The sequence below is a fragment of the Zosterops lateralis genome (assembly GCF_965231275.1).
Source record: "Zosterops lateralis genome assembly, chromosome: 14".
In the NCBI taxonomy this organism is placed as follows: domain Eukaryota; kingdom Metazoa; phylum Chordata; class Aves; order Passeriformes; family Zosteropidae; genus Zosterops; species Zosterops lateralis.
Window position 1 is genome coordinate 8,853,980 of NC_139774.1, and position 135,251 is coordinate 8,989,230.

At 47.3% G+C, this 135,251-nt stretch overlaps 2 protein-coding genes across 4 annotated transcripts in view; both read left to right on the top strand.

Annotated features, from left to right (window-relative positions):
• The window catches only part of UBE2B (ubiquitin conjugating enzyme E2 B), an 8,204-nt gene extending 6,056 nt beyond the window's left edge, over positions 1–2,148 (top strand). The window contains exons 5-6 of the mRNA XM_083872001.1: positions 272–360; positions 1,139–2,148. Of these exons, the coding sequence (XP_083728127.1) occupies positions 272–360; positions 1,139–1,267 (218 nt within the window). The 3' untranslated portion in view covers positions 1,268–2,148. The remainder of the gene's footprint in view (positions 1–271; positions 361–1,138) is intronic.
• Positions 2,149–47,446: 45,298 nt separating this feature from the next.
• On the top strand, positions 47,447–119,500 carry JADE2 (jade family PHD finger 2). Of its 3 annotated transcripts, none has more exons than XM_083871548.1 (12): positions 47,447–47,809; positions 54,973–55,030; positions 57,516–57,601; positions 68,296–68,453; positions 84,656–84,825; positions 94,442–94,653; positions 98,370–98,537; positions 99,042–99,158; positions 104,700–105,161; positions 110,165–110,282; positions 114,257–114,385; positions 116,632–119,500. In XM_083871548.1, exons 2-12 carry the CDS (start codon positions 54,973–54,975, stop codon positions 117,498–117,500), a joined length of 2,547 nt encoding a protein of 848 aa, XP_083727674.1. In that variant the 5' UTR covers positions 47,447–47,809; the 3' UTR covers positions 117,501–119,500. The 3 variants fall into 3 exon arrangements, with proteins under 3 accessions (XP_083727674.1, XP_083727673.1, XP_083727672.1); XM_083871547.1 differs by lacking the exon at positions 47,447–47,809 and adding an exon at positions 48,666–48,685; XM_083871546.1 differs by lacking the exon at positions 47,447–47,809 and adding an exon at positions 51,260–51,362.
• The last annotated feature ends 15,751 nt before the right edge of the window (positions 119,501–135,251 follow it).

Genomic DNA, 135,251 nt, shown 5'->3' on the forward strand with positions numbered 1-135,251 from the left:
GGTCAGTCACAATGAAGGAGCAGGACACTGAGTCCATTCCTGTGCTAATGCCATAATCTTGAGACCTTCCTTCTTTCCCTCTTAGGTGTTCTGTTAATTTCAGTAATAAATCTTCAAAGTATGTGTCAAGCCACAGAAGATGGTGAGACTAACTGCTGTCCTCTTTCCTAAGGCATTAATCTAAGCACAGACTGAATTGGAACAATAACTCTGCCTTGAACAGTGCCATAAATCTGACAGTTTCTAAGTGATGTCTGTGTTGTATTTACAGTGTATGCAGATGGCAGCATATGTTTAGATATTCTTCAGAATCGCTGGAGTCCAACATATGATGTTTCATCTATTTTAACTTCAATTCAGGTAACTTTGCATCTGCTTTACCAAATAATTATGTTATTGTTGGTCTCTATTCCAGAATTCACAGCTCAGTGATGGAGATAGCCAGGTATCTGTACCAAGGGGAACTTCAAATCCTTATGAGCTAAGCAGTACTTTTTAGATCAAATAGAGGCAAAGATACTACATAATTATTAATTCTGAACTACAAAACTGCCATTATATATTTTTACACAGGAAAGAAAGCAGTAACTGGTTTTTGTTCATTTTTAACTCTTTTTACTCAAGATAGGAAATCAGATGAAGAAATTTGCCTCGTGTTTGAAACTTTAACTTTACTGTGAAGCCCTCGAAGGGACAATACTGTGAAACACACTACTTGGAATAAGTAAAAATAGCCTGGCACAGTGGAAATGCACAGTTCCTTTGCTCCTGTGTGATTGTTCTAATTTTTCAACAGTGATGTTTCATAGGAGACATCTTAAGCCCCTCTTTAGTCCTGAATGACAGTAGTAATGTAATTGCCAAATAGTCAGTTAGCTCCATAGTGCTGAGTAGCACAAACTGTCTCTGTTTGGTTTGTGGAGCCACAAGTGTGTGCAGCACTGATGCTTAGGCAGGGTGTAATTTGAAGTTCAGTAATATAATTAGGGGTGCCTAACCATGAGTTTAACTAGTTTTTTTCAGCTAGGCCATTCTAATTTGTGTCTGCCTCTGAAACACATTTGACTTGAAAGTAAGTTGATTTTTTTCCTGATATATGTGTTGGTTTGCCTCACATTATGTTTTCCCCTTTTTCCAGTCTCTGCTTGATGAACCCAATCCAAACAGTCCAGCAAACAGTCAGGCAGCACAACTTTACCAGGAGAACAAACGTGAATATGAGAAAAGAGTTTCAGCTATTGTCGAACAAAGTTGGAATGATTCGTAACAGCTGCTGTGTTATTCTCCATCCTCATAATCATTATGTACAATTTAACTCTCAATAGAAAGGCTACCAGAAATTTCAAGTGCCACAGTTCTATGAATTTGCATAAAAACTCATTTGCAAACAAAATTAAGCCCTCCAGTTTAGGGAAAGCTAAAAGCTTGTGTATCTCAATTAACGTCCTTTTTATTGCATGGTAAGAACTAAGTTATTGCTACATAAATTTGTAATATATCCTGTTTGTATTTTTTTCCAAGTGTATAATGTTGGTGTGGAGTTTTCATGACAGAATATACACATTTTGTAAATCTGTACTTTTTCAAATATTGAATGCCTTATTTTTGAATTCTTTAGATTTTTAAATTGGAGAAAAGCACTTAAAAAGTTTTTATATATGAATATTTCATGTAAAACTGTTAAATACATAACCTTAGTGCAAGACATTCTGCTCTCACTCTCTTTTTCCAAGGGCTCATTTTTTGTCCATGCTATTGATACCCTGCACTTTACAAACATAAAAGTTAATCCACAATGCAACTGTCTTCATGGCATGTCTTTGCTTCTGCACCACTGTTTGACTTGATTCTGTGTGTCCTCAGTTGTATGAGGAAGAGATATTTTGGTAGCTGCCAATTACAAATGGGGAAACATGTAACTTTTTTGCTAAAAGTCCCGCCTTAAACCAGCAGCAGAGTTGCAAACATAACCTGGATGACGAGGCTTGGTGATAGCATTCTAATAAGTTTTATTTTTCTGAAATACTGTATTCTACCAACCTGGAAAATGTCATCTAAATCTGTCCTATATTCACACAGTGACACTGTAATATAGTTTTGAATGTCTTCTAATAATTAAAGAGGTTTCCCTTGGGGGTAGGGAAAAAATTAATCACCAACAGAAGAAAAACATTTCTGCAGATTTAATGGAGTTATTCTTTAAAGCTCGACTGTGTACCATGTGGTCAGGTTTCATGTCCGTATCACAGAGGCTCTACATATTCTTAAATTGATAGTTTAAAGAACTTTGGCTTTGTTTTTGTAAGTGTTGATGTGGTAATTTCTTACTGTATTCTGTAAACCAAGCTAGCTGACTGCAGTAAAGAATTAAGCCATTTTTTTCTTCCAGCATTAAAATTGTAACAACTTAGTCATAATTGCAGCCAGCATTATATATCTATTAAACTCTCCAAATCCCATACCACAATACAAGCTCAGTGGTGCCTAAAAAGCAGTGGAAATTGATTTCACCTAGAAGAGAAAATGTTGTTTATTTACAGCAGTCTAAATTACTAAAGTAATTCTCAATGCACTGAAACAAGAATATCAATTTACACCTCACAACTACTTGTAAAGGTCTGTGATTTCTAGGAGCAGCATTCAAATTTAGAAATGACACTCAAAATAGTGTCAAGCACAACTCAGTAGCTTGTGGAGTAAAACTATTCTGCCTTGGATAAGCATTAGTGTGCAAAACCTCAAAAAGCATCAATGCTGTGTAATAACTTGCTCTCATTAAGTCAGTTTGCTTTCTTAGAATTGCTGAATTTGTGTTTAAGAATTTTTCAGTCTATGTCTGATTAATAACAAACTCCAAGGGATCCAATTTGCTTTTGGTTGTGAAGTTACAGTAACACTGGTAAAGTGGTGATACGTGGCTTAAAACAACGTCAATGCAAAGATTTTTTTTTTGTTCATAAATATAACATGGAAAAGCTTCCTTGTTCTAAGAATTAATCTAAACTTTGATTTTTATTTTTTTTTTTTAATTTGCCTCCTCTTTCGGTATTTTTGTTCCTTTGACATGTGCATGAGCTGAGATCTGCCATTCATTAGCATTCACATTAATTTGATTATTCCTGAGCAGTCAGTTGGGCCCTGTTGTCAATTGATGATGCTCAGGACGTGTTTAATGTCTCTGGGCTGGAGGCAGTGGATGTGTGAGAAACAAAATAGGAGCAGAAGGGGGTTTAATTACTGATGAGCACTGCAAGCTGCCTCTGCTGGGACCCACATTGTTCAGGGACAGGTGTGTCTGAAGGTGTCTAAGAGCATTCATTGTGGAGGGCAGAACCTGAAGCCTACACTTAATAAAGCCTGGCTGGAAAATGTCCTGATGTCCTTCAGACAAAGGTGAGGTGCTGTATCCCAGGGTGTGGTGGGGAGGAGCATTCTCTTGCTCACCACATTTCCCACATTAACATTAACACTCTGATGACTCTGCAGGATGCATGGGAGTGTGAGAAAGGTGAGAATCCAGGCTCTGTGGTGACCTGTGAGAGACACTGGTGTAGAGGAACTGGTGTTCCTGCAGGAGGGATCCTGGAGCAGCTGGGGGCTGCACAGTGCATCCCCAGGGAGTGTGGGGGAAAGAGTGACTGCTGTGAGCCCTCCACCAATACACATTAAAAGCAGTCATGGAGCATGGGTTAAAATCTGCTAGAGCTTGCTAGAAAATGGATTTATTACCAGGCAGAAGGAAGCAGGGCAGAGGTCATGGTGTAAAGGACACAGTGTCCTGCTCAGCCTGACCTGTGTGAGCTGTCAGCGCTCACTGGTGCTGCTCAGGGCCACAGATTCCTCTTGCAGCCTTCACATTCCTGTGAGCAGCATCTCCAGTGGGTTTACATGCACTGGCTGTTGAGGCCTGTGTGTTCCTTACTGCTCCCTGCTCCCACCAACCTTCCTTTTGGGACCATCTGGTCCCTGGGCTGAGCCCTGCAGGCTGCCCCAAAGCTGTGTGTGGATGCTGAAACAACAGGTCAGGAGTGTGGGTAATGGAAGATAAAAGCCCTTTCCCTCTTTATGCTACAAAGAACAGGAGTGATGACAAAGACAAAAAAGTTCAAGTGCACTGATTTATAAGAGCACTTAGTCACAAACTGTGGCACAGTTACCTTCTTAAATAGTGTACTGGGATGCTTGATTTTTAATGTATTAGGAGATGTAATGCACTAGGCTTGTTAGGACAGTAGGATTAATTAAGGAAGGACTTAAGGGTTCACAGTTCTGGATTTATAGCTTCTCATGGGGCTTTTAATTCATTGATATTAAACAGTTCATAATCACATCTTTTCCATTGGATTCATATAAAGATTGAAAATCACAGTGGAGATGTCTTTAAGTTATTCACCCCAGAGTTTTTGTCCTAAATATCCATGTCATTCACCTGATTTTACAGGTGACAGACTGAGGCATCCAGGTTTGCAGTGTTCTTGTGTCAGTCACAAAGCCATTGGTAGGGCTGTAGGTGTGAACCATTCCTGGGCATTCTCCAGTCTGAGTTTCAGGTACAAGAACACCTTTGCCTTCAGGTTTATCACACTAACATTATTCATAAAAACACTGCACTGCTCGTGCTGCCTTCTTCAGATCTCAGTTCCCTTAAGATGTCTCATCCAAATGCAGTCCCAAGCCAGAACTACGGGACTTGGATTTTCACGAATGTGATTAACTTCACTAGTGTCAGTTGTCCCATTGGGGTTCTTCTCCATAGTACAGATAAATGGTGTAATTGAAGAATCGAGGCCTTAGGCTGTGAGAAGTGAAGAATCACAGCTTGAGGACTATATCTACAGCTTCTTTGTGGGAGGTTTTGTATTAATAGTCAATTAATTCAGTGTGTCAAACAAATAAAGCTTTAAATATTTAGAGATTAGGAGGTGCCTAATAAAAAATTTACAGGAAAAAAAGAAGATTCCCTGATCACTACAGAGGCATTGAGATATTCAAAATAAAATAGGTAAGATAATGTAGACAGTTAAATACCTCATGTTTAATGTGTCAGGATTCTGTGAGAATAGCTTTTCATGTATATAAAAATGCACGAGGAGAGGCAGAGACTTCTCATCTGGCCAGACTTCCCAACCTATGTTTTTATTTGAGTTTTTTTCTGTTTGTGGAAGCTGTCCCAGGCAAATACTATGCCTTATTTGTTTGGAATTGTTTTCTGGAAGAGGAAAGGTGTAATCAGCAGGCAATCTGCTGTAATGTGTGAGTTGGCAAGGCAGGTTCCCCACCTCTGCTTTGGATGGGGCTCCGTGGTGAGTGGCTGGTTGGACTGAGTGGGAAACAGTGACCAGAGACTCTGGGTGAGTGGGCAGCATTTGTGTGAGCAGTGCCAACTCCAGCACTCTGTTTAATTTGTTGTTTAAGTATTAAAACAATTATCTGATCTCCTCTCCATGATTTTGTCAATCTTTCTAATGGAACAGCTTCAGTAGAGTACAGAATGTACGTGTCCTGTGTCATCACACTGAAAATGGATCCACAGACCCTCCTCAGCACACCCGACTTCCTTAGAAGTGTAAACTGATATAAACCCTTGGATCCAGCCTTGGACCATAAGAACACTGTGTAGCCAGAGCAGTGAATGATTTAGGAGGCATTATTCTTTTTATTTCATTAAAGTTTTCAGGATAAAACCGGTTCAAAACTAGAAGACCAGCAAAGAACTATGTTTTATTGCAGGCAAGTGGACAGTTTTGCTGAACATGAACCTTCACAGGTAATCTCTGGAAATCTCTTCACATTAATGGTGGTGAAAGAGATGAGAGGAAAAGGAGCTAAATCTAAAAAAAAAAAAAATTATATGTAGAATCAATGAACAAACCCCATTAACGGGATGTCGCTCTGCTTTTGCTGTGCATTCAAAGGATATGAGTCTCCTAGAAAATAATATATCTTGGATTATGTGTGTGTGTACATAGGAGAGGGCTTTTTGAGCTATTATAAAAACTTTAGGTAGTAGTGTTTGAAAATAAATGGGCTTTAGGGATTGAGGAGTTCTTTTGCTTAGCATTGTTACTGCACCTTGAGTTCATCTCACAGCTCAGCCACCAAGAGCAGAGAACAAAAAATAGGCAGAACTTTTCAGATTTTCCGATAATGACTGTAATTAGCATCACAAGCTGTAGAAACGGTGATATTCCCTAAAGGTTTCTTGTCGTTATCTTCTGTTTCTGCACTGAAAATAAAGATTTTTAAGACAGGGTATCTTCTGTATTTGGTGCTGTCCCACTAATGGTAACATTCAGCCTCCGTGACTGCGTGAATCCATTCTTAATGCTTGTGTCTGCTGTGGTCTGTGTGAAAGCTGCATCCTGCCAGAAAGCAAACATGCTCCTCTCAACCAGGGGATGTTTTTCAGCATCCAGAATGAGCCCTTTTCCATGATGTGGTCAAAGCATGTAGTGTGGGATTTTCTGAGCTGGTGCAAATGTTACTAGAAGAAAGTTTGTTTTTAAATCCCAGTATGTCAGTGTTTCAATTGGGAGTTCAGTGAGGTCATAAAATAAATTATTTTTGCCCTTAAACAAATGCCAGAGCTGGGTCACACTACTGCAATAAGCGAGGCATGGTTTGATGGCATTGATAACAGAGACTTGGCTGTAGGGACTGTTAGTGGTGAAGGTGGGCAGATGTCCCTGCCCAAACCTCCACCTGTAGCACAGGGTATTCAGCCCCTAGAACTGAAAAGATCCTGTGTTTCTTCCCTTGTTTTTCAGTTTGGGTCATTAACCACCGTGTCTGATGCATTTTTAAGCTGAATAATTTTGACAGCTGCCAATTTGGTACACATACCATGGGCTGAGCTGAGAGCCACCAAGCTGGGGAGGATTCTGAAGCCTTTTTAGATTTTGGGTTCAGAGGCCCTACCTGGCGCAGCAACAAGCTCGGGCATAAAGGGGGCCCTAAATACGTATTCATCAGGGAACAAGCTGGTCAGAGAAAGGTCACCCAAAGCATCTGAGACCCACAGAGGTTTTTATCCTGGATAAACCTCTGCTTGCAAAAATCAGTGAACACAGTCACATTGTTTTCAAAGCCCTGTTGAATTTCTAACTGCTCAGTCTCAGCGTTAGATTATTAATTACACTGTTCATTAACATCACCAGCTATTTATAAATAAATTTTTATATTTTCTAGGTTTTTTTATATTTCTGTCAATTTTGAAATTGATTTGGGTATGACTAGAAGATTATGGATTCAGGGGGTTGTCTAGAATTCTGCCAGACAACTGCAATGTCCAGTAAATGTAAATATTGTTATTTTATTACTTCATGTTAGTACTATCATGATGGGACTTGAAGGATTTCATTCTGAAATATGATACTTCACACAGGCTGAGGCAAATTGTCTTCAATGACTGACCAAAGTGGGAAGAAGGCAGAAATACCATCTCCTTTGAATTAATTATGAACCACACAGCTCTTGCTATTATCTGTTTACACATTATTGGCCTTGTGATGTGGTGGTGAGAGATTTTCTTTCACTGTCTGGTCCAAACGTACATTAAGTCCAATTTCATTAAGAAGGCTGCTCGCCTGCCTTGTTGAAAGGGTCATTGTGTTGGTTATTACAGTGTTTTCTTTGTGCTCACTTCCCCCAAATTCCATTTTGTATTTGTAACTATTTGGTAGAGAAGTTTGAAAGTGAACTTTTGGTGCCTGTGAAAGCTGCTTCATTGACTTTATTGACTCCAGAGCCTGAAGTTCTTTATCCTCAGAGATCTTTAAAAGGACACTAAAAAGTTTCAGCCAAAGCTTATAGAATTTGGTACTTATAGTTAAGTATTATAGACCCGATGCTGTTCCCATGGAGACCTAAAGGAATTTTTCCATTGAATTAAGTGGTGGCAAAGCTTACCCTTTATTAAGTGGGAAAAGGACTGGCCTGGAGAACTCCATCTGTTGTTCCCAGTGTTGTTTGTGTGCTTGCTCTTCTGTATAAAGAAATAGCAAAATTCAATTTTAGTTATTTTCAGTGAAATTTTAAGTATTTTCATTGTGATTCATCTGCTTCAAGCTTGTGTTTGGGGTAAGGGGGTGTGTTGTTTTAGGGTGATAACCCATGAGACAAAGGCAGAGCTCTCCTTCACTCACTGCTGGTGTCTTTCCCTGCAATCTGGGATGTGAAGAGAGTTTCAGTCTCCCACATTTCCTGCCTGGGAGAGGTCGGAGGCACAGCTGGTGCTGCTGGCACAGGTGCTGTCAGTGACTCTCTCCCGTGGGTTCTGTGCCACCTATTCTTGAGGACATTTTTAATGTCAATTTGTGGAAACACTAACTTGTTAGAGATGAAATTCTAATTATTTATTAATACTGAAAGAAATCCCAGGCAGACTCATATTTAAAAAGAGTTTTCTCATGCTGGAAGTTTGGGATATTGCACAAGGGGTCATTGAAAGTCCCTGATGAGCCTTGTTCCATGGCTTCGAGTGGGGGCTTTGCTGCAGGCACATAGCCAGATCCTGCAGTTCTGGGGTATAAACTTAGAGGAAAAAAAATAAAATTGAGGCCTGAGATTTTACAATACGGTGCTAAAAAGTGTTTTTGGTTGAAGCTGTGTCATTAAATCCTTGGCTACTGAAGTCAACAGATTTATGATTGATTTAACCAGAGTGAGGGTCTTGTCTATAATGAAGTCCTTTCATTTTGTCTCACTGAGATTCCTCTTGTTCTTTCTTAGTGCCTTATGACACATTCACTCCATCCTTGCCTCAAACAAAGAGAAATTATACTATCATGATCGCCCTTTAAATATTTTCTATTTGAGGACCTACTGAAAAGGCTCCAGAGGCAAATTCTTGGTTTAGAAGTTGCTATTTATGTCTAGACACATCTGAATGTTGTTATGCTTTGAATGTCCTGGATTGCTTGCCGCTTTCTTTGTAGAGATGGATGAGTCAAGAGAGAGAGCGCATTATTTTAAATTAACTTGAAATAAGCTTTAACCAGCTCAGGGTTCTACTTGTTGCAACTGGCTCCCTTGATAAACATAAATAACAAAATAAGTGACACCACAAGGAAAATCCTTATTTATTGGTGTTTTAAAGCAGAGCAGAAACAGGTTCTCAATACAAGACATTGAATTCTGTTTGCATATTATTATTTGAATTATTATAGTGTCTCAGACTCCTGGTCATGGCAAGGAGCTACATGGGCTCCACACAGACACATCCAGTGGCTTGTCTTTAGTCCAAAGGGCTTCCAGCACAGGTGTAAGGCAGGCAATGGTGGGAACAGTCAGGCACAGAAGGGAAGAAATTAACAAAATCACGATTAGTGCCAAGAGAACTACTGGTCTCTTTTTCCTAACCAATTGTCAAACATCATACTAAATCAATAGTTAAGCTTGGAAACTTATATATTTCATTAAAAATATGCACACGTGAAGTAGGAAGCCCAATTGTCCTCATTGTGTGTATTTCAGCTCCAAAAGCAAGTTACACAATACAATTCTCATAGACTGGGTGACCTCCACCTCTGTTTTTCTGCAGTTCTGCATTTCTAACAGTATTGTAAAGCACCACAAGTTAAATTGCTGCTTGTTTCTGTTCTTTCCTGCGAACTGTGTTTGCTTACCAAGCAGGTGAGAGTTATGAGGGTCAACATGAAGAGCAGCCTGGCTCTCCAGCTGTACTGATGCACATTCATCTAAAAAGGATGGACTCACAGCTCTTGCAATTATACCTTCCTTGCTGTTTTGTAGGTATTCATGTCACAGCATTCCTGGGTGGGTTATATTCACAAATACACAGTTCTCTAGGATTTTTATTTTATGAGATACAGTTCCTCTGGGTCAATCACAAAACTTCTTGTTTCTGAATTAGGTACAGGCAGGGCAGGACTCACTGCAGTATTAGTAGGTAAAATGTGAGGTATGTACAGGTAGAGACATGGAACAGGACCATAGAATCATTTAGGTTGGAAAACATGTTTAAAATCATTGAGTCAAACTGTTAAAATCTCCATATCTGCCCTGGACCTGTGCTGGCTGTGGCATCCACACTCAGCTCAAAAGGAATGTTTGGGCAGCATCTTCAGCAGTATTTCATCCTTAAGCCTGGCAAGATAGAGGTCAGATGTATACAGGAGAAGAGTGAAACTCTGGTTTTGCATCACTTGAAAGACCACAAAATGTCATTAAATTTCTGTATATTAATTTATCCAGCTTAATTGTCTCACTGCTGACTGCATGCTGGGCTACATTCATTTTAAAAGGATGAAGCAAATATTTCAAACGAATGATCAAAAGAATATTTTACTCTTTTCACATTCTGAGTATGGAGTCTATGAAACATTTATTCAGGAAATGAAATATTAGGGCCTGACAGATATCTCCAGCGTCACTGAGTAAGCAGGTTATCTGGAGATTTCTAGTGCAAACAATTCCCTGCTTTGATGAATACACGAGTAATTGCCATTACAGGGGGTTGAAAGCAAGATTAGATTGAAGTTACAGTCATTTCAGCAATTATAAATAAACTCTGAAAATTAAGTCGATTAAAATGAGAAATATCTTTTGTCATCTGTGCATTTCTTAAGCAAAGACTAACAGAGAATTTTGCTTTAGAGTGTAAATAACAATATTTTTGTTGAGCAGGGGGCTGGATGTAAGGGAAATAGATTGATGCCTGGTGTCTTAGGGAATTCTGCAGGAGTTTCTGTGAAATGCTGCAGTCCTACATGGTCACAGCTTATGTTTGTCCTTGATTTTGTGTATGACATTCGTCTGGGATTGTGACACTTTATTTTCACTCAGTGTTGTCGTCAAAATGATGCAGACCCTCTCTGTTAACTTAAGTGTTTAGGAGCTCTGAGACCTTAAATTGTAATTACATTGCTTCAAATGTCAGGTTCTTCAACATCATATCACTGCTGGTGATAGAAACCTAAGCAGCTTAGGTGATATAAACCTAAGGAGCTTAATAGCTTCACGATGCCATATAATGTATGGGGAATCTCCCTGCACAGGGAATCTGATAGGGGACATCTGAGTCACGGTGACAGCTTCAACAAGCAGGCAGGAGGGGCAGGCAGGCAGGGTGTGATGAGCTCAGAGGAGGTGAGCTGATGATTTGCTATTTATAGATACACCAAGAGGCTCAGAGACAGGAACTCCAGGCAGGGCCACTCTTCCCTTCGCTACGAAAATGATTCCTCATCAGAGCTGCAAGCAAAACACAATTTGTAGCTGGCAGAGTCTCAGGGTGCTCTCGTTGTATGAACACATGGGCATGCCACAGCAGCAGCTTTTGATGAGAGCCTGAAATACAGCACGTTCACTGCTGAATTTTATCTTTCTGTTCCTTGGTGTGTTTTGTTTTTACAGGGAAAGAATGAAATGCTGCTGTATGTCCTCTACACCAAAAGCAGCCTCATTATTTTAAACTGAAGGAGAACCAATTTAGATTAGATATAAAGAAGCTGTTTTTTACAATGAGGGTGGTAAAATACTAGCACAGGTTGCCCAGAGAGGTGGTGGGTCCATTGAAACATTTAAGGCCGGGTTGGACAGGGCTCTGAGCAACCCAATGTCATTGATGTCCCTGCTTATTGCAGGAGGGTTGGACTGGAAGACTTTTAACAGGTCTCTTCCAATTCATATTGTTCCATGATTATGATAAGGTACTATTCAGGAATTAATTACTCCAGTTTATTTATTGGAAGACTCTCTTCTCAGCCAGTTCTGGAAACTAAAGTTCTGGTACAAAAATCCAGTAATCTTCTCTTCAGAAGAGACATTGATGATTACAAAAACTGAACTAGCTGTATCTAACATGCCCATCACCTTCAATCAAAACCAAAGAGATTGTGTTTGTTTCAGTTACTTGGTAAAAGGGTATCATGGTTTAGTGATTTCCTTATTAAAAAAAGGGCAGAAAGAGCAGACTGAGGTCAGAGTTCCAGCTAGAAGCCTCACAATCATTGCTTGGAGACCATGAGCTGTAGCTGCAGCACTTTCCCAGATTATTTGTGTCTTAGACAAGGCTAAAGAGTAATTTGGGCCATTTTCAAGCTTTGGTTTGGCCGTGCCCTCTCTGGCCAGGGAGGGGAAGGCTTTAATGCTAAAGGTGACAGTGACCCTGTCCCAGCTACTCCCAGTTCCAGAGAGGGGTCCAGCACCTTCCGTCCAGTCAGGGAGACACCCCCTTTTTCCCTGAGAAAGGAAAACATCCAATTAGATGAAGCTATAAACTAACAGACATGATAATCTTACAAGCAGTTGGAAGTCAAAAAGTATTTCCTCAATACTCATAGAATCATAAAATTGTTTGGTTTGGCAGAGCTCTTACAGATCATTTCATTGCAATCCCCCTGCCATGGGCAGGGACACCTTCCACTATCCCAGGTTGCTCCAAGCCTTGTCCAACCTGCCCTTGGACACTCCCAGGGATGGGGCAGCCACAGCTTCTCTGGGCACCCTGTGCCAGGGCCTCACCAACCTCATAGGGAAGAATTTCTTCCTAATATCTAATCTAAATCTCTCCTCTTTTAGTTTAAAACTGATCCCCCTTGTTCCATCACTGTCTGCCAGTATACAAAAATCCCCCTCCCTCCTTTTTACAAGCTCCTTTGAGGTACTGGAAGGTGCTGTAAGGTCTCCCTGGAGCCTTCTCTTCTCCAGGCTGAACAATCCCACCTTTCTCAAGCTGTCTTCATGGGAGAGGTGCTCCAGCCCTCAGAGCATCTTCATAGCCCTCCTTTGGACGTGCTCTAATTAGATATTTTCTGCCTTTCTGCTGCAAGAAGAAAACACTTCTCCCACCTCCCACGTGACTGAATGTAACTCTGCTCCTGCTCTGGCTTAGACCCATCCAGGTCCAGGATCAATGTCATGCCTGTTTCACAGATGCTGAACCAAGTGCTTAGGGCCAGGCTCAGAGCCTGCACACTGTTAAATCCCCACAAGCTCAATGAGTGCAGGAGGAGCTCATCACCTCGGCAGATCAGGCAGATATTGAAGCCAGTGAAGCCCATGTCACACGCTTATAAAGGTCAGTCCCATATTTACAAAAGCCCATCAGAGTTGAATTGTGCCCTGATTGAGATTACGCTGGAAGAAAGACCTGGCTGTGCTGATGTTGACATGATTTCCTGAGAAGGTGAAATTCAGGTATTTATTTCTGATGGTTTTGCACAGCGCAGAGCTCACAGCCTGATTTGTATTCAGCTGCTGCATATTAAGGCTGGTCATTGCTCTTGTAAATGGTAGATAGGAAGAATTGCTATACAGAGAAATATTTCCTCTGTTTTAGAGTAGATTTTAGCTGTAGCCCTCCGACTCCTGATAACCAAAGCCAGAGTGATGTGTCTGGCATTCTCTGCCCTGCACTCCCAGTTATTTATTCTGTGATGTGCAGGAAGGAAAGAGACGTGTGCAATCTCCATTCTTGTTACCAGGAATTGTGCACTTAATTCTCTGTGCATTGTACTGAAAATGAACTAGTAAGATGTGTTCTGCATCAGCAAAAAGGCTCCCTTATTCAGCTGGAATGAGAACATGCACACTTTAACTTGGGAGTAAAGAAAATCGCTGTAAACGATTTCTTTAAACAGAATCTGTTGGGTTTTGCCTTTAATTTTTGCTGAGAGGGAAGATTCTGCAGAGTTTTTTTTTCTCCTTTTTCCTACCCAATTGCTAACCTTGCTGTTGCATGTGTTTCTGCTGCTTCTAGCACTTTTCATTCTGATGGCAGTTTTTCATCTCTTCACTAGCTTATGGCTAAAACAGTCCTTGTAACAGGAATTTCAGTTGCTCACTCTCCAGAATAATTATTTCCATTTGTTCCTGCTCTGGTCCTGGGGCAAAGGGCTTCCTCGTGTCTTGCCTTGATGGATCTGTCCTCTCAATTCCTCTGTTTTGTACAAATGTCTTTTCTGCAGGTGTTAACACCAGGTGACAGCACATCCCTGAGATGTATTTTAAGTCATTTTTAGCTACTATGTGGCCTGTACATATTAGGACTTCTTACTAGGACTGGAATTTCCTACTCAATTAATAAAAATGCATCAGCATACACATGCATAATTATGGAAATGTGTATAATTCTGTGACTTATTCAGTCTGAAAACTTTGCAGAATGCTTCACAGACGGGCTGTGAAGTACCACTAATCACAGCGCAGACTCCAAACACACACAGGGAATGGAGTGGGTTCTCCTCACACTGTTACTCAACAAGTCCCTAAAATAACCAGGGAAACACATTCAAATCGGGATCTCCTCACCCACTGTTCTTTGTGTTAGCTACTACCTAGATCCAAGGTGGTGTTTCTGTAGCAAAAGATAGAATAGAAAATTGCAACTCGGAGTTTTTTACTGAAGCAAAGCCATTTGTATACTGTGTGACTGTCTAACAGCACAGACCTACAGCTTTATATGGTGCCTAGAGCTTTTAAAATTACATGTATTAATAAATCTGAAGCTGATAGATATCAATTAATGAAAGAATCACTAAATTTAGAGAAAGAGTAGCTACTTATCTGCTCCTCCCACCCAGCAGCTGAACACTGTTTTGTACAATCTTTTTTTCCCATCAAGGTGTGTAGGGTGAAGGTAAAACCATTGCAGTCCTGTAAAGGCACACATGCTGTTGGGGTACAGCGTGAGCACCTCCTCACCAACCAAACAGACACATACCAGGGAAAGGATAATGTTGGGAGCACAGGACAAGGCACTGCAGAGATGGCAGAGAATCCCTCTGGAGACAGAGCTGCCTGTGCTGGCATCTCCCTGTGCTGTCCTCAGCCACACAGCTCAGAGATCATCTACAGCAGAAAGCCACCTGCTACACCTAATCTCTAAATTTCAATCAATACAAGTTAATATCATTTTTTCCTGGTTTGGTTGGGACATTTGACTAACCTATAATAAGCCACTTTATATGGAAATCAGTGTCAGCGCAGTCCTTGCTCCAGTCGAACTGTATCAGTTTAAGTTTCACATTAAGTTCTTCAGCAAAACAACTTTCTTCTGCAGCAAAGCCCTCAGAGAGTCATCAGCTTCCTATGGCATCAAGGCGTGGAAATATAAAGTGAAGGCTTAGGACATTTCAGCTGTATCAAAGTTATGAATTCTGCCTGAATTCATGAGGCTGCTGTATTATTTAATGCCTCACTGTATAAAGACTCAGAGCTTTGTTTCAAAATTTATGTTGTCTGCTTCAGGTCTGAGCTTAAAGAGTTTTGAGAGGAACAACCCAGTGTCACTTACTGTAATGATCTGCTGGAGGGAGGTGAGGATGCTGACCTGGGCAAAAGGCAGGGGAAATCTGGGCTCTGCAGGCGACTGACAGCAGTGGAAAAGCCCCAGCAGAAAGGAGAAAAGGCAGATGTGTACTTAAGGGCTGTGAACAGGGGACATATCTGGTGATAGGAGGAGTGGTTACAAACATGTTGCAGGCAGGAGTCATGAAGCAGCCCATGCCCACGGAGGCCAGGAGGCAAATGACAAAATTAAAGCAGAAACCAAGTGATGATGTGAGTTCTGAAGGGCTCGGAATCGCCTGGAGACATTTAATATGCCACTTAAATCTGTGTGCACGCTCAGGCTGTGAGTGAGTAAATGCCTCGTGAGCCTTTCTGCCTTCCTCTGAGAGCCCTGTGCACAGCACACTGGCTTGGGCTTTATTCCTCAAGGGTTAAACTAGAAACTGAAGTACCCTTGACTCAGAGCTTAAGTGAGGGTGGTTTTGAGTCTCCAGCAGTCTTATAGCAGCTGGAATGTGGAGTCTCATTCCTGAACAGTAATACCCGTGCACAGAAACCGTGTCTGCAGAGACCCATTTACAGCAGCTCCTGGGTTTATGTTGGTCATAAGCCCTCCAGTATTGATCAGTGGGGTTTCAAGGGTACTAACCTGCATAAAAGGAGAAGTGGTCTTTAAATACTAAATAAAATAGCCATTTAGAGTTTCACCACTCCGAGGATTTTTTGCTTGCTGGGAGCAATGTCTTGGCACTCATGGACTACAGAGGTGCTTGAGGAATGAACCACGATGGATGAGCACACACAAATAAAATACTGACCCCAGCTCAGAGCTTCTAAACTCTACCAAAATCCCTCTGGCTGGTGTTTTACACTGGTCAGGCTTTGCTAGCAATAGGCACAGGGACCAGAGTAGACACTTCACACTTTATGAGAAGCAAGAAAAAAGAGGAAAAGGCTTCACCCTTATGAGAAGTAACCATGTGAAGTCAGAACATTCCAAGAGCAGAGGTCCCCTTTGGCCATTTCCAGCCAATTAACATTGTATAAGTCAGCACAAGCATCTTGGATAGGAGATCTTCCTGGGATGCAGGAGCTGGGACACTGACCACTCTACACCCATCAGGAGCCAGGGCTGCCCACAGCCTCAGAGCTCACTTTATGTCTGGCCTCCATAAGACACCATTACAGAGGCAGCCATAAAACTGTCAGTCAGGTTATAGTCAGTGAAAGGATGGTTTTCCTTCACCCTCCAGGGTTCACAGTGGGGATTTACACACCTAGGCTGGAGAACAGCAGGTTGTGTGAACCTGTTCACCAACACATCCACACATATGGGCCAGATTTCTTTATTTTTGGCTGCCTTGTGGCTTTTTTTTGTCTTCAGTCTGGTGACTCTGTCCTGCAAAGGAAGTGTATTTAGGGAGGTATGTCTATAGTTGCAGCCTTTTCATCATGTTCACTTTCCCCTATAAAGAATATTTAACTACTACTGCTGGAATGATTCTCCAGTGGTTCACATTACTAATTATTGAACACCCATTACAATTAAAGTACTCTGTTCTTTGCAACCCTGGGGATAAATTTTAGAGTATTAAGATTTATTTTCTTTTTTTCAAAACCAGTGCAAAGCTGAACTTTCTGTATTGCCCCTGGGTTTCACACTGCAAACTTGGTCAGTCAAGCATGCAAAAATCTGGTGAAATAAGCCCTGGAGACCACGTTTTAAATGGTCCTTTCACCATCCAGAATTCTCTTCTGCTGAAAGTGGTTGCCCAAAGTCAGCATACAAGGTTTAATAATAATTAATTACTCTAAGCCAGATAATGAAAAAAGTGGTATGGACTCCATGGACACATAGCAGTCGAAAGCATTATATTTATTTTCTTCTGGTGCAAACTATCAGTAATCAAATTTCCATTACCCAGTGATGGGTGTGAATGGTCAAGAAAAATACTTAGTCAACAGAATTCCAATTAGAGATCTGTGAGTATCCTGTTTTAAATATAGCAAAGTAAGGGAATATTTTCCCAAGAGGATGGTCCTCTGATGAGTAAGTGTGGGTTCTGAGTATTTCACTGTAGCGAGTATTTGGCAGGAACAAGATCAGTGAAACAAACCTCTCTCAGGTGCCTGAAGAGGGGAGGAGAAGTGGTTTCCTTTGTAAATGAGTCAGTCCTGATCTGGAATTGTTCTGTAAAACATGGAGAAGCTTTAAAGTATGCTGCGACTGCCAAACATGACTTTTCATGTTACTTATAGCACAATACTCTTTATTCCATTCCTTCTGATTTGGAGGTGCTGCTCAGCTTTGAATGGTTGTTGTGCCAGGTGAAGGATGCTATGAGAAGCTGCAGAGCATAACTATTCCTTGGGAAAACATGAGCAGCCATCCTTGCAGCTGGGGAGGAGGCAGGGTTGGGTTTGATCCCAATGATGAGGGTGTCAGGAGAGGGGAGTACTTCTGACTTCATTACAATTTTCATGCCTTTCACAATCCTGTAACTGGGGTTTGCCTCAAAACTCTATGTCTTAGCTACATCACACATGAATTTGAGACATAATTAATATTAATAAAGCACATTATGTAAAATTAGCCATAGACAGGAGATTCTTTAAAAGGTGAAATCATAATAGTAATGATTGGAGTGTCTGTGTTGCTGGGAAACTGGGAGCTGTCCTGGGCTGCTCCTCAATATTTGCCTTTCATTACAGATCTTTCCTCCATGCTTGTGGAAAAGGAGTTTTAAAAGAGAGAAATTAAGGTGACTACAAAGAAAAGTCTTTCTCTGAGCTTTGTTATTTTTTGCAGTTGGGTCTCGGGTCTGGCAGGTAAAAGACATGGAGATTCCTTAGCAATGGTGCCCTGCAAAGAAAACCAGCAGCAGCACAGACAGGTGTAAAGCACAATGCTTGTTTGGGAGTATTTTTGGGGAATCCTCATTGCTCATTTTTCCATTTTGTCTTCAGAAATTGTGGGGTTGTTTCCCAATCAGGTGTTGTATCTGCAAATCCCTCCATTGTCCCAGCACAGATTTTGGCCATTGACCTGTGAGCAGATCCTTCAGCCACTCCAATATCTGTAGATCTGCCATGAGCATTTGGGTGCAGCCTTCAAATAAAGCAGCTACACACCCTTGAAAACCCTGCAGCCAAAGTACATGAGCTTAAAAATAATCACACAAGTGGCATATTCAGCTAATCAGGAGCTGCGATTGTCTCGGTGCTCCTGTGCACAAATCAGTTGTATTTTGGAGGCTGGAGCAGGGAGTCACCACTGGAGCCTGATTACATCGTTTAAGTGCTGCCTGATTAAATTAAACTTGGTGCTGTTTATGGCTGATTTGGAGAAATGGGAAAAATCAGAGATGCAATCCAGGCACTTGAAGCTGATCCAGATTTTGAGAATTAAAAATTCAGGACTCAGACCTAGATCCAAGTTTTATCCTGAGGCCCCTGTCATCAGAGTGGACTGATTCAAAATCTTGCAAGCAAAGTCTCTGGGCTATTCCCCTGTAGTAAACTTATATTTGCTTAGAAATAAGTGACTTAATTCTTAAGGCCTCTGGAAGGCTTGTGTCCTCGGCACTGAGTTCACCATAACAAAGTGCTAAACCACTGAGTGGTTTACTTAGACACAGAAATAGGCATCAGAAGGTATTTCATTAGTTCCTACAGTACAATCCAACCTTTGCAGGTTGGCACATGTATTCTCTTTCAGCCTTTTGATTAACTGCATAGTACCAAAACCATACGTATTTATAGCTCGCAGAATTAGATAAATTCTCCAGATGTGGCTTCCTTTTAGTTATGCTGAGATGACTGGAGATCAAAGCCTTTGATCTTTAGCCTGACTGAAACCTGCTGCTGATATAAGTCTAGAAAATGATGCAGTGAGGGGAACTGGCCACTCTCAACTTGCCCCAGAAGCATCTCAAACAAAACGTATGGGAAGAAACTTTGTGAAGGATATTTCTATACACACCATTGAATCTCTACTCCTGAAAGTACAAGGCAGTTTTCAATGAACCTTTTACTCTTAACCACATATTTAAATAGATTGATTTTCTATTCCAGCTCAGAAATGATTTAAGACTTTTCAGTGCATGCATATCCTCTATGATACACAGAACTGGCAGGAAATGTCATCATGAGCTAGTTTATAACCTCAATTAAGGCCATTTCCATTGCTCCAGATGTGTAAAGCAGACTTATAGCTGAGTTCCTGGTACAGTGAACTCCCTGATGCATCCTAGGCTCAGCACTGCCAGCTCAATGACATCTTCTTCATGACCCTTGGAAAAAATGATGAATAGCCAGGGAATTGCAAATTCAGACTGAATTCTGGCAGCATGAACACTTTATACAAGTCTTAGCCGGTTAGGCAGATAGCACAGTCTGAAAACCCTTATCTGGTACCACAGGCTCTTCCAGCAGCCCCAGCTGCAGAGCAATGCAAAGTTCTGTGTGGCCACTTCTGCCTGTCCCTGCAGCTTCACAAGCCCCACAGCAAGGCCATAAACCCTCTGCTCTTTGGGTGATACTGCCAAGAGAGTTCTGACTCCCACGGCCACTTTTATGAGCTGTTTGCTGTAAAAGAAGGTGATAACAAAACAAAACACATGCAAAATAAACCCTGACCAATCAACGACAACAACAACAACAACAACAAAAAACCACTCAAAAAACTTATATTCAAACTTCAGTAAAATTAGAGAATGGACAGATTTTCATTTGAGAGAAAATGTAGAAATTTACTATCCTAGAGAGAGCACAAGAAATGGAATTTATTTACTAAATCATAAATTCTTTATCAACATCAGAAGAAAGAACTATAATTTTCAGATTACTGAAAATTATCATAAAGGATTAACTCAAATACATAAGGGAAAATTCTAATGAAAAAGACAGAAAATCAAATGCAGCCAGCAAGAGATATCAGGGTCAACAAGAAATAGTCCTTAAGCCCATTAATACCTTGAGGAAGAGCAAATAAAAACTTTGTCTTCCTGAGGGGTTTGGATTAAATGATCCTTAAGGTCCATTCCAATCTATTCTGTGATTCTATGCTTCTATGATTCTATGAATTAATGTCTATTTCACAATATTCGGTAAAAGTAAATAGTGAATAAGAGTTTACTAAATTAATATTAGGGAAAAGAAATTTCAGGAGAGATTAGGGTAAAATCAGGCTAAAGAAGACTTAGATAAGCTAGAGATTTTGAAATTGGCTGGGGCTGACTTAATCCTGCAGTCCTTGAAAAACTGTAATCTCAGAACTATTAATGGTATCTCTGAATTCCTGGATGGGCTGGGGTGATACCAGAAGACTGATGTATTGCCCATCTTTAAAAGGTGGAAGAGGTGAGAGAAAAAAGAACAGGAGAATTGTACAACAGTCAGCTTACCCTCAAAATCCAGAAAAATGCTGGAGCAAATAGACACATACCTGGAAATTAAGAAGATGAGCAACATCCAATACAGATTTGCCAAGCACAAGTCATGTCACAGTGGTCTAATTTAATTTTAAAGAGTAAAAGGCCATGGGGATAGAAGAAAAAGAAGGGATATTAAATATATTGACTTCAGTAAGGGTTTTGACACACTGATGGTATTCTGATTTTTGTCCTTTGCAGAATTTCCCTTTCTTACATAATTTCCTTAAGCAATAATTTAGAGGAAAATTAAAATCTAATATTAACCAATTTAAAAGACCCTTTTAAGTTTAACGATTCAATATAATGTATAAAACAGAGGATCAAGATTAGAATTTGTGAAGGGGGCCAGGACAAACTCCCCCACACCTCTCAAGAACTCTTATGGGGGCTCACACCCCTCTTAGGTGACGAGTTTCTTGTGTCTGTGTCATCCATGTGCACAAATAAAGATTTGAGGACTGAGATGTCATCCCATTGCAGGCTCACCTCAGGTAAGGAGACACAGACATCCTCTTTTCTCCTTTTTTCTGGTGTTGGTTTTTTGGTTGTTGGTGTTTTGTTGTTGTTGAGTTTTTGTTTTGTTTGTGTTTTTTGTTTGTTTGCTTGGGTTTGGTTTTTGTTGGGCTTTGCTTGTTCTGTTTTTGTTGTGTTTTTTGTTTGGTTTGGATTTTTTGGTTTGGGTTGGGTTTTTTTCTTTTTTTTTTTTCTGTAAGTCTGCTGTTCTCAACTGCTCTGTTACAAACTTACCTATGGGAGACCACTGGAAACAGGGAATGGGAAAGGGTGAGACTGTAGAGATGAACAATCATCTTGTTTTTTAAATAAGCCAAATGCAATAGTGAGGGGGAAGCAAAGATGAGCACAGTAGAAAGAGTCAGCAGTAATAAATGACAAGTGCACAGCTTACAAGCCAAAATATGGCCCTCTGGAGTTGTACAGAGTGAGTAATGGGCACTTGCACCAGGCATAATGTGTGGTCTGAGCCCCCTGACCTCTCTGGACTGCTCAGCTGAACTGAAGCCAAGAGCAAGAGTGGTTTGTTGTCTTCTGCAGAGCTCAGGTATTGCCCTCAGACTGCTCTTCAGCCAGCACTGGGCCTCTCAACAGAGCAGACTTTGCCCTTCAGCCTTTATGTGATGTCCTGCTCTCATGCCAGACCCAGCAGCATGCAATCACCTTTTGCAATTTTATCTCCCTATGTATTTTTATGGCATCGCCCTCTGTCCCACTGCACCTCTCTGTCCTCATCCCTCTTGGCCTGCAGCTCTGGAGCACACAGCTGCCTCATCATTACCTCTACTTGTAATGAAAAAAGTTTACAGTCTCAAAAAGGCCCAAACCCATATGGTTTAACATCTGATTTGTTTCAAGTCACATAAGTCACAAGGAGAAAACCCTCCCTTGCACATATGCCTAGGAGTCAGGGTGTGGATTTCTCCAGAAAAAAGTCTCCTGTCTGCCTTTGAAGGGAGCAGCTTTGCCTTTGATGTAGCCATAAGTGAGGAGCTGGCCTTGTCTCACCGTGTGTTTCCCTCACAGATACCTTGACTGTTGGGCTTTATTTACAGTTCATACAGAAAACTAGAAGCAGAGTCTTACAATACACTGCTATACAATACACTTACACTGCTTACAATACACTTCAGATGTTACTAAATCCTGCCCAGGCTGGATTTAGTAACATCTGAGACACGGCGCAGAGGCAGGTTTGTATTGTCACATACAGGGTGTAGATATTGTCACATATTCTTCACTTTGAAGGAAAGTGAATGTTCTCACTGTGACAGGCACTAACAGACCCAGAGCAGCTGGGTCCCTCTCAGCTGGGGACACCCCTCACCCTCTGCCCAGGAGCCCATTTAAGCTCAGCCCAGGACCCTCCATCTCTCCCTGAGTTGTGTCAGGGTGGTGCCACAGCCTGTGCTGGCTCTACATCCCTCCCTCAGGCTCAGGTCTATGGACCTTCTGCCATGATAGACCTGCTTGGGAATTGCTGCATGGTGTCTGACCTGGATCACCTTCACTGCATCTCACCTTGACCTGTGGCTTGTCCTTTGAGCTGCCCCAGCTCCACCAACCTGCCTGATGATGTGGGCTCTTGGTTTGGCCTGGCTGTGACCTCTGGGTCTGCTCTGCTCCCCTTGCTCAGGTACTGAGGGCTTTGCTGGGTGTGTTACCAGGCTGGGCTCCTCACTTCCATTCCTATAAGCACTTTTAAACTTTAAATCACTTTGTTTAAATTTAAGTTTAGTAAAATGCCTCCTGGCAGAGGCTGAAGAACTCAGTAAAATATGACTCTTCGCTAGGACAACAGAGCTTCTTCTGGGGAGGTGATGTTCTAGCCGTCTTCTAGCTGCTAAATGAAAGTTTTATTTTTGGGTGTAGGTTTACTACTGCGGTGTGGGGTATAATATGCCCTTTTTTGAGTACAGGAGGGCAATGGGAATTTCAAAGGGGTGTGGAGTGTTCAGATACATCCACAGACTCCAGCTGACACAGGACCAGCACATGCTCCCAGAGCCCTGTACTCCTGAAGTATTATGAATTTTTAAAAAATATTAAAATTATATTTATAGGTGATATGAACTATTAAAAGCACAGGTACTGGGTGTCTATGTTGTCAGTCTGGAAGATGTTTCCTGGCCCCCTGGCATCCCACCCAAGACTGACCCAGGGATGTTGGCATTACCAGGAAGGGAGGCAGTGTCAGTAACATCTGTGAAGCAGCCATCAAATGCCTGACATTTTCCTAAAGAAAGCTACATGATATGAAAATGATGCATTTTATTCTGCTGGATAATTGAACCGATCAATTCAAATAACTGAGGGTTTATCCCAAACTGAAGTTGAATCTAAACTCTGACAGTTACTGCTGCCCATGGCTTGCTTTTATACTTTCAACTATTTCTCCTGCCTTTGCTCCTCTCCCAAGCAGAGGCTTTCTCTGTGAGCACTGCAGACCTGCACTGTTGTCTCCTGGTTAGTCAGTTGCTCCCATCTTTCTGCTCCTGGTACACACCCAGTGTTTTGTCTGGATTAATCACTAGCTGTAAGTTACAGTCTTCTGCATCCTGACATTGGCACTGAGCTCCGTCAGGGGGGAGAAAAACCTCTTTTCTGATTATTAAATTGTCTATCCGAAGTTGAAGAGTGTGTTGCAGCTGAAATGCTGATAAAAGCACTAAATGTGGAGCTTGCTAATACAAAGCTATAGCAGCAATTTAGCTCGTTATCAGGCAGTAAATAAGACTTACCTGCTATTCTTTGATCATCCATTTTTCTGTTACAAACTGCATGTGTTGACAAATTATGTCACCAAAAAGAAATCCAAGTCTTTGATGAAATAACAGGAAACATGCATGTGCTGGAAATTTAAAAATGCATTTAAATAAACTGCTTCAGGATTTTGGATAGTGGTGGTGGATTTGCTTATGGTGCATGAGGAAGGGCTGGGCTGGACATGGGGGGCCAGGAGAAGCTGGAGTGGCCTCAGAGTCACCCTGAGCCCCACACAGGTTTTGAGCAGAGTTTCCAGAACACTGGAACTGCAGCCACCAGATGTGACTGATTCTGCTCCGGGTTTGTAACAGTAAACTGGCAGTTTCTGTAAATGGGTGGAAATGGATGTCTCTTTAGAGGAGAGGTGCCTTGATGAGAGCCACACCACACAGTGCCTCATTGTGATAAGCAGCTCTTCAAGGGTGAGATCTGGATCCATGGCTCTGACATGTGGAACTTTATTATTATTAGAATGCTAACAGTGGTGCTCCAAGGGTCCAGTGGAGCTTAGACATGAGTCTTGGTCAAATTCCAGCTTTCTGAACTGTTTCCCAGAATATTAGACAGAACTGAAACCAATAGGTTTCCACGGCTGCTTCTTGAAAAACAGGGCTGGAGAGCCAAGTGAAACAAGATACCACAACAAGGGAGAAGTGTGAAGTTGGAAAGCACAGATTTGGACCTGAACTCCCCCAAGAGTCTGGAGGCTTTTAGATCCAAATTCTTCATTTGCTCCATCTCAGAATGTGAGGCTGCCCCTCGCATCCTCCCTGCCCTGAATTCTTCCCAAGTGCTGGAGAGAGCCTGAGACTGTTTCTCAGGTCAGTTTTTTCTGCTGTAACTGAACTCTGCAGTCAAAATCTCTAAAAGCTGGTTCTTCCCTAACTATAGGCATATGATTGAGATTGGCTTCTGTCAAGTGTGAAAGGTCTCAGACTGTGCCATTCTGGGGTCCAGCTGGCTCCTCAGCCTGTCTCCAGCAGGCTCAGTCTCACCCTGTCTCAGGGGCTGCAGAAGAGGACCCAGGAGTTGTGGTGGCAGGTGTGTGCACAAAAGCCTGTTCCCCAGGAAATATGTTAGTCTAATACTTAGGGGCTGATTTTTTCCCAGGCTGTGGCTCTGGATATACAGTTATATTTACCCACACAGGACTTGGGGCTCTCCTTGGTTGTTGCTGATTTATGAGCATCCAGGATTTCTCCCAGCAGATCTAACAGTGTACTTTACCAGTTTTGAGTTCACCTCTTCACCTAAATGAACATTAATTGACCACTAGACCAGATATTAGGAAGAAATTCTTCTCTGTGAGGGTGGTAAGTGCTGGAAGAGGCTTCCCAGAGAAGCTGTGGCTGCCCCACACCTGGAAGTGTTCAAGGCCACATTGGAGCAACCTGGTCTAGAATAAAGTGTGGCAGAGGGGTTGGAATTAGATGGGCTCTAAGGTCCTTTCTGGCCTAAACCATTCTATCATGATTAATTAAACAATCTTACAGTTAAATTATCCTTTATGTAGTAATATATTCAAATTAATAAGAATTAAGCCCAGAGGAATTAAACAGGAATCTTTCACATATTTTTCCAGTGCCTCCAGCACTCACTGATCTGTGTTCTCATCCCCTTCTACTGAACACTTCCCATGTGAATAGGAGCTACTCTGCCAGAGTAGCACTTCAAATTGACCTTGTCCAGCACACTTTAACCATGACTGCTTAGGAGTAAATTAATTTCTCCTTCCCCACTGAATGGCACATGCAGGATGGTCAGGTAGACTCTGCAATTAACAGGGAGAGACAATTCATCTTAATCTCTCTCACATACAGTGCTCAATAAATACATTTGATTGCAGCTTTGATGGAGCTGCTGGAGCTCCAGAAGGCTCATGAAATCAGTGTGTTCAGTCAATTTTTAACCCGCAGAAGCAACCAGTGAAAGGTGTAGATCCATTTGCTGGGAAAACAGCTGAATTGGAGAAATGAAACATCTCACCAGGAACAAATATTGTTTGACAAGGTCGGGGGTAGCAAAATACTTTTCACGGTATTTTTCTGCCTGAGGCACCTCCCTTTTGCTGCCAATACAATATACAGGAGGGATGATGGTAATAGTGGTGAGATGGGATTATTGACAGCTTTCCCCTGTACTTTCTTCTTTGCCTCTCATCACAGCCACCAGCACAGCATGTGGAAAAAACACTCAATAGGAAGCTCCTTTGCTGCCTTTCCCCTAAATTAACCTGCACAGAGGTGATTGCCATGGAGGAGGAAGGGGATCAGCCTTCCCAAATCCCTCTGATCCTCAGTTCTGCAGGAGTGTCTTGACATTCCTATAGAGATATTTTTCACTTGCAGTAAGTGCAGAGGCATCCACAGGCTCCTTCCAAAGGTCTGGGAATGGTTACTAAGGAAGGCCCACCGACTGCAGCCCCTTGGGGGAAATACTGGGGGCTTCTAAGCTGGAGAGGCTGCTGACCACCCCCTCGGGAGTGGAGGTACAACCAGGTGGAGCTGTGCCCCTGTCTGAGCCTGCTTTCTCCTGCCTCCCGGCTCCGGGCTGTGCTGCACAGACTTGCCAGCTGTGGCTGCCCACAGAAACAGGCTCTATAACCTAAAGGGAGGTTTGTGATTCCAGACAAGCCTTGCTGCACCACCTGTGCTGGGGCAGGTCTTTCTCCTCCCCTCTCCTTAGAATTCACCCATTTGTTTTGTCTACATCTGCTGGATCTGGCAGGAGAGTCTCTGTAAGTCTGAGGAGGAGGTCACAGCTATGCAGGAATTGAGCACCTCTTTAATTTAGGAAAGGGCCAGAACTGCCGCGGGAAGCCTGGGATGGATTTCTTCTGAAGTTTTTTTGTACCATTTGGGTGATGTGAAGAGGACTTGACATAACCTGACTTCATGAGAAAGCCAGGAGACCAGCCCAACAGTGGTAAAATGTCTGTGGTCTCCCTCTCCGACTCCGAATCTGCCCTAATTTGAACTTGAAAGTGAGCTCCAAAGCCCTGCTGCTCACTTTTGAAACTACAACCTTCTCCTTGTGCAAGTGAAGTTCAAGCAGTCAGCAGCTTAGGCTCTTAGATCCCCATCCCTGTAAAGAATAAACTCTGCCTTCCCACCACCCCACTCCGCAGGGGAACATCAGAGCCGTGGACGAAGCTCTGGGAGAATTTTTTTTTTCTTTTTTTTTCTTTTCTTTTTTTTTTTGCTTCCTGTAGTTATCTCAAAGCTTCATCTCTAAAATGCAAAGGCTTTTATAGACTTTGTATTCTATTAGTGTAACACCGAATGCCCTCGTTCTTCAGGTATTTATAGCAACTTCTGCAGCTCCCATAATAACTCTTCGTGGCTCAGCACCTCGCAACATGATGTCTTGTTATCCCCATTTCACAGATGTGGAAATAGGGCACACGGAAATTAAGTGATTTCTGCAGGATCTCCTATAACCCACTGCAGTGCCTTGACTGTAACACCACCTTCATCTGAGTTTCAGCTCAGGTAGGATATTGTGGGCTTCTGCTATTCTCTTCATTTTACATTATATAAAGAGACATAAATACTAATTCTAGAGCAATGCCCTGATTTTTAGCAGTTCTGAAGAACCTCAGATGTCTCTGGACTCAATGCAGACATCCAGGAACTCAGAAAATTAGGCTGGATTTTAGTAGCTTAAATACTTGTTGGTGTACTTGCTAGCAGAGCAGGGGATTAACAGGAGGTGGAGGGTTTGATTAATTCTTACAGCTACCCTTGGTCTCAACCAAGAATTGAGCTGCAGGCAAGCCAGAGCCAGGCCCTGTGAACCAGGGCAGAAGTGGAGTGCAGGGCTCCCCAGGAGCTCTGTGGGCACATGTGGGATCATGGGATGGAGCAGCAAGGCTCTTCCCCCTGGCCTGATGAGGCTGCAGGATCCGCAGGATCAATAAACTGCTGCTGTGGGATGGTTTTATGCATCCAGAGATGTTTTCTTCTTTTGTTCTGCAGAGAAGACCATCACAAAGCTTGTGCATCACCAAAGTCCCTGCTTTGTTTGTGCCAACAGCAACAACTCTGGCTAATACAGAATTACAGGTTTGGGTGGGAGGGATCTTAAAGATCATCTATTCCAACCCCCCTGTACTGGGCAGGGAGACTTAGCCTAGACCAGGTGAAAGGTCTAATGAATGACACTGGGCAGAGCTGAATCAGCAGGTGCTCAGCATCAGTCCCTATCCTTCTCAAAAAAACATCCAATGCTGAACTTTCAGCATTTTTGGGGAGAGCTTGCCTTGTCCTGAACCACACTGCACTTGAGACTATGTGGGGAAACTCCAGGAAAATGGCTTCTCCCAATAAAACTACATGAAGACAGCCTTTTGTAAGGTTTTCATTAACCTTGCTCTAGGAATGCCTATTACTTCCAGCCACGGTGTCTGGTTCTGCTTGGTACTGAACACACGTGGAACAAACCATTCCTGCCCCAAAAGAGCCAGCAGTGCAAAGCTGTGCCTGCTTTGGAGACGTTTGCTGCACACACAAACATCAAAGGTCTGCAAAACCTTCTGTGTCAGTGTGTTACACAGATGGAATCTTGGAAAACTGGCAGGTACCAACAGAGGACATTTTAAGAAGGATTATATTTTGTACAGCACAATGGTCCTTTATAGCCAGGGCCTTAATGTGCTGCTGGTTCACGATGGCAATTAGTTGGATTAAGTTGTACCAATATAAAAAAAGTATTAATGAGACAGTTAGAGTAAATGGAATGAGCAGCACTCATCCTGTGCCAGCTGCAGGGGCACTATCAGATGTTTGGGATGCAAAGCCTCGGGTGTTTGTGGCACTGGGGAGGACATTCACAGCCAAGCCATGAACATGCACCTGCTCTGGTGGCCTCTGGTGCTAAATAGAGCAGAATGGGGAACAGCAACAGTGCTGGCATCCCAGCAGGCAAGCTGGTTCCAACCCCCAAACAGGCAATGACAAATACTTCATCGTGGGAGACATGAAGGGCTCAGAGGAAAAGGTGAAGCAGCAAGGCTAGAAGTAGGACATAAAATCAGATTACAGCTTTGCTGTGTTTGAATTGCATTGCTTAATTCCAGTTTCTTCTGCTCTAAGACTAGACATCAAATAGAATTTTAAAATTATTCGAAACCAAGCTACAAGTCTCAACATCAGAATGCCTATTATACTTATCTGTGACCTTCTTACCATTAAAACCACCATATTATCATTATTGTACATTTTCAGATTATTATTAGGCTTCTGAACTCTGCTGCAGCTTGATTTATAGAAACTGCTTAGTCACTGGCAGCAGTGCTGTGCTGGGAGTGGGAGAGATGCTCGCTTGTGTTTCAGCAGAGGCTCCTGCCAAGAAGCAGACTGCCCTTGACAGATCATTGAGAGCTGCTGAGCGTTTTCCCTCTCATGTAAAACTTCTGGAATAGCTGCAAACCAAACCAACCTTCTTCCCTACCAAAAGCAGGGGTGAAAAAACTCAAGGCTCAATTAATGCATCCCCTCCAATGGTTTTGGGCACATTTATGTTGCCCCTTGCATGGAAAGTGACCTTCTGGTTTGCTGTGCATCTTGCTGGGAGCACTGCTCTGGACTTTGGGGAGGTAGAGCTCCTGTGAAATTGGGATTTAGGCTTTGGAGGGAGCATTGCTGATGGGACAGAAGTAGTCAGAAATGTGGGAAGGAGCCAGGCTGGGATGGGAGGTGAGGGGGCTTCAGCAGCCCTGAAGAGCACAACCAAAATTAAACACAGGGGAGGGTGCCTGCTGCTTCATGGCATTAATGAGGGTGATGGTTTCTGTGACCTCAGTCAAGGAGCATATGCTCTGAGCAGAAGCTGCAGGACAGGCCCTTACATGAAGGGTGTTTTCCCTGCATTGTACATGCACCAGGGCATAGTAAATGCTAATAATTTACAACCCTCTGAACAAACCAAATTACAAACCTGTTTTTTTTTTAGTTATTTGCTGAGTAATGACTATGCTGAGCTCTTTATAAAGTGTAGACTAAATCAGTCCTCATCCCTGTATGCCCTGAACAGGTAGGGAGTGATGGTTTGTTCACCACTGCTTCAGTCAAACTGCACCATCCCCAGTGCTGGTGCTCCAGCAGCCCTGCAGGTCTGGCCCTCCAGAGCCCTCTGAAACCTGCAACTGAATTGAACTGAAAATAAAACAATAGGTATCAAACACTTCCATCCTGATTTCTTTTCAGGAAATGTTTCAGCATCACTAATGAAGTGTGCCTGTTTGCAACACGCTGGTATCCTGGAGATTTAAATCCAATACTTCAAAGGACACACATTGGTTAAGTAGCTTAGTCTTTAGTTTTATTCATGCAAACCATTGCCAGATATTTTCAGGGAGCTAACAGGAGAGAAACAATGGCTCTATTTGGCAGAGTCCAGTAGATGAAAAGTATCAAAGTATAAAGTCCTAAACTGCTGAAAATAGTGAAAAATAATGGATTGGTTCTTCTCTCCTGACTCAATACCTTTATTCTTTTTGACATTTATTTTTTTTATTTCCTTTTCTCCTCTAATGCATTGTGGTGACTCATGTGAAAGGTCTGTAATAATGCTTCATTGCTGTGAAATCACTGGATAACCACTACTCCTGCTCAGGCCCTACACTGTCATATATGTTTAGAATATAGCCAGAAATGGGCTGACATTAATAGCACAGGGTAAAATAAGAGGTAGAAAGAGCATTTAAAAGCAGGTACTGAGGAGTCACACCCCCAGAAAACAATGATTTATATATCTGTTGGAAATCAGAAAAGGGCATGCAATAATCTGGGTGATATACAGAGCTATTTCATGGGATAGCTGGTGCCACAGCAGCTCACTTCTGTCTTTCTCCTGTTCAAATAATTGCACTTGCTCACAGATACAATGCTTGAGTCAATATTTTCAGGAACTTTGCAACTCACTTAGGCCCAGACTGTATCTGGCATTTCATGCTCTCTCAAAGAGCAAAGCCCTTTCCATGTGATCCTGCAGATGTGCAGGGCTGTGCTGCAGAAGCAGGGCTGAGCTGGGATGAACCTCTGGAGAAGGAACCCATTGCTTGGTTCAGCTTTGGATTTGGTGCTCAGGAGGGAGGTGCCACCACCCTTAAAGCCTCTGTGCCTAGTTCTGATTTTCTGGCTCTTCAGATGCCTGGCTGTTGCTGTAAGGAGCAGAGAGCCTGTTCCCAGGGACTGGACTTAGTTTCCTCTCTTAGCAGGGACATCCGAGGGCCATATTTCCAAGGAGAGACATCATGGCTTTGCCTAATAATAAACCTATTGACTTAGGGCATTTGGGGGCATGAATTCAATAAATTTGCGTTTTACTGAACATAGTGTCAGCCAAGTCCCTTCTAGCCAAAGGCCATCTCTTCTGAAGCAATCAGGGCCCTAAATGCAGCAAAATAGAAAATTTATAACTGAAAAAAAATGACTGAGGGGTGCTGGTTTGACAATATTGCACAGTCCTGTCCCAGTCTGCATCCAGTTCTCAGCTATTCTCTGCCTGCAGTCCAACAGTAAAGTCATATTTATTTTCTTGGCTCTGCTGTGTTAATGAAAAAGCCACTTAACAAAACAAATAGAAGGAAGGACATTTGCAACCAATTATGGTATTGCTGATCAGTCACATTGTGCTGGAAATTACACACTGAAGTTCAGCCCAGGCAGCTGATCAATGGCCTGGTAGCTTGGCACCAGTGCACGCTATCAACTTAATAAATCAATGTAATTCCAGTCCCCGTGCCAGCATATATATGTGTGGTCAATATGACATCAATATTATATAATGATGGTTAAAACTAATTGCCCAAACATGGTGGTCTCTTACCTGCTGTGTAACGCCAGTTGCACAGTGCTCCAACAGGCAGGGTGGAATTTGGTACTGGCTGTCCCTTAAAAATACCCCTGGGCATCACTTAAAATCATGGGTTTAAACCTTTTTTTTTTTTTTTTTTTTTTTTTTTTTCAAACCACAAGGGAAGTCAGCACTCCAGTATGTCATTCAGGGCTGACCAAATTGCCAGCCAGCTCTCTGCCCCTGGGAGGACGTGGTGTGCACGCCGGGTCCTGGCACACGCTGCAGGAATGGGGTTTCTCCTTGGTGGCAGATGCACATCTTGGCTGGTTTATGCATGGCTTCCTCTTCTTAATTAGCTCTGACATTTTAGCTGTTGTAATATGGGTTTGGCTTAGGAGCTAAGGCTGAAAGCTCTGGGAGTTTTTTTGCTGGAAATGAATTTTGGTTTAAGTACAGGGAATCTGGGATGTTTCTAACTGTGATTAAGCTTTGTGGTGGGCTGGGCCAGGGAACTAGAGGAGCTTCTGAGTGTGCTGGTGGTCACTTCTTCCCACACCTGATACCACCAGTTTCAGTGCTCTCTGCTCCTGTATTTCACTCTTGTCACAGAATCTACAAAGAACACAGAAACTATTTGTACTTATAAAAAACCTGCAAATTTATTAACTGTTTAGAAACAGCTTTTTTAAGGGTACCTGGACACTGAAGACATCCTAATAGAGTTTTTGTAAGTCCCAACCCTCTCCAGGCAAGTGATTCACTCATTTCCCCCCTCTAAAGTTTTATGCACAGTATTTAACTGGAACCACAGCAACATCCACTCTGGCACATACTCCAAGCTTCTTAGTTGGCCATGGCTTCAGCTTTCCTGGGAATATACCTGGCCCTGTGTTATGTGGGACCTGCTGTTTGTCCCACATCATGACAACAGGAAAAGGGACATTTGGGCAGTACAGACCCACCTTGGCACAATAACTTTGGTTGTGTCCTCACACCTCAGCTGCATTTCTCAGATTCATTATGTCCTGGAGTCATTGGAAAGATACCTAAGAGATTTCCATCTCATTCCTCTGTGCTTAATTCTTATTAATTCAAGTGTTTTACTACATGAAGGATATTTTTAAACTGTAATATTGATTAATCAATCATCAATGAATCATGATAGAATGGTTTGGGTTGGAAGGGACCTTAAAGAACATTCTGTTCCAAGCCCTGTCATGGACAGGGACACCCACCACTGTCCCAGGTTGCTCCAAACCCCATCCAGCCTGGCCTTGGACATTTCCAGGGATGGGGCAGCCACAACTTCTCTGGGCAATCTGTGCCAGGGCCTCACTACTCTCACAGAGAAGAATTTCTTGTAATAACCAACATCTGTCAGTTTGAAGCCATTCTCTCTCATCCTGGCACTCCAGGTCCTTATCTGATCAGTCTGATCTCCTTTCCCCCTCTGCTCTGTGCCAGTGACAGCTGCAGTTCACTGGTGGTTCCCAGCTCTGCTGCACCTTTCCTCCAGGGAATGCTCTGTTATCAGTACATGTTTATATTCTGGGAGCATGTACAGGAATTGAGCCATGGCTCTGTGAGGTGCTCTGCAAAAGTGGAGGGAAAAAGGCAATCCCTGCCCTGAGTGTCTTAGGTTCTGCAGGCACTAGGAGCCAAGGGAGATACACACATAAAAGTATGTGTGTGTGTATAAATACATATATATATACATGGCAATAACCTTTCTTTGGTAGCATAATTTGGTTTGGCTAATGCTTAGCTGAGAGCACAGATAGGGAGCAAGAAAAGGAGGGAAGAAAATCCTGATTCATGCTGCCCAGCCACAGCCAAAGCTAAGTTTGGCTGGGTTTTTGGCAGAAGTGAGTTGTAAGGATACTTCTGAAGGAGGAGAAAGGAGTGGCTGTTCAGATTTTATCAGGAAGGTTTTCCCAGGCTTAAAAGAAAGCTGGGCAGAATGTGAGTCTGTGCTTTGGGAAGGAGCTGACAGAAGGGTTATAGAGCCTGGTGGGGTAAAGGTTGTGGGCTGGCTGTAGGTAGGTAGGTGGTTGTTGGTTCAGCCAGGTAAGAGGAGATGTGCAAAGGTAACAGGAATAAAGAGCAGAAGGCAAGAAGCTCGTAAATTATGTAACTGAAGGACTGATATGGTTGTGGAGTGAATGATGTGGCCTTGAGGGTAGCTGCTAAAACTGAAATTTGTAATAACTGATGTAAGAAGAGGGAGGCTTGGAGGAGATTGTTTTAAAAAAATAAAGTTTTAGACATGAGAAAAAGAGCAAATTTGGGACACGGTTCCAAGAAATCCAGCCTGGTACAACTTGGGTAAGAAAGAACTGGAGAAAAGAAGGAGGATGGCAGAAAACAACCTATTCATGACTGATTGGGGGGCATAGGGGAGTGGAAAACACTGACTGGGCTGCTCTGTAGAGCTCTTGCAGTCTTTTTGAGTGATTTGGGTATTTCCCCAATTTTTTAATTTTTTTTTTTTTTTTTTTTTTTTTTTATTAATGGATTTTTAAAAAATATCATTACTGATTCTGGTAACTTACCCAGTGTCACAAATCTTTGGCGACTGTAGGTGTACCCAGCCTGGCTCTTCCTCATGGGACACTCACTTCACACAAACTTGGTTTCTTCTAATATTTCCAGAAGTTCATGGTAGAAAAATACTCTGAGAAAATTTCATCTTGTGGTGGCTTATCCTTCATAACTCTGGCCATCACGCAAATAAAAAATGGCAGTGGGCTGTGGAAAAAAAGAAAAATAATTGAAAAATAGATTCTTACTTCTGTTTTTCCAAACCACCAGAGCAGTTTACCATTTCTGGGAAAATGTGCAACCAGGCAACATTTCCCTTAATGTCAGAATGCAGAATAGTGCTTAGATTAATTTTTCAAAGAAGACACTTTTATATTTGTCCTGTCAAATGGAAAAGATAATCAGCTTTTTCTTTCTCTTACCTTAAATATTTACATCTAGAAATGTTAAGTAGATTTGCTTTCCTTCCTTAGTTTGCTTGGTTTGGGAAAAAAAAAAAGTGATTTTATATTGATTTTTGGGTTTGTTTGTATTGGAGTATAAAACCAGGATATAGAACAGTTGGAAATGGGTTGGGGGATTTATCAGTTACACTTGGGGGTCAGCATATCTCAGTATGGTACGATGGGAAGGAGGTGTGAAATCCTGGATCCAGTAGCATCAGTAGCAATACGTCCTTCAGCTTTCATTACCTTTAATGAAATAAAGATAAAAATAACAGAATAATTTGTACTCTTTCAAGGCTTCCCCAAAATAAGTGACTTCTTGTGATCCTCTTCAAACTGGAAGCCACTTTACTCTGTGTGAGTTCCCGACCACACCAGTGACAACTGTGTTTCTGTCTGCAGAAACCTCCATCCCAGCCTTGGCTCAGGGTTTGCTGGGCTTTGCACGAGGAGATGCCAAATTCCTCATGCAGATGGGGTGGGATGCTGAGGAGCAGGGCTGCTCCTGAGCCCTGCCAGGTGACAGGGGTCACACCTGAGCTCCTGTGGCCTTGTGAGGAGGGAGCAGCTCTGTGCGCTTGAGGCATCTCCTCCTGAGAGCTCTCCTGGAGGGAGCAGTACAGCCAGGAGCTCTCCTGAGGTTTGCAGGAGTCTCTGTGCCTGCCCCCACGTCTGTGACAGACATTTCCTCTCAACAGATGGCTGCAGGGGGAGTGATGAGGAAGGTGAAGTGATGCAGTCTCAGACTCTGGTCCCCACCAAAAGACGCAGCCCCCGAGGCTCCAGCTTGACCAGGGACCCCACAGATCTGCAGGAGCACTGAGAACTGAGTCTGCTGAGAAGCACGGCCCCAGAGGAGCCCTGTGGCTGTCCCTGGTCTCGGGTGGCACGCACAGATGGCATCTCCAGCAGCCCGGATTCCAGCTCCTGGCTCTGCTATCCCGGTGACGGCAGCACATTTGCATAAGGAGCCACTGGGTGAGTAATACCTGCCTCTGCAGACAGCACAGCCTGCAAAGGCTTTGTGGTAAACCTGCTGCTGCTCTGGGCACGGAGGATGCACTTTACTCCGAAAGCAGAGGATGAAAGGCTCTGTGGCAACGGCTTCCTTTGAAAGGGCTGAGCCCAATCCTCTGCACAAGCAACTGTTTATTATCAGAATCACTGATCTCCAGAGCACTTAATGCCCCTGCCTGCACCGTAGGCAGCCAGCACTCACTGCGGCCTCGCAGCCTCTTGCTGAGTATCTCAGACTTGCTTCAGCAATATCGCTGCTAATTGCAATAAAATAGTGGATTTAAGGGATTCACCTGTTTCAGTCACTTGCTCAGGTAGGCTCAGGATGGTACACAGTGACAGAAACAACCTGAAATGGCATTTGGTATTTGGTATTTGCCCAATTCCCCAGCTACAGGTGTGCAGCCAGGCAGACCTGTGCCTGTCAGCACAGAATTGTCTAAGAATTAACCAGATTTGCACCTTCCCTATCTGTCTGCAGATAAGAGCGTTACCTCAGAGACAGGCAGTGGATATTGCTGATAGACTGAACCTGGGTTCTGGGTAAATCCTGACTTTGACCTTGGACACCTTTATCACAGGAGCAAAATTCCGCGCGCTTTGTTTGCTTACGTGGAGATAAGGACACTGGTCTCTGGATTAAAAGTGTCATTAAGGAGGCACATTATGATTATAATTATTATTTTACAAGCTGAACAGTGTGGAGAAGCTGGCAGGGCTGCTGCTGAGGTTCTTCAAGGAGTGTGTGCCTTTGCAAAAGGCTGGAAGAAGCTGTACAGGAGGATTTTCTCATACATAAGCTGAGGAAAAGGATTATCTGTGAAACAGCCAACAGTTTTTATTTACTGTGAAAATCTGAGTCTCACTCTCAATTTCCCATCAAGATAAAATGCAGGCATTTGGTTAAAATGGTAACTTAATGCTCCAGAGGTTTAATTACCACCACTCTATAATCAAAATCAACACAGAGTGCAAGCTGTAGCTCCCAACTCCAACAAGAAATGCAGCTTCCCACAAAGCAGTCAATAAAAATAACATATATAGCATGTGCTTGGATTTCGGGGTTCTTCCCACAGCTGAACTTGCAAATCTGCTATTGCTAATGGTTTTCTTTCAAACCTCAAGTTGTCCCTTAGCTTTTATCAAACTCCAGAGCTCCTTATTTCAACATTTTAACTTTCTCTGTGTATAATATCTATATACAAGGTACTGAATTAAGGGAGTTCAAAGTGCTGGAAGCTAAATTTTAATTTTTTTCCTGTACCAACAGAAAGCACTGAATTAGTCTCAATAGTGGTTATTACTGAAACTTTATAAGGGCCTTGATTGGAAAAAGTGTCCTGAAAGCAGGGACGTGTTCTGGGCTGGGGCTGGTGTGATCCCTGGCATAGACCCCCAGAGAGCAAATGATCCATCCTCCTCCATTGCAGCTCCTAGTGCTTTTCTTTAAGGACTTCTGGATCATAGGACCAGCTTAGGACAGTTTTCCCTCTGCAAGTTGAGATTTCTTTTCTCCAGTGCCTTCTCCCAGTGCATGTTCTGAATGAGGCCGTTGTGCTGTGCCAAGTGATGATGCCTGTGAAAATTGCACATGCTCCATATTTTGTCTGTTCCCTTGCAAGTCGGGTTTCTTGTGAGCAAAGCTTTTACCTGTCCTGCAGCCACGCCCCTGCCAGGCACCAGGGCAAAGGTGTTTAGCACAGACACTGTTAACAATACAGTCCTCTGTCCTCTGCCAGGGGCTGAGCCCTGAATTTACATCCTGGGATGCTCCCAGATGCTGCAGTAGCAAAGACAGAAGTTGCTCTCCAAAAAAACTTTCCTGTGGTTTCTTCCCTTTAAGCAAGGGTTAATTTTCCTCCTCTTCAGCCCCCCATAAAAAGCAGCACATTTTGTGACCTGCTGCTACTGACTAGTGGAAATAAGAGATACCCTATTAGCAATCCTTGTCCAAACAGCGTTGGACTGGTTAGTGCCAGCACTTTCCATCCAGCACTAGTATTTGTTTTTCCATGCTCTTAATCTTAGAAATTGAATTGAGTCTGATAAAAGTGACTTCCTGAATATTGCATAACAGTTTACGTCTGTCAGGAGGGAAGACAAACAGACCTGACCTTGAACTCGGAAAGTTTCCTCCCAGCAGGTAAAAGCTTCCAAAAGTCTGAGCAAGGGCTCCTTGTCTCCTCACTGTCCTGGGACAGCAATGAGGCTTCCCTGGCAGCCTTTCTCTCCATAAAAAAGCTCTGTAAAATGATTTGGATCCTCCTCTGGGACCTGAGAATCCCCTGAAAAGAGCTACAGCAGGAAGGCAGCTTCACGTTCTTGCTCCGAAAAGGAGGCAGAGGAGAAATCCTGTCCATATCTGGCAGGGTTTAGCCTCCAGGGATTAATTAAAGGCTTTTTCAGTTTTTCTTTCAAACCTCACAACATTCATCCCCGCCTCACTGAATAGGGAAAAGGGAGAGGCATTTTCTCTGGTGAAGCACCAGCCTGTTTCAATCTTCAGTTTTACATTGCAGTAATATTCTTTTCCTAAGGGAATGCCACAGGAAGGGCAAACTTTGGCTTCTCACCATTGGAGCATTACGTCATTAAAACGAGCTGGAAATCTGAGCAGCGGGCAAAACAAATTCCCTAAACTTATTAATTCCCCCTTTCCTTGGTGCTTCTGTCCCCTCTTCCCTGCCCACAGGAAAGGCAGGTGGAGGTGTTGGCAGAGCCAGCATGGGATGGGGACCAGTGAATGAGGAGTGGGTGCTGATGCTACAGGAGCAGGGAGGTGTCCTGCATCTTCTGAGCTGCTGGTACTGCTGGGGCTGGGACTAACAGAGCTCTGGGGCAGCAAAATCCTTTATTCTTTGACTCGGGCTTTTGGTGGTTGCAGTTGGGGTAAGGTGCCACCTGGCTCTCAGGATTCCCTGTGAAACATTTGGGGTCTTTTGCACAGCTTTCCCACTACCAGAAAAGTGCAGGGCTTGGGAGACTCTGGGTTTTGGGCAGCATCCTGAGGAAGCATCACAAATCCCAGCTCAGCCCAGCCCATGTGTGCATGGTGCCCTGCAGAGCCCCTGGCTGTGCCCTGCAGTGTTTGTTTGCTAACCCCATTACCTATTCCAGTTTGGTTTTCAGATGCTTAGGCTTGATTATTTTAAACCCCTCTATCTGATTATCAGCAGCCCAGCCAGGCCAGATATGGGGATCCTGGGGGATCCCCAGCAGTGCTGCAGAAGGATAACGTGCCTCTCATTCATGCTTCTGAGGGTGTTGGTCAGCTGAGAGGGCAGGGGGAAGAGTTACTGGGATATTCCAAAGGGGGTGAAGGCAGCTCCCTGTGCACCCCCTGTGCCACAACCTCACGAATCTCAAACTTTGCTGCAGGATGGAGTACCTTGCTGCCGTGGGCATGTGGGGAAATGTGTCCTGGCAGGCACCCAGCACCCCTAGGAGATGTCAGTGATGCGCACCATAGCACACACTAACCCACACTGGCACAGCAGGATTGCTGGAAGCAGAGCAGCCCAGGGCCACACTGGCATGGCAGGGAGCAGCAGACTGGTACCCAAACCAGGCATCCCCGTGAAACCTTTCCAGGGCTGCCTTGCTCTTTCTTTTCAGTTTTCTATTGTTGTCCTAGAGCTGTTTTCCTCCTCCTCCCCCCAGCAGGATGAAGAAGCCTCCAGCTGGCCTAGGAGGCTTATCAGCTCTGTCTGGCTGGGTGTTAACAGTTTATTTGCATAAGTACCTGTCCCCGTCATATGCCGCTTGCCTTTGTGACTCACTGTAGTTGTTTATTTTTCCTCCAGCAGCCAGGCTTTCGGCTGCTGCTCCCTGAGGTATGCCAGGGCAGATGCCAGCACCCCAGGGCACTGCGGGATGCCTGGCACGCTTGGGGCAGGAGGGGCAGGAGATCACCCTCCCTGGCTCACCCGCTCCTCCAGCCCTGCGGGACCAGCTTGGAAATTAAATGTGTAACTGGTCGGGTCCTGATTTCTCCCGGCTGTCAAGATAAAATTAAACTGAACCCTCCCCATTTCACACCTCAGCAGCTGTCCCTGCCTGGGGAGAGCCAGGCTTCACCCAGGACCACAGTCCCAGCTCCTGCTGCAGGGAAGGGTGATGAATCTGGGTCGAGGGCTGGGTGATGGGTAGGTGCCTCCTCCCTGCTGATAGCACCCAGAGTCATAGAATGCCCTGATTTGGAAAGGACCCACATAAATCATTGAGTCCAGCTCCTGACTCTGCACAGGACAACCCCAGAAATCCCACCATGTGCCTGAGGGTGTCATCCTAAGGGAATCTGGACATTGTCCAAAAGCTCCTGGAGCTCTGTCAGGCTTGGTGCTGTGACCACTCCCAGGGGAGCCTGTTCCTGTGCATGGCCACCCTCTGGCTAAAGAACCTTTTCCTGATACCTTTATTTCAAGGAGCTGAGATCCATAAAGCGTTTCCTGCAGTCAGGTCTCAGCTCCAAAGGCAGAGGCAGTGTAACCTGCCAGACCAACTCTTTGGGCTGTGCTAAAGCAAGCATTGAACAGCTCTGCTCCAAGTGCTGGTCGTGACCGCCGAGTCACCTCCTCAGCTAGGAGCCAAGCAATCTTGTTTCTGCTCATTAGCTCTGAAAGGTTTCTCCATCCATAATAAGAAAGTCATTAATGTTAAACTTCCGCTGCCAGGTAGGATTGATTTGAAGATTATAACCACTATAAAGGGGGGGATGCATTGCATATACAATGTGTCAAAGTCCTGGCATGCAGGAATTGTTGCTTCGATGGTTGCCTGTCATCTGTGGAGCTCACCAAAGCTCATCCATGGAGCTCAGACAGACGTGGGGCTGCTCAGCAGCCTGGAAGGGCTAGCAAAGAGTGGCTACTTTCAAAGGAAAAGGTAAATTCAAATCAGCAGCATCCTCTGCAGAAGGGCTGTAATCCTATCCCAGGAGAACTGGTGATCTAACATGTCTCCGTGCTCTTGTTGCTGTGATATTTTACTAATATGGTGCACAGCCTAGAGGTCCTCAGTGTTCACAGATGTGAAATGCTCAATGTGGGACCCCCTCTCCAAGGAGCTACCAAGACTGACATATCTTCTCTTGAATGTGGCCCAGAAACCTGTGTGCTGTTGTATGATGTGTTCTGCTTCCCCTCCATGGCTGATGTGTCAGTGAATCAGCTGTTTATCCATCCAGCCACTTCTTGTATGTAAAAGTTATTTTAGACATGTATTTTTGGTGTTCATCATATCATATAAAGTGCTTTTGACAATGTACCAGTTGAGCTGTGCCAGGTGTGCTTTGTTCCTCTGACTGGGAGATGGGATGGATGGATGGATGGATGGATGGATGGATGGATGGATGGATGGACGGATGGATGGATGGATGGGTGGATGGATGGATGGATGGACGGATGGATGGATGGAAGGATGGATGGAAGGATGGAGGGATGGATGGAAGGATGGAACGGATGGATGGATGGATGGATGGATGGATGGATGGATGGAACGGATGGATGGATGGAACGGATGGATGGATGGACGGATGGATGGATGGATGGATGGATGGATGGATGGACGGATGGATGGGTGGACGGACGGACGGATGGACGGACGGACGGATGGATGGATGGATGGAGGGAGGGATGGATGGATGGATGGATGGATGGATGGATGGATGGATGGATGAACTTGGTGAGAAGAATGAGGGATTTGGCTCAGCTCATCCAGCCTCAGCTCTGACTGTGTGATGTTACAGGGCAGACCAATGTGTATGAGAAAGAAATGAGCATGGAAAAGCAGATAACCAGTAATTTGTCATGAGTATGGTCATTGAAGAGGATCAGTGGATTTGGTTTGTTCAAAGAAAAATGCAGAGAGAAAACAGAGAAAAAAGCAACCAATACACCATGTGAACCATTCAAAAAGTGGTTAAGATAAATTCATGAAGCCAGGAGAGTGCTGCAGGAATCTCATTATAAACATCATGTTAAGTTGTATATCAAGAAACATCCGACTTTCCATCTTTATCTCTTTTCCTTAAATGCATTAGCAGCTGACTTGTCCTTCTGACTACTCTCAGGTCCTTCTGAGATCTTGTTTCTCATTCCATGTGCCTCCCTAACCCAGGCTGGGTTTGCTGCATGGGAACACTGATGGAGTGTCCATGTCAGCCCCCCTATGGTTAAAACCGACCCTGTAAGCAAACCTTCATAATTTTATTTATTACTTTTGGATGAGATAATGGTTTTCCACTTTGAAAAGAAAGCTTGCTACTTCAACATTTATTTTCTATAAATGCCATGGCATTTATATTGCAACAGGAGACTATTCAGTGACATTATCTGATAAATATCGTGTTACACAGCTGCAAATTACAATGCATATATTTTTAATGGTGCTTCTAAGCTAAATTAAATGCTTCTAAAATATGGTACTTAAGGAAAACAAATGTCTGTTCTAGCAATTTTGTTTTTCAGAGTGCACTATTTTTTTAAAACCAGATACCATCTTCATCCTGTCAGGCAGTAAATTATGCACTTGCACTTTCATAAACTCTCCCCTTGGGAACTTAGTCAATGAAATGGAAATGTCTTTTTCACACCCTCCAACTCCAGAGAAATACAAGGAAATAGCCAACTTGGTTATAAACTGAATGTCTAGAGGGAATCCATATAAAATGTGGATTAATGCAGTCCTGATGCATGTATTGTTTAGCATATGTACCATTCACTCAAATGGTGCATTGAGTTGTGACTGGGGTCAATAAAATCTCCTCCTTTTTTTTTTTTTTTTTTTTTTTTTTTTTTTTTTTTTTTTTTTTTTTTTTTTTTTATTATTGGGAGAATGATTGCATATTCTGCGGTGGGATGTGCAGGTAGGAAGACACACACTGGCACTGGACTGTGAACTTCCCTCCCAAGGCAGGACACCTGCAGAAGAAGGAAAGCTCTGCTGGCCTGCTCAGGGAGTAAAGCACTAAAGCACTTACACTTGGGTTGATCGTTGCTGTGGGGTGGGAATGGGCAGGACAAGGGCTTGCAATGGCATGTCCTGCCCCTGAGATAGCCTTTCATGAGAGAGAGCAGAGCTACTGAGGCAGCTGAATTCAATGTTCCCTGTAGGTCCCTTCCAACTGAATTATTCTAAATCTACTTCTACTTTCACCATCCATCACCCAGAACAGAGTTTTGCCTGTAGGAGTGAAATGTCTTCACATGAAGCCCTGTGTGGTCCAAGGAGTTGTGTTATCCCCTCAGCACACCGTGTGTGGAAAGTATGAAAAGCCAGAAAAAGGCAGCAAAGGAAGGAATGCCAGGAAGGGAGTTGTAGGAGAGTCTGCTGAGATGCCCAAGGATGCCTCAGAAGCAGGAGGAGCTATAGCAGCTCTCTGTCCCAGGAAGGGCACTGAAGCTGTTCACCTGGCTACTGATGGTCCTTATTTCCCCCAATCTACCTTTAAGAGCCCTCTAAAAGCCCCAGCTCCTCCAGCCTGGTGAATGCATGAAATGTGAGATGTGTTAGATGCATTCGGCCATAGCAGCAAACTTGGGGAAAACAGGAAAATCAACAACAAAAACGACAAAAAAGGAACCTTGAAATCTAGCAGAAAAAGTGCAGTGCAAACCCCACAAGAACGTGAGTATCTTTGCAAAAAGCCACTTCGGATGCATTCCTTAAAGGTAATCCCTTCAGACAGTGTGAGGCTGCCATTTCTTTGAAAGATATTAAAGCAGCTGTTGCTAGAACACAGAGAATTACTGAGTTAGCTGTCAAGGGATGGATATTTGTAATGCTATATCTACTTTTTTTTTTTTTTAATTTACAGTTTATTTTGATACCAAATTTCCAGCTACTGAAGGTAATTGAGACTGCAAACAAAATCTCACTATCCACTGATCTGCCAAATCAAATTTTTTCTCCTGTAAGTATAGTTTTTTTCCTTAGCTTCAGAGAAGAAAAGAATTATGCAGAATGAATGAGAAAGGAAAGGGATTAGTTTATATAATGACCAGAGCAGCCATCTCTCCCTTGATCTGTCGCAGTTCATCCTCGAAGATGCGAATGATTATTATTGTAATTTAGAACAGAGCTTGTCCATTTTCCTTCTGCTGCATCTGCTTACTACTCTCCAAATTAACACATATTTTAATAAAAAAATAAATATCCTGACTGTAGCTGGGATATTGGATGACCCCAGCTGGGATATGGATGCAGCAAGATTCTTATCATCTTTATGTTGCCCTCCCGGAATGACTGTGCACTGGCCTGGTCCTCAAAAGGAATTAAAGTAGCCACGAGGCTATTTTGATGACTTCTGGCCACCAGAGGCCTCAAAAGAGGGCATCTGAGGCAGTGAATTAGCAGCTGTGTGTCTCCTGTGCTGTTTTTAAGCTGCGTGGTGTTTCTGAGGGATCTCTAGGAACTCCCTGTCACTGGAACAGCTCCCTGCTCCATGATGGTCCTCCCACACCCTGCACCAGGGCTGGGTGGGTGTCACAGCAGGAATGGGCTAAGGGAACTGAGCTTCCCTCAGGTTCTTTCCACTAGATAATATCAGAAGATAGAACGGTTCTAAAGAGCTTCAAAATGACATTGCAGTTTTGCTCTTTTTGGGAACTACTTGCACGCCCATGGGCCAGTCCCATCCGTCTGATTCTCCTGTACTATGGTAATCAAATTTGATGTCAACAGGGGCAACTGGGCTTTCCTCCTCTCTCTTGTCTGCACTGAGATTTTCACCGGTCTCAGCTCTTACTGAGAGGTTTTTTCAAATCAAAATGTTAAAGATGAACTATTTCATATGCTTGTTCTCCTGAAGCTCTTCGAGCTTTAACACTTTTGTAGCTCTGAGGTGAACCAATTCAACCCTAAAATCCAGGTATTCACACCTAATCACCCCAGCAGGATGTTCCTCCAAGGTGGGAAAGCAGCCGTGAGGTGACAGCTCTGCAGCATTTTGGGGGACTCAAGGGTAAGTGATATGATTTAACTCTGCAGAACTCATACAAAACTCAGAGACTCTGTCCTTCACTTCAAAACAGCTGTTAATTCTACTTGCATGCTCATCATTGAAAGGCTGCCTATATTTTGCCTTTCAGGTTTGAGAAAATAAGCACCGGTGGATGGAGATGAAAGAGAAATGTTGCTGGTTTCTTCCCTGGAGATCGTATTTCTTACTTGTTGCATAACTGCTTATTTTAGCATCAATCAGCCAAGCCTTTGTTGTGCAGACAATTCTGTCCTTTTAAAGGATTTGTGCAGTATTGTTTCTTCCAAAATGTGCCTTTTTTTGTTTTTATTATTAGATTTATTTCCTCTCTTAGCAAACGCCAACTGACAACACCCTGCAACACCCTGTCAGAGCTCTTCATGAGTGTTACATAAATGTCATACTATGTAAACTGAGTGTTGTATATAACATATACATACATATACATGGCCTTTTGGAGAACCATCCATCAGGTGCCATCTCTGTGTGTGTCACATTTATGCATTTGTACACAAGCTGTGTTTAAGTGTGCTTATATGGTAGCCAAAAACCTATTAAAGGGAGTACTCCAAAAGCAGAAATGTCCGAACTCTTGTCAGTGCAACTCATCTACACCCTTTTGTTGAAGCAGAACAAGACTTTAACTGCATGTTCAGATCCTCTTTTCCTTCTGCATGGCTGTGTGTGCAGTGAGATGGTCAGCGCGGGGCTCAGCAATGCCTATTGTTCAGCACATGAGCCCAGGCAGAGCACATTATTCAGCACATTATTCACATGTCTGACCACTTTTGGATTTCACAACAGCAATAGGAAATACAGCTCCAGTATTTCTCCGTGCAGTTTTCAAAGCAGAGCAAGGTGCTCATGTTCTGGATGATAAAAATGTACTGAGGAGTTGTGACTAGGCAGGCTGTGGACCTGCCATGCCATGCCATGACCTTCTTCAGAGGTGTACTCCAGAAATCCTGGAGAAATGGCCCAGAGGGTGCTAAGGCTGTAGCATGGTGTACAGGACCAGAGCAGGGACCTGCAGGTTCCTCAAAAGACAGAATTATTAATTTCCTCATGGCTTTTTCTATAGCACTTTCCACTACACTGCCTCAGTGCTTCAGCACCTTCATTAATCTTCCCCAAACACTCATTCTGAAGATGGGTCAGAGTGACACATGGATGGATTAAGGTCAGTTTTGACTAATTCAGGGTAGTCCATCTGAAAAGCATAACGTCTGCGTTTTCAGAGCATTTAACATGATACAGCACTTCATACATGCAAGCACAGCACCCACTGCTTCCAGCTGCACAAAGATGGATGCCAGCAATTCAGGCTAAAGGTTTCCAGCCACGCACCCTCAGTGTGGGCAACACAGCCACCAGCAGCCAAAAGTTTGGGTTAATGACTTGTAGTGTTACACAGCCCATGGCAAGGGCACGGAAAGAATCTGCCTCTTTGGGAGAGTTTTATCCTTTTGTCACAGTCTGTCTGTGTCTTGTAGCCCTTGCAGGGCTCCTCGGGCAGTCTTTGGTTATGCAGATAAAATGAGGATCCGGCCAAAATTTGTTTCCTTTTTGACTAACAGAGCAGATCTGTGCTGTGCAGGTGTCACAGAGAAATCAGATTTGTGACAGTGTAACTAGAACTGCATTAGAGTATGTGTGCACAGGAAAATCTCCAGAAATTGGTATGGAATGCCTCACTTTGGACACTTCTGATGTCCGGACCAGGTAACACAGTGACCTTCACAACATCCCTTACGGCAGACTGTGCTATAGATGAGGCAGGAAATGTAGGAGAAGTCCTGCCAAGGACTTAAAGACAGGGGCTGTGCCACTGCTCTTGTAATCCCAGGAAAGGCTTTTAGCCAGTAGCTGATGTCTCCTGTTCCCTGGGGGTGCTGAGAGGGCTCTGAGCACCTGAAGCAGCAGCTGCCCCAAGAGCAGCATTTTGAGATTTCAGCTGCCAGAACTGGGCATGTTTATTGCTGTGTAGTGAACTGCTCTTCAAAACCCAGTAACATGACTAATTTGGGTGGATTTATCCAAAGGACCAGAAAAGGCTGCTTCATGCCAAATTTCAAGACCCCATTTCCAGTGTTAGTCCTAAGAACCACAGCAAGCCCAAGGATGACCAAAGTGATGCTCTTCTCCTACTCTGCCTTCATCCTTGGAAGTGCCAAAGGACTTGGAATGTTCAGAAAACATCCAGCACAGGCTGCCAAGGCAGAAAGTTCGAGCCCAATTTATTCAAGTTTGGTAATTTATAAGGAGCCACAACAGGGATGTAAGTTGGAGAGCATCTGGCTATTGTAGCTCTGGTTCCTAATGGTTTATAATCGGTAATTCACAGTTTTAGGGCTGACCAGCTTAACGAATTGTAAGAGATGATGGCAGATTGTCACTGAAAGAGAGTCTTTAACTTGAGTTTTAATCTTCTGCAGCAATGGTTTCAAACAGTGCAAGCCAACTTCTGAAGGGCCCCTGGGAGATGGGGAAGACGTATGTATGCCGTACATCCAATTATTACTATTATTATTATTTTAATTTAAGAAGCTGTTTCTATCCCGACAGCACTGCTGTCGTTGTTTTTAATCCTGCGGAAAAACAGCTGGCAACAGGCAGCCCTGAGCCACCCAGAGCCCAAGACAGCGGTGTGGGGAGCGCTCAGAGCCTCATCCCTCCCGCGCGGAGCTGGACGGCAGCCGCGCCGCTCCGCACCCCGGCGCGGAACTCCGGGAAGTTTATTGGGGGGAACACACACACACACACACACACACACACACACACACACACACACACACACACACGGCTCGGGGAGGGGAGGGGAGGGGAGGGGGGGCTCCTCTGCTGCAGTCGCATCCCCATCCCCGCCGCTCCTCGCCCCTCCGGAGCGGGCGCGGAGGCTCCGCGCGTCCCCCCGCGCAGCCCGGCGGTTCCCACGCCCGCGGCCGCGGGACTGGACTGGGCTGGGCGGGGAGGGAGCGGCTCCGCACCGCGGCCCCCGCCCGCCCCGCGATGGGCAAGAGCCGTCTTTTTGACGCAGGAGAAATGGCAAATTTTAAGTACGTCATTAATATGGCGCCAAAAGCCTTGGTTTCTTTTTTTTTTTTTTTTCCTTAAAGTATAAACGCCTTTTTTTTTTTTTTTAAATTGCCTTTTTTTTTTTTTTTTTGTTTAAGGTTGTGGCAGGCGCCCCGTGTACGCGTGTGCACCGCGCGGAGAGGGGAGCGGGCGGCGGGGCCGGGAGCGGGCGGGGGGGCGGAGAGCCGGGAGTCAGTGAGCGAGCGAGTGAGTGTGTGGCGAGTGTGAGCTGCGTGTGCAGGGCCGGGCCGGGGCTGCGGGGCCGCGGGCGGGCTGGGGCTCCGGGCAGCAGCGCCATGGGGCCCCGGCGGCCCGCGGGGGGCTGAGCGGGGCGGGCGGGCGGCCCACGATGGGACCCGCCGCGGGACCCGCACCTGGCCCTGCCGCGGCGCCCGGGCAGCCGAGAGGGAGAAGAAATTGAAGATTTGGGGCGGCCGAGGCGGGGGGGGGGGGTGGGGGGGGGTGGGGGGGGGTGGAAGCACCGCCACCATTATCCGTCCCCGCTCCGAAAGTCGCTTCCCCGCCTCCCTGCCGGAGCCGGAGCCGGAGCCCGGGCGGCGGTGGGGCGCGGAACGCCGGAGGAAGTGCGGGGTGAAAAAGAAAGAGAAACAGGCGGGCAGGGCTCGCCCGGCCGCGGCGGAGCGGCCATCTCGGCTGGGAGCGGGGCCGCATCCATGGAGTTCCCGGGCGGGCGCTCCTGAGGAGGGCCCGGGCGGCGCGGCCCCGGCGATGACACCGCGCTGAGCCGCCGAGGGGGCTCTCCCGGCCGGGGACTGCGGGAGCATCCCCCGCCCCCGCCTCCTCCCGCCTGTCACCCCCGAGAGCGGCGCAACTCCGGGCGGACGCTCCTGGCCAAGGTAAAGGCTCGGCGGGGTGGCGGCGGGCGCGGGCTGCCTTTGCAGCCGATGGTTATTTTGCAGCTCCCCCTGCTTTTGCTGTATTTCTCTCTCTCTTTTTTTTTTATTATTTAATTTTCCCCCCTCCCTGCCGGGCTGCCGGGCGGGGATGTGCGGCATTCCCGGGGCGGATGGCGCACGGGGGTCACTCCGCTCTGCAAGTGCGGGAGGGGGGCGGCGGGGGGACGTAAACAAGAACTTTTCAAGGCTCGGTTCGCCGCTTCGTCCCTTTATTCCCCGAATTAATGACTGCGGCAGCGGCCCCGCGCCCTGCCGTGCCGTGCGGTGCCGTGCCGTGCATTGCCCGGGGCGCTGGGCCCGCGGGGCTGTGCGGGCTGTGCGGGCAGCGGGGGCTCTGCGGGCAGCGCGGGCCGGGCGGGAGCGGCGCGGGCGCGGAGCGCTGCGCGGGGCCGGGATGGCGGTGCCCGGGGGCGTGGCGGCTGCCGGCTCCCGCCTGCCCTCCCCTTCCTCCCCCCTTCCCTTCCCGTCCCTTCCCTCCCCACCGCGGGGCTTTCCCCGCCGCCTCCCGGGGCATCACCGCGCTCGGGAACATCCCGCGTCCCCCCGCGCCTTGTCCCTGCGCGCCGCTCCCGCTGCTCTCCCCGGCCACCTGCCCCTTCCCCGGGCTCCCTGGAGCATCCTCCTCCGGGGAAGCCTCTGGCGGCGCTCTGCCCCTGCCCCACCTGCCGAGCCCTGCCCGCTGGGGGTGCGGGGCCGGGGGAGCAGCGAGCTGCCCGTTGGGAAGCGCTGCAAAGGCGGGAGGGAGGGAGGCTGCCGGATTGTCAGCCTCGATCGCAGTTAGGGGGGGAAGGAAAAAAACCCCAACCCTCTCTGTCCATACCTATACGTTATGAGCGCTTTTTGAGTGGCGAGAGAAGGATGGTGTGGCATCCACAGGGAAAATCCTCAGCGCCTTTTCGGCCCCCACAGTGAAAATTGTTTTGAAGGGCTTGAGCAAGGACCCTCCGACTGTTTGGATATTTCTAAGAGGAGATTTTGCTTGAGGGAAAAAAAAAATTGTCTGATCTCAGCCTTCTCCCCAGGGGTAAGGAGCCCGGCTTTTAGGAATGGTGTTTGACCTTTAAGCATTTATTGGCTACTGGGGTTAAAATAAGCTTGAGATAGGAGTAAAAATAGCTTGCAGAAAGGTTAAATCGAAGGTTAAATTTGTTTTTCTTAGGCAAATTGAGGCTCATGTTGAAAAATGTAGGCTCGGAGCAAAGGATGGAGGGTACACGTTAGGGGGTCTGCAGGCAAGGAGATGCAATTCCTTTAAAGTATTGATGGCTGCTAATAGTGTTTGACACCCGAGTTCTCAAAGTTGGTGGGTGGGTGGTCCTTGAGATTCAGGTCTTAGTCTTTACCTTCTGTGGGTTTTCATCTTTGGCGGGGATTGGAGTGTCTGTAGCTCCTGTTGATTTCCTCTGGAGTTCTGGATGCTCAGGAGCCCTGCGGGATGGAGCAGCCAGCTGTGGGCGTGGAGCTGTGCCCGGTGTCCCCTCTCATGCCCTGTGTCCCTGCCTGCACCTTCCCCCAGCAGGGCAGGGCTGGCCCCAGTGCCCTCAGTAACCTTTCTGATTACCCGTGCTCTGTCTGGGCTTGCCACAGAAAAAATAGATAATTAGAAGGTAACGAGTCAGAAGAAGCAAGGAAAGTTACAAATGTGAGTAGTAAAGACAAAAAAAAAAAAATCCCCTTGTAGATGTGGAGAAAGGCAAAGCACAGGAAGTAAACGAGGGCTTGTTTTGTTTTAAATTGAAATGAGATTAAATTTTGCCCTGGGGAGCCAAGACAGCAGAATTGGTGTGGAGGAGAGGAGGGATGTCTCGCTCCTCACCTGGGCACCGGAGCCTTGGCTGGAAAGCTGGGGCTGCAGCAGCCTGCTGGGGAGGCGAGGGACAGACGAGCCCCGGCAGGCAGGGGCAGGCTCCTGCTGCCCAGAAAATGGTTATTCTGGGTACCAGGATCCTGCCCTTTGGCATTTACACTGTGCAGGGCTGCCGGGGAGGTTGGGAAGAGCTTCCTCCCAGTGCAGGGGCTGAGCAGCGCGATTTGCTGCGAGCCTTGTTGGCCCCGCCGCTGTGCATCCTTTGGTCCAAAAGTTTGCTCTTGTGTTACTATGAAATTGGGGCCGTGCCAGTTTGGGGGACGCTGCTGCTCTCACGGAGCCTCCTGTAGCAGCTCTTGGCTCCAGAATTCGCTCGTGGGAAAAGGCAATGGGACGGGGACAACCCTCCCACGGTGTTACGGACTGGGGCGTTCCAGCCCTCCACCCTTTTTATTACACTTTCTAACAACTGGCTGGTATTCCTAGACAGAGGGAAGAAGGCGTTTGAGGCAGAGGGAAGCGCCGGGGGCAGCGCCGGGAGCAGCCCCGGGGCTCAGGCAGGGCACGGCTCCGGGACGGGGTCCCCGGCGGGGTGGGTGACCGGAGCCCTGTGCGTGCCGCTGGGGGCACTATGTGCTGTTTGTGTTCCTATTTCTGGGCCGGAGGAACAAACAGGGAAGTGGTTTTTCTGCAGTCTCATTGCAGCTCACAAACAGAGCACATCATTCAGCCGGTGTTGCTCTCGGCGTCAGAGGTGACGGCGCGGGGACCGAGCGGCGCATCCCTCAACCTGCGGGAGGCTGGGAGGAGGTGATGACCAAATCCTTTTCCTTTCCTTTTTTTAAATTCCTGCAACTTACGCAGGTTTCTGTGCCTATTCCCTGTAGAAGTGGGGAGCACAGGCACGTATGAATTTCTCTGTTTGCTTGCCACAATTCGGAATGTTTCTGGAAACAGCCTCTGCACAGGGTGCTGGGACGCCTCTGAAAATCTCCAGATCGCACGTGGACTTGATGTGCAGAAGAGTTAATGGGGAGCTGGGAAACATCGGGGGCTTTCCCAGAGCACAGGGCTGCTGGAGGGGTCTGCAGAGAAACATTTCTGTACCAGCTGGAGGCTGATGAGGCGTTTGGGTTTAGTGTGGATGGGTGCCTGTCCCTGGGAGAGTGCCCCGCTGAACTCAGGATCTGGGCACAGGCATCTCTGTGCTCCAGCAGTGGTTGCCTTCACCTCTCCCAGGTTGCATGGGCTGGGCAGAATTGCATTCCCAAGAGCTCCTCTCCAGCCTTCCCTGCTGTGGGGCAGGACCAGCCAGCCTCAGGCCATCATCTCCATTTTAACACCAATGGTGGTGCTAATTTGTCCAAGGATATAGTGATTTACATTTGTTTAGGCTGATGAAGGGCCATCATCTTCCTTGGTATAGCATTTGTCTGCCATTCTCAGCTTGAACAATGGCAATGCTAAACATGTTGGTTTGCAAGCAGTTCAGTTTTTGGTTTCCAGGCATTAGCCGGGGCTATGCCTGTGGATTTGAGTTGCAGACACTTCAGGGGGATGTTCATTTGTTTATAAAAGAAACCCACATCTGTTTCTGTTTGAATTTTTTAAGCAAGCCTACATAGAAACCTTTCACTTGGTTTCTGGCTCTGTAAAAACTAGATTTTGGGCCAAGTTTGACCTAACAGTGACCTTTTCAAAGTATTACAAATTTTTTTGGTATTTGTTTATGACTTTATTAATGATGCCATGTGGGGAATGGGTCAGTTAAAGGTGAAATTAACTTATAATGTAAACAAAGATTAATTTTGGAGCAGAGACCATATTTTGTGGGGACTTACGTTGCTCAGTAGCTCACCAGCTGAATTGTTCCTGGGAGCTTTTGGGAGCAGGAGTTGCAGCCCTGGGAGGGATGTGGGCAGTGGGTCCTCCCACCCCCCTCTGCGGGTGCCAAAAGGGTGGTAAGAGCTGAGCCACCATCAGACTTTACAACTCCGGGATACAGATGGGGAAATGGCCCAATTACCCTTCTACAGTAAATTCCTCTCTTAAGTGCCATGCGGTTTACTACTGTCTGGCTGCTCGAGATGAGACCCTTAGAAAAAAACCAGCACCTTCTTAGCATGGCCTGGAATGTGACCATTTTCTGGAATGGCCTGGGTTTGGCCAAAACTTCTGCTCCCTTCAGGTGCACTGCCTTGTGTGCCATCCCCTGCCCAGCCTTTCAGAGATGCTGTTGTTCAGAGATGTCTGTGCTTCGCTCAAGCCAGAATTTCATTCAGAAATTTAATGCAGTTTGGTTTGGAGGATGCTGTCTTGGATCCTGCCAAACAGTGACGAAATGATTTGCTGAAGTACAGACACTATTTTTACCTGCAATGTGAACCACTTCTGTATGTGAATATCAGTTCATCTTGTTACGTAGTGAGTGTGTTAATTCTCTGGGCAGCTGTAGGACAGAAGCAGGATGAGGGACCAGGTTCAGTTAGAGGGGGATGATCAGTGCATCTCCTCATGTATATCAGTCAAAACCAGTGCCAGCCTCCTGCTACCTGTGCTGAGCATTGATTGTAAACCTTTTCCCTGCCTTGGAAGGAGAGTGATGTCAGTGATGCCATCTTGCTGCAAAAGCAAAGATGGGAAACCTGGGAAGTCTCACTGGCTATATCAGTAGCATTCCTTTGCCTCAGCTCAGGTGTTTATTTTCCTCCTCTTGGCTTTGGTTTATTTAATCTCTGTGATTAGGAACTCTTAATAAAAGTGTTGCTCTGTTTTTGTGCTCCAGATGTCTGTTTGCCACTTCAGACCAGTAGGAACCAGTTTAAAAGGTTGAGGTAGGATTTTCACTAAAAGTAAGCTCAAGTTAGAGCTCTCTTCAATTTCATTTCCCCCAAGCAAAATCTAATGGCTACTTGGAACAAGGTTTTAATAACATCTGTTTCCCCTTGAATCACCAGGGGAAAAGTATTGATATTGCCATATTCTCAGGGAGTGTTTTAAGTTACATTTTGACAGGGCAATGCCTTACCACAACACTGGTTGTTAAAATGTTTAGGATATTTTGTAGTATTTTCCCTTATAATGCTGTGATAGCATGTATATTGTAAAATACAGCTATTACAGGGTTTTTGTATGCTTATGTGGAACATTTCCTGATGTTTGGGGGGAAATGTCATGCCTGCTATCCCAGTGTGTGTGCTGCTTGTACCTGCTGCAACCAAACCACACAAACCCAATGTTTCATTATCATTCCCACTTACCATTTGTGGAACCAATAGTGGGTATGACATATGAACACATTCAGATTCTTCGAAAATACCACAGAAAGTACTAGGGAAGATTTCCATGAGGTTGAGATTAAGATTTTTTTCTGTGGATGTATTTTGGCTTGCAGCCTGTTGGATAGTTGTCTGGTCCACAAGTAGCCCTTTTCATCCAGAAAAGCCCAAGCCCTGTATTGGGGGCCAAGCTGATCAGCCACCAGCCACATTGGTAGAGTTTGGATCCTCAAAAGTTAAAGTACCTTTCTTCTTATTTTTTTTCCCTGAAGCATCTACTTTGAGTTCCAAGTGCTTGGTTCCCAAGGGGCAAGTTCAGGAGAACCTGCTGGTTTCAGGCACTCCTGTGGCTTGTTCAAAGTCTCAGAGCAAATCAACTGAGCTTGAAATGTGTCTCCTCATCAGTGCAGTGGTACCTGCTGCTGTGATGTTAGCTCTGAGAGGATGGAGAAGCCACTTGCTCACCTCTGGGAGCTCTGGTGCTGGAGGTGCTGCCTGGGGGAGCTCCCAGCAGGGCAGGGCACAGTGATGTGAAGTGCTTCAGGCTGGCCTGTGACAGATACTGCCTGAGTCTTAAAAGAAGTAGATGCCATGGGAAGATGGGTCAGAGGGTAAAACCCCAGGCTGTGGTACACAGGGGTTTTCTTCAGCTCTGGGATGCTCGTACTTCCCCCTGCAGACATACCGAGAGTGTGCAGTTTCCATTCCTCTGTCATTACACTTCTCAGCTTTGCAGCTCTGACAGGTGGTTCCCAGGATGTCTTTTCTCTCATCCAACAGCACCACAGTCCCTGGTGGGGCATCCTCTGGTCCTTGTTGGAGCTTCCTCCCTTGGCAGTACTCTTGCAGAGGAAGAGACATTTGGCTGCAAATCTTGCATAGACAAATTTCCATGCAAAGCTGAGTGATCCAAATGCACTCACTGTAGCTGCTGGGAGTGGGAAAACCTGGTAGAAAGACAATTAAAGTTGTTTTTTTTTTTTAATCCATGAGAATTGTTTTCTTTCGTAATTGTCTGTCCTGAGGGTAAGGACTGACTGGTGCTGGGGCAAAAGGATATGCAGATGTTCAGATAGCAGTGCTTTGGTGCTGAGATGGGTTTTCTGGACATGAAGTGTAATGTGCAATTTCTTTTGTTACAGATGGAAGAAAAACGACGCAAGTACTCCATCAGCAGTGATAACTCAGACACCACTGACAGTAAGACCTTTAATTCAAAGCTTTGAACAAGATTCACCTGCAGCAGTCAAAATGCTTGAATAATTACTTTACAAAGAGTGGAGGAAACTGCATTTACTGGGAAGCCTCTGCACAATGAGTAGTGTGCAGGGCTGGGTCTGTCAGAAGTGCAGCAACAAGCTGATATCAATTTATTTAAACACTTGGTTGTGGCTCCTCTTAACTGATGAGAGTGTCTCCCTCGTGTGAGGAGTCTGGGTGAGGGGAGCTGCTGATTGCAGATCTGCTAACGAAGCACCAAACACCCTTTGTAGATGAGTTGTCCTTTCCTGTGAGCTGCAGCCTGAGGCTAGTTTGCTCTTGATTTGGGTTGTTCCAGGGCAAAGGGAAGTTTTTACTGGAGTCAGAGTAAAACCGGAGCGGCATTGTTCCTTCTTGCAAGCTGAAGAGTGATGTGGGAAAAGGGATAAGGCTCAAGCCAGCAAAATTTGCAAGCCCACGCTTGCTTTTCAGCATCTACCTCACTTCATCCTCATTCAGGAGGCACAGAAGCATGTGTTCAACAATAAACATGTGCAAATGTGCTGAATTTTGTCTATAAATAGAGCACTCTGCTCTCCCACTTACCTCAGGGTTTCACCTGCTGCAGACACACCGCAGTGCTCGGTGTTCAGTACCCTCAAGGCACCAGCCTAATCCCTTGTCTGGACTCTGGAGTTTCTTACTAGCTGCTCTTGGTTTCTTACAAATGTCACAGTAATTTCATCTGGGCCGTGCTGGGAATTTGCTCTCCACACTTTACAGGATCTGGCTGCTGGATATCCGAGAACGAAAGGGACTTTAGTAAAGACACTAAACTTCTGGGCTTTTTCTTAACAGGATGATGGAGAGATTACAGGGGGTTATGGAAAGGCTGATCTTGCTGGGTTTGGCTGCTGTTCCCACAGCTTTAGCCAAAAAAATTGTCAGTGGGAGTGGAGTTAGCACCACAACTGCTGACGGGAACCTGCTGTTGGGCTGCCAGCAGGGACCCCCATCCTGCCGGAGCCCTGGGGGGCCTGGGGCTGAGCTGTGCCTGCAGAAAGTGTTTCAGGCTCTGTCAACGCCTCTGGCTTCTCGTAAAATGAAACATCACTATCTCAGAAAGGAGTTTGTTTTGGAAGCCATGCTCCAAACTTCCCATCTCCTAATCCCCAGATGCTCAAAGGCTTATGGAGCCGAGCTGTGCTCGCTGGCTTCGCTGCCTTTCGGGGGTAAGGCATCTTTAATCATGGTATTAAACAACATGGCCTTATCTCTCTGGGCTTGGATATTTATGCTGCAGGTGATATCTAAGCTGTTGACAAATGCTCTCCTGCAGGATAGTTGTAAACAGAGTGGTGACCTTCTTTTTCTTGCCTCTGCCAGGAAAGGGTAGTTGTGGTGTGTTATCCAAGCCTGTATAGCTGTAGCATCATATTGTAGCTTGAGAAGAGGGGGCAAGGTGGAAATTGGTGGCTGATCTCTGCATGAAGGCTGTGGAGCTGCTGTTGCTGCACTCTTTGGAGCAGCTTGCTGCTGAGTAAAGCAGTGTGTCCATGGGCTGCAGCATAGGGATGTCTGCTCTGGGCTTTGTCTTCACAGTCCTGTTATGCTCTGAAATGTTATAAAGAATTTCATTTATATGAAACCCTCTTTAATAACATCTGGCCTGCCACTTCAAAAAACAAGCTGTCTTTTGGGAATAGGTGATGCCCCCACATTTGGTCTTCATTTTGTGATGTACAAGAAAGTGCACTGCAAGTAAAGAATACAGGTTGAGCTGGTGCCTCTTCCCCTGCCAGGAAAAATAGGCATGTGAAATTTCCCTCGGACTGAGCTGGTGGAAGAACAGATGTTTCCCACTACCTGATCCCTGGTACCACAGCCTGATCCCTGAGTCAGCTCAGCTCCTGGCCAGAGCCCTTCTGAGATCTACATGTACATGGCTCCATAGTGTTTGGACGTTGCTTATGGGCACCCTGTGGTTTCCTCCTATTCGGTCCTCCAAGGATAAAATCAGTGTTGAGTAGGCCTACTGATAGTTATTTTGTTGCAACATCACAGAAACATTTTTATAGACTAGAATATGGAGGGGTCCTCCTATACAGAAGACCAAACTGTTATCATTATTATACAGAAATTCCAATAATCAGTTCATTATTTATTATCAACAAATACGACTGTATTAAACTGTGTTAATATGATTCCGTTAAACTTTCATTTAAGTGATAATGACACAAATGGGTTGGAAATCAAGATCAGGAATGTAGTGGTTCCAGCACATTTCAGGTTTTAGCTACTCTTCCCTTTTGGGGGTGGCAGCAGTGGTGATGATACTGCACAAAAACAAGTCATGTCAAGGTATTATTTCATCTCAGTGCTGACCCAAAGTGTTGGTTGAGGCTGGAGCTGTGGGGTTGGTGGCAAAGGTAAGGAGAAGCTTTGACTCTTTCCCAGGTAACCTGTCTCTGTTGTCTTGTTGCAGGTCACACCACATCAACCTCCAGATGCTCCAAAATTCCGAATACCAAATCCCCCTGGTCACGGCAGAAGGAGAAGAAGCCCTCTGAGGTACGTGGGCTTTTAGGCTTTTCCCAAAGGAGAGTTTTTCCCATGGGACTGTCCTTGCCCAGATGTGGCAGCCAGCGTGCCCATGGCTGTCTGTTCTGTGGGCAGTGGGTCCAGGAGCAGCCAGAGCCCCTGGTGCAGAGCCACAGCTCCCAACAGCAGTGTCAGGTCCAGTTCTCCTGGGGAGGGAGCTGATGGATACACCAGGAGCATCTCTGGGGAGGGATGGGGGTCCTTGTGCCCACTCCATCCCTGTTGAGGCAAGTAAACCAGAGTTAAGTTGGAAGTTAAGTTTGGTGGGACTGGGAGGTCCTGCAGTTCTGGGATGTCTGCCTACCAAGCTTCCCTGGTTTGGGTGCCCTCCTGGGTGCCCTTTTATTAATGCCACAGCACTGGGAGGGGAGGGTGATGTGGAGACTCCTCCTCATGAACAAGTAAGAGGCGTGGAGAGCTGTGAAAGGAGAGACAGCACAGCTGAGTTGCAGGTTGTGTTGGTTTCCCCTGTCACAGGGTTCAAGGACATTAAACTGAGGCCATCGGTGTCTGACCTTGCTGCAGGGTTTCCCCTTGCTGGTGTGAGCACTGCTGCCCATTCTGGGGACACAGTCCAGGTTCACCTGCTGGCTCAGTAGTGCAGGGTCTGGGCCTTGGGTGGGAGGAGCTGTTTGTCCCCAGGGCTGTGCTGGAAGGGGTGGTGCTGTGTCCTGTTTTCCTTATGTGCCTCGGATACATTTCCACTAGCCATGGAAACTATACCAGGCATGAGCTGCTGTTGTAGCAACCTCAGTGTTTGGCAGTGGTCATCTTCATTTCAGCAGCAGCATGAGCAAAGCCAGAGGGACATTGTTCTCACATTCCCTTCCCTCTGGACTGGGGTCTGGAGTCAAACAGTGCTAATTTTAGAAGCAGATGAAGCTGGCATGGCTCATGTGAACTCCTCAAGCCCTCCCCGTTTCACCTCTCCTGACACTGTGGCCTGGTGAGCACAAACCCCTGTAACATCCTCCTTTTGCATCAAGCTGAGTAGAGATTTTGAGGTTTTCCTGTGGTCACTGCCTGAATTACAGCTGCACTTGGTTCTTACTGCTCTGACAGGTTTACATTGATATATCTGTGTTGGCAAAGGACACAGACTGAAGAAGTCGAAGTTACTTGTGCCTTGGGTAAAGAGAGGGACTGGAAAGCTGTTACTGCCAGCTGAATTAGCTGGAAATACTCCAGAGAGCAAGAACCAGGGGTGCAGATGTTACTGACTGCTGACAAGGCTGTTGGTAAATTGAATATTAGCACTGGTAATGTTGGGTTTTGTCTATAGATGTGTCTCTCAGAGTGGGTATGGGGGAGATTTCTGTGAGCTGAATCCTCCTTTGGAAAGTGAAGCATTTTAGGCATCTGCTCCTCCTGTGGCACCGTTACCCCTCTCTGAAATAACTGCTCATCCCTGTGGCTGGTGTGTCCATACAGGCCTTGGGTGAGCTCTTTAGGGGCTGTCAGGAGTCCCTGCCACAGAGATGCCTCATGTTAGATGAGAGGATGTGACTCATGTCACTGCAGTGTCATAGGTGCCACCCTGTTGCTGCCCAATAAAATCCTTCTCCAAGAGCTGAGACATCTTTCTGCCTCAGTGGTGCAGACACATTTTTTGTCTTTATTATGAATTCTTCAATCAGCCATCTAGGATTTTACCTGACTGTTACGGAATATAAGTCCAAGATTCCAAGTGAAAATGCTTCTGGACTTGATGGTAAGACCTGGATCCAAGTTGCAGCTCTACAACAGCTGAGGTGAAAACTAGATCTTAGTCCTTGGCTCCTGGGGAGACATCAGATACCTGCAGAGGGCTCATCCCTCTGCTTACTGCTCCATTATCCCCTGAGGAGGGTTCTCAGTGAAATGTAGCTGTGGAACAAATAAAGTGGAGTAAAAGCTGAACAGTGCCCAGCTTAGCAACAGTTGAAGTGAACCTCTGTGGCTTATCTGAACTGAAACTCCAGGGGAATTCGGGGAGGCGATGTGTGATTACTCACGCTGGAGTTTGGCCAGGATGCTCAAGCTGACAAACCATCTTTTACAGAAGCGTGGTGGGCACACAAGCAGATGGAGCAGTCCAGATCTCAGCTGTGCTCCCCTCACTGTGCATTGCCCCTGCACTTGCTGGTGTCTAGGTCTGCTGGAAATCAGCACAACTGAAACTCAGGGGTCAGGAGATTGTCGGAGGTTGGATATAGGATCACCCCAAGACCTGCAGCAGGGCAGGGAGATGGTTTGGAGGTCACCCCAGTATGAATTTCCTCTTCAACAGCATCTTCTAAACTTCTCAACGAGTGACCCAAATTCTGCTCTTCCTGTGAGCACCCATGAACATGTCTGGTCCACGTGTGGGATCCTCTGCTTGTCATCTGTGAAACACTGCGGGGTTTGGCACATCCTCCCACGAGCACTGGGGATTTCAGGCATAGACTGGGACAGGCATCATGTCCTGTTGGAGCAAGTACTGAGAGATGTAAAACACAAACTGCACCACTATCAAACTACTTCACATGAAATAGTGAATCACCTTTTCTTTTGTCCTTCCTGCTGAGGATGGAAACCACAGGAGAATAATAAGGAGAGCAGGATGGATGTATTAGCAGATATTGAACCCCCAGCCATTTTGGGTCTGGACACACCTTTTCAAACAATAACTCAAGCTCCAGGTTTACACATGACCTGTAGCTTTTTTATCCAGAGCTGCAGTGGGTGCAGGCATGTCCTGAGGGATGGCTGTGCTGGAAGATGGGCTGGGGAAATGGGGTTTATGTGTGTTTGGACCCACCAACCTGTCCTGCCCACCTCCAAGTCATGTCCCCATTTCTCTGGGAGCTGCTATCCCAGAGAAACATGCATTCCTCCTGACAACCCAGGCAGGAGATAAAAAAAAATCGAAAGCATTAGTGTTACATAGTTATTAGTCAGGTCAGGGGGTGATGTTTATTATGAAAGACTCTGTGAGAAGAGATTAACTATACACATTAAAAACCATCCAATACGAGGCATCTGGAAAAACAAGCTTCTTAACATGGAAAAGTACTGAGCTGTTTGTAAACATCCGCGAAGGGGCCATTGCCAGGGAGGGTGATTATATTTATCTGTGCCTGTCACAGGGCTCTGCCCGGGCTCTTTGCTGACTGTCCCATGCACCAGGCCTGTCTTGGCTCTCTCCCTCACAGAGGTGACAGTTGTCCTCCCCTGCCCCTTCCCTGGGCAGCAGAACCTTTGGGGCTGAAACCTGATGCTGATGGTGCCCTGGGCATGGCTCTGCTGCACTGCTTTGCCTGAAGGCAGAGGATGAACGTGGGCAGCTGCCAACAGCTTTCTTGCATCTGCAGTGATAGCAGTACCAATCTGGTGATTTTAATTAATCTCATTAGTGCTCGTTTGTCTCTTAACTTGTCTGCAAATGGAGCATGGTGGCTGGTACCCATCTCCCTGGGTCCCTGCAAGGAGCTGCTGGTTGTGCTTCCCACCCTGGGAGCCAGAAGGAGGGAGTGCTCACTCAGGTTATGGGTGCTGTGGATGTGAGTCTGCAGCAGGGGATACGACATGCCTGAAAGGAGGGATTTCTGCTCCTGTTAGTGGCACATTAGTGCAGTCCTGCCCCCGGCTGTAGAGCTGCTGGGGATGTGAGCACGAGCCTCCCTGGTTTGACTGCAGTCATAGAGCCTCTCTCCCTGACAGGGAACAGTTGTCAGTGTCTAAGGAGACAATCTAAGAACAAGGCAAGGGTGTAATGATAGTGGCTGGTTCTATCTGCCAGCTCCCAGCCATCAGCAGCCCGGGGACTCCCTTGGATGCTGCCTCTGAGTCACTGCCTTAGCTGCTGTGTTAGTCACTACCTCCAGAGCTACTGGAGATCCACAGTGCTCACCTGCACTGCTGGAGTGTATTTTGGAGGGACAAAAGCCTGCTTTTTTTGTGCAGAACACCTGCTTGCCAGCCCTCCAGCTGTCCTTTCTCAGCTGAAGAGCTCTGTGCAGTCTGGGCTGTGCTGTGCAAGTGCTGCTCATCCACCGGACATCCTCACTGCCCTTCTCCCTCACTCCAGACCTTAGGGAGGCGAAGGGACTGCAGCTGCAGGCAGGGCTCAGGATGAAGGGGAAACCACACATTTATACAATTTACATTATTTTTTGCTTGCCTTGTTTAGATATTACTTCCGTGTTTTGAAAGACGCCTTTTTATATCTCTTTACAAGGATTAAACTCTTTTCCCTTCTGAAAAGTAATTCTTACTGCATTGGATCATGTGTTTTTCCTCCTGCATTAGGTATATAATGACCCAGTGCAATGTGAATGTAGTTCCTGTGCTCTTCCATGCTTGGAGAAGAGCTTTAATGGATGTGGCCAAGCAAGACTGGACATGCTTTTATGAGGCTGGATGGGGAGAAAATCCCCCTGTTGAAAGGTTTGACTGCAGTTTGGCTTTGAGTGCAGTTTGGCTTTGTCAGTTTTCCCTTGCCAGCATGGGGATAACAGATTAAAACCATTGTCTTCTGAATGCTGAGAAGGGCTGGACAAAAATGCTTCTTGTTCCTATTTTGAGTTCTGTTGTTCATTGAATCTTTAACATCCAGCATTTCAAGAGGAAACAAGACTAGATGAAGAGATAGGAAGCTGGCTCTCAAATGGACATGGGAGTTCAGAATTTCTTCCCCCACAGGCAGATAATTCCTGGTTGCACACACACTCCTGGCATTGCCACATTTCAAAACCTTGCTACCAAGTGTCGATGCTCCTCTCATTTTGGAAAGGGCTGGAAAAATGTGATGGAAGAGCAGGGATGTAGGACTAAGAGGTCCAGAGGGGAGAGGGGTGGGGCAGCCAGGGCTGCACCAACAGTGGTGCCATCTCAAGCTGATATCAAGACAGTTTGTACAACCAAAACCTATTCTCAGGGCTCCCATTGTTCCCGTTGTTTTCTCTTTCTCTAAAAATCCTTGTGACTCATGAGCTATAACAAACAATTTTATGCTTGAGAGAGTGAAGGGCTAACAGAGCTGGCTGGAAATGAGCAGGGAGTCCTGCAAATAGAGCAGCTGGAGACTTTCCTGGTCCCAGTGTGGATGAAGGAAGGTGGTTATGGCTGGGGGTATGCAGGAGTCAGCTGCCAGGACTGCAGTCAGGGAGGGGGAAAAAAGTGTTGAGCCAAAACCTGAAGAAAATCTGTTATCTCAATGTTAGGAAGCAGTCCCACACCCTGCCTCCAGTGACCTGCTGCTCTCCCTGCTTGGGAGCAATGCTAAGAGCACCCACTCACTGCCCCTGTTTGCTGTGGAGGGACGTCACCGTGAGATTCTGTGTGGTGCTGGGTGTGAGGGTCATCACTGTGAGATACCACATGGCTGCTGTGGGTGTGAGGGCAGCAGGGAGGATTACAGGTCTGTTGGGTGATGGTGGGAGTGAATTCAAAGGTGAGATCTCGGATGCAGGCTGTGACCATCCCTTCTCACCTCTCCTGCCTGCCCTAGTGAGCACTGCGTTTCCTGCATGCGCTTAATTTTGGGCTTCTCTTCTCTTAAATTGTGTACCACTGCTTTGCAATGTGGAGTGCTTTGGAAACAGTTTTTTACGCTAAAACTTTTTAGGGACAGAGATGTTACTGTGTATTAAAAAATGGCATCCCATCCTGGGACTTGAAGGAGGATGGACTGAGCTTATTCCTCTGCCCCAAGGGCAACGTCTGAAAGCTCCAAAGTCAGCTGGGTGCAGATGCAGGGGAAAATGTGTAAGAGAATTCCCGCCAGCTCAGGAGGCCTGGTGTGCAGGGAGCCAGCCTGCTGGAGCCCATCTGTGTTGGGCTGAGCCTCCTGGTCCCAGTGGAGCTGGTTTGCAGCAGGCGCCTGGAGCCCAGCACCCTTTGCCGGGGGATGCCGGGGCCGGGTGCGATCGGCTGTGATGGATCCGGCACAGCAGTCCCTGGGCTGGTTGCTGCTTTCAAAGCTAATTAAACCCAGTGCTAGACGAGTGTTTCTTTTCATTTCGATTTAAAGCCCAAAGCAGATCCGGCTCTTTGGCTCCCACCCAGGAGCCGGTTTCGTACAAGTGGAAAGTCGTTACCTCGAGATCCGCGTTCGGCATTTTCGGGTGGGTTATTTGGGGCAAAGGGGATGTTTGGCAGGCTCAGACCTACAGTACAGGCTCTGGAAAAGCCAAGTCCTTGACAGAACACATGGAGTGGGAACTGAATGGCGGGGAGATTGCCGGCCACTTCATTAAGAGGGGTTTGTGAGTGAATCACAGGGCCTAGAAATTGATGTGAGAATTGCATGGAAAAGGGTGGAGAGGCTCTCAGAGGGGCTGGATGGGAGGCAGAGGTAGAGAAGGAGGAGAGTGCTGAAAGCAGCACAGCCTGGGAGTCCTTAGCTAAGAGAGGGATGGAGAGCAGCATTTCTGATGCCTCATGGCACATCCATCATCCTTCCTGTTGTGGTGAGGCACTGTGTGCCTTAGCATCTTCCAGGGGTTTCTCTCTGAGGTCGTCCAAGTGTTGAACAAATTGATGCTGGTTCATGGAGAACACCCAGAGATGCCTCAGAGCTGTCACAGGGCACAGGGAGAGTCTGCAGGGCTGTGTCCAGTGGGAGAAGCAAAGATCCTCACCAAGGTGGAGCAGCTGAAGTACAAGGTGCCAGGGGCTCAAGGAGGAGCCAAATCCAACCCCTGTCTTGCAGGTTTCTGCCATACCCACAGGAGCATCCTTACAGTGCCAGACTGGATCCAAGTGACACAATGGGATGTGAACATCAGAGGATGTTACATTTAATTAGCTCAGGGTTTGGAGTTTTTTTTAAATTTTTTGAGAGGTAAAAGCAACACAGATTTTACTTCAAAATAGCAAATTACAGAAATTACAAAAATATTGATGTACTGTTGAGGAGCACCGTGGTTATAGTGTCCCAGTGACTTCTCATGTTGCTGGGCTGCCAAGACTGGCTCTGCTGGTGAGACAGTAAACTGGTGGACTGGAAGGATGGGGAAGTAGTAGGGGTGGGTAGTCCAGGCTTGCCTGCCCAGTGAGATACAAGAGAGGTTTTCTCCACGTTCCTTTCTTTGCCTGGAGTCTGAGGCTGCACAACCACACCAACCTGGTGTGGACTCCATGTCCATTTCTTTTGGAAATATGAAGGAAAAAATATATTGGGATTTTGAACTTTCATGGTCTTTTCCCCCATCTTTAAAGTTCACAGTAGCAAAGGGGAGGCTGGCCCTGGGCACTGGTGCGAGACATCTCTGAGCCTCACTATACCCCAGTGAGGTTCTTGAGCAAGCAGAGGTAATAAAGGAACGCCTTGGTTTGGCCTTTCCCATCAATGGCAGATCAATAGACAATAACTCAGATCCCATTCAGGGCTGAAGGGGAAGGACAGCTCCTGGCCAGGGCTGTGGTGGTGGTGGGGGGAGCGGTGCAGGGCAGCAGACAATCTGTCAGCTCCCACGGCCGGGGAGAAACAGTAAACACTCCTATTGAGGGAAAATTGCTTGTTTTCTGGTACCCAACTTTCTCTTCATCGCCAGGTCCTCGGTTCATCAGTGCCCAATTTATCCTTTATTTGGTTTTCATAAATAATTCAGAAGAGTTTTAGTAGAATAATTGAGTCTTTTCCCAACCCTAATCCCAGACAATTCAAAACAAAAAGACATTTAGATTACAATTTGAGCGTATTAGCTGTTGGGAGATTTCCAGACAACTGATCTGCTTTCCTTTACAATTTCTGTGCTGTTCTATCATTTCTAAAGTGTTCTGCTTTGATAGTTAATAATTTGAGCATATCCAGTTCTTCATGAAAAGACAGAGGCGTCGCTGTGATAAAGTGCGGGCGTGCGTGCTGCCGTCGGATGGGTGAGCTTATCTGTTTTCCAAGAAGGACTAAATAAATGGAGTGGTGAGATTGCAAATCCAGCCTGCGATGCTCCTTATCTTCGGGGAAATAGATACAATCGCGCTTATTTGGCTTAAAATTAAAACTGAGCTTCTGTGCTGATGCCAGCTGAAAAGCCAGAAGGGATGAATTTGGGGAAGACTTAATGCAGGAAAACGTGAGCCTGGGATCTGCACCGTGCAGAGGGGAGAAATTTTACTGAGGGCTGGTCCCGTCGCTGTGCAAGCTCCTCCGTCTCCCTCGTCATCAGTAGGAGGAGGGAGATGGGCCAGGATTTTGACACTGTTCCCTGGGTGCCCAGCCCTTGTCTTACCCCGAAGAGACTTGTCACCTCACTGCTGTCACCTGGTGCTGACCTAGGCAAAAGAAAATGGGGATCCATGCTTGGGGTAAGGTTCTGGGAAGGCTACAGCTGCTGTGGGTGCCTGGGGAGGCCTCAGGGAAGGTTGATGATATGGCTGGACCCTCCCAATGGCTGGTTGTCCTGGAAAGGGCAGTCCCATGTTCTCCACTGCTCTGGGGCTGGCTGCCAGGTCTGTGCACTGAGGTGGAAGCAGGAGCATGCTGCCATGCTACCCTGCACTGCCCTGAGCAGCTTCCTGGTGGAATTGGGTCTATTTGCCTGCATGAAAGAGGGATGCAGTGCTCCTGCACCCCACAGCATCAGAGGAGGTGTCCTCAAGGGGCAACTGAGCTGGCATTGAGGGAGGAGGGTACTCAGTTATCAGTATGGTGGTGGTGGCCAGAGCAGGGAGGTGGCACTGACTCCCATGGTGGCCTCAGCTCTGTGTGGTTCAGGCACTGGGGAGCATCTCATCCAGCCAAGCCAAGAGCTCTGAGGAGTGAGAGATTACTCAGGTTCATGTTGTCCTCATTGGAGCTGGGCACTGGAACTGGGTTAAGGAGATGATGTTGACCCAGGCTGTGACCTGTCAGTGCAGGGCTGTCAGGAACAGGTTGTATTTCTACCCTTTATTTTAGAAAACTACATTTTTTAGAAAAATCCCACTACAGTGGGGTTTCTGCACTTGTTTAGATATACAGACTCACACTGCTGGAGGGACTATGATATCTCACATATTCCTTCTCATGTTTAATTAATGCCTGTCTTTTTTTTTTTTTTTTAATTTCCCACACTGGCAGTATGTTAAAAGGTTACTGTGGTGTCTGTAAGCATGTCTTTGTAGCACACAGAGACTTCAAGGACCTTGATCTTTCCCAAACTGAGCTGACTGTAATATATAGGCTGTTACTTATATTTGTTGAGGGCTGTGCCAAGACTCTGTCTGACCAATTCAAATCAGGTTTATATAGACACAGTCAAAAATGTCTCCAAACAGCTGCATCAGGAGGAAAGTACCAGTAAAATTCAGAGGTCCCAACATAGCAAAGGTTGTTTATATATTGTATTTAACTCTAATTGGGTTACCAGCTGAGACTCTGAGGATTAAACAAACTGACCTAAATACTGGTCTCAGTGGTCTTAGTTAATGTCTAGTTTCCTGCATTTCAGTTGCTTTGGGTTCCCAAATACTCTCCAAAGTGTGTTATCTTTGTATCAAAAAATGTAAAACTATACTGTATTATTTCTTGCGATTCTGACAAAGCGTTTCTTATTTGGAGAATAGACTGTGAAGAGATTAAACAATTTCCAGAGAAAACACCTGATCCATCCCAGCCTTGTGGAAGGAATGCAGAAGTAGCAGGGATGGAGAGAGATGGTGTCCAGGCAGGATTGCTGGCACTGGCAGTTATTATTCCAGCTAATAGCAGATGGTAGAGAGGAGAAATCATCCATTTTCATTTACAATTTATTTTTATGCTGCAAGAAGCAGGATTGCTCGAATCATTGCTGTCAGACAGCCCTCTGGAAGGAAAACCTTACTTACCGTGAGGGATATTTTTAGAATGAGTTTTTCGTCCTTGTATATTGGGAGAAGATGCTGCAGGGCCAGAGTGAGATGGAGAATGAGCCCATTCACTGACTGAAGGACTGGAGGATTTTCCTACAAGAGGGGACCAGTGCTGATCTCACATGGGGTTTATTGAGTCAGGAAATAATCTGTGTTTATGCATGTGTAAGCAGCACCTCGATCACATTTTAGCTGGGTAATTTCTGTCTTCGGCTTTTGTCTGTCCCTGTTCAGGACAATGAGGTGATGTGATGGAGACATGAAGGTGCTTGGGGCAGTGAGGTGACCCGAAGGGGACACAAAGGTGCTCAGGATGGTGAGGTGATGTGAGGAGGATATGAAGGTGCTCAGGACAAAGTGGCTCTGTGTTTCCCACATCTTCATTCATGTTAAGAATGTGATTTTCTTGTGGCTGTGGCCGGATGTGGAGAAGCCCAGTTGGTGTACATCCCTTGGCATTTGGAGTAGATTTGTGTGTCTCTGCTGAAACCATCAATCCTCTATGACAAAGCAGCCTGTTTCTTCAGTTTAAAACTAATTTTTAGTCTGCATCTTGTCCAAACTCACACCCTGTGGCTGGATTTCCTGACTGCCCATATGGGGGACCTTGAGGGGGTTGCAGCTGCAAGGCTTGGTCTGTTGTCACTGCCTGGCTGGTAGGGAGTCCCTGCCTGTTGCCTTGTTCTCCTGCCCTAAACTTACCCTTCAGGGACTTAATTTGACACCCTGAAGCCACTCCATTGGTGATGCAGACATCCCCTGTGCAGTCCCTGGGGGGCAGTTTCCCAAGGACACCCTCCCTGGGCACGTGTGCCCCCATCCTCTGCTAGACCTCTGCACTCAGGCTGGGTTTTTTCCCGGTGCAGGTTTTCCGGACGGATCTGATAACAGCAATGAAGATCCCTGACTCCTTCCAGCTGAGTCCTGACGAGTACTACGTTCTGGCTGACCCTTGGAGGCAGGAGTGGGAGAAGGGTGTGCAGGTGCCTGCAAGTGCCGAGGCCATCCCTGAACCTGTGGTCAGGTAAGTGAGGAGGGCCTCCTCCATCTGCTTCTGTCCATGGGGCCTCTTTTGCCTGGTCCTCTCTGTGGGGTTCCCTCTGCCTTGGTGGGGTGCACACCATCTCAGAGAGCACATAAAGGTGATGCTTGGGATCCTGGGCTTGCACAGGGATGCACGGGGATCTCCCACCACATCCTGAAAAGTCCCTCTCGTTCATGTGGCTTTTTTTGGACAGTGGCCAGCTGGGACAGCTCCTTGTTTGCTCTTGGTCAGGAAATTTTTAAAAAGATCTGATAAAATCGAAGGGACAATAAAAAAATAACAACAGAAAACCACACAGAATGCCAGCCGCTGCCTGGCTGCTTGATGCTTCTCTGTCTGTGAACACGTGATATTTTACGGCAGGGGAGCAGGAGTTGGCCCTTAAATTAAAAACTTCCCTCTTTACCATGTTTGTGTGGATTGGAGACGTGCTGGGCATGCTGAGATTCAGGGCTTGGGAAAAGGAGCCCAGCAAACACAGAAGCATCTCCCAGACCCTGCAGAGGCGACGTCTGTCAGCGGAGATCAGGGGCTCATTAGCTATTTTAAAATAGGGAACTGAGTTTTAAAATAGACACTTTAACAGCTGCTCAGGCGAGAAGGAAACATGGGGGAGCTGCTACTCCCTTGATGTGTGCAGGGGATTATCCCAGGGCACTGGCCAAAGCTGTGGGGGAAAGGTTGGTGCTGCCAGTGGGGGAAATGGAAAAGGCTGGGAAGGGACCCCAGAACTTGCAGGGTTGGATCTGAAAACTTGCAGGATCAGACCCAAAACTCCCCACTGGGTTTACAGGAGCTTTGCATCTCTTGCCTGTTCCCTTTATGACGTGTGACACTGTGCGTGCATCCTGCAGAAACACCTGTGGAGCATCGTGCCAGGGTGATGCTGAGGCTGCTCATGGGAGTGGAGTGGCTGCAGGGGGGTGTGTTTCCCCAAGGGATTTGGGAGCAGAGGCTGGTGGAGGCTCCGCTTGTCCCACAGCAACAGCAGCTGCTGCTGCTGCAGCTGCCGACCCCGCTTCTGAAATAAACTTTTGTGTACACTCCCCTTCCTCCCCCGGGGAAAACAGAGAAAGAAATGAAACTTTAATGAGTCTGAATACATCAAAAGGGAAGTTGTAAAGGGGGCTGTTGAGTTGATTTAATCCTTGGGAAAAAATGAAAAAACGCAACCAAAAGAAAAAGAGAAGGAAAAAAAAAAAAAGGCCTGTGTGTGAAATATCTTTTTTTAGTTGTCTTTGATAGCTAACCATAGTCTGGCCTTGTCAGTGCTTTGCTTCCCAGCTGAGGGCTCATGCTGGGGCCATTTCCAGCCCAAAAGTGATGGCTTGGGACTGCCTGGGCTGGTGGTGCCCATGTAGAGGCAGGAGTGCTGCTTCCCTTCCCAGCAGTGGGATTTGGCATCCCAGGCTTCACAGCCAGGGGCTTCTGGGGTGCAGGACAGGCTGAGAATGTGCCTCTCAGCTTGTCTCCAAGCCCTTGGATTTGGGGGTCCTGGAGCAGCTCTGCTGCATGTTTTCATACATGGATATTCCTAGAGCAATGCCTGGAACTGGTCATTCCCTCCCAGGTCCCCATCCCGTTCTGTCCTGCTCTGGCACCCCCATCACCACAATGATATGGGTGGTGTCCCCCTTTGGTGTCAGGAGGGGACATCCTGGTGCTTCCCAATCACCTTGAGTGTGAAGTTCAACTTCCAGTGTCAGGTTATCCTCTGAAGAATTTCCTAATTCTGGGGATTATTTTGCTTGTTTAATTATTCTCAAAATTGGCACTTTTCCATAATCCTTGATGAATTGCCTCCTGAAATAGTTCCAGTTCTTTCTTCAGTACCTCAGCATTGTTTTGAGTTAAAGCCTTGCTCTATAAAGAGTTTGTTTTCTTTTAAAAGCAACAGATACCAGAAATAAATTCTTCCCTGTGAGGATGGTGAGGTGCTGGCACAGGTTGTCCAGATAAGCTGTGACTGCATCTCTGGAAGAATGGCCAGGCTGGAGAGGGCTTTGAGCAGCCTGGTCCAGTGGAAGGTGTCCGTACCCGTGGCAGGGTGTTGGAACTTGTGAGGTCCTTTGCAGTGCAAGCCAGTCTGCAATTCTAAAATCTGTCCTGTTCTCTGTGACCTCTCAGAGATACTCATTGCTGACTCTATCCCTCCCAGCTAATCCCAGGTGGATTTCTGCAGCCCCTCTTGTTTGTGTCATGTCCTGCTCATCCCAGGCAGCTCCTGGGCTTCTTGGAGTTTGTGCTGCTTGCCCACAGCTTCAGCTTCCTCTTCTTTTTTTCCCTGTTGCTCTGTCTTGCACTGTGTTTCAATTGCCTGAACCATCTCTCCTTGCTGGCTGGACAGCAAGCATGGCCTGGGGGGCTTTGTCCTCGGAGAGACACCTGTTTGGGATATTTTGCTCTCCCCAATGTGATGGGAGTGAAATGAAGAGCTCATTTTACAGCAGTGTTAATGGTTGCACCTGGTTTGTAGCCATGATGCACATCCCAGGGGGACAGGCAGTGACACTGCCAGATTTTTTTTTAATCAGGACAGCATGCCTGCCAGAAGGCATAGTGTGCTTCTGCTGAGCAGCTCTCCTTCCCAAAGCATCCCTGCCCTCAAGGTTTTCCCACTTGGGCCACTGATGTGAGAATGGGAGGTGGAGAGGGCAGCATGGAAGGTGGAAAGGGCAGTGCTGGACTGCCAGGGACAGTGCAAACTGCAGTCATTTTGCTGTCTCCAGGGTTAGACAGCTCCTTCTTGCATCTTGCCGTGTTTTGGAGAAATGTCAAGTGTTTTTTCACAAGAGATGACTCTATTTCATCTGTCTTGAGAGAGCAGCCTTAAAAGACCTTAAAACTCCATTTACTTCCCCTGTTTAATTGCATTTATTTACCCCAGTCTCCACCCCAGGAGCAGGCACCCTGCTGATCCTGGCTGAGCTGCTGTTTTTGCCCCCCACCCTGTGGCTGCTGCCCCTTGGCCTCAGCATCACCTTCCTCCTTTGCTTCCAAACTTTCCTTTTTCCCTGTTCTGTTGTGGCTTGGAAAGTGAATCAATTCACTGATGCTTCATTTCTCTGCTCAAAAAATTTCATCTAAACCGAACATCCTTTCTGTGTTGGGTGTGGACAATCCAAATTCCTTTAATCTGCTGAAAAACGTCCCAGCATTGATGTTTTTTGTAGACTGGAAATGTGGAGCCCAGCAGCTGATGCTCCTCCTTGCTGTCAGCACTCTGCTTTCCCCCATCTCAGAGGTGTAGCAGAGCATCCTGCCCTTAGGGAGGGATGCCTGTGCTAATCCAGTCCTGATGTTGTCACTTCTGACAGCCACTTCCATGTGAAATACCTAGAGGGAGGTGGAGGGGCTGGGGAGAAGACACTAGAGCCCCAGGAGCTGGTGAGCAGACAAGCACTGCCTGCAGAATAACAGCCAGCCCATCTTGCTGCTGCTCAGGAATTGTTTCCTGGGCTGAGCTATTGGCAGGCAGTGGATTGTGCTCCAGAGATGGATCCTGTCCTCTGAAAGGTGCCGTGCACACAGCCACTGCTGCTCTTTTCATCTCCTGCCTGGCTGCTTGGAAACTGCCTCTCCCTGCCCGCGCCCTGCCGCTAGGTTTTGTGCCTCCAAAGCTCAAAATTAGATTTTTAAAACATCTTGTTTTACTGGAGCTGTAAAATGTCAAAAGCTGGGGGTGAGGCAGAAGGCAAGAGCTGTATTTTAAGGAATGCTTTCCCCAGAAAGCAGCTGTCTCAAAATGCCTCCACTAAGAGCCACCTTAAACTCGAGGGTCCTTTCTAGGTTAGCACAAATTGCAGTGCAGTTGTGAGGAAAGCAGGGAAGGAAGAGGTGCAGCATAGCTTGTTGTCCCAGGAGGATGCTGTTGGCAGCCACCTGAGTGCCAGGGTCATCAGAGGCAGCACAGGAGATCAGCTGTTTCCTCTCCACGATCACTTCTGGCTCATGGCTGTTCAGAAGGGTTTTATTTTGTATGGCAACACGCCTGAGAATTGCCCGGAGCTTGAAAGGCTCCTGTGTGGTGATAAAAGCCATTTCCAGTCAGATGGAAGCTATAGAGGAGTGAGTAGTCAGGGCAGCTTTCCCTTCCAGCAGGCAGGCTGGCATCCCCTGCCCTCGTGTCTCCTGGTCACCCAGCTGTGATGTGGGTGGTGGTGACACCCATCCCAGTGGTTCCACCTCTGCTAGAGCCCACAGTGGAAGGATCTCCACTGGCTCTCTTGAACCAGAGCTGGGCCTTACAGCCTGCTCTGTGAGCTCTGCAGTTTTTACAGTTGTGTAAAACAGAGGCACAGAGGTTGCCAGCACGAGGAGAGCCAGATACAAGATCTCAGTCTGGTGTGGGGTGTAGTTTGATGTTGGATGCAAAGTTGGCTCATCTCAGTACAGCTTGAGGATTAAACAAGGTGAAGTAAGGGTATGAGTTATCAGCAGTTTGAGAGCATCAGGACTTTGGGTACCTTCTCTGCTGTAAATGGGAAGAAGTTTTAGATGAACTTTGTATTCCCAGAGTGACACCATAATAAACCCCAAAGGACATGGATTTTGCTGGTTGATAGGGGTGCTCGTAGGAGGTTGTGAAGCCATTTTTGAGCAGTGGATGTGCCACAGCCTGACCCGGGCTTGTCCCTTCCCACTGATGGTGATGCTGGCAGCGTGTTGAACTTGCACAGTGGAGCATCACTTTGCAAAGCAGCGGCACCTACATGGGATTTTATGCACCTGTGCAGGTTTTATTTCCTTCTTTATTTAATGATTTAATGTTTTTGGCATGTGGCTCCGTCCCTAGGCTGACAGGGATGCAAGCAGGATCTCAAGGTGGCTCTTGGATCTCACATTAAGCCACATTAGTATGTGCTGTAGATTCTGTTTCCTGTGAATTTGCACACAGCGGGAGGACGAGCAGGAAGGCTGCTTCTTGCTGGCAGGCTTCCCAGATATTCTTGGCGTTGCAGATCTATACTTGCATCGTCGCTGTGGCCCTGTTTTAACAGAAAACAGAAAGTGCTGTGGTAACAGGAAGGCACAACCTCGGCGAGTACCAGCTTGGCGATGGCGGCGGCTGCAGCGCAAACGTGTCTGCCACGTCGGCTGTGTCCCTGTCCTGTCCTCCTCCCCCAGTCCCCTCTGCCCTTCTCTAATGGCCACACACACACAGGTCAAGCAGTTCCTTGCTATGCTGGTGGGAACACATCCAGCTGCTGTAGGGCTGGATCGTGGTGGTGTGGCACAGCCCAGTGGGTGTTCATCTCCTCTGAGCTGTGTTGTTCTTTACTGGACTCCCATAAGGAGTTGCCTCCACGTCTTCAGGAGTTCCAGCAGCTCTTCCCAAGGGTGTGTAGTTGCTGGCAGGTCATGGTTTTGTGGTGCCAGTGTCATTGGAAGAGGAGGCACGCAGAGCACATCTGTCTGTGGGAAGCAGTGCTGGAGATGAGTGTACTGAGGCGAGAAGAATGAACTGGTGCACCAGGAGTAGGGGTAGGACTGGGACACATCCCTGCCCCCCTCTTGCAGTGAAAAGACAGCACAGCTCCTCCTCACAGGGCTGGGTGCTGCACCCAGAACCCCCAGTGCTGAGAGGGAGTGATTCCAGCAAAGGGAGAAAATCCCTCCCGGAGCAGTCTCTGCTGCAGTGTGGAGCGTGGCAGCCTGAGGAAAGGTGGCCAGGCTGGCCTGGCAGCAGGGCGGCACAGTGCAGATGTCCCAGCTATGCCTGGACGTCACCTCTCCCTGTCCCCTGGGAGTGCTGGCTGGCAGCCAGGCTGGATCCTTGCTGCTCCCAGCTCGGGGAGGGCTTCCCGAGGCTGTGTTCTCAGTGTGTACTCCATGAACCAGCACACTTTGTTCTCGAGTGGTGAGATTGGACTTCCTTTCCTCGGTCGGCGACGCAGGCTGGCTGTTGACTCATCAGCTGCTTCCCTTGGGCTTTGCTGCAGAAGGGGCAGGCAGGATTCTGCAGCAGTTTGAGTAGCTTTTGGAGCAGAGCTTTTTTTTTTTTTAAACATAATCCTTTTTTTTTTTTTTCCTGTTTTTTTTTCCCTTCCCTCCAGCTCATCATGAAAAATGTGTGAGTTTGGAGCTTGCAGATGGCATGCTGGCGATTTTACAAAGGGCTATTTCTTGGGTTGGTTATCCCCATTCTGTGGCTGCCTGCCCTTAAATAATGCCTGGGTTCTGGTATGCTCCAGAAATACATGTACACTTCCCTCAGAGACTGTGCTCTGATCAAAAGAAATGAAAATCCCCATTGCCTTAGGCCTAAATATTTTGATCACAAGCCCTGGGCCGTGTGTGGGGAGAGGAAGGCTCCCTGCCTGCCCATTCCTGGGGACCCCCACAGTGACAACTGGTTGTGGTGAGGAGGGCTGGCCAGTGGCACTGATCCAGGACTGCAAAATAATCCTAGTGATGCAAAATAATCAGTGAGTTTTGTCTCCAGCTCTGCCACTGGGAAATGGAGGTTTCCAGTCGGATCTGCTCAGGCAACACTTGTCCCTGCAGGCAGTGGGGAGAGATGGACTGTGCACAGGGTGATCTGTCCTGCAAGTGCTTCAGGTACCTGTTTTAGGATGGGATGAGTGACACCCAGGGCAGCAGAGGGTCTGGGCCATGCAGAAGGTGGTACTGGTGCTGCAGAAGGTTGTTGGCTCATGCCCAGTACCTGTGAGTGCTTCGCAAAGGAGCAAGTGTGATTTACTCTGCCTGTTACTTGTCATCATTCCTGGTTTACTCTCTGCTTGACAAGTTCTTGTGTGGGCTTTCAGCAAGTCCTCACCTTTATTAGTTTGCTATGGGAAATGTGTTAATCCAGCCTGTTCTTACCTCATTCTGAGCCACTTGGACTTCTATTTTGAATGTTTGCTAATCCTCCCAGTGGATGCCTGTGGTTTATACTGGATCAGGCACACAGAAAGTCAAGTGTACTTCAGCAGCAAATGTATAGAATGAGTGAGCTTGATTTCCTGCTGCTCTTTAACAAGGTTTACAGCTCCTGGGACCAACTCTGGTTTGGTACAGCCTTGGGAGCCTCCACATCTCACTCCATTGCCTCTGCTCTCCATCCAGAACCACGGATTTAGTGTGTAGCCAGGCAAATCCGAGCAGCTCTGATTGCTGGGCTTGCAACCACAGCACTAATGAAATCACCTCTTAGTGATTTAGTGCACCTTGGATCCCCTTTGAACAATGCAAGGAACTATTACTTTTAAGTGCTCTCCAGAGTGATGGGAGGAGTGGGATAGCCCAGCAGCAGGAACAGCTGCTCAGTTCTTGGGGCTGCTGTGGGTAATCCTGCTGAATTTAGGTGAAGTATTGCTGGAAAGTGTGTGTCACTATGTTGCCAGGACCTTGGGGAGGTGGAGGGGAGCTGGCAGGAGGTTTCTTTCAGTGCACTTGAAAAAGATCTGGAAAATCTGGTCTAGTTGAAGGTGTCTCTGCTTGTGACATGGAGTTTGGATTAGGTGACCTTTAAAAGTCCCTTCCAGTCCAAACCATTCTGAGGTTTCATGAAGTGCACCCAAACAAGTGTAGCTGCACGTGGTGGTGGCAGAGGCAGACGGATCCTCCTTGTTTTCTGGGATGGGCTGTGTGCTGCTTCCAGTGAGTCAGCGTCAGAACTGTTCTCATGTGTCCCAGGGTTCAGCCTTAGTTCAGTGATCCAGAACACATTAAGAGTCTGGATGCTGCCTTTTCAAATTCCTCAAAGCTTTGCTTTCACTGGGCTGGGTTTCTTTAAGGAGACCCGTGTGAAGACACCGTGCTGGTGGATGGGAGTTGTCATTTTGTGCCCATGTTTGTGTTTTGAGCTTTCCCATACTCAGCTCTGTGAGTAACAGTGTCAGGGGGATTTGTCCAGTTCTTGGTCTGCTGTGAGCCTGGCAGGTGCAGAGCTGCCACTGCTGCTCCTGTCTTCTGTTTCTGGTCTCCATTAGTAGGTGGATACAAAGGCAAGTGGAGCTGTTTGCATTACTGAAGTAATTACGGAAACATTATCTGGCTGGGATAATTAATTCCAGATGCTTTAATGTTAGTAGCTTGGTTTAAGTTACATAAAGAAGCAACATTTTTTGGTCTTTTTATATCCAGAAAACACACATTCAAGCGTCCCTGGCTTCTCTAGTAGCAATTCCAAGACATATATTAAATTGAATATTTAATATAAATTGAAATATTGCTTAAATGGAAATGAGCAGAATACCAGCAGCCTGCAGGTTGGATTTGGAGAAGGTTGCTGTATGACATGGTCCCTGAAGGGCCACCAAGTGGGTCAGTGATGCTCTGGGAGAAGGGGGAGAGCAGCACCTGTGGGTGCTGGAGCTGGCTCTGCCCTGCTTGCCTGCAGGGAGAAGGTGCTGTGTGAGCATCCTCTGCAGCTACCCTGGAGCTGGAAGCTGCTGCCTTTTGCTGGGTTTCAGAGCCACAAGAGCAGCACAGGTTGTGTCCCCTCCCAGCACAAGTCCCCCTGCTGCCTTCAACATTGCTGTTAGAGCTGAATGGCACAGAGAGAAAAGGGGGGAAGGAATATGGAGAAGATCCTTGCACAGCATCAGAAATTATGTGTGTGTTTTGCTCTCAGCCCAGACACTGCTTTTGTCTAGTCAACCAGAAAAACATCTGCGTTTTGTTGTTCCAGTCAGCCCACCAGCAAACCACTGCCCAGCCATTGCTGTGTCCCTGCAGCCGTGGTTTTCCTCTGACAGAAGATGTGGAGATGAACCCAGCTGTGCTGTGGTGCTCTCCTCTGCCTTGGGAAAGCAGACACTGCTCTGCACCTGAATTCTTCTGTACCAGGTCCCTACTCCCATCTACATCAAAATGATTCTCTGGGCACTGAATCAGAGTTGCAACTTAAATAATTCATTTGTTGAGCTCAATCTCAGTGAGATTTAGCCTGGAATATAAGCGTGAGAGAGACAGGGACATCAGCACTGGTCTTTCTCTAGTCTGCTGGGTATCAGGCTTTTTATGTGGTGATAAACAGCTCAGAAATGGAATTGGAAAAGCTGTTTGGGTTTCACAAGATGGCTGTTTAGTGCCTCCTGTTCACTTGTTTTCCTCTTTTTATCACATCAAAGAAGAGTGAATCACTTTCTCCGTAGAGAATTATGTTATTCCAGGGGCCTGGAAGGACCCTCTATGGTTACAGGCTGTTACAGAAGGAGATTTCAGATGGGGAGGGAACAACTAAAGCATTTTTCTTACTGCACCTGTTAATTGTAATTGGGAGCTTCAGCTGCATTTCTGTAAAACTTCCAGAACCTGCCTATGTAAATCCTGAACTGCCAGCAGCTCAGGAGGGGCCACCCTACCCCATCCTTAACTGAAATGGGATTTCCAAGCCCAAAGAGAGCCCTTGAAGGTCCCAGAGCTGAAGAGTTTGATGTGCCAAGGCTGTGCCCTGCAGAGCTGTGCTGTGCTGCTCATGGATCAGATGCTCTCGATGGCTGGGGATGCTTTAAAAGCTAATAATGAACATTTCTGGTATTCACTGGATAGCGCCGAGTGCCGGAATTCAGCTGGGAAAGACAAGGGCAGGGACAGTGGGTGTAGCTGCAGCACTCTGTGCTGGGCTGGCAGGGGACAGCAGGGTCCCTGAGACATGGGGGTCCCTCTGTGCTGGGCTTGTCCCTGCCTGGCAGGGGACTGCAGGGTCCCTCTGTGCTGGGCTTGTCCCTGCCTGGCAGGGGACTGCAGGGTCCCTCTGTGCTGGGCTGGTCCCTGCCTGGCAGGGGACTGCAGGGTCCCTGAGCCATGCGGGGTCCCTGACGTATCATCCCAGGCAGGAGGGCTGGGGAGTGCAGGCTGCACAGCCACCCAGGCATTACGTCACCTGGAGCTGCACTCACTGGCTGCTGGTACCCGGAGGGCAGGACGCTGCTGCAAGCAGCATTAACCCCTTCCTGAACATCCCCTCTGCCACTTGGGTAGCACAAAGGGACCTTCACAGAGCTTAGCACTGGCGGCCGATGTCTGTGCAATTCAGGGGGTGTGTTTTGGGCACAGCTGCTCCTGTTGCTGCAGCTTGGTGGATTCTCCTGGGGACAAATTCAGCTACTCTCTTCTCTCAGAACAGCAGCCAAAGCTGACTAGAGCTACATGGCTGGACTATGTGTCTAACTGCCTGTGTAGGTTTTTGGGACAAGCATTTAAAGAAAGGTTTAGGTTACAGTAAAGGGCAGTGCCAGCCCAGCTACCCACTGGGGACAAACTGCACAGTGGCACTGAGCTGCTTGCTCAAATGTAGATGTACAGGGGAAGGGTTGATGTTAAGTTCCCTCCATCAACCTTTTTTGCTAGGAATGTGCTTGTTACAGCCCCTGCCATGAGAACAGCTTACAGATGGTGCAAATTGGGTGGCAGACCAAGTTATCAGCCATCACAGGTTCCCCTTCCCAGACCCACAGGTTCCCCTTCCCATGGCTGCTCTGTTGATGTATGCATTATGAATTTTCATGGATTTTCAGAGGCTGTTGCCAAATCTTGAGGGGGTTTTGGCTCCAGGAGCCAGTAAGGAAATACTGCAAATTGTTTATTTTCTGCACAAAGTGGTCCCAGCGGTGCCATCTTATTCTGCTCAGGTTCTTGTCTGTTTGAAAATAAAATGGTTTGGTGACAGTGGCCTGTTGAGATACACTGTGTCACCTCTTTCCTCCCTCTCTGGGACCAGCTGCCTCCAGCCCTCTGTTCTCCATCCACAGGAGGATGTGTTGACAGAGTCTGGGTACCCGTGGTCCCTCCTGCAGGGTCCAGGAGCTCTGATGTCAGGTGCTTTATGCCAGGGTGGCAGCAGGGTGCCCACAGGGCTCTGAACTCTCTGTGCTGGTGACCAATCTGCTCTGGATCTTACCTGGAGTATCTTCAGCCAAGGAGGGGAGGGCTGAAGTGCACAGGTTGGCAACAAGACCTGGATCCTAAAGATGCTTTTAGGCTCATCCAGCTGGTCAGGACAGCTTGCATGCAGGTCTGAACATCAGGCCAGTTAATTTAAAACCTAAACATATATTATCTTCTTGGTGTTCCTTTCATCCTTGAACTCAGCTTTGGGAGTATAATTTTTGGCTCATGGTTTTATAGCCTTTACTAGAGGCCATAAAAATGCAAGAAGTAGGAGTAACATGGTCAGTAAATCTGGGTGTGGGTATGCTGAGGGTCACAAACCTTTGTGTGTGGGTTGTGGCTCATGATTGTGACCATCCACCACTATCTCCAACCCCATCCTTCACCCTTATACCCCTGGGCACTTTTTCTAACTTAAGTTCTTAAATTCTGCTCTGCTGTTGAGCAGCAATAGTATCTATAAAATCTGTTCGCTTAAGTAGATAAGAAAATGGGGCATCTGGTCCAAATGGCCTGCTGGATACTATTTTAATAAACAGAAAGTGAAAATCATCCCTTTAAATTGCCCTTTTAAAGCTGTTGTGTGCCACAGGAGAATTCCCCCATGAGCAGGGCAGGCAGTAGGAACAGTATCAGCATCCACAGAAGGTTGCTAGCAGAGCTGTCTTTCCTCTGACTTTCTTAAGCTGACTTATTTATGGGTATTGGACAAGACTAATTTAGACTGGAATGGAGTTAAAGAAAAGATGACTGACTAAAGCCTTCATTGTAATAAAATTAATTATTTTTAGATGAGAAACACTATGCAGGATTAATTATTTCTATCTGATATATTAAAAGGGAGCATATAGAAAAAAAGCCTTCTCCTTTCAGCCAAGTGAAGCATTCAGTTTACAGAGATGATTAACCATGGGAATTTGCTGAGTATATTTTATTACTGTGTAATCTTCTCCAGGGATAGATGTGATCCTCAAGAGTGTTGGGGTCCACATACTCCTTTTCCTCAAGTGCCCTTGAGACCCATTTTCAAACTAATGGCCTCAGGTTTGTTGTGATTTTTAGGCTGATCCCAATTTTCAGCCCTTCGTTTACATGAGACTTTGATTGATACAGGATTTTTTTAAAAATGCTGTGTCTCTGGCTGCCTGGATAAATAAAAGAGTAAATGCTCCTCCTGTGTGATGGAGCTTCTGTGAATGGCCTGGCTCTTGGTGGAGGCTTTGCTTCTGTGGTTCTTTGCCATGATGGTGCAGGGAATTTGGGTGGGTTGGTGTCTCATGTGTAGACTCCTCATCACCCAGCCTGGGTACTTCTTTGTCCACCAAGCAGCTATTTGGAAACATTGTTTTCCCAATGGATTAAGGCTTGTCCCTGCACAAAAGGGGAGCCCTGATGACATCCCCAGCTCTTGGAGCTCAGCAGGAGATGGATAGACACTGGTGAGGGCAGCCTTTGTGCTTTGTTCCTTTTTCTTGCTGTGTCTCTGGTGCAATGTTTGGACAGCACAAAACTTGCAGTTTTTTGGGCTCCAGTGTCTTGAAGCTATTGGAGGTGAAGAAGGATGCCCAGCTTGGTCTGTTTTCTGTATTGCTGTGAGGCAGGGCATGATCTTTCCAAAAGGATTGCTCTCTTGTCTTACACTGTAGGATCTCTTCCTTCCAAAGCCCCTCCTAGCCTAAGGCACTGTCACTGCAGTCACTGATCTTTATATTTCAACACCAAGAAGCCCTTTGCAGGTGTGTTAGCATGTGTCAGGAAGGAGTGGGCTGCTTTTTAGGAACGTGATTTTATCCAGCAAAGCCAATCCAGGAATCAATGGGAGGCCGTGCACCTCTGAGCATTGTATCCTTCTTGGGCTTTCCTGAGGCTTGGGATGCCCCATGTGAGCCTCAGCATCTGGCAGCCTCCAGCTCCCCTCAGGGTGGGAGGAATGTTCATGGGAACAGGCACAGGCTCTCTTAGGGTTTACTGAATTGTTTGCAAGCCATAAACCCCTTGTGTTTAACCGAGTACTGCAGATGAGTCAGGGAGTTAATCTGGACCAGGCTTCCAGCAGGTATATTTTTTATTTCTTATACAGTGAGAAGCTTGTATAACCTTCATAGGGTTATACAAGCTTCTCACTGTGTAAAAAAAAAATTACCAGCTATTTCAGTTTCTTCATTTCTGACCTTCTCTGTTTGCTGATACTTGAAATGGTGAGAAAATGGCACGAACATGTCCCAGCATCCCCAAGCCTAAATTAACTCCAGGGGATCCCAGCCCATGCTGCCAGATCAGCACGTGGTTGTGGGGAGGAAACTTCAAAAGTAAAGTTTAGTGATCCTCTTAAGAAGATACTTTTCATATTAATACTTATTCCTTGTAGGAGAGTGGCTGCTGAGTGCTGCAGCACCTGATCATCCCTCCCTGATCCTTGTGTTCCCAGATGGGGAGAGGCAGCTGCCATCACTTCATTGACACATTCCAAACCTTTTAACAGAGTGCTGGTGAGCTTGTTAGATGTCTGTATCTTCATTACCTTGATCTTCATCATCAGTGACGTGGTGAGAGGCAAAATGTCACTCTGTAAGTGGCAGTTCCCATTAAACCAAAGCAAACTGCATTTAATTACAGTGTCAGAAAAAGCTGGACATGGAGTGCTGGTGGAGCTGTTACCATCAGTGAGCCCCTGAGCTCCCTGTGATCTCTGCATCTCCAGGGATTGTGCAAAGGCAGGACCTGAGAGTCTAAGCATGCATCCAGGTTTTGGGAGGGGAGTTGGGAGTGCTGGGGAAGCAGGTGCATGTTTCAAAGGAAGAGTCACTTGTCTCCTGTCTCTGAGCATCAGGTTCAGCAAAACTTCTCCATAAGGTGTCTGCAGAAAGGAGGTGGAGGCTGTGTGCCCAGGTGGGAGCAGACATGCCCAGGCTCAGGCAGGTGCTGTGTCCCACACACTGCTCTTGGTGGGCAGTGTGGTCTGCACTGTGTGAGATAACCTGGAGAGATTGCTCCAGTCACGTCAGCATCCTTATCACACCGAGTGCATTTCAGGGCTGTCAATACAGTGAAATGACCTCTTCAGGATACTCCTTTGATATGTTCACAGAGCATTAATCTTTGCAATTTTATGCCAGGGTAAAAATAGCAGCTCTTTCCTCCTGCCATCCCAAGCATCCGTGGCTGGCTCTGTGCCGGAGCATCACCTGTTGCAGGGGCTGTTGGGTGAGCAGCTTGTGTAACTCGACTTAATGAAGGCTTGTGGCCCCAACCTCGTGCCTGCTCAGGCAGCTCTTCCCAACAGAAATGTTCACTGCAGGTGGAGGACTGGTTTTTTTTCTCCCATAACAAGGCTGTGCCCAGCCTGGCTGCTCCCACACCAAGGTTCTGTTTCTGTGCAGGAATGACCTGGACTTGGGCTCATGGGAAGGAGAGGTTCAGTCTGACATGAACCAATGCACGTTGCACCAGCAGCTCCTGCTTTATGTTTTGTTAATAGTATCTTCCAGTGGCTAAAGGGGCTAAAAGAAAGGCTGGATGGGGAGTTTTTAGATGGGTATATAGTGACTAGACAGGGGGCAATAGCTTTGAACTGACAGAGGGCAGATTTAGATTAGGTATTAGGAGGGAATTCTTCCCTGTGAGGGTGGGGAGGCCCTGGTACAGGTTGCCCAGAGAAGCTGTTGAATGCTCCATCCCTGGAAGTGTCTAAGGCCAGGCTGGATGGGGCTTGGAGCAACCTGGGATAGTGAAAGTTGTTCCTGCCCATGGCAGGGAGGGTTGGAATTGGATGATCTTTAAGGTTCCCTGCAAACCCATCTATTCTGTGATTCTATGATTTTAGGGGTTTGGGAGCTCCTTAGATGCCAATCCTGAAGATGTGGCTGGAACATGCCTGGTTTTAGTGTTAATTATTGCTGTCTGCATTAGAGACATCAGTGAGTCCTCAAGTCCTGTCCTAGATTACAGTGAGATTGTTTTAAAATATGGGGACTGAGAGCTATCCTTCCATGTGGCTCTTGTTAGTTCATGAACTTAAATTTGGAGGTGTACTCAGGATATTGGATCGCATTTTATTTTCAATTTACTGGTGGGGAAAGTAAAGCAAATGAGATAATAAGAACCCATTTCTTGATGTTTCCCTCTCTGAGCTATAAATTGTTGCTTCTCCTGCTGGTGGCTCTGGAAGTACCTCCAGTGTTTGTGACCACAGAGGACAGCAATTAAACTATATGGCTGGATCTGTAGAAACTTCATTTTCCTGTCCTGCCACAGGTTTCCTTCCTGACCTTGGGCAAGGCAGGTGGGGTCTCATTTCCAAGGACAGCTGGGCTCAAGTGTCTCTCCTTGGCACATACAGACCTTGGAGCATCTGGTACCACAGTTCATCTGGTTATGTGATGGACACCATGGCTTTGCCCCAGACACATCACAGAGCACGAGGCACTCAGTGCTCTGACATTAGCTTACATAGCAGGACAGAAGGCAGATAAAAGTCTTCCGGGGATCAGTGGCTGTACCAGCTGGCACTGGTGCAAGAGCAGGGCTGGGTCCTCCAGCTTTGCATGGGGAGAAGCTGTTTGGAAGAGGCTGACATGCTGCAGTGAGTTGATGTTTGGTTGCTGTTTCTTTGCAGCATCTTTCTGGCTTGTTATCTGTGCCAGGAGGTGGATTTCAGGGGAGGAAATGTGAGCTGTGCAAATACTGCAGCTTTGTCAGGATCTGTCAGCTGACACCACAGGCTGCTTCTCATTTCCAGCTTGTCCTCTGCTTGCATGTCATTAGGCATGACACTGTTGACATGTGCATGGCAAGTATCATGCATATTGCTGCAGAGTTGCCAAGGAAAGGCAGAAGAGCTGACAGCCAGGCCCTGGTTGCTCTCTGTGCAGGGAGTTTGCACAGACAAGGCAGCTCCTCTCCCCATCCCTGTGGTTGTGATTAGAGAGCACTCAGAACAAATCTCACAGGCCACTATGGGATGTTCTCCACTGCCAAGTGTGCCAAAGTGCTGCCCAGCACAGTGTGGATGTGGCACTGCAGTGTATAGCACACTGGAGGTGTTCATGGAGGAGTTAATGGCTGGGGGGGCTTGCTGTCAGTACTTGGATCATCCTCTCCATTGCACATCATTTTTCTCATGTAAAGTGTTAATTTCTGTAGATGAATGGGAACAGTTTTGCTGTAGTTGCTCTGCTGGGGCTGTCTGTCCCTGCTGGCCCACGGGCTGACTTCAGGTGCAGTGGCTTTGCTTTCTTTCACAGGGTGGGGTACCCAGTGTGGTCTCACCCTCCATGGCAAGAAACAGAATATTTTTCTGAGTTGTAGCCCTTTCTCAACCTCCCTTTCTTTTCTTCCAGGATCATCCCTCAGCTGGAGAGCTCACTTTCACAGGTTTCACCGAGCAGCCTGCCTGGCTCTGAGATTTCAGAAGCCACAAGGACTTACTTGCAAGGAATGAGCCGCTATGACCTGGATGAGCTCGATGCTTGCTGGTTGGAACTTGTTAACATGGAGCTCAAGGAGATGGGTGAGTATTGCTGGGTTTTTTTCTTTTCTTTCTGACCTGAGTGTCCCACAGTGGGCATTCAGCCTTTTTAAAGTAAGCACATGGAACTAAAGGCCTTGAAGAAAAAAATGTCAGAAATACTGGTCCTGATTGTTTCCTGTTCCAGGCATCTCTAGATACCACAGCAAAACACTGCCTGCAATCACTGCTGTTATATCACTGCACATTCTTCAAATCCTTTAATGGATTTTGGTCGAGTGCAAGTACCTGAGCTTGGAATTTGACCATTGGCACTAGTGCTTAGCATGGTCTGCTGGGCAAATTTGTTGGCACAGACCCACGGGTGTGTAGTCCTGCCAGACTGTGGAGGGATTTTCCAGTCCTTGTTATGGAAGGGTTGCTGTGGTGTGGGCTGCTGCTCTGCAGGTAAAAGTAAGACCTCAATAAAGCATTCACCTTGTGAGATCAGTGAAGACTCAAGCGTGCCTACATGAAGGGTCAGTCCTGGTGGCAAAGGCCTTTCAAGAGTGGGAAAGAGATTTTATGAGGTGATTGAGCAGATGGGATAGGGCACTGTGGAGCAGGAGGGTTGTGCTGGCTCTCACAGGCAGCTGGTTGAGGGCTGCAGCAGGAGTCAGGATCAGGTCAAGAAGATGCAGTTCAGTGAGCTTGCATGGAGCACAAGAGAGCTCAGAAGTTGGCCATGACATTGACTGATCTTGGTTAGGGAAGATCTGTCCTTCTGGTGTACTCATGATCTACAATGAAATTTTGGTACCATGACCTTGAGAAACTTGTAGAAGCTGCTTTCCAGTTTGTCTGATTATCTTGTATAGGTATCCTGTATATTGGATTTCCCATAATCTCTCTTGTGGAGCCTGTAGCATCACAGAGAAATCACAAGTCAGTTTTGCCTTCATTAGCTGGTCCTGCATTAGCAGTCTCAGCTCTGTCGTTAGAACATGCAGGTTTTGAGGCATTGGCAGCTACAGTGAGGTACTTGGGCAGAGCAGAGGGTGCTGCTGGATAAAGCCAAGTGCCTCAGTCCTGCTCAGGTACCTTGCAGGGGATCCACCCTTCCTAACCCTGCACAGCTGCTGTTGCTGCATCCAGAAACTACCCTTTACCACACTGGGCATCATTCTGACCTCACTGTGCCTTCACTGCATCCCCTGCGACATTTCCCTTGCCATCTCCAGAGCTGCATGGCCATTAGAGATGTCTCTGGGCTCCAGAGAAGGGTTGTCTCTGTTTCCACTTCCCCTTGTGTGTATTTCATAAGTCTCTAGAAATGAGGTGGGCAGGGATTTGGCTTTTCCAGCACAGTTGGATTAAATTTGCCTTGCTTTATTATTTCTTCAAAGTATTAGGTTTCAAATGCAGTGTCCAGATGCGGAGGTCCTGTTGTGATGGAATGTTGAGATACTGGAAGGTCCCTGCCCCAGGCTAGATGGGAGCTGGCTGCTGGCTGTCCCCATGTCACCTTTGGGCTGGAATGTGCCAAACCCGCGAGTGCTGCAGCAGTAGAGTGGCAGCTTCTCCAGCAGCTCTGCCTTGGGAGTGAGTTGAGTTTAGGAGGGGAGCTTGGGCTTCATCCCAGCCATGCCCCTGCTCCGTGGGTGGGCTGGCACCTCAGCATCCCAGAGAGCCCCAAGCCAGGACACAGGCAGTGCTTTGCTGCTGACCCTCGGCCATTCTGAGCAAGCTGTGTTTTTTTCCCTCCATCCCATCATTTATCAGCCAGTCACCTTTTCCAAGGAGTGTCCTTAGGAGGTGTTTGTCCAGGGCTGAGCTGGATGAAACCATAGAAACTGAGGAAGCCCTTGAGCCTTCCTGCCATCACCAGCTCTAGATGGTGATAAGGACTGAGGTGATGTCAGCAGTGGTAGTGCAGAGAACATCACTGCCCATCACCTGCTTCTCCAGCCCACTCCTGTCACTGAGGGAGCACTGTCATATTTAAGGCTGAGCCTTAAATATGCTGGGGAGAGAGCAGCTTTGAACACCAATGTTTGGCATGTGAAATCCACTACCAATACAGCTTCAGCCCAACAGATTCTCGTATTTTTCCCCTCCCCCAAGTCCTCCCAACTTCTCTAGCAGTGCAAGGTCTAGTACATTTTTTCCAGTGACTTGGAAAGGAAAAGATGTGGCTTTGATTAATACCCCATCCGTGATGCTGTGGGGAGCTGGGGGTTTGGCAGGTGGGAAGCAGGATGGGAGCTGGTGCTCCTGGCTGCAGGACCATGGTCACATCACCCATGGCAGCTGTGCCTGCTGTGGAGGCTGGGGGTCATCAGGCTTCTTTGAGGGGATGCATCTTCCTGCCCATGGAAGTGATGGGGTTTGGGTGCTCACAGAGGAAAGCTAGATTTGTTGCAGCAAATCTGTTGCTGCTCAGCTCCGAGGCTGGGCCAGAGCAGGGGCTTTGCTCCCTCTGCTTCCCAGGTGGGAAAAGCCAGGGTGTGTTTGGGTGCCCTTCCCCACCCGAGGCAGAGGATTGCTGCTGCCTGGGCTGGTCCAAAGGCAGTCCATAAATAGCGTTTTCTCCCGGAAGCCCTTGACATTAATGACACTGTTAATGACTCGCTGAGATTTCCAAACCTGCTTTGCTAATCTCCAGGATCATTAACATGGCAGTAGCCTCTCCTCCCATTCAGAGGAGTCGGGAGTTATCTCCCAGCATTAATTTAGGAGGTAGGCAGAAGTTTAAATTCCTCATGGGTGTTTGGCTGAACTGTTGTCACTGGGCTGTCCAGGGGCACAGTATGTCATTCCCAAAATATTTAATGACAAAGAAGGATTCTGATCTCTGACTGGTGCCTGAGGATGTGCGGGGAGGAGAGCTGGAAAACACCTATGAGATCATCCAGCTCATCTAGCCTTTCGTGGGTCCATGTAGCATACAGCACATGCCTTTTCCAGTCCTTTTTAGGTCACCCCAGGGATGGAATTTTATCACCAAGATCAGATAAACCTCCAGATAGCTCCAGCTCTTTGCATTCTGCCTGCTGACTCCTCTCCCAATTAAGTGGAATTGCTCAGAAAGCAAAGGTTTTACATGAAAAGCAAAAGTTTTAAACTTAAAACAGCTTTAAATAGTTTTAAACCCCCCAGTAAGATGCCTCAGTAGCTGCTGCTGTACTCGATGGAAATGTGCTGTTTAAAGAGCCTTTGTGTGCTGGGGATGAAGTCAGTATTTAGGCATGCCTAAGTGTTTTATTTGTTGCTGCTGCAATATGAGATTGTAAAAAAAAGTGGATCTGAAGAAGACTGAATGAAGCCCAGAGCCAGATTAATGTCCATGCCACCCCAGGCAGCACAGGCCTGTCCTTTTAGACAGGAGCGATGCCATAAGTCTTCATTTTTATATTAACATTTTATGCTGTATTTTGTGATCTCCACTAAATCCAAAGCTATTGTAAGAGTGGAGCTAGAGAGACTTCAAAGACCAAGGCTGAAAGATCCTTTTGCAGTGATGGGCACTTCATAAACACACGGAAAATCCTCAAGAAATTGCTAAAATTGTTGTCGGAATCAATTTTGCTGAAGGCAGAGTCGAAGTTTCTAAGTATTCCCTTGACTTAATCCATATGGTGTATTCTGCTCACATATGCCCACCACAGCTTCTATCTTGGGAGCTGGAGGTGTTCCTGGTATTTTATGGCAGGAACATGCAAAGGTCACATGGATTGCTTTTGAAGCTCCGGGGGGAATTCATCACTGCATACTTGAGATATGTCTGTGTACTAATGAGATGATACTTCCCTCGGCAGAGGTGAGATTGGTCAAGTAGATGTGAAATAAGCTGCAGTCAGTGGAGGACCCTGGGCAAGATGTGCTCAGTGGAGCAGGGGCTGCTGTCAGTCCTGCTCCTCACAGAGTGGCTGCTTCCCTCCCTGGCAGTCCTGGGTGTCACACTCTGAGGCTGCTCCCATCCTTTTGGGATTCTGGGGGCCCCTTCTTCACCCTGAGGCAGCAAGTTGGCACTCCCCAGGCAGAGCCTGTTGGCAAGCAGCTGTTGCCCACCAATGTGTGTCCGTGTCCCACTGTGCAGGACCACCCCAGGATGGAATTGTAGAATGGTTTGGTTTGGAAGGGACCTTTAAGTTCATCCCATTCCAAGCCCCCTGCCATGGGCAGGGACAACTTCCACTGTCCCAGGTTTCTCCAAGCCTCATCCAACCTGGCCTTGAACACTCCCAGGGATGGGGCAGCCACAGCTTCTCTGGGCAACCTGTGCCAGGGCCTCAGCACCCTCACAGGGAAGGATTCCTTCCTAATATCCAATCTCACCCTGCCCCCTGTCAGTTTGAAGCCATTCCCCTCTGTAAAACACCACAAGCCTCTGGAGCTGAGTTTATTTATCTTCTTAGAGATACAGATAATCAATGCCACATGTAAATGAATGTATTAATTGTTTGTCTGTGATGTATTAATGTATAGATTAGCAGGGTTGGAGATCAGCGGGAGACTCTTAAGACATTTCCCCTCCACATTTTCAGCACAATCAGTTTTTACATCAAGCCTTTGTTTTGCTGTTTCCATAAATTCCTGGCAGTAATTGCAGTAGTTTCCAGCAATACTCCAGCTCTGCTGCTGATGGGGTGAGGAGGCTTTCATCAGGAGTGCTCTAGGACAGCCCTGTCAGAGCCAAGCATCGCTGCAGAGAGGCAGCAGCTTCTAAAGTGGCTTCTGAAACATTTTGTCATCATCTTAAATTTGAGCAATAATTGATGTCGGTGGGTGGCAGAAAGGGTGATAATTGGTTCCTGTAAATCTTTTAACTGCATTAGCAGGCTGTGTTTGTAACAAAATGTCTGGAGGTTTCACTGTGGATGCTCAGTTCACTGTTTGTGTGTTGGTCACACTTTACGTGCAGGGTCTGTTTATAAATAACATTGATAAAAGATTAATGTACAATTGCTGCATCTTCCAAGGGCTGTGTGTCTGCAGGTGGTGGGCTGGAGGTGGCTGGGGGAGTCCCAGGTGGACTGGTGTGGTTGTTGTTCAGGTGGTTGGCTGTCACCCCTGATGTCCCTGAAGGATGCCTGGGGGGCACTCAGCCCAGGGCAGGGTGGCTGCTGTCCCCAAAGCAGGCAGGTTCGAAGTGGCTTGCCCAGGGCAAGCTGGAGGGCCAGTGAGCTGGAAGGAGATCTCTGAAATCTGTGGTCCCTGTACCATGTGTGAAAACCCCATCTCATCAGGGGCTTGTCATACTTTCACCTCAGGTTTTCAGAGACAGTCAAGAGACAAGCCTACATCATCTCACAATTGCTTTCCCTTTTTTTATTGTAATTTTTAAAAGCAGTCATTTTGCTTGTTTTTATATATATATATATTTCCTGAAAAGTAGACTCCCAGGTTTGTAGTCTGCGAATCAGCAAATGGCACAGCCTGCAGTCCTGATAGCTGTTTGTTCATGAGCTGCTTCTATCTCCAGGTGTTCTCCACAGGGGGAAAGGATTTATTGTTTCAGTAAATTGATATTAGTGCAGCACAGTTCAGTCAGAAATAGGTCTTTATTTTGTGAAAGGTGGCTCTCCAGCTATTTTTTTCCTCCCCTCGCAGTGAGTTGGCTCACACTACGACAAGGAGTAGCTGAGAATTTGTTTAGCAGAAGAATATTGCTCCTTCATGCCACATAAATTAAGATATTACAGGAACAATGATAACGGAGGGTGGCGTTGTGTAAAGGAATGTGCCTGGTGCTTCTCCCAGGCATGGTGCTGTGGCTGCAGTGCCAGCCCAGGAATCCCAGTTCCTTTGGGATAGCAGAGTGTTAAAATTCTGTGTTTCAGGAGCTGTATGGGCAGTTGTAAGGGCTGAGTTGTGTGGGGTTGGGCTGGACCTCTTGGGAGCCCCCTGGGATGATGGGGATGCTGGGTGGCTGTGGAGCTGCAGGGATCACGGCAGACCCTGATGTAGACACACAGGGAAGACTTTTTTGCTTGGAGCAAAGTTCCTTCATGTTTTCTTTTCATGAATCAGATCTGGAGACCACTTGTAGTGCATCATCATCTGTCACCTCTTCTCCGTTTCTGAAGCAAGTCCCATTTTCTGGTGCTTCCTTTAGCTGGGAAGGTGCTACCCTGCAGCATCCTGCCCTGTGCAAAGAGGGGACAGTTTTTCTCATCTGAGGTACTGTGGGAGGGAGCATTCCCTGGATTACAGCCCTTCCCACTGTGGGGCAATACCAAGGTGTTGCAGGGAGGCTGGGTGGCCACATCAAAACCCTTCATCATTAATGTACTCAGTTAATGGGGAAAGGGTGTGGGTGGCCTCCTGGAAGGGGTGATGGGATGTATTCCTCCTCTGTTGGTGTTTTTAACGTGGCTCCAAATACCTTGGGATTATATTGGCATGGGATTGAAGCCTCACCTCTGCCAGTGTCCCTCCAGACAGAAACCTTGAAGAAGTTTATGGCTATCACTGCTGTTCTCTGTGGAGAAAAGCTTTGTTTTCTTGCCTAAGACCTTGGCACACCTTAACCAGGTCAGCAGGTAGAGTCTGCTGTCCAGCTGATGGTCCCAGTTGTGGACATCACTGGATTTGGTCATTGTGGCCAAGATCAGTTATCTGTGTCTTTACTTTCCTTCTCTGGGGACAATAATAGTGTCACTTGTGCACATATAGAGGAGTGTTTTGGTGGAGAACTTTTTTTTTGCTGTTTAGCTGGCCATGATCAATAAAGAGAGAGTTTTTGCAGCCAAAAAAGATGACGATTTTATGAATGGAGTTCAGTAGCACAAACTTCATGTGATACAGAAGGAGATAAATGGAGCACAAATGGAAAAAGCACTTCACCCCCAGGCCCCATTGTTTAGTGCTTCATAAACGATTAATCGCTTCATCCCCATCAAGTGCAATTGTCAATTCAATAAGCTCCGAGGTATTCGGGATGACGCTTGGCAAACGCATCCCTAATGTAATTACACCTCAATGGAGTGTGAGAGTGCCTGTGTGTGGGAGGCACGGATCCATACTCCCCCTGCACTGCTGGAGCAGCTGCACAGGCTGATGAGGGAACCCCCCAGGCTGCTCTCCTGCTGGCTCTGCCCTTCCTCTGGCGCAGGAGTTCTGGGATCAGTGTGAACTTTCCTCACGGGGTTAAGCAGGTGATGGTGGAAAATTCAGGAGGTGGGATGGGTGCTGGTTCTTTCCAGTTGAGGTGGAGTGGAACAGTGGTAATGCTAGCATGATCCTGACCCTGGGCAAGGTCAGAATCATGATTCCTGTGGAAAACCCCCTCCTTTTCCTTCCTCATGTTGTCTGCAACTGCCAGCTCTCTGCCTGCCCTCTCCCATGAGCACAGGGCAGCTCTGGAAAGTCTGTTGGGAAAAGCACTGGAAACACCTCAATGACCATTTTGCTTTCCAGAAGAGCAGAGCCTGAAATGTTGGGAGGAATGGAGCAATTCCAGACTGGCACTTCAGTGTTCAGGCTCATAGTTACAGATAGGGAGTTGAAAGCCTGACCAGGAGGAGGATATTCTTGCTAGACTGGTTTAATACTCACATAAATTCATGTTGAGCAAGTGCACCTTGGGTGGTGTGTTTGTAAAGGGATTCTCTTAAGGCAAAAATAATGCTCTGACTTTCTCTGTAACATGCAGGCAATGATGGGACATGGGGGAATGGCTTTGAGTTTAAAGAGGATCACTTTAGATAAAACATTGGGAAGAATTTTTTTCCCTGTGAGGGTAGGGAGGCCCTGACACAGGTTACCCAGAGAAGCTGTGGCTGCTCCATCCCTGGAAGTGTTCAAGGGAATACTTGGACAGGGCTTGGAGCAACCTGATCTAGTGGAAATTGTCCCTGCCCACGGAGGGGCATTGAAACAAGAAGATCTTTAAGGTCTCTTCCAACCCAAACCATTCCGTAATTCCATGACATCCTACCGGAACTATGCCAAGAGCAAGATGGTGGCTCCATCCCAGCCCTGGTGCTCAGAACTCACTGTGCTAGTGCAGGATGCTTCACATTGCTGTGCTCCAGGGGCCCCAGGCAGCCTGTGCCAGCCTGGGGCTGAGATCCATCGCCGGGGCTGCTCCGGAATCAAACAGGTATCAGCAGGTTCCCTGGCGTGTTGCAGCACAGCAGCCCAAGCTCTTGAAAGGGCTGTGATAGGGAACAGTGTTGTCTGTCTTAGATGGTATCTGAGACTCAACATAGACGTGTAAAATGCCAGTCTGGATGTTTGCAGAGACTTGTCAAGCCAAGGGAAACCGTGCCAGTGAAACTTTGGGGAAGAGCTTAAAAAGGCAGACAATGGTGTGTTTGCTTGCCGAGCTTGCCTACGTGATACTTTCCCCTTTGACAGAGTTTTTTCAGTTGATCAGTGGCTGTGGGGGGAAAGATGAAGCCTCTGCCAGCCCCATCCAGCCAGAGGTGCTGGGACCCCCGCAACCCCATCCCTGGGGACTTTAGAACAGCCCAGAGTTCAGCCCAGAACAGGGGTATCACACTGTGGCTTGAGACATGACCATGATACCAAATTTTTCACTAGTATTTAGTTAGTAACTGCTCCTTATGGGTTCTTGCTCAAGCCTTTTTCCTCTGTCTCTGCTCATAAATGAGGTAATTTTTTTTTCCATTGCTTTGCATCAAGAAGGGTGGACAGCAGTTTGGGTCACACTCTTCCACTGTCTGGCCAGTTGCGGATATTTCACACTAATGAACTACAAAGTCTAGCTGTTTCATATTGCATCCTGCTGATACTTCTGTTGTCCCTGTGTCTTCTCCTCTGATGACATAGTGCTCACTGGGAGACAGGATGTGATGGAGGCTTAACTCTGCCTCTAACCCTTCACAGAGAACCTCACTCCTACTCCTGACAGATTTTTTTCCTTGCCTGGAGTGACCTAATGTTGCACTTGTGGCACCAGGATCCTTGTGCACAGGTGGGAGGCAGCACTTCTGGGACCAGCCCTCAGTGTGATACCATTTTGGGGCTGCTGAACTCCTGGCAGCAGCATGCCCCATCTAAAGGCATCTGGGTATCCCACTCCTAGAGGTTGCTGCTCTAAAAAACCTCTCCTGGTTATTGACCTTGTATTCCTGGTATCTGTGGAGGAAGCTGTGGTAAAGCATCTCTGCCACCTCTCTCCATTAAAGATCCTTGTGGGGGGGGGAATAAAAGACCCACCTGGGTCTGACCTCCTGATTTCACTAAACCCAAACACAAAAAAACCCCCCAAATTTATCCTCAGTTTCTGCCTTTGGCTTCAGTTTTACATTTCCGTTTAATTGACCTTAAAATGGTCAGTTTTCAGTCTTAACAGTTAAAGCACTGACTTTGTGTTGCCAAAGCTTGTCTGAGCCCTCGCTGCAGAAAGCATCTTTGCAAGACTTGTCTCCTTGAACATTTAAACTGTCAGCCCCAATTATCCGCATTCCTTCAGCTGAATGGGTTTCCTTCCTCTCAGCCAGCAGCAATATTTTGTTACTGTCTATGAAATACAAACTGCATCCCCAGTTAGGAGCAGCCATTCTCTGAGTTGCCGCTTTTACCGTCGCTGTGGGTTTGCTCTTGAAATGCTCAGCCCCCAGCACAAGGCTCTCCCAAGACTGGGTATGTGCCCATGCCAGAGCTGCCTCAGTGGCTTTGCCTTCATGCTCTGCCCTCTGCCTTGCAGAAAAGCCCGAGCTGGACGAGATCACCCTGGAGCGAGTGCTGGAGGAGCTGGAGACCATGTGCTACGAGAACATGAACATCGCCATCGAGACCGAGGAGGGGCTGGGCATCGAGTACGATGAGGACGTGGTGTGCGACGTGTGCCGCTCACCCGAGGGGGAGGACGGCAACGAGATGGTGTTCTGTGACAAGTGCAATGTCTGCGTGCACCAGGTGAGCAGCTCAGGGCAGTGCTCATCACACTCTGGTACCCTCCTTCTCCTCCCATGCCCATGAATCCCTTCCCCATGGCTGCTGTAGACTCCTGTTGAGCTTTCCTCCTGGATCCCAAGTGCAGCTCCAGGGGAGTGGGGGTAGTAGAGGGGTCTTTGATAGCTGGCAGGCAGAAAACTTGGTTTTCTCAATTTCTTGCCCCCAGCCATTTATTAGTGCCCACAGAAACATACAACCAGAGGTTGAAGTGCCCCTTCCTCCTTATTCTCTGGTCTCTGTGATATTTTATTTTATGACTCCTTGTCCTTTAATATGCTTATTCTTCCTTACCCATTTATTGCACCCCATTGGGACCTTTAGCACCCTCAGATGACCAGCACTGTGTGCAAGGCTTGGCTGGTGGCTGGGTGGGATGTGGGTCTGCAGTCCTGTGCTCACCAGAGGGGTGGGCTTGCACAGACCCCCCCCCAGGTTGCTCTTCCTTCTCTGCTTTATCTAGGGAGTGATTGGACCTTCCAGCTCCACCAGTGCAGTCTCACATCACAGGGTTTCTGTCCCAGCTTCCCCACTGTGTGAGCGTGGGATTTCATTTTGTTTTGCTGCCTGGAGGAAAATAATTTTATTTTTAGAATTGAATGCAAATGCTTCAAGCTCTTGCTGGGGGGAGTCTGTAGGCCTCCTGCTTTTGGGGAAACCTTGACAAGGGGAAGGCAGCCACGTGAGGGTCTCCTGGGTCCCTTGTGGACGCAGGGAGGTTTTACTGGTTGTGCTTCAAGGGGAAGCACTGTGTGGGGTGGGATGGCAGCAGCAGCACCTGGGCTTCACCCTCTGTGTGAACAGTTCTGGGGTTTTTTTTATTTCTAAAGAGAGCCATTTGCTCATCTTTTGGGCAGCTTTTCCATCAGTGCTTCCTGGAGGTGGGAGAGCACTGAAGATATCTATAGTTGCAAGAGGTGGGTGTTTTGAATGGTTTCCATCAGTGAATCAGATTCCACAAAATACCAAAATGATTCAGGATTGGGTTTGGGTTTTTTTTTTTTTCTTGGTTTCTTTTTTAACAAGCCCAAGTGGCAGTGTCAGGCTGTGAGCTGGCATGAGCCGTAGCAGGGACTCAGGGGGAGCCATGGCACCATGGGCTCCACTTTAAACAGCAGCCCAGCCCCAGTGCTGCAGGAGGGAACACAACAGCCTGCATTTCAAGGATGTTGAAAGAAAATAGTGATTTTCAGTTGTTTTCAGGGAGCAAAGTCCAGCCCTAAGCCCTATGCCAGCCCTTAAGCTGCCTGTGATTTAATCTCTGCCCCGATTTACACCCTAAGCCACGAAGTCCAGAGGCACAGTTCAGGGTGTTACATGGTTATCTAACCTGCACCATGCCTTTGCCAGCACTACATCCTGCCAGCATCCACAAAAGCTGCTGGGAATGATGCTTTCCTGCGGGCATGTGGGTGCTGGTGCCGTGGGCTGCACCAGAGCCATGCCTTGTCCTCCTGCATCCCAATAGGAAGAGGCTTAAGACACACATTGGTGGGTTGTGGTGCCAGGTGATACCATTGTACTCACTTCATAACATGAGCCATGAGGCTTGCTATTAATTAATTCCTATGAAGTGAAGCTTTTAGAAAGCACATGCAGTTGTCCTTTTAAAATTGTCAGTGAGGTGGAACCGTGTCCCCTGCTGCTAAATCACAGTTCATTGCTCTCACAGTGACAACATCACACCTGTGTTGAGCATGGGAATGATCCACCTTCAGTTTCCAGCCACCATGTCATGGGCTGTCATCACTGAATTCCCTTTCCCTGGTGTGGGCACATGGCTGAGCTCTGTTCCATGGACCACACCAAGCTTGGCTATGGCTTGGCATTCTCCCCACTTTTTTGGCATCTCGTTCTCAGTGATGTTGCACCCCAGATAGATGCAGCAATAAAAATAGCAGTGCTGCTGCTATTCAGCATTCCTCTGGCTTCATGTTTTTGGAGCACCTTCTGCCTGGTGCTGGACTTGGAAGAGTGTGTTTGGCAGATAATGCACCTTGTTTCTAGAGCTGCTCCTTGTCTGGGACAGAAGCCCTGTATTTGTTTCTCAGGAGCAGAATTGCACCTTCAGCTGCTCTAAAATCACTAGAAATAAATAACCAAGATGCAAGAGTCTGCTAGAGATGAGCACCTGGTCATAATTCCTGCTTTCCCCTGGATTTTGAGATGAGTCTGCCAGTTCGTTCTGCTGCTAGTACATATCAGGCTGATGCTTGACTGGTACTAAATCTCATGTTTTATAAAACTGTGTTCCAGAAATGATTTATCTATCAGATTTGGAGGCACTGTGAAACGCACAGTTAAGTCTCTTTGAACTGTGTAGTCTCTCAGCAATAATATTTCCTCTCTTAATTCCTTGTTATCCCAGTAATCTGTTCACAAAGTGGCTTTTTCCACTTGGAAACCACTATCAGAGTCAATTTGTGATTTGGGGCAACTTAAAGTCATGCTGTAGTCTGTTCTGGGCCAGTAAAGACTGATGATGTACTTCTGCCATGCTCACACATCTTGTGCCCCCTCTGTTCCTGTCCCCACCCACAGCACTGTCACTTGCAGTGACAATGACCTGCAGCAGCAGGAGAAAAAGCTATTCTTTTTGGGGGGGTTAAACTTCAAGAAGTGGAGCTGATGAATGCCTGAACTCAATTTGCAGCCACCAGTGCTGGGGGTCCTTGTCAGCACTGGCTGCCTGTCTTCTGCAGGGATGTCAGAGCAGCCTGATGTAGAATGAATTACATCCACTTGTTTTAAATAGGGACACAGCCCTGTGTTAGTGCCCAAGGCAGTGTGTTACCCTCTGAAAACCCTTTAGGTGTGAGTTATCAGGACCTGCCAGTTCAAAACTATCTAGTTTTAGTAGTAGCTGTTTAATGCAGTCATAAATTATGGTCAAAGTAGAAAGTATTCATCATTATGTGATATGGCTTATCATTTGGCTCTTCCCCAAGTAGTGAAGAGAAATATTTATGAAACGCTTTGGCTTCTGGGTGTCCTGCATTACCACAGCAGGTCAGGGAGCTCCATGGGCAGCCCAAGTCCTTCAGTTCTCACTCTCTTGGCTGGAGACTTGTCTGTGCCCCCTTTAGATGTGTCATCCTTAAGATTTATTATCCTTTTTGGTTCCTCCCATCTCATTTACATTCATGACTATTGGCTTCCCCTTTTTACCCTTCCGTAGTTATTTTTGCTTCCCCTTTGGTCTGTGCTGGGTCTGTAACCAGTGTGGTCAACTTTCTCAATCATGGGCTTGTGGCTTTTCAGCCCTCACTGACCTCAGAAGATTTCTCTGCACAGCATTTTGTTACTTTTCCTAGTCATCATGGGTCAGGAACAGGACATGAGCGGGCAGATGTCTGCACCGCAGAGCTGCTGGTGGTGGGGGCTCTGCCCACCCCCAGCCTGGAGCCAGCTGGGTGCTTGGCATGATGAGCAGCACATTTTTATACTTAGCTTTTAATGAAAAGCCAGGACACACTGATCTGCTGTGAGCATCCATGTGAAAATAGGGAAGGTGGTAAGGAAGAGAGAGCTTCAGCTCCCTGTCTGTGGTTTGGCGCTGCGTTGACTCTGCTGTTTATTGGGATGGAGCGGCAGTGAGAAAGGTGGGAGTGCTGGAAGAGGTCTGGGAGGATGTTCATCCTGGGCTGCTGGATTAACAATCATCCCTCATGTCCCCACAGGCGTGCTATGGCATCCTGAAGGTGCCCATTGGGAGCTGGCTGTGCAGGACCTGCGCCCTCGGCGTCCAGCCCAAGTGTCTGCTGTGCCCCAAGAGGGGCGGAGCGCTGAAGCCCACCCGCAGCGGGACAAAATGGGTCCACGTTAGCTGTGCCTTATGGATACCTGAAGTAAGATGTTTGCCAGCCTCCTCCTCCTGACACGTGGGTGGGCACAGTTCTGGTTTTAGGTCTTGGCCCAGGGTGTTTGTTAATGGTGTAAGTAACAAAGGCAGTTTGGCCCATCAAGCTGTGCCAGAGGCACAATGCCAGGCAGTTATAACACCATGTGTTTAGTTACCAGCCAAGGGGCACCCTGTGAAGGGAGGGCAGAGAACTGGGATGGAAGGCCACAGAGGTGGAGGGCATCACTTTGAGCAGAGAAGCTAATTTCATATGTCCATCTGAAATACACCTCAGGTGACGAATTATTGCAAGGAGAAAACCAACATAAATTTTTCCTTCTGCATCAGATTTGTTTCTGGTTTTGGGGGTTTGGGTTTTTTCCAAATTACAACTGACCCTGAAGAATAAGAAGTATAATCCATCCCTCATTCAGACTGCCACAGACACCCTCTTGTAGGAGATTCAGGACTGTAGCTGATGTTTACAACTTGTCTTCTATCTTGTGGTCAGGTTAGCATTGGATGTCCTGAAAAAATGGAACCCATTACGAAGATCTCACATATCCCAGCAAGCAGATGGGCTTTGTCCTGCAGCCTCTGCAAGGAGTGCACTGGGACATGCATTCAGGTATGTAACTTGGCACTGAAGAAACTCAGACCTCTGGGGTTGTACCTGTATTAGCCACTGGAGAGTCTTGAGATCCTCAAGGACATGGCCTGAATGATGCTTATTTCTGTTCTGAGTAAACCTAATGACAAGAGCCTGTCAGGCATCATCAGATGTTGTTTGCAATAATTTAATGCACTGAGTGCTAGAAATCTAGATTAACGTTCTTTGCATAACACAGTGGAGTTGCTGTAGTGACACTAATTACTGGGACTGCACATGACCTTGGTTTAGATCAGAAACTCCAGGAGAAGGGCTTTGTGAGGCTGCCAGGAAAGTGAGATGCTCATGAAGTACATAACACAAGAATTTCACAAACCTCTGGGAGTTAGCCTTCCAGTTGTGGGGATATCAGGGTGCACCAGGGTTGGATAGTCCTCACTGACCTCCTGGCTCAGAAAATAAAGTGTATTACATTAATGCGTGTTACATTTCCACATTTTCTGTTTTCCCAGACCTAAGCCAACCACTGCAGATACCTGATTGCCTGCCCTCCCCACAACCGGACAGACAGACATTCTCTTTTCAAATAGAGAGCAGGATTCTCCAGGCTTTTCTATTGCAAAAGTGGGAGATAGCTTCCCACGCCATGACCTCTATTCTTGGGGAGCAGAGCAGAAGCTCCCATCCAAAATGCATCACTCTCTGTGTGAGGGCATTTAGGAAGCCCTGCTGAACCCCATGATTTCCTCCCCTTCCACCTGCTTGGCCAGTGTGATGTCCTGGTGGTCCCACCTAGAGGATAGCTGTTGCACTTTGAAAAACTAAGAGAAATTGAGGGATGTGTCCCGATCCCAAGTGATCAGCTCTGGTACCTCAGCAGGAGCTGCATGCTGGAGGTCAGTGATTGCAGCAGTGACTGTGGACCAGGAGCTGCTGGCTGGTGGCACAAGGACAGCAGGGATAAGAGCTCTGCAGGCTCTGCTGTGTTTATACTGTCGTCTTGGGTTTAATACTTTAAAGGCAGCTATTTAAAAGTAATCCCCATAGTTTGAAATGAAATCTCACAATACTTCTTTAAATCTGTCGCATTGACTCATTTTTTTGATGGCTCTGGGTGCTTATTCACCCTGCCAGATGGAGATACTGTGTCAGAATGGCAACTGCTTTCAAAGAACAGAGGGGCAGGGAAGGAAGCAAACAGGCTTGGCAGCATCAAAAAGAATTCAGTGTCTCTCAGGCTTCATCCTCTTAGTGCCATCATGACATGGGAGCTGTGAGATCCAGGGGACTGAATGGATTTGCATTAAAGGTGACCTGAGATGGAACAGGAGCCTTGCTGCCTCATGAGCTGGCAGCTCATGGTTTATAAGGCTTCATGAGATTGCCACTGGAACATTTGCTGAGGCCACCCTGCCGTGTGCGGGATGGTTTTGCTTCAAGGAAAAGGGGGAGAAGTGGAAAAAAAGCAGCAGTGCCTTTATTTAAGGATTTATGGAGTAAATTAACACCCATAGGTAAACAAATACACTCTGCTCATCCATGCTACAGAGCTCTGTTTCTAAAGCTTATGTTTATGGAACATATTTTGTGGAGCATATTTTATGGAGTGTATTTTATGGAGTGCATTCTTTGCTAGTGCCTGTTTATACAGGTGGGATCTAACCTTGTCAGAATTCTGGGTTTGTGACCTAGCTCTGAAAGGAGGATGTTGTTTTCTGCAAAAGCACTGGGTGTTTGCTCCTGGCAGCAGCAATCAGGTGCTGCAGGTGGGCAGGTCTGCAGGAGGAAGGAAGTTGCTTCCAGGAGGGGATTTTCCAAGTGACGAAGAGGGTTTTATGATAAAGGAAATCTGGGGGGCAGGCTGGAGGAGTAGAAGACTGCCATCCTAGCAGGGCATGTCAGAGGCAGCACTGCAGCTTGAGAAAACACCCACCTCAGCCACATTTGCAGAGACAAACACAAGAAGTCTTTGTAGGGACCTCTGTGTGTGGAGGTGTTTTTCCCCATGCAAATTTTACCATCAAAAGGGAAAGAAATTCAGAGAAGCCCGAGGAAGGGCTCCCCACTGCTGTCCATGCCTTTGCCCTTGCTGCTGCACATAACTCAACCCCTTTCTGGTCCAGAGCTGTGAGCCAGGTGTAACAGAGCCTAAACTACTGGTTGCTGTGCAGGGATGCAGCTCTGGAGACACCCTTTAGACACCCTTTGCCTGACTCCTGTGAAGGGGAAGTCATTACTTCATGGTGGTTCTTGTAGTCAGACATCAGGAGATGCCAGAGAGCTCAGAATGCAGGAGGAATTTTCTTGTTTGCATTTCTGAGATGGAAAAGAGAGTGCCAGGAGCCAGGCTCTGGTGCAGCCTGAGTCCTGACCATGCTTTTTTGGGACTCTGCTCCCTCCTCCGTGCTTGTCAGAGTGACTGGAAGAGCTCAGTGAGGCAGCACAGAATGCCAGGACTCTCTAGTTGCTGGCAGGCTTCTCCAAAGGGCACAATCTTCTGCTGTCGTCTTCCAGCTTCCTTTTTGTTGTCACTTTTTGGAGAAAAAGCCCTTGGAAATGTCCTCCATCACTCCCCCACTCATCATCACTTCTCTGCCCACTGCCACCCACTCCAATTAAGCAAGCAGTGCCACTGGTCCCCATCCACTGGGCTAACTGGTGGTTCCCAAAGCTGTCTTCTGCCTGTAGTCCTGAAAAGGCAGAGGGTGGCATCAGGGATAAGAGCAGAGTGTGTTGCCCATGCTGCCCCAGTGCCATCCACTGTCTGCCCCACATCCTCCGAGGAGTCTGTGAGGCTGAAATTGCCTTTTTCAGCTGAGAAGCTCTACCAGGCTCCAGACCATCTGTGGTCATGAGAAATCACATGGTAGTTTTTAAGGATGCAGAAGTGTTGTGTCTGATGGCTTGGCCAGTGTTCAGCACCGGTAATTAATTTTTCCTTCCTGAGCTCCCCTCGCAGGTCTGTTGGAGGAGCCGCTTCCTTCCCCTCAGCCCCAAACTGCAGCAGAGCACCTCTGCAAGCTGCTAAACTTCTGTTTGAATGTCCTTGGCAACTAAAATCATCTCTCTGTTTCTTCCCAGTAAGAATGATTTTAGGACTAATTAAGAGCCCACGTGAAATCTCTGGGGCAGTTTTTTACACTCTCTCGCAGAAAGTTGTTTGGGAATGGATTTGCCTGGATAAGCAAAGCATGCTGAAATCCTTGAATGAAAGGTGCTGTAAGATAATGAAGCACAATCGATAATGAAGCAGGAATTGCTCCAGTCTTTTGAGCCTGGTTTATTCTGTGTGGCAGATCCCTCCCTCCTGCCACAAGTGGCTTCATTCCAGTGCCATTCTGGGATGGATCAATATGTTTTTATCGTTGGTTTATCCAGGGTCCCTCAGTGGCTGTGGCCGACCAGGTATCTTTCTTTGTCGCCCTGTCAGCTGAGCTGCCTAATTATTTTCTGTTTGCATTTTGGGCACAGCTTCTGACAAGTGCTGCTTGCCATCTGTTGGGAGTGGAGAGATCCAGGATGAGTGTCACTGGATTTGCTTTATTCCTAAGGTGGAGTGGTGGTCATTCCTGTTAGCAAGACACTGTCCTGGCAGAAGACATGGGCGTGTTGTTAGTGCTGTTTTTAGCACTGATGGCAGAAACAGAAGGGAAGGGACAGCACTGTCTGTGCTTTAAAAGCCAGCGTGTGATATACTGACTGCCCTGAGTAAATCTGGAAGCTGCAAGTCAGGCTGGGCTCCCTCTGTCCCTCCTTCATTGCCAAAAATAAATACTTGAGAACAGAGCTGGTGCTTCAGCTGCCTGTGTGGCTGTGACAGGGCTTGTCCCAGGGGATGGCCAGGGTGGCAGGGCAAGCACCCTCTGCCCACTGCAGTGGTGAGTGCCCTGGACTGGCACAGGGAGCATCAGTGGGTCCCTCACAGTGCCAGGCTCCAAGCGAGTGCCAGCAGCAGAGCAGGAGGGGTTGAGTTTTGCAAATTAGCAGATATTTTCATGAACAATTTTAGACTGAAATTAGGACCAAATGGCCATTTTTAAACAGGATGAACATGGTGTCGGAGTTCATAATCTGCTTGGTTGTGGTGCCTGTGGGAGTTAGTGCCCAGCATTGCTGCCCAGAGCCATAATGGTACAGCCAGAGCTGCATCCAGGTCTTTCCACTGCTCTCTGAGACTTTGGAGCAGGGCCTGGAGAGCTCTGCAAGTGAAGGATTTGGACAGTGCTTCTCTGTGCTTTTCTTGGTCCTGGCAGCTTCTTAAGCACCAGCAGACTAGTTAAAAAAGTCAAAGGAAAATAGCTAAAAGCAGCAATGTCCAAAGTTTGCCCCCAGGTGCCTGAGCAGGATTCAGGGCTGATGGATGGGATGGTGATAAAAAGCTGTAACTTCTGTTCCTCAACTACTACCAGAATATATTTTTCTTTTTGAGAATTAAAGTGCAGCAGAGCCCCAGTAAAACTAAATGGTATTGCCATCAACATTCAAGAAATTTCACACGGCTCCACCTGGTCCTTCAGGCCACAAGTGCATCTTCATCCCCCACAAGAACAATTCTTCTATTAACGCCAAAGTAGTGCCTACAGTAATAGCCCACTTAAAATGTCTCATTATTGCAGTTTAACTGGTCATTAGCAGCTGGAGTAGACTGATTTCTTATGGGTTATGGTTGAAATAATTACCTGACAGTCTGAGCCATTAAAAACAGTTAATGAGTAGAGGGGGAGAAGGTGCTGACATGGACACAGGCACAGCACTGGCTGGTGGGAGTTCCTCCATGGGACACCAGGCAGAGATTTGTTGCCTGTGGGATCCAGAGTAATTTAAGCCTGAGGTAAGTTGGGAAAATCATTAAAAAAATTGATCTGATGCAAGTTTGACAACATTGTATCCACTGTACAAGTCCTAAAGCATTAATTTTGTGATGTGTTGCTCCAATTACATTTTTCTTTTGTTTTTGAATGGAGCAAGTTAGAGGCTGTGTAACTTCCCGAGGAGGAAGGCATTTAGGAGCATTGGCTGCTCCCTTGATCCTATGTTCACTTCTAAACCTTGCCATGTTCTGTATGCTTCCAGTAAACATGGTATATTTGCTTTAGATGTGGTAACAGCTTGAGTAGCTTGAGGGTGAAATACAGGTGAGCATTTCTCCATCAGGAGAAATCCACTGACAGTCTTGGAGCATCCCATTGGCCTGTGCTGTTCTTTGGCTTTTGACATGTCTTGTTGGAAGAACCATTGGAAGCTTCTGGTTATGGTAGGTGAGAGATGAGCAGGGCCTGTTACAGAGGTGAGTTAAAGAAGGTCAGGTGGGAAAATGCCACCTCTTGAACCCTGGGGTTCTTCTGCTTGTGTTTGTGGTGTTGGGCCCTTGGGTCTCTGCAACTGGGGCAATACAGGTGTTCCTCCATCAGCAGTTCCTGCTGTCGAGCATCCATCACTTTGTGGCAGGTGTCACCCTGATGGTGTCCCTGGGTTTGTGGCATGCCCTTGCTGCCTGTTGTGTTGGTGAGTGTCCCCTCAGCCATGTGCCTGGCCCTGAGCCCTGTCCTTCTCCCGCAGTGCTCCATGCCTGCCTGTGTCACCGCATTCCACGTCACCTGCGCCTTCGACCACAACCTGGACATGAGGACGATCCTTGCAGACAATGATGAGGTGAAGTTCAAGTCCTTCTGCCTCGAGCACAGCACTGGGGCCACCAAACTGCCCGAGGAGTCACGGACAGAGCCTGACCAAGCCCAGCTGGACTTGGAGAAGGTCACGCTGCGGAAGCAGAAGCTCCAGCAGCTGGAGGAGGACTTCTATGAGCTCGTGAAGCCTTCAGAGGTGGCAGAGAACCTTGACTTAAGTGAATCACTGGTGGATTTTGTCTACCAGTACTGGAAGCTGAAGAGGAAAGCAAACTCCAACAAGCCGCTGCTGACACCAAAAACGGATGAGGTGGACAACTTGGCTCAGCAAGAGCAGGATGTTCTCTACCGACGCTTAAAGCTCTTCATGCACCTCAGGCAAGACCTGGAGAGGGTGAGTACAGCTTCTCCTTCAGTGTGTACCCATGTGCTCCAGCAGGGCTGCTGGCACCCACAGACAGCCCTGTTCCCCCTGACTCAGTTTGACTCCCCTGACAGTTTTGTTCTTCCATCTTCATTCAGAAACATAGCAGTGCTCAGTGTGTGTACATCATCACTGCCAGAACACTGACGTTGATGGAATAAGTTAGTGTTGGTCCCAGCCGGGGGTTCAAAAGAACAAATGTCTGCAGGGAGAGGTGCCTTGGCAGGGCTGGGTGGGTGGGAGGCAGATGATGCTGCAGCTTATGTCCACTATACCTAAATAGATTCAAACCACAAAATTATCCTGTGTTGCCCTCAGATGCTTTGCAGCAGCAAGGCTTGGGAGCACATCATTATTTACTTACATTAAACATCAAAGATGAGTGAAAAGCAGAGTGAGAGCAGGACCAGTGGGACTGGGCATCCCCTGCCCTGCTGCAGCCAGAAGTGGGTCAGCTCCTCAGGGAGCTGCTGGTGGAGGCAGAGCCAGGCTAGAGGTTGCAGGCAAAGGATGCAGGCACCTGCAGCTCCCAGTGGTGCAGCACATCCTTGAATCCTTCCAACCACAGCAGAGGAAGCAGCAGCCTCCAAAGCAGCTTTTTGGGTGAGAGAGGGAGCATTAGAGGAGCAGCAGTGCCCAAGTGGTGACAGAGCTCCCTGGGCTGGGCTGGCTGCCACACCGTGCAGCTGCCTGTGGATTTGGCTGTCATGGCTGCACAAAGGAGCAGGGATGGGGCAGAGCCTGGAGAGGAGGAGCAGCAGTGAAGGTGAGAAGCAGCAAGAGGAAGAAGGACAGAGGAAGAAGAAGCACACACAGAACCTGGGGTGAGATGGCAGAGAAGGAACAGGTGCAGTAATGCTGCTCCTGGGGAGGCACAGGGGTGTAGCAGCAGTGGGACAGGGACACACAGGGCAGGGCATGCACAGCCCAAGCTCCTTCTCCTCCTTTGCTTAAAATGGAAGGCCTGCCTGGTCGCCTCTCTCCTGTTCCTGCCAAAGGAGTGAATCTGTTGCCTTTGCCCATGTCCCTGTTAGACCACCCACTCGTGATGCAAAAGCCATGGAAGGGCTTGGGGAGTCTCTAGGAGCAAGGAAGAAGGAAAGCAAAAAAACAGCATTGCTCTGAGCTGGTGGATGTGGTGCTGTGGTTCCCTGGGCAGGGGCTGAGGGTGCTGTAGGTGACATGCTGTTCCCTGGGAGATGAAGGTGGTAGGGATGTCCCTGCATGTCTCTGAACCCTCTTTTCAAACTGCTGTGGGTCTGTGACATAACTGAAGCTATGGGGAGAAAGGCAGTGTGGGTGGGCACCGTGTCCATGTTCAGGTGGGGGTTCAGCTTTGGACCAGCCACCCCTGGTCCCTTGGTGCACCCACCTCCCATGTGGATCCTGGAGCCTGAGAATCCCCTTCTATGCAAAAATAGTTGGGTTTGAACCTGTTGGTCTATTTTCTGTCAACCTGTGGGCCTTCATCCCTGTGGTCATAATTGCCATGCCTCTGCCAGTCTGTCCCCACTCTGATCCTGCCTTTATTATCACATTTCCATCTCTATGTTTTGCTGGGCTGATGCCACCATTAGTGGGTCTCCAGCAACAGGCTGCATCTGCCTGATGCGAGGGTGACAAGTTCAGCTCACTTTTTCCTCTCATCTGCTCTATATTGTGAATCTAAACGTGCCTGCTTTGCCTCCTGCTGCTTCCTCTTGTTCCCAGCTTGGCTTTTCCAGCTGCACTGAACCACTGTGCATCCCTGGGTACTTTGCTTTGCTCACGGCAGCTTCTCTTTGATTTCTTTGTGTCAAAACTATGTGTTTTACCAGATTTCTCATTTTCCAGAGTTGCCTTCAGGCTTTGTGGGGTGTGCCCATCAGCATTCAGTCTCTGCTTAGCAACTCCCTGCCAGGTTTCTTTGCCTGGCCCTGGAAGAGCTGTTTGTTTGTTCTGTTTCCAAGAGTGGAACAACAAACACCAGTCAGATCAAAGTCCAGTGCTCAAATGGGTAATAGGGGTTTAAATCCAGTTGTGGGCAGAGCATCTCAGGTATCTGATCCTGCACCTGGCAGGTCACAGCCACCCTGTTTCTCTTGCAAATAGTGAGGAATCACATCAGATTGAGATCAGAGATGAGCAGCCTGGAAGGCTCTGAAGGTTTTCAAAGGGTGTCCACAGGACATCATGTTGGATTTTAGCAATTTCAGCAATTAATCTGGCAGAAGTGATTTTGGGGCTGATAATGGTATAGGAATCCAGGAGTTGGGGAGGCATAAGCAAAGAGCAGATGACAGCTAGAGTGGTGGTGGTTCCCTCTGTCATTTCTTAATTCCTGACATTTCTGCACTTTACGGTGTCAGCAAATTAAAGCTCTTACCTGGGAATCTTAACACAGTCCCCTCCATTTTGTTTTTGGCTTTTTTTAACCCTCTTTGCCTTTTTAAAAAAGCTTTTTCCAAGGACTGGGTGTTTAAATTAGCTTTAACAAAAAGCTGTGGTTTCCAGGCTTTCACACCAGCATCTAAACTTGGCTTGGGGAAGCAGCACTGGGTAGTGTTGAGCTGTGTGTGGGTAAATACCAGCAGTCTCTAAGCAAAGCTAAAGTAATGTTTTCTTCCAGGAATATCAAATCATAGAGAAGAGATGTGGCCAAACTCTTGGAGATTCAGGTTGCCAGAAGCAGTTGTTTTCTTCATAAAGAAATAGTTTGATGTTTTCTTCAATCCAGAAAAAAAAAAAAAAGAGAGAACATAGTAAAATACACTATATAACTCTCTGCCTTGGATTTACAGCTAGGGGATTCAACAACAACCACAAAAGAGCAGCTTTTTCTTCTTTTTTCCTAAACATTTCCAAATTGCCTGTAAGTGAGACAGTATTAGGGGGTGGCTGCAGTTGTCCTGCTGCCCTCACCGCCTCTGGTGGCAGATACGAGGTAAGTGTGGGATGATGTCCTGCCTTGCTCTGTCATTGTGAGAGGCACAAAAGCTCCTGGCCACACTGGGACAGTCCCCCAGGCCTGGAAATATTCTCTGCAGAGAAAAGGTGTGAGCGTGAGGAAGGGAAGGAATAAAAGACATCAGGGTCACACGTGAGTGTGGACATACCCGTGTGCATGTTCCTTTATTCAGGCCACCTCCTCCTTACCTTATTACAGGCAGCTTTGCTCTTTGAGAGCATCAGAAAGCTGAGTAAATGCTGTCAAATCCTGTTAGCTGCCATTAGCATTTGCTGCTCTGCAGCTGAAAGCTTCTGCTTGCTCCAAAAGCCTTGATGTCCATTGTGGCAGCAGTGCCAGAGCCTGGCTCTCCAGCCACCCTTCCATGGGGCTGGTTTAAGCATGGCACTGAAACTCATCAAGTGCCAGGTGCCAGGAGTTATCAGCAATAGCTCTGTCATCTTATGCTATTGGGGGTGTTTATCAGCAACAGGGTTTAGCTGCTGATGCTGCTGCACTGGCTCATGTGAGCAGTTATATTTTGTGCTTTGCTGTTTGTGTTTAGAGCTTCAGATAATCATAAAATGGGTTGTGTTGGGTGAGATTGGGTTGGAAGGGACCTTAAAAGATCATCTTCCAACCCCACTGCCATGGTTAATGGAAATTCTTGAACTGGGACAGAATACACCAGTGATTTGCAGGTAGATGTGGAGCAGGTTTGAATAACCATATGAAGGGGCCAGATTTGAGGTAGGGAGCTGCTCCAGCTGCTGACCTGGGTCAGCCCCACCAGGGTATTTTGCTGCATTTCCTATGCTTTTTCCTAGTATCTGCTTTAGGGCAGTTCTGTGAGGCTCTGACATTCCAGCTCAGCCTCTACCCTGCACTGGCTGTGAGAAGAGGGTTTATGCCTCCCTGCAGAAGGTGCAATTTGTGGATGAGAGCTGGTGCATTGACTCAGGGCACCAAGCTGCTTCATAGAATTCAGCATTTTTTTGTGCAAGTGGCCATGTGTTGTGGTTTGAAAGCAAAACGAATGAGAGGCTCTAAGTCAGAGATATAATTTAATAAGAGGAAAGGTAGAAAGGTAAAAGTAAAATGAAATAAATGCAATAACACGAAGGATCACTGACAGAGTCAGAATACAACCTGAGCAGGATGGTGGAAGCAGTCCAGGTGAGGGGCTCTTCCTGAAGCAGTGATCCTGTAGAGAGGTCTGGGAGCTCTGCTCCTCTGGGAATCCAGTGGGTAAGTGCCCTTGCACTGTCCCACATACCAGCTTATATCCAGGTGAGAATGCTTGGCTCCTCCCCCTGGGCAGAGCATCTCACAATAGCATGAGAAGTGTGAAATGGGTCCTTGATGGCCCATTAACAGAGATAACCCCTGGAGGGAGTTACCTGTGACTCATGGGCCATTAGCAGGAGACACCCCAGAAGTCATTAGCAGAAAACACCCCAAAGACGTTAATGGGCCATTAGCAGAAAAAGGCAGGGGGCTTGGGAAAACACTAGCCCACCTGGTTTCAACAGTTCATGAAGATGGTGATAGAATAAATACTTTGTGTACATCCTACACTGCAACCCAGGACACCATGTCAGGTGTGAACAGGACATGTGCATGATGCAGCTGCTGGGCCAAGGATGCTCAGATGGTTGGTGCTGGACCTTTGCATGACCTTGGCATAATGTTCCTTCTACAGCATCTTCCTTTCCCAGACTTCAGTGCCCATGCTGGAAAAGCCAGCCAGCCTTCCTTGCCCACTGTGGGGTCCTGGCTGTTGGAGCCAGGACAGAGACATTTAGGCTGGGAATTATTTACTGCATGGTTTTTCCCATATGTATCACTCAGTTTGGTTCAAGAGCCCTCACTTCTAGCCCTGGCTCACCCAGAGGGCCATGGTAGGAGTGCAGCACAGATGGTGAAGTGAAAAGGATGGAATCCCAGGGAGTGGGGATTTCTCTGGGCAGCAGGAGCAGCAACATTACTTGAGGGGACCTGCTTTGACCCTGCCTAAACCAGACACTGTTTCTTATGTTTTCTGTAGGTTAGAAATCTCTGTTACATGGTGACCAGACGGGAGAAAATGAAACACACCATTTGTAAACTGCAGGAGCAGATCTTCCATCTCCAGATGAAGCTTATTGAGAAAGATCTTTACCCAGGTCAGTACCACAGAGCTTGTCCTCACAGACTATCCCCACTGAAGCTAAGTTATGTGCCCCAGCTGCCCTCACCAGGGAAGCCAGAGCTGCCCCCTCCCCTGATAGGTTTTTTTGGCACAATTCATATATTGACTCTGAGAGTCAATATATCACTCTGAGTCTGGCTTTGTTGAGAAACACTCAATAAAGCCAGACTCTGGGTGACTGGAGTGCTGGAGCTGTTTGTTTTCACAGATCCCTCTTGATCCTCCCCTTCCCACAGATCAGTCAGAAGGACCAAGCATTTGCTTAGGGGATGCTGAGACAGTATTTGGTGACTTTGTGAGCTGGGATTGCTTGAGAGGAGGTGGCACATCCTGGGCATGAGGCTGCTCTGCAGCTGAGTCCCTGGCACAGGGTGGAAGCCCTGCTTCAGGCTTTTTGCAGATGCCTTTGAGCATTCTGTCAGGAATCAAGGGTTAAGCTGTTGCTCCAGGAGAGCAGCTACTTTAGCTGTGGTCAGCTGCAGCTCCCTGTTTCACATACCCATTAGTGGAGATCATGCTGCTGACTGCAAAGCCTCTGCCAACTTTTATTAAGGAGCTGAAATAAAGCTGGTTTCCTTTTGTCCTACTTTTTTTTCCTTTTGCACAAGCAGTGCCGGAGCCCACGGCTCCTGCTCCCTCCTCCTTCCCCTCCTTTGCCTCTGGTGGCAGGGCAGACCAGACCCTGTGGCTGCAGAACACTTTTTCCAGCAGCAGCATCTGGTGCTTTGGCAGCTGCTTCCGACGGTTGTTGTGTTTGTGGCTTTGGAGTTGTGTTTGAAGCCATCACATGGTTGGGGTTTCTTCAGGAACTGTCTGGGCAGAGCTTTCCTTGACAAAAGTCTCCTTTGACTGAACTTTTGGAGGCTGAGGAATGTGTATGTTGAAGTGTCTGTGACTTGGGCCCATGCAAATTCCTCTTGATAGCCAAAGGCAGGCAGTGATGGGGCACAGGAGTGGCTGGGACCCCCCAGGGTGTGCTCTGGAGTGATGTGGGTCCTGTAAATCCCAGTCCCTGTCATACTCTGTGTTGCCCTGCATATCCTTACTGGACCAGAGGTACAGCTCACCAGCCTGAACACACACAAATGGTGTTCCCACCAACTGGAGACCCCACACTGCACATCCATCCCCTGGCACCCAGGGTATTGTGCACATGTTATCCCTGAGCTGTTCCCCCATCTCACTGCCCCAGCCAGCAGTGTCCCTGCCATGTGCTGTCACTGCCAGGCTCTGTGGGTTTTGGGGGCATTGCAGGGGACTTCAGGATGCTCTTCAGTTCAGCTGGGCAGACCCAGCCCAGCATTTGCACTTTCAGGAGGAGACAGGCACAGGGTAGTTTGCCAGGATGGGTTTTTAAGCTCACCTCTCTTGCAGACAAGGTGTTAAATAGCTGGAGATGCTCTTGGGGATCTGTGTTCTCCAAGAATGCCTTGGGGGTACATGTCCAGCCCTCTCTCTGATGCAGCAGTGGGATGGTAGCTGGCAATTCCTCACAGGGAGAGCTGGAGTAGGTGAGCTGGGAGCCTCACCAGTGGGATGCAGATGCCAGCCAATGTTGTGGAGCTGTGTTGGGGCTCTGCTGATATTATTTTGGGGTTGTCTGCACTGCCCAGTGCTGCTGCTGTGCAATTTCCCTTCCCAAAATTGTTATGGGTGTACTTGAGAAAAGTACAGCTGCTGTTCCCATGATGTTTATTCTGCCTAGAGGTGAGTGATCAGAGACAAACCCACAGTGGGAGGGTGGCTTGGGTGGGGATTGGTGTGCAGGCATCACTTCAGACCTTGTGATGCAGATGCTCATCTCTCCTGCCTACCTGGCTGGTGTTTGCACTTTCCTTTTCCACTCTCACCCGACTGAGCTGAGCTGCTTGTCTCACCTGGGATGGATTTACTGGTTGAGCCTGAGCAGGGGTACACTGCTTCCTCTGGGACTCAGCTCCTGTGAGTCCCTGCTGCCAGGGAAACAGCCCAGCTCCAGGAATTTGGTCCTGGGATCTCCAGGTGGTTTGGGCATCTGGGTCCTTCCCATGCCAGGGGGACCTTAGGGACCCCAAGGCCTTTCTGCATCAGTCTGTAGAGTGTCCTGAGCTCAGGAGGAGTTCCCTTACCAAGTGACCACACCAGGAGCTGCAGATACTCAGCATCCAGTGGAACCAAAGCTTTGGATAACTCACTGCTGCCTTTTCCAGCATTACAAAGCACTTACTGGTCTGAAAGTGAGAGATGGTTTTGTTAGCATCCTCCCCCACAGCTCCTGACCAAGATGTTCTCCATACCTGGGGTTCCTAGGAGGAAGGAAGAACTCTCCATTATTTCCCCAGGATGAGGCCAGTTTTTAACTGCTGTTACAGTAGCCATCAACTGAGATCTGTTGGGGTTCTTCCAAAGATGGTTTTGGCACCAAGGTTTTGTTGGACTGGCTCCCACACAAAACTCAGAACAGGAGGGGTTTATTTTTCCTGCTGTCAAATGATCATTTAAGCAGGAGATTCTTAATAAAATCAGTGAGAACTGCCCGTGTAAAATGAACCCTCCTCTCTTCCCTGTATTTTTCTTGCACAGAGTGGAAAGTAAACACTGTCTGGCTTTGAAACACGGCTACTATTTTGACAGGTTCCTCTTCAAAAAGTGCTGCTCGGGTTTCTCTTTAGCCCCGTTGTGCTGTCTAAACAAAGTTAGATTTTGATTTTGTAAGCGAAGTGAAAAATGTCTCTGCCTTCCTCCCATTACTTGGCAGGAGCGTAGCAAATACCAAATTTGCTTTTGCATTTCTTTCTTCCTGTAAGTCCTTTGGTCAGGAGGGGTTCCTGGCTGGCAACTCCAGGACTGTAAATCCTCTGTAAATTCACACTCAGGCAGGTGCAATGCAAATTCCCTCCCCTGCTCACCCAGTACATTTCCACTGCTGCTGCAGGGGGAGAGCTGAGGTTATTCCCTCTGACCCATCCACCCCATGGCCTCTCTGCTGAGGATTTGCTGCTGGCTGACTCAATAAACTGATTTCTTCCTTAAGATCATTGTTTAGCCTATGGGCCAGACTCTGAAAAACTGCCTGTCTCGCCTGTATTTCCATTAGCCACCCACATTTTGGTTTAAGGGCAATATCCTTCCCTCTCTGAAAATTAACAGAAGTTTTAGCATGGACTTGTGGGGGAGAATGGCCTCATGGAGTAAGTAAAAACTGTTGGAAGTATTTTACTTGGCAATACAAGTTATACTTTTATACGGTATTTGTCCTGTTTACCCAAGAGGAATAAATCCAGTAGAAGTTCAAAGGCATTTAGGAAATGCTAATTTTTGGCTGAATGTCTGTTTAGGTAAGAGTTAGATCCCTACCTTTCCATAGGCAATCCTGGTCATCTTTCCATAGGCAATCCTGGTCATCTTTCCTGCTTCATGTGCCTATATCACTTTGGGGTTTTTTTTCATTCCTGCACAGTTTTACCAAAAGGTCAAATCAAAGTTGGCTTTAAAACTGCTGGTGCTTTTGTTTTGTCAGTCTGGCTGAATCTCTTCCTGGAGATGCTCTTCTTGGTGATGGGTGACACAGCACCAGGTTTGTAGGTTGCCATGGCTCCTGCAAGGTGTCTGAGCAGGATTTGGGGTTACTGCCTAGTGAGTCCTCACCCCAAAGTCCTGGTCCAGATCTGTGGCTGTAGAGTCTCCAGCAAGTCACCTGCCTTCAGTGGGGCTGCTCCTGTGGCCACTCCTCTCCAAGGCTAAAATCTCCTTTTTTTATAACCTACAGGATTCAGATTTTCTTAACATGCAGAGACTTAGCCTACAGCTGGCCAAGGAATGGCCCTTGTTCTCCCTTTGGCTTGGAGTTGTTTGCAGGTGTGCTCCAGGTCTGCACTGCAGGGATGTGCCCCAGGGGAATGTGCTCACCGCAGCGTCCCTCGTGCCTCGTCTCACACGGCCTTTTCCTTTTTTTCTAAAAAATGCCAGGACAAACTAGGAAGAAGACAAGGGGTAAGAAAAGTGACCCAAGAAGGAAAGGAAGAGATGGTAGAAAAAATAGTCCTGAGAAGACAGAGAAAAGGAAATCGCTCAACGAAACTGTTTTGGGACAACTGGGTAAGTCTGATTTTATGGCGCAGAGTTGACCCGTGATTTTGGAGGCTCCCTGTTTTGGGGAGCAGGGTTAAGAGTCCCAGCCCCTGATCCCTCCTGCACGTAACAGGATGGAGTTACACCTTCCATCTCTCCTTTGTGGGAATCAACCTGAATTATGCAGGTCCTACTAGAGACTGGGTCAGAAACATGCTCAGTGGCAGGGCAGGGGATTTAAAATCCCCCCACCCCTGTAGCTCCAGGATTTGGGAGAATGTGTTACAAAACCTGTATTGGGCTGCTGGAGCAGGATTTCACCTTCAGGTGATAAAATCAGACTTACCCACCCCATGGTAGGGCTGCTCCTCTGTGCCTTTTGTGCTGTACAGCACCAGTGAGTACAGCACGTGGACTGTGAGGTTTCATATACTGTCCGTGGCATAGATGGCCGTGCTGGTTGTGCCAGTGGTGCAGGAGCATCCAGGAGTCAGGCACAAAGCACATCCATCTCTTGAATTTGTTCAGGGAGTGAGGAGCCTGGCCCCACAGCTGCTTCAACCACCTCCAGCTCATCTCCATTGGCTACAGCAGCAGGCAGGGCTGGAGGAAGAAAAAGAAGGAGAACAAAAAGGTGGTTTTGAACAAGGTCCTTGACAACTGCATATGGTTTTTACATGGAATTGGGTTGTTGCTTGACTTCCTCTGGTGCTGCCACCTCCACCAGCAGAGGCAGAAGGTGATGAGTTCATGTGTGCCGAGCTGCCACAGGGGCACAGGGGAGCCCTGGTCCTGTGGGGCTCTCAGGCAGTCTGGAGATGCTGTAAAACCCTCCAGAGAGTACAGTGTTTCTTAGGGAGGTCTGGCAGTCTGGACCACCCTGCCTTGCTTTGCTTTTCCACATTGCTCACCTGACTGATGCTTTCTGGTCATCTCAGAGCTGTTGGGTATAAAGACCTTTGGAAATGGGGTTTTTGCACTCCTTCTGTCTCTGCTCTGTTCTTTGCTAAAGAAGCTTTGGTTTTACTGCGGCAAATTTCAGCAAACAAGGGAGGCTGGAGGATCTTAGAGGAAAGCTGCATGACTCTGAGCTTGGGAAACCAGGCAGCTTGACCCAAAGTTTCATCAAAGTCTTGTAACCTCCTAAATTTTGTGAAGGGTTTGAAGCATCCCTTGGGGCTATTGTCATCAGAGAAGGGCTGGGAAAGCTGAACTGGGTTGTGCCCTTGCCCACAAAACTTGGGTTTTTTGGTGTTTGGGTACCACACAGTGCCCTTGTTCATCCTTGCTCCTGCTTCACCTTCCCTGCCTTGGGCTAGTGTCAGGGTGGGGTGTTTCCTTCCTCAAAAGGGCCATGGTGAGTTGCAGGAGGTACAGGGTCACAGCCTGTGTTGCTGCTCACAGGTGGTGTAAAGGGTGATGTAAAGCTGTCACTGCTACCAGCAAACACTGTGGGCGTGAGTCACCCTGCCCAGGCCACTGCTCTTTCTCTCTCTGTTGCTAGACTGACTGTTTCAAAGGAAAGCTCTTCCTGAAATCCAAAATCAAACCTCATTTTTCTTCCGTCCATAAAACCAACTCAGATGTTGAACCCGTGGCTTTCTGTTTCAGAGATTAAAACTGCCTGTGCCTGTGTGCACCTTTCCCATTGTTATTTGGACACAATTAGCCCAGCCCACAGTGCTCACTCTTGCTCTCAATGATCAGTATCAGGAATTTTTTCAGCTTTTTCCATTCCAGCCTTCACCTCTGCTCCTCTTCTTCAGTTTCCACACCTTTTGAGGTGTTTTCAGACCTGCAGACGTAGCAGTGGTCCCATCACCATGCTGGCTGCTTGGCTCTGGTGGTGGCCTGGCAGCAGCTGCCTCCTGGGGAAGCTGTCATTTGTCTGGGCACAAGTCTTGCTCTGTCACTATATTTTTTAATTTACACTTGAATTGTTTGTCTTCTGCTTTTGCACGATAATATTTCCTCCTGTGCTGGGATGGGTCATTGCTTGTCATTTTCGCTGAAGGAAGAAGCTTGGTTTGGACTCCAGGAGGTTTGTGAAGAGTTGGATGTGAGGGACTGCTGAGGTTGTTGTGCTGTGACCTCAGTGAACTCCAAATTCAGCTCTAGTGCTGGAGTAAACCCTACTCTGTATCCAGTGTGGTGTGTTCTAGTTGATCTTTTGAGTGTGTCTCCAGGGAGTTCTGGTGGAGTTGGTGATGGTGATGGAGGGCAACGTGGCTGTTCTGGCTTCTGAGGCAATCTTCCACTCTTGTTTTTCCCAGGCTTGTCAACCTCCTTCCCCATCGATGGGACCTTCTTCAACAGCTGGTTGGCACAGTCCGTGCAGATCACCGCGGAGAACATGGCCATGAGCGAGTGGTCACTCAGCAACGCCCACCATGAGGACAGCACCCCCGGCCTCTCCGAGGAGCTCCTCCAGGATGAGGAGACCTTGCTGAGCTTCATGATGGACCATTCCCTCAGGTCCCCATTCAGGCAGAGCGAGGCCACAAAGAAAGTGAAAAGCAGAATGAGAACGAACACTAAGAAAAAGCTGCCAAGGAGCAGCTCCTCTGCACTGGGTGGGGGCCACCCGGAGGGCTCAGAGCCCTGGACTAACAATGCCAGCAACTTGTCAGATGATCCCTCCAAGCCCTTCGCTCTGGATTCCAGGCCCAGCAAGTCGGAAAAAGGGGCAGCAAAGCTCCCCGCCGACCGCAAAGGGACGGGCGAGGCCAAAAAGGTGGCCAAGAAGGGCTCTCTCCAGAAAGCCAGCGAGCCTCATCCCCCTGCTGGGACACGGGGCTGCGGCAGCAAAGAGGAGGAGGATGAGGAGGAGGAGACGCCGCGCTGCGCTCAGACGGAGCCCAGCCCCGCGGCCAAAGTGCCTGACTCCATAGGTAGCCCCAAAACCATCGTGCGGTTCAAATTACCAAAGGAGAGCCGGGGGCCGCGGCGGTCGCAGCCCCCCAAGGCCGAGGGCGCGGGCGGAGCTCCCCTGCGGCGCTTCGAGGCCGACACGGACGGATACTTCTCCGACGCCGAGATGAGCGACTCGGACGGGGAGTCCCGCGGCGGCCGGGCACAGCGGGGACAGCTGGACAGCGGGGCCGGCGAGGATATCGTCAGGATGAGCATCCTGGCGTCCTAACTGCCCCACAAAGCCTCAACCCAGTTCCAACTGCCATGTCCAATTTCTGCCTGGTGTCACGGCAAGGAGGGTTTTTAATATGTGTATATAGTTGGAAATTCGGCACTGTTGTCCTTTCTCTTCTCGATACGTCTGAGATACAGCTTCAGCTTCACCGACATCGATGACTGTGACAGCAGTGGTCCCTCCCCGGCTCCCTGCCAGACCCCACTTCCTGGGAATGTGTGTGCCAGGACCGATGTCGAGGGTGCTGAGAGGGTGGAGGGTGCCGGTACCCGTGCTTTCTGCAGGGATGACAGTTCAATTAATGGGCATTATTTAATGAGGGGCAGATTTCTGCCTGGGACGGTTGCCCCCAGAGCAGGGAGCGAGTAGAGGGTCCGGCAGTGGCCAGCTGTGGGAGGGGACTTTCCCACCTGTGTGTGTGGAGAGAAGGAAACGAAATAAGCGATTCTAAAATAAATAATGACTAAAGCACAAAAAGCTTGTTGGAGGAAAACGCTTGGGGTGGTAGAGAGCAATGTTACATTTCTATTTTTAGGGGGAAAAAAACCCTTGGTCATTATTTTTCCCCTCACCTTTCCATATGGATGAGATCCGTCCAGGGGCCAGGATGCAAAAGTCCTCCCTGTCCGTGCCCCACTGAGGTTCTTAGAAACACTGAAGTGATTTACTCAGGTGAATGTATCAGCAAGTAGAAAATGGAAATGTGGGCCAGGATGGAGGAGGAAAGTGTCCTTTAGAACCACCGTGGGGAGTCAGGGTTGGTGTAACCCAGGAGGCTGAGCAATTTTTGTTGCCCATGCTTCTCTCCAGTGCTGCCATGGTCCCACCATGCCAGGGCAGCACATTTGAAATCCCCCTTGAAAACCAAAACCACGGCCCCAAGGCCAAATGTGCCATCACGGAGGGGAAATGGCAACCCTTGCCACCACCATTGTGTTTTCCTACTAAATGCTACAGTGGAAATGGTGAATTTATTCCTCTCCATCCTTTGTTTTGGTTTGTTGGGGTTTTTTTTTTACTTTAAATCCTGGTTACAAGCTGTTGACTCGTTGTGGAGGGGTGATTCACAGAAGCTGACATTATAAATATGACAATAATTTAATGCATAAAATGTCCCCAATAAGCCTTAAATGTTGTTTAAAAGCCCATGTTACCTATAAGTCAGGCGAATTTCCATGTTTGCACTTAATTGCACCATTACTTCGGTTTTGGCTTCAAAGGTCACAGTTAAGTCATGCTACGTGTTTTATTGGAGTGACCCCAGTGTGAGCTCAGGGAACAAAAACAAAAAAGGAATTCACTGAAACTTTTGTTGTTGTTGTTTTTTAAAAATAAAAAATGTTAAAAAAAAAAAAAACTAAAAAAAAAAAAAAAAAACCACAAAACAAAACCAACCCAAACCTGGGACACTTCTGCAACCGGTTAAACCCATCACTAAACAAAAAAACCTTGCAATTGTCAAATCAGTCAGTCAAAGAATTTTGTGGATGCCAAAGAAATATTTTGACAGTCAAGCAGCACAGCCAGAAACCGGAAACTTGTCACTATGAAAAAAAATTGGAAGTTATTTAGCAACCAAGGACTAAAGACACACTCATACCACACTGCTGCGGCGTTAGGTTCCAAGCTTGCTCCAAGGGATGCTGCTGCTCCAAGACTGCATCCTGCCGTTTTGGTTTCCGATGTTTTTTGCTCATTTCACTGTGAGCTTTCTTTTTGAAACTCTGAGACTATTTCGATTGATGTTTTAGAGTAGATCATCATCTTTATCAGCCTTCCAAAGTCCTTACTATTGATAAAATTGCAGCAAAGATCAGCGATGACAGCCCAGCTGATCCCAGACACGGCGACCGGTGGGGGCTTTGGGTGGGATGCCCAGCCCTGCCTATGCCCAACACTCACCTGGCTGAGACTGACCGTGCCTGGGAAGGAATCTTCCTCAGATGGGAAAAATGTGACACAAGTTATTAGTGGGGAAAAAAAAAGAAAACAAACAGCAAAATACCAACAAAACAGGAACCACCTTTGATATAAATTAGCATAATCCATTGAGGTTGGAAATGAAAATCTGCTCATTAATTAAGGCTCAGTATGTTCAGATAATGTTAAATACAGTAAATAGGACTTAGTTTATCTTATCAGGCTTGCTAGCTTTAGCTCCAGTATCCTAGTATACGAGTCATAACAATAATCAATATGCTGCCTTTTAATGAATCTTGCTTCCGTGTGCTTCACTCAATTATGGTTAAAAAAAAGCAATCCACAAATTTCACTGTACACAGTTCCATTCATCAGCTTCTGCACTACTTGTCTTCTCAGTACAGGAAAGCAAAAAGGGGAAAACTTTAAAGAACAACCGACCTGGCACCTCCAGCACTGGGCAATAACACAGTTTGAAACACTCCCAAAACATCAGGCATCGTGTTTTGCATCAGGAGATGGGGGAAAAACTAAGGGAGCTGGTGGGGAGCAGGGAGAAGAATGGGATGGCAGGAATAGAGAGGAGGAAAAGGGCTCTGGTGAGCTGTGGGGCTGAGCAAGGGCTGGACCATGGGAGGATGGCTGCAGCCACCCCAGAGCATCCTCTGCCTGGAGTGTCCTTGGAGCAGGGGAGTCTGGTGTTCTGGAGAGAGAATGCACAAGGAAAATATTTTTGATGTTAATGTAAATGTATTTTGAAATGAATAGAAAGAGAAGAAAAAAAAAAAAGGTTTATTTTAGTACAGAAATGTTATCTTTTAAGATGTATAAACTGCAGGAATTGACATTTGCACTGTAAGAGCACCTGTTTCCTTGGAGAAGCAGTGGCTGTTGAGATGAGGATGCAGTAAGCATCATTCCCAGCCTCACACCAGCCCCAATCCTGATGGTTGAGGGAGTTTCCCCAGGACAGCTCCCATTCTACACTCCCATTTTTCCCACACCCATCTTTTAATTTTTTTTTTTAAATTTTATTTTATTTTTTATTTCTTTTTTTTTCCACTTGTACCTATTTTATTTGGGTTAGGATGCCTGCTGTCCCATGGAACTCGCCCCAAAGTTGAATGCAGAATGGAGCCAGGATGGACGCATGCTGCAGGAAAATGCTGCTACAGGGCAGGGCATGAGGTTCGGTTGTTCTTTAAGGAAATCCCCTGCAGTTTGCACCATTCCACATTCAAAGCAACCCACTTCACATCAGTTACAGGAAACGATATGAATGTCACAGGAGGAGAAACCCTTCTGTTTTCTTTGTTTCAAAGAACGTGATGTGCCATTTGTTAATACAAAAGAGAAATATTGAAAATATATTGAAAAGAGCAATTTTAAATTATTTTTGGCTTATGTTGCAATATTTATTTTCTTGTATTAGAAATTCCTTTGTAGAGAAAAAAATGTATTTTTCATTAATGCAAAAACCTATTTCTCCTTTTTGTACATTTTCCATGTTAGTTAATCCTTAAAGCAATATAATGTTATCAAACTCGTTCTGTGTGAGACTGTATTATGCATGCTATTTGTGTTGCCTTGGAATAGCTCTGTCTGCCATTATTTTCATCCTGTTTAGATACAGTGTATGCTTTAATACACATTGGGACCATGGCCCATTGCTTATGAAAAAACCCCCTTTGCATTCCTCAATGTGTTGGCAAATGCAGTCAATAAAGCAGTGTTTTCTGTGTACCTCGTGTCAGTGTAGTGAGCGTGGTCACACAGCAAACTCATCCCAGGGATGCAGCTCTGTGAGAGTGTAGGGCTGGTCCAGCCCTGCTGATGCAGCCACTCTGCCTGTGAGTAGCAGATTTTTGAACTTCCAATGCATTTCCATTGACAAATCTTAGCCAGCTCTTGGGAAATGCAGCTGGAGATGTTTGTCACAGCTGGAAGGGTGAGCCCAAGCAAGAGGATGTTCACAAATTTCCCCATGCCCGGAGGTTTCTGTAATTCAAGGTAGCCACCTTTCTCGTGGAGGTTTAAGTCTTGTTTTGCAGACTTGGAGCAAAGCCCGCAGAGGAAGTCCTGCTGTGAGACAGGATGCTCAGAGAAACAGCTTCTTGCACCAGGAGCTGGTTTAACACGCAGGGAAACACACTGCTAGATTTGCTATTCATGGGAGCAAAAGCAAGCTGTGAAATCCAAAATACTCCAGCAATGTGTTCCTGTTTGTAAGACACTCCTTGTATCTCCTACTCCTTGTAGGATTACTGATACCAACCAGCAATTTATCCAGTGAGTGGCATCCATGCCCATGGAAGAGGATTGGAATTAAATGGTCTCTTAAGGTCCCTTCGAGCCCAACCCATTCTGTGACTCTGCTGGTATGGCCTGACCCTTCACCTGTGGAGTGTGGTAGGAGCACAGGACTCATCACAGAGCTTCAAAAACTTGAATGGGATCCACATCTTGTGCATGCTTGGCTGGTTTGGAAGGCACAGGCAAGGGTGCTGCCTTGCTTCAGAAAATATTTGAGTCATCAAGGAATGGCTCTTCTACCTTTTTCGGCCTTTACTGGTGCATTTTTCTTCTGTGAAATTGCCCAAATACTCAAGCTGCTGAAGGAAAATGAGCTATTTAGTAGACATACTTCATTCAGTTTGTCGGTGAAGTGATTAGTCAGGCAAGTCATGGTGCACAGTGAAGACAGAGCAAAACCATTCATGTGAGATGGGTCTTCTGGGGGGTGGAGGCAACTACCATGGCCTTACATTGAGCTCTTCAATGAAAAGACAAAGGATTGGTTTATAGCAAACTAAGGATTTTGTTACTAAGCTGTGTTCTTGCTCACAGCTCTCCAGGCACCCACCCCAGTGATGAACTCAAACTCCAGTCTAGTCCCCAGAGTCCCTTGGTACAGGTGTGATGCCCACAGCAATGTGCATGAATCTCTTAAAAAGCCAGTTCAAGTGTTGCTTTCTGTAGCAGGTTTTTCACCTGTTCAAGGCAAGGAGATACTCAGGAGTTCAATTCCAAAAGCAGGGAGCAAGGCCAGCCTGACCTATTTTTTAACCTGAAACAGCAACCCCTTTCCCAGCCCCAGAATGTCCAAGGGGGTGATATCAAGCCCAGATGGATCTCAGAGATCTGATGCTGGGGAACATGAGGCATCATCTTTACAAACTGGCAAGGATTTTGTCTCCAAAATACTTAAGGCTCATGGAAGAGCTAGCCAAATTCCTGGGAAGAGGCATCCCTGCCTGCTGGCACCTGCCTTAGACCAGAGATGGCTGGGATGGTCTAGCTGGAAATGGTCACAGGGAATGGAACAGAAATGCTTGCAAGCAAAGGAGGACAGAATTTTGGGCAGCTAAAAAGACTACATCACCTCTGTATGTCACCTCCTCTCCCAGAGACCCCATTTCACTGAAGGTGGAACCATGCTGAGAGCAAAACCAACTCACCAAGAACAGCCCAGCAGCTCATGTCTGAATCTTTCTGTTTAGACAGACACCTGCTAAACCCCAAGCTGGGTTTTGAAGAGTGAGGTGCAGCAGGGAGTTCCACAAGGCCAAGATCCAAACCCTGAGTACCAAACCCAGGCAGCAACCCCTCTGCCCATCACCACAGGAGAGCCACCAGCCAGGAGGGGCACTGCTGACAGAGCAGGGACAGGAACACCTGGGGCACTGGGGCTCCACCAGCAGCACCACACTGTCCTACATCCTGACCTGAGAAATGATTCCTCAATACAGTTACAAAAAGCTATTACTAAACATATATTTGTAGGCAGTTAGAGCACACAGGGTTTGCTATGGTTCTCACTCAGGGCTTGCCTATAGTATCCTCATCACAGATGGTGCTGAATGCCTCGGTTTGGAGCGAGTAGCCAAAGAATCATTTCAATTTAATTGCAAAATAAATGTTAGGCTAGTCCCTATATGTTTTGCATACGGATTGCAAGTGCCACCGTAAATACTAATGGGTCAAATACACCCCAGTGTCAGTAAATCATCAGCAACAGATGTGGAAAGTAATTAATTTTCCTTCAGCTTATCCTGAAAGAATTGCAGTAAGACCTTGTTTTATTGTGTTTGATTAAGTGCTGGTGGTATAACATAATTTCCCCTAACCATTAAAACCGCTGGTGCTGTACTTCTGCATAAATGCCTCTAATGTGATGAGACCATATTTAATATTTACTCTTCCGAAGTTAATACATTTAGGGGAGACATTTTGTGCACTAAAAATAGTTCCTTGGTCTTGGATTTCCATATAGGGCTGTGAAATTATGTGTCTGCTGTGATTGCAACAGATGAATAAGAAAAAAAAAACTCTAAAAAAATAAACCTATGACTAACCCATAAAACAAGAGAAAAATCCCACTGCAGCAAGTGTCGACCCTGGCTGATCCAGAGGGTTTCACAAGCACTGCCTCTGCTATCTTGCCCGTCCCAAACTCTATTTGACAAACTCATTCCCTGTTCATTTAATGCACAAGTGAAAACTAGACTTGTGGAGGGTCAAACTGGGCATTTTTTCATGGAGGGTTTAACCAGATACATTTTCCCATGGCAACTTAGCTTGGTGATGAGTTGAGACTGGTATTGGTTGCAGGCAGTTCTTCCGCCTGAAATGGCCAAATATGCTGGTCATCCACCATGAAGTCATGGTGAGGAGGTGCCCAGCCCTCAGCCAAGTTTTGGGGACACAGGGTGGGCCCACAGCTTTGCCCATACCCATCCCTCATCCATGGTATGGACATAGACCCTCGATCTTGTCTGCCATTAGGTATGCATCATGTGAACAGCAGAGTTTATAGGGGAATTAGGTGGTAAGAGGAATGCAGCTCCCTTCCAAAATCAGAACTCAGGTGCTGGTGGTACTGTTTGTGCTGTGGGTGCCCTGAGGAACGAGCCCTGGGGCAGTCTGAGCTCTGCTGGTGTGTGCAGTACTGGGATGAAGTTTCCCAAAGCAGTGGGATTTTGGCATTTCCCAAAGCACTGGGATGGTGTTTCCCAGCTAAACCCACACTGCTGAGTATCAGAGGCAGTGTTTTTCCTCAGAAGTGGTGGCTGCTGTGCATTCAGATGTAATAAAGATTAAAGTAATTGACTGTGCTCATATTTTAAGTGGTACTTTATAATGCTGACACTGGACACGAGGAGAAAATGCAGAGGTTAAAATACTGCTGTCACACCTGGTCATTAGCAGCCCTGCAACGAGCTCCAAATGGTCAGATAATGAAATGGAGTTTTTCCAGGGAAAACAACAGCAGGTCAAGAAAGCAAATTAACATATCTGCAGCTATAACTCCTCGGAAAATTATTCTCAGGAGAGACATGCTGAGGACACCAGCCATCCATGTGGGAATGGACCTGCCACGTGCTCTGCCTCCATCCAAACATCCCCCTGTGCAGGCTGGAGTGCAGTACCCTGCAAGAGAGAAAATTCCCTGCAGAAAACAAGGTACCAAAACCCCTTCCAAGAATGCTCAGCTATAAATAGGTGTTTGTTGTATGGGATACCACAAATAACACTGACACTCCAGAGAGCGACCGGCAGGCGGGGGATGAATTCCTGCCCTTAATAAGAAAGCAGGATAAATAAAGCATTTCTAAAAGAGGGAAATCGGTAATTTTTGCAGCTCCAGCTTTAAAATTAGTAAGTTTGGGGGATAAAGCACAGCAGCAGGGATGCCAGCTCTTGTGTCCTGCTTTCCCAAAGCCAGCCTGAGCCAGGTGCCATGCTGGGGGATACAGGAGTCCTTGATGCACAAAGAGACCAGCACACAGACCTGGTATGGTCCAGCCCCCATGAAGGACTGTTCTGGAGAGCCATGGGGAACGAGCTGGTTCCAATCAGGTTTTTTAATCCACCACACAGGGAGCAACTCCAGAGCAGCACAGGGCCAAGCAGCATCACTGTGTGGCCAGAGGCAGGTCAGGGACACCCATCCCTGTGCCACGAGCATCACCTGCTCAGCAGCAGCTCTCCCCTAGCAGCAAAAGGACCCAAGGCTGGTATTTTAGGCTGTCACAAGGATGCCAAGGCACAGTCAGCCACAAGGCACATTTAATGGCACAGCAAGAGCCAGATGTCTGCTGAGCCATGAGGACTTAGGTCACTGCTCTGATCTGAAGCCCATGAGCATCTTCCTAGTCCTCTGTGTGTGGTGCACAACAGCTCCAAAACTGGCTCATACAAGCACTCCAGGAGGAAGAAGGAGTATAAATAAAGGAGTATAAATAGCTGAGCTCCAGGAGCACAGGCTGGGAGCAGCAAAGGCATGGCATGGCACTGGCACAACCAGAGCCAAGAGTAAGCCAAGAGGCCATGCCTCCCCCACCCCATCAACAACCACAGCTCCCACCCAGCATCCCACCAGCCCCCCTGACAGGCATCTGCAGTGTTTTCCATCCCAAGCTTTAGAGGACACTCAGTGGTGATGAACAGCCACACCTGACACCAAGGGAGCTGTCACTGCTGCCCCCAGCTCACAGCTGCCTGTTGGAAAACATGACCTGAGAACTGAAACTCAGTATAATTCTGCTTCCTATGGGGGAACATAGGATGCCATTACTGGCTCCTGAGACTGCTCACTGGGTTTTTGGGGGGTTTTTTTATAGTTTCATAAAGTCTTTGGCTTAGCTAAGGGTTTTCACCTCTTGATAATTAAGTGGACAACAGCTGCTTCTGCAAACAGAACTACCTTACACTGAGGCAGGTGGCAGCACTGTCTGATAGCCAGAGCAACCACACTGGGGCCCTCACAGAAATCACATTTCAGCTGATTTTCCAGTCTGAGGGTGGTGTTTACTGGCTGCTGGAGAGCTGTGATGCTAGGGGGTGGCAGAAGTGAAATTATCATGCATATAAAAACTCATTTTGCCTTTTGGTTTCTGTAATGTATCAATGAAAGCAGTTTGTTGGAAATTAGGGAATCAGGGGAAAGGTTTGTGGACCTGGAGGGCTGTACTGATGGGGTGAATAAGCAAGGAATTGGCTCATTACTGAATGACTGGAGAGAACCAGGATTCTGTTTGCAGCAGCAACTGAAGCATCTTCCAGACTCTGCCACAGGCTAAACCCAGCTGGAATGAGCATCTGCAGCCCTCAGAAGGGAAGGCAGCAGGAGCTGGGGTTTTGCTGACAAAATATCCCCATCCCCTTCTCTTCATTTTATGCCTCTTTGTCTTTCCCAGGGAGATTGTGTGGGGCTGTGACTGTGTCCCCCTGTAGGGCATGGCACCAGAGCAGGGCCATCCCCCGCCCTGAGGGTGCTCCTGTGGTCTATTACAAGTGGAAAGCCAGACACAGGCAGCAATTTCATTTACATTTTGCTTTTAGAGTTTGACTCATTGCAGACTGAAAGTCAGAACCCTGAACTCTTGGGGTGGGGGACTGAACAACACCTGAAACACCAAAAGCCAGGGGAGGCTTGTACCACACAGGGATGCATTGCCTGCATCTCTGACTGTCAGCTCTCTGCTCCCAAGCCTGGCCTCCCACGGGTGCTGCTGCCACTTTCAGGATGCTCTTTGCCCCCATCTGGGCAAGAAGACTGACAGGCTCAGATCCTCCACAGACAAATTTGTATCATGATCAAACAAAGTGGAAGAAAAGCCAGGACTGAAACACCTCTGCCCCCACTCAGCCCCAGGTCTGTTCCTCTCATCACCAGCCCTCAGCCCATATGCTGCCTTTGGTCCCAGTCCCCGGGTGCCCCACACAGCTGAGTGCTGGTGCAGCTCAATGCAGCTCAGCAGCACTGGGGGATGCCCAGTTCCTGCTCCAGCATGAGTAATCATGTCCCCAAATCATCAAAGCAGGGAACATAACTCCCTCTTAATGAAGAAAAGGAGCTGCGGTGCTGCCAGTCCCCTGCAGGGCTGAACCCACAGAGCCATCAGCTGCCCTCAGTGCTGTTTTCAGAGTCCCAGTTTGAATTGGGTTGGAAGGAACCTTAAAGCTCATTTACAACCCCCTGCCATGGGCAGGGAGACCTTCCACTATCCCAAGTTGCTCCAAGCCCCATCCAGCCTGGGCTTGGACACTTCCAGGGGTGAAGATACAGCTTCCATGGTAAACCTGTGCCAGTGCCCCCCACCCTCACAGGGAAGCATTTCCTTTTAATATCGAATATAAATCTACCCTCCTTCAGCTTAAATCCATTCCCATTTCTCCTGTCACTGCATGCCCTTGCTAAAGTCCCTCTCCAGCATTATTGCAGCCCCTTTAGGTACTGGAAAGCTTTTGGCTCCTTCACCTCGGGAGGGCAGGAAAGCAAAGGCATCACTTGGCGACACGGAGAGCATCATCTTCTCTGCGAAACCCATGAGTCATCTCGGCAGCAGCAGCCGGTGCCGGCCGATCCCGCCCGCTGCCGAGAGCCGGCCAAGCCCAGCGCCTTCGGCTTCCCGGCAGCGCCGGCCCCTTCTGCCTTCCTTCTGCCTGCCTTCCTTCTGCCTGCCTTCCTTCTGCCTTCCTTCCTTCTGCCTGCCTGCCTCCCTTCCTTCCCTCTGCCCCCGCGCCCCCCGCAGCCACCGCTCCGCTCCAGCCCTGCTGCTTTTCGGAAGGCTGGGGCTTTCTTTGCGGTCGGTCTGGGAAAGCTGACTGGAGGAAGACAAGCCGGGCCTGATGTCCCCTCCCTGGCACGGCTCCCCGAGCAGTTTGTGTTGGGTATGTGCGGCAGTTTCCAGAGCTCCGACAGGTCTGCTGCACTCAGAGGGGCTTTGCCCCAGGAGAGCTTCCCCTCACTGCTGCACAGGCAGCACAGCCCTGCTGGGCGCCTTCCCCTCCAGCGGCGGGGACAGGGACAGGGCGTGTCCCAAGGCATGGCAGGATGCTCAGCACTGCTGCAGCCTGAGGACCACCAGCTTCCTTATGTTCTGTGCATGCAGAGGTTTTCCTTGGTGATATAAACAGTGTGAAGGTGTTACCAACAATATTTTTGTGACTTTTCAAGTCTAGTTTGATGGCAAGTTGGCGCTCCAGCCCCATGGGCAGGTGGTGGTGTTGCAGAACACACCAGAGACATCTCTGAGCCTTGGGAGGACACTGGGTTGTCCCCGTGTGCCTGTCCTGGTGGCTCCTCACCCAACAAGCTGGTGGGTGAGAGCTAGGCTGGACCTGGCAAAATAAATCCATAAATAAATAAAATCTTTGTAAAGGAACAACACTCAGCCTGCTGCATGCAGGGTTTTCTCCAGCCCACTCCAACTCACCCAGACCAGTCTCTGGAACAGGGAGCAGAGGTGACCCAGAGTGACACAAGGCTGTGCATGAGGGAACAGCTTTTGTGGCAGCAGCATGTGGGAATTGCTCTTTTCTGCAGGAATATGGGGCACCAGCAAGGCCACTGTCAAGTTCCTGATGATGAACACCCCACTTGTGCATGGTTCAATCTGGACACTGCTGAATCCGGGCAGGCATCCCGGTGCTGGGGAAAGCATTTTTGGGAGTGCAGTGCCACTGGGCTGATTTGAATTGCCACATGGACCACACTGAGTGCCTGCAGAGCGATTTCATCCCCTGGCATAGCCTAGGAGCAGCGGAGGAAACTGTCCTACTGCCTGCAGTGGCACTTGCTGTGCCCATGGAGGACAACTCTGCTATGGCTGTCATCTTTGGCACTTTTAGTGAGCTCCATGTGCACCACTAGAGCAGCAAACAATACCGCAAAGCCACAGGGAAGGGTGGAGGGTCTGAAATTGTGGGCTCTTGTCAGGTACAAACACTGCTTGGCTGTACAGTAGCTGTTTCCCTTGTGGTTAATACAAAGAAATGGTGAAAATAAATAAAAGCAGCGTTTGCTGTAGTGACAGAGCAGAATCCACCTGACAGAGACAGAGTCCCCATTTCAGCTACCCAGAAGCTGCTGCATCCCCAGCTCAGAGTCAAAAAGAGAAGAATGGCTGAACTTCTGGAAGTAATTGGTGTGTTGGAGCAACAGGACAGATGGAGGCTGGGAATAGTAGATCAGAGCCCAGCCTGAGCAGGACAGGCTTCTACTGAGTGTGACAAAGTGCAAATGTCCTCCACTCACATGCAATTCCACTCTGGGTTTTCCCCAAGGCAGATGTGAACCCCAATATGAAATGCCTTTAGAACACAAACATGGCCTAACACCTGTCCTAACGTTTCCTATTCCTTGCTGTGAAAAGAACAACCAAACCAGGCTGGATGGCACCAGCAACCACCAAGGAGCAAATCTGTGCTGAAGCTGTGGGGTTAAAGAGCTTCTCCTTGGTCAGCTCCCACCCATGGGCACAGAAGCTACTCAGGCATCACAGTTGAGCACCCCACCAATGCCAGCATCCACACTTTCCTGAAGTTACAAAGGATTTTGGTCTTATAAATGTATATTATAGCCACATCTATAATTAATATCTTGAGATATCTATATATGAAAATCTATATGGATAGATACCTATAGATAGACAGCTCTATAAATACAGTTTTTCATCTGCAGATAGTCAAGATATCTTGAATATCTATAAATAAAAAACTATATTCCTAGAACTTAAGGCTGAAAAATCCAGTTCCACATGGAAAGAGAGCAAAGTGTTCACTTGTGTGCTGAGCTGTACTCAGTGATACTTGTGGGTCTCTTTCAACCCAGAATATTCTCTGATCTTATGTGATTTTATGTGGCACCAGCCACCACCCAGGCTCAGTTTTGGGGTGCTCACAGCACAGGGGGTTCCCTGCAGCCCTGTGGCAGGTGCTCATCCTGGATAGGATCCAGCCTCTGAACTTTGTCTCCAAGGAAATAAGACATTGGCAGCTACCAAGAACGGGGTATACATCAGTGGTTTGAATAATGTTTTTTCTTGAAAAAAAAAAAAAAATTCTTTTTTCTGGTGTTCCTGGGTGTTGGGAGCATGGCAGATGGGTGCTCAGGACCAGTGAGGGGGTCCAGGCTGAGGGCTTCCCCCTTTCCCAGCCCAGGCCAGGCAGCAGCACAGGACAGCCACTGCCTGTGTCATGCACAAAGCTGCATTTTATGCTACAGCAGATGAAGAACTGCTGTTCTCACAGCTGTCTGACACAGAAATCATTCTTTGGGAGGTTCCTGAGGAGGGAAAGTAAAAAGCCACCCAAATACAGGCAGAACACTGCAGAAGCCCAGTCTCCTGAGCAGCCTCCAGTGCTCAGGCAAGACCCTTCTCCCTGACCCTCTTTTTCCCCCCAGGATTTCTGCACCCACTCCCACCCCCACACTACTGGTTTCTAACCAAAGGCCACTGCAAACTAGACCGAGATCACCAGATCATTTTATGTTAGACACTAAACAGACGTGAAACGATCGCTTCAACTTAATTATATCATAATTAAGCCTTCATATTCCTGTCATCTGGAACTGTCAACGGCAGCCTGAGTGGAGCTGCTGCTCCTCTCCAAGAGCCATCACTCAGTGCTTCTGAGAGGTGTCAAAATAGGGGTAATTTTGCCTGCAGAGCCAGCTCGTGGCTGTAAACAAGCGGTCGTGCTTCACTTCAGAGCTCTGCAGTGCAGCAGGGGCTGTGGGCATCCCCAGCCAGGTGTGGGGTCATGATTGCCCAGGGAATGTGGCATCCCAGCACTGGCACCAGCATTGCACCCCCACATGAAATCACCTCCTTGAGCCAGCTGTGCAAAACATGTATTTAAGCATGTTATTGGGAAAAGTTAAATTTACGTCAGCATGTACCTTTCCCTGCAGGATCAGAAAACGAGGCTGAGGATATAAATGTGGGGAAGATGCCTTTCCCTGAGGTTCAGCTGAGCACAGCCCCAGTTCACCACATGCAGAAAGCTGGATGGCCTCTGTCTCTGGTGAAGGAGGCAGCAAGGGAACCATGTCCCTTCCCAGCCTCTCTGCTCACCAGGCCTGATCCTGCTCCCTCACAGCCTCAAGACATCCATCCACAAAGCCAGGCTTTCTTCCTCTCCTTTGGATGCCTCCTCTCCAGGCCAGGTCACAGAGCTCCCTGCATATAGGCACTACTGTAACTACCATTTTATTATTATTTAATCTTACAAGCACCATGCAAAGCTTGCAAGGTTTTATTTAGGATTGTCTGTCAAAATTCCTGTCACCTTGTGGTTTCCAAGCGAGTCATTACCACTGTTTCAGCAACACCCCATCAGCTACTGGACAGGTGGAAAAGAATATCTCCTTCAATTGAAGCAGTGATTAATTTTTGCTGAAGTATAATGACTTCCATGGAGGGTTTCCCTCACCCTTGGCCAGTGCACCTGCTGCTGAGCTTTTCTTTCTTCATGCTTTAACAAATTCCCAATTAATCACCCTGGGAGGTGGCCATGACTCATTGCCTCCTGCAGGCAAGCAGTGCCTCATTCTGGGGAGCCCTCTGACCTCCCAGCCCTGCCTCCAGCCCACTTGGCTTTTGGCTGCTCCTTGTCAACACCATCTGATTTGTTTGTGTGAGCCTGGCACAACACCCATGGGAACAAGGCAGAGCACAGGCAGCCACTGGAGTGTGCTGGGCACGTGGCACCACAGTCCCCAGGATGTGCTCAGCACTTTGAGCAGGGACTCACAACCTAAAATTAATGTGAGTAGCGACAGTGATGCTGACCTTCTTCCTCCAGCTGCTCTATCCTCAGAAGGAGTTGGAGTGGAAGGCTGGAGAAGGGCTGGCTCACAGCTCTGCCCAGCCCAGGGCAGCCAGAGAGATGCTGTGGTAGGTGAAGGCATCAGGGTGGAGATCCCAGGCCCTGGAGGTCCTGAGCAGCCTTTGGAGCTGGAGTTAACACCACGGGGAGCAGATCATTGTCCATGTGCTGCTGGAGCAGGAGCAGCCAGCCTGCCTTGCTGTCCCTGTGTCCCCAGCATGCATACCTGGCCCTGCCACCTGCAGCTGGCCCAGGCAGCAGACAGGCAGCACCACGGCAGTGAGAGGAGAGATCCACAGCTGCAGGCAGAGGCACACAGAAGCAAATTAGAGCAGAGCTGCTAAAATCCACAACACAGCATTTTGCATCCACATACTTTTGCAGGGGAAAGCTGTTAACCACATTAGTCTTCCTGAGCTGCTTATCTGATGAAATTGCTGCCCTTTGCAAGGGTATGTTGGCCCCAAATAGGTGTTTGTTTGCCCTTTCTTGCTCCCGAGTTTGACTTTCTGCTGCTTGTCTTCACAATTCAGCAATTCAGTAAACAGCTGCAAAGTATTTTTCATTCCTTGAGAAGATTCTGTTCCTCTTACACCAGCTCTGGGCGCAGTAGTTCTGGAGATCGTTGCACAACGCCCTGAGCTCTTAAAAAAGTCAGTGTTGAGAGGTTAAAGATTTTAAAGCCTGCTGCCACCTATGGATGGAAGGAAAGCAGTGAGAGCAGGAATCCTCCCGGGAGCATGCCTGGCTGGAAGGAGACCTGACCTGTGGATGAAGTCCTTGGCAGTGGGGAGATGCCAGCAGCCCAGAAAGTCACGAGCTTTCTTCTTCTGCAGACAAACCCAACAAGGTGCAGGACACAAAGGGCTGATGAAAGGTATTGGGAAATTTGCTACCCATCATTAGATATATGTAGTACAGAGAGGAAATAAGCCTGATTTTTGGCTTCCTGGATTAATCTGATTATGGTGTTTTCATTGACAGACTGTAGCTTGCCTTCCCCTTTACCTATTTGTTCTATTGTAATTAAATCCTTTAAAATTTTCTATGGTGATAATTTCTGCAAAAATAGTCTACAAAACACCTGGAATGGATATTTGTGGGGCCATGCAAGCTACAGAGCAGCATATTCCACCCTCACTGAAGGAAAGAGGGATATCTCTAATATAGATGTTATAGATTACAACACATCTATAATACAGATGTGTTATTTTTATAGCACTGTCCCTAGCAGAGCCCTTAGTTCATGAAGAGACTCTTTGGTCCATGGCAGGGGACATCTCCCATCCCAGGAGAATCCCACCAGACCTCACAGGGAGCCCTGCTGCCCTGTGCTCAGTAGGACCAACCTTTACCTCACATTGGGCAAAGAGGAGAGGGTAGGGGCTGTGGTGCAGACAAATGACCACACTTCACTGTTAAATGAGATGTTGTTAGATACAGGGTGCCAATACACATGGTATTCATTGTTTTTTGCTCTGGTTATCCCCATGCATGCTCTGGAAATAGAAAATGAGCTGAAAGCAGGTACCTGACCCCTGGTGTCAGGCACCCATCACCTTACCCTTTAGCAACAGATATACTTCCAGCACAGGGTTAAAGATGTCCTATTGTTTTATTATTTTAATTTTTTTTTCCTTGTAATTTCATCAGCTTCTTGAAAAACCTGTTTTTCTTTTATCCTGAGTCATTTCACATGAAGAAACTATTGTTCTAAACTGTGACTCATCAGTTTGCATCACCATTTTCCAAACCCCTTGGGGGCACGTGGGCTTCGAAGCAGGGAATGGCAGCCAGCCTTTATTTACCAATAAATAAGCACTTCATTTCTGCATTGACTCATCACTGGTTAAGCCTTGGTTTGTTCCTATTCCTCAGTGAACCTGGAGTGATGGTTCTGTTTGCTTTTGTAATCGTTTTTTATGAGGAGCATTCACATGAACCACATCTCACTGCCAATCTGTCTGCTGTTTAAATACAAATGCTTGCAAGGAGAGTCAAGTATCTAAACGATAGAGCTGAAATACCTGGAAATATCAAGTTTCCATAAACTGCCACGAGGCAGAAAACACAACTGTTGGTTAATGAGACACCTCTAATTACAAGAATTCATGGGGGAAAGGAGGCCACCATCCAAATTATCCACTTCACTGAAGCTCTTACACGGATCCTAACTATATATTTTTGAAATCTGAATCAAAGAAGCTCTTTTGGAGCTAGAATCCCCTCTGTCACTCAGAGATACATCACCCCTGCCCAGCAAACACAGCACCAGCAGCATGTGACGGATGAACAAATCTTGCATGAGCAAAACCAAGCCTTGAGAGTTTAAAGGTGCAAAAGGAAAGGCTTGATCCTGCTTTTCCTATGCACCAAGACCTGAATAATTCTGCTGTCCTTCTGCAACTAAGTACCAATAAAGAAAAGAAACTCAGACTTTTGGCAGCATTTGTCCTTCTAACCCCATAATTGTCAAGATCAAATTATACTCAGCACCTTATCCTAAATACCTGATGCTGCACTTCCCTGTGGGACATAAATCAAGTCATGGCTCAAATCTCCTGCAGCTGTAGTGTTGAGTGCTCCAGCAAACCCTTGCCATGGTCCAGTTGGGCTGGGATTCATCTCAAGGGCAGGAGGAATGCACAGGGCACAGAGGAGCCTTGACACTAATAATTGTGTGAATCTTGTGCACTTGATCTTAGAGGGCTTTTCCAGCCTAAACAGGTCTATGATTCTGTTTGTCCAAGGCAAAGAAAATCACAAGAACATAACTTGAAAGCCAGTGGGAATAAAATGAATGTTCCAACTATGACTGGGATGATTTCTGCTAAGTACCTCAAAAGTGGGTTGCACACCATGAGAAGCTTAAACTGGGGCATAAATTTCTGGTTTTCCCTAACAGCACGCAGCCAGCTGATGTGAAATTTTAACAAAGTTTTTTTTTCTTGCCTTCCTCCTCTTCTATGCTGTCCTTTGTACACATTTAGGACGGTCATAGGCAAACCATTTAAAAGTAATTTCAAGTCAAAATTTCTGCAGTAGCCACCAACACTTCACTACTGGCAGAGCTGCTCAGGCAGACAATATGAGGTATGGGTGCATTTGCTGGGGGAAATGAGCTGAATTTGGGGCTTTGGGGTTTTCTTTGGCTCTTACACAGCAGTAACATGCCAACCTAGGCTCCTCATTGAGTCCTTCCCATCA

Coding starts and splice junctions, on each gene's coding strand:
- JADE2 (XM_083871548.1), top strand. CDS start 54,973: ATGGAAGAAAAACGACGCAAGTACTCCATCAGCAGTGATAACTCAGAC. Junction 55,031..57,515: donor TAACTCAGACACCACTGACA/GTAAGACCTTTA, acceptor GTCTTGTTGCAG/GTCACACCACATCAACCTCC. Junction 57,602..68,295: donor AGGAGAAGAAGCCCTCTGAG/GTACGTGGGCTT, acceptor TTCCCGGTGCAG/GTTTTCCGGACGGATCTGAT.